Source organism: Macrobrachium rosenbergii, chromosome 4 (assembly GCF_040412425.1).
Source record: "Macrobrachium rosenbergii isolate ZJJX-2024 chromosome 4, ASM4041242v1, whole genome shotgun sequence".
Lineage (NCBI taxonomy): Eukaryota > Metazoa > Arthropoda > Malacostraca > Decapoda > Palaemonidae > Macrobrachium > Macrobrachium rosenbergii.
In genome coordinates, this window is record NC_089744.1 from 2,479,223 (window position 1) to 2,623,401 (window position 144,179).

Genomic DNA, 144,179 nt, shown 5'->3' on the forward strand with positions numbered 1-144,179 from the left:
TTTCACTCCATTATGAAGGAAAAACAAAAATTATCTTTTGTTGAGTTTTCTGTTCGTTTTGATACAGTTAAATCCAATCTCCCAAAATACTGGAATAAGGATTCTCCAGTGTTCAATCGTAACCTTTGTTGGTAACTTTCCGAAGTTCTAAATTAAAAGACGCCACACTGAGTAAATGATATTAAGTGCTTTCAAAGAAATAATCCGATGAAAGCAGAATTATATAAATCTTGAATTAAAAGCCAGTAAACTCATAAGTAAGGTTTCTTTTAACTTTACATTGACGTTCATAACATGAATCATACAGCATGGCTCAAAGATTATTGCTAGACTCGAAATTCTTTATCAAGTAGTTGGTCAAAGTACACAATGGTAATCGATGAATCTGTTTGCAACAGCATTTTGGATAGTCATTTGTTGCTACAGAAGAGTATGAGAGAAATTCGTTTAACCGTCGCAAGTTTACATCACATTCGAATAAAATAGGGTTCGTCTCTCTCTCTCTCTCTCTCTCTCTCTCTCTCTCTCTCTCTCTGTTCGTGTCTGTTTGTCTGTTTTTAGGAACGTTAAATCTTTTATCCGTCTATCTGGAAACGTAAGAGGGCTATGAGAATAAAATTCGCGAACTACCTATGTTTTGTGATATCAACCGATCAGAGAATGAAATAGAATGAAATAATTAATTCAGCTTTACAGAATATTAATACTCTGCCCTTTGTGAAAGATAGAGAAAAATGGGATCAGGGCTTCCTTCTCTTATCTATCTTTTCTTCCCACATTTCATTGCCAAATTTTTCCTTGAGTAACTGCTGCGCGTTTGTAAGACCTTGGTATGAAAAAATCCATTCTCTGCAAAACAAGGTTTCTTGATGACACTCATGAAATTATTTTCATGCTTTAATTATTGAATACTTACTGGTTTATTTTGTTGTTATTTTGGTCATTACTAGTGTGATCAAAGTTTATTTGGATTCTATTATTATAATGAGTATTATTATTATTATTTCTGTCAACCTCGTGCAAAATACTCGTTATAAGGTCAATAATTCTTCTTTAAAACAACTGTGACCGGTGAAGCATGTTAACACCCAGTGTTAAACAAAACTTGGTCTTTTGTGGAGTATTTACCACTTTTCAGTTCCTAATTTTTATATATGACAATCGTTAAACAACAAGATAAATTAAGCACGCTAATACTTTATTGGTTTTTGCAGACACGATGGAGAGGTACGCGTCTAATGTAAAAGCCATGTATTCAAATCAGACAGAAACCGGTAGTAAAGATTTTGTGGTAGTCTTCCTCACACCATTTGGTCTCAAGAAGTCCTCTCCTACTGAATTGGTATATATATATATATATATATATATATATATATATATATATATATATATATATATATATATATATATATATATATTTACAAATATAATACCCGATACAGATACTGACTCGGCGGTTTTGTTCAAAGAGAATGAAAAGTAAAAATAGAGTAAGAGTAACATGATGGTTCTTCTTTATTAATAGACATCGACGCAGCTCCTTTCTTCAAGATCTTTATAGCCGTCTGAAGGACATTTGGCTTCCCTCAGTCAGTATATAAGGAGGCCCTGAGTCGTCTCAGCACAGTCGGCTCTCAAGCACTGCACGATGATGTCCAAGGTAAGAGAGAGAGAGAGAGAGAGAGAGAGAGAGAGAGAGAGAGAGAGAGAGAGAGAGAGAGAGAGAGATTTGAAAAGGTCGATTGCATTATTATGGAAATAATTTTTTCTAAAGGACTATGAGAACAGTTATTGCATAACGATTTTTGGACCCTTTGTAAAAATATCTTTTAATATTAACAAATTTCACTGATTATTGAATATAAGGGTATATGGAACCCTGAGCATTTCTTACATTACTGACTTATAGAGTATATTTCTGGCTTTTTATTTGACTAATTTGGTATCATACTTTATATTTGGATTTCTAAGTATATTTTCCATTGAAAATAAAGTTTTTTAAAAGTAAATCCAGGACGAGATTTTTTCAGTCAATTCAGATCTTGCAGTTCTAAGTGATGGCATTAACAGTATTCTAGACAAGTGATATTTTAAAGAACACTGCCGAAATATAAAAAAAAAACCTCCATGTTTTATAATTGTTCCAAAAATCAGCTGAATACTCTTTATATGTCTTACTATACAAATCTTCTGCATACTTTTTTGTAGACAATCATTGCCACCTTAGCCGTGGTCCTTTTCGGGATAGTAGCAGCTGATCCTGTTGCTGAACCCGAAGCCAAAGCTGATCCTGGATTCCGTAGATTTGGAGGATTTGGAGGATTTGGTGGATTTGGTGGACATGGATTCGGATACCGTGGAAAGAGGAGCCCTGTAGCCGAACCCGAACGAACCAGAAGCTGATCCTGGATTCCGTAGATTTGGAGGATTTGGAGGATTTGGAGGATTTGGTGGATTTGGTGGTCATGGATTCGGATACCGTGGAAAGAGGAGCCCTGTAGCCGAACCCGAACCCGAACCCGAAGCTGATCCTGGATTCCGTAGATTTGGAGGATTTGGAGGATTTGGAGGATTTGGTGGATTTGGTGGTCATGGATTCGGATACCGTGGAAAGAGGAGCCCTGTGGAACCCAGAACCCGAAGCTAATCCTGGATTCCGTAGATTTGGAGGATTTGGAGGATTTGGTGGATTTGGTGGATTTGGGGAGGCAGATATTATGGTTAACAAAATGTTAAATTCATCCTAATTTTCATATGGAACTAAATAAAAACCATTTTGAAATTACGTATAATTGTTATTAACTATACCTATGAACTGGTTATAGATATTTCAAAAATGATTTTCTAAAAAAATCTGTAACACAGGAGGTTTCAAGAAATTTTCTCAGAAATTAAAAGTAAACCACGAATTTCAGATGAAATGCCAAAAGAGAAGTTTGCCTCTAAATGAACTACATCAAGCTACATATGTTCTTGTCATTTGAATCTATAAAGCTGTAGGATTATGCAAGTTTTATCATGAGACTATTAAAATCTATGAATGGTTTCTGAGGAAGCCTAACGAAGATTTGTGAGTGTAATAACTATCTAGGAAAGGAAACCAAGGTGCCTGAATGCAGTCTCCGAGGGCAAGACGAAAAATGTAACAGGAGGGAACATGTATGCATACTTATTTCAGATTATTAAGCTGGGATTGAACCCCTAATCATTTAGAAGATATTTCGCTATAATTTTGATAAATCCCTGATTACAAACATTTTCATTGACAAATTTTCTTGATAAAAAAAATGATTAGGGCTGTAATTTGCAGGCTGTCAAAAGAACATGATCGTGTTTAGAATTATCATCCACCGTCTAATTATATATTGCTTATCGAAATAGCAGTCTAGAAGATATACATTAAAACAGTCCCGTTCTGTATTGAACCTCTGTCACCATCGGCTTCACCATCACCATCGCTGGCATATTGACAGTCGGCTCTTTCTATTTTCCCAACAATTTTGACACAACAACAAACGACTGGTTGGAAGAACCACGCCTGATTCGACTGGGCTTAAGGTCACAAACACGGGTACTATACAAAGTTCTTGAGTGTGACCATTTTACACTCTCCAACTGAAACAGTTTTTTGTGAGTATTCTTGTTGCGCTGGAAACTATTCGAGAGGAAATGAAAAGGGCATAAGTGTTTAGCAAGGACATAAAGCAAATCGGAAAAAGTTCTCGAGGTAAAATCTCAACGAAAGAGGAGCAAGGAAAACATGAAGAAAAGCCATTTTTGGGGATTCATGAACTGACAGAAGCTGATTTGATCATTAGATGAAGCTGTCTTTGCATAGCTCTTTCATGAAGCGTCACGCTGAAAACCACCGTAACAGAAAAATATATGAAAAAGAGTTGACAAAACCTCTGCAATATATGTAACTCTCCTTGTTAAAACTTCCTTATCTCATGGCTTCTTTTTCACTCCATTATGAAGGAAAACAAAAATTATCTTTTGTTGAGTTTTCTGTTCGTTTTGATACAGTTAAATCCAATCTCCCAAAATACTGGAATAAGGATTCTCCAGTGTTCAATCGTAACCTTTGTTGGTAACTTTCCGAAGTTCTAAATTAAAAGACGCCACACTGAGTAAATGATATTAAGTGCTTTCAAAGAAATAATCCGATGAAAGCAGAATTATATAAATCTTGAATTAAAAGCCAGTAAACTCATAAGTAAGGTTTCTTTTAACTTTACATTGACGTTCATAACATGAATCATACAGCATGGCTCAAAGATTATTGCTAGACTCGAAATTCTTTATCAAGTAGTTGGTCAAAGTACACAATGGTAATCGATGAATCTGTTTGCAACAGCATTTTGGATAGTCATTTGTTGCTACAGAAGAGTATGAGAGAAATTCGTTTAACCGTCGCAAGTTTACATCACATTCGAGATAAAATAGGGTTCGTCTCTCTCTCTCTCTCTCTCTCTCTCTCTCTCTCTCTCTCTCTCTGTTCGTGTCTGTTTGTCTGTTTTTAGGAACGTTAAATCTTTTATCCGTCTATCTGGAAACGTAAGAGGGCTATGAGAATAAAATTCATGAACTACCTATGTTTTGTGATATCAACCGATCAGAGAATGAAATAGAATGAAATAATTAATTCAGCTTTACAGAATATTAATACTCTGCCCTTTGTGAAAGATAGAAAAATGGGATCAGGGCTTCCTTCTCTTATCTATCTTTTCTTCCCACATTTCATTGCCAAATTTTCCTTGAGTAACTGCTGCGCGTTTGTAAGACCTTGGTATGAAAAAATCCATTCTCTGCAAAACAAGGTTTCTTGATGACACTCATGAAATTATTTTCATGCTTTAATTATTGAATACTTACTGGTTTATTTTGTTGTTATTTTGGTCATAACTAGTGTGATCAAAGTTTATTTGGATTCTATTATTATAATGAGTATTATTATTATTATTTCTGTCAACCTCGTGCAAAATACTCGTTATAAGGTCAATAATTCTTCTTTAAAACAACTGTGACCGGTGAAGCATGTTAACACCCAGTGTTAAACAAAACTTGGTCTTTTGTGGAGTATTTACCACTTTTCAGTTCCTAATTTTTATATATGACAATCGTTAAACAACAAGATAAATTAAGCACGCTAATACTTTATTGGTTTTTGCAGACACGATGGAGAGGTACGCGTCTAATGTAAAAGCCATGTATTCAAATCAGACAGAAACCGGTAGTAAAGATTTTGTGGTAGTCTTCCTCACACCATTTGGTCTCAAGAAGTCCCTCTCCTACTGAATTGGTATATATATATATATATATATATATATATATATATATATATATATATATATATATATATATATATATATATATATATATTATATATATAATATAATATATATATATATATATATATATATATATATATATATATATATGTATATATTTACAAATATAATACCCGATACAGATACTGACTCGGCGGTTTTGTTCAAAGAGAATGAAAAGTAAAAATAGAGTAAGAGTAACATGATGGTTCTTCTTTATTAATAGACATCGACGCAGCTCCTTTCTTCAAGATCTTTATAGCCGTCTGAAGGACATTTGGCTTCCCTCAGTCAGTATATAAGGAGAGCCCTGAGTCGTCTCAGCACAGTCGGCTCTCAAGCACTGCACGATGATGTCCAAGGTAAGAGAGAGAGAGAGAGAGAGAGAGAGAGAGAGAGAGAGAGAGAGAGAGAGAGAGAGAGATTTGAAAAGGTCGATTGCATTATTATGGAAATAATTTTTTCTAAAGGACTATGAGAACAGTTATTGCATAACGATTTTTGGACCCTTTGTAAAAATATCTTTTAATATTAACAAATTTCACTGATTATTGAATATAAGGGTATATGGAACCCTGAGCATTTCTTACATTACTGACTTATAGAGTATATTTCTGGCTTTTTTATTTGACTAATTTGGTATCATACTTTATATTTGGATTTCTAAGTATATTTTCCATTGAAAATAAAGTTTTTTAAAAGTAAACCAGGACGAGATTTTTCAGTCAATTCAGATCTTGCAGTTCTAAGTGATGGCATTAACAGTATTCTAGACAAGTGATATTTTAAAGAACACTGCCGAAATATAAAAAAACCCTCCATGTTTTATAATTGTTCCAAAAATCAGCTGAATACTCTTTATATGTCTTACTATACAAATCTTCTGCATACTTTTTGTAGACAATCATTGCCACCTTAGCCGTGGTCCTTTTCGGGATAGTAGCAGCTGATCCTGTTGCTGAACCTGAAGCCAAAGCTGATCCTGGATTCCGTAGATTTGGTGGATTTGGAGGATTTGGTGGATTTGGTGGACATGGATTCGGATACCGTGGAAAGAGGAGCCCTGTAGCCGAACCCGAACCCGAACCAGAAGCTGATCCTGGATTCCGTAGATTTGGAGGATTTGGAGGATTTGGAGGATTTGGTGGATTTGGTGGTCATGGATTCGGATACCGTGGAAAGAGGAGCCCTGTAGCCGAACCCGAACCCGAACCCGAAGCTGATCCTGGATTCCGTAGATTTGGAGGATTTGGAGGATTTGGAGGATTTGGTGGATTTGGTGGTCATGGATTCGGATACCGTGGAAAGAGGAGCCCTGTAGCCGAACCCGAAGCTAATCCTGGATTCCGTAGATTTGGAGGATTTGGAGGATTTGGTGGATTTGGTGGATTTGGGGGAGGCAGATATTATGGTTAACAAAAATGTTAAATTCATCCTAATTTTCATATGGAACTAAATAAAAAGCATTTTGAAATTACGTATAATTGCTATTAACTATACCTATGAACTGGTTATAGATATTTCAAAAATGATTTTCTAAAAAAATCTGTAACACAGGAGGTTTCAAGAAATTTTCTCAGAAATTAAAAGTAAACCACGAATTTCAGATGAAATGCCAAAAAGAAGTTTGCCTCTAAATGAACTACATCAAGCTACATATGTTCTTGTCATTTGAATCTATAAAGCTGTAGGATTATGCAAGTTTTATCATGAGACTATTAAAATCTATGAATGGTTTCTGAGGAAGCCTAACGAAGATTTGTGAGTGTAATAACTATCTAGGAAAGCGAAACCAAGGTGCCTGAATGCAGTCTCCGAGGGCAAGACGAAAAATGTAACAGGAGGAACATGTATGCATACTTATTTCAGATTATTAAGCTGGGATTGAACCCCTAATCATTTAGAAGATATTTCGCTGTAATTTTGATAAATCCCTGATTACAAACATTTTCATTGACAAATTTTCTTGATAAAAAAAATGATTAGGGCTTTAATTTGCAGGCTGTCAAAAGAACATGATCGTGTTTAGAATTATCATCCACCGTCTAATTATATATTGGTTATCGAAATAGCAGAGTCTAGAAGATATACATTAAAACAGTCACCGTTCTGTATTGAACCTCTGTCACCATCGGCTTCACCATCACCATCGCTGGCATATTGACAGTCGGCTCTTTCTATTTTCCCAACAATTTTGACACAACAACAAACGACTGGTTGGAAGAACCACGCCTGATTCGACTGGGCTTAAGGTCACAACACACGGGTACTATACAAAGTTCTTGAGTGTGACCATTTTACACTCTCCAACTGAAACAGTTTTTTTGTGAGTATTCTTGTTGCGCTGGAAACTATTCGAGAGGAAATGAAAAGGGCATAAGTGTTTAGCAAGGACATAAAGCAAATCGGAAAAAGTTCTCGAGGTAAAATCTCAACGAAAGAGGAGCAAGGAAAACATGAAGAAAGCCATTTTTGGGGATTCATGAACTGACAGAAGCTGATTTGATCATTAGATGAAGCTGTCTTTGCATAGCTCTTTCATGAAGCGTCACGCTGAAAACCACCGTAACAGAAAAAATATATGAAAAAGAGTTGACAAAACCTCTGCAATATATGTAACTCTCCTTGTTAAAACTTCCTTATCTCATGGCTTCTTTTTCACTCCATTATGAAGGAAAAACAAAAAATTATCTTTTTGTTGAGTTTTCTGTTCGTTTTGATACAGTTAAATCCAATCTCCCAAAATACTGGAATAAGGATTCTCCAGTGTTCAATCGTAACCTTTGTTGGTAACTTTCCGAAGTTCTAAATTAAAAGACGCCACACTGAGTAAATGATATTAAGTGCTTTCAAAGAAATAATCCGATGAAAGCAGAATTATATAAATCTTGAATTAAAAGCCAGTAAACTCATAAGTAAGGTTTCTTTTAACTTTACATTGACGTTCATAACATGAATCATACAGCATGGCTCAAAGATTATTGCTAGACTCGAAATTCTTTATCAAGTAGTTGGTCAAAGTACACAATGGTAATCGATGAATCTGTTTGCAACAGCATTTTGGATAGTCATTTGTTGCTACAGAAGAGTATGAGAGAAATTCGTTTAACCGTCGCAAGTTTACATCACATTCGAATAAAATAGGGTTCGTCTCTCTCTCACTCTCTCTCTCTCTCTCTCTCTCTCTCTCTCTCTCTCTCTCTCTCTCTCTCTCTCTCTGTTCGTGTCTGTTTGTCTGTTTTTAGGAACGTTAAATCTTTTATCCGTCTATCTGGAAACGTAAGAGGGCTATGAGAATAAAATTCATGAACTACCTATGTTTTGTGATATCAACCGATCAGAGAATGAAATAGAATGAAATAATTAAATCAGCTTTACAGAATATTAATACTCTGCCCTTTGTGAAAGATAGAGAAAAATGGGATCAGGGCTTCCCTTCTCTTATCTATCTTTTCTTCCCACATTTCATTGCCAAATTTTTCCTTGAGTAACTGCTGCGCGTTTGTAAGACCTTGGTACGAAAAAATCCATTCTCTGCAAAACAAGGTTTCTTGATGACACTCATGAAATTATTTTCATGCTTTAATTATTGAATACTTACTGGTTTATTTTGTTGTTATTTTGGTCATTACTAGTGTGATCAAAGTTTATTTGGATTCTATTATTATAATGAGTATTATTATTATTATTTCTGTCAACCTCGTGCAAAATACTCGTTATAAGGTCAATAATTCTTCTTTAAAACAACTGTGACTGGTGAAGCATGTTAACACCCAGTGTTAAACAAAACTTGGTCTTTTGTGGAGTATTTACCACTTTTCAGTTCTAATTTTTATATATGACAATCGTTAAACAACAAGATAAATTAAGCACGCTAATACTTTATTGGTTTTTGCAGACACGATGGAGAGGTACGCGTCTAATGTAAAAAGCCATGTATTCAAATCAGACAGAAACCGGTAGTAAAGATTTTGTGGTAGTCTTCCTCACACCATTTGGTCTCAAGAAGTCCCTCTCCTACTGAATTGGTATATATATATATATATATATATATATATATATATATATATATATATATATATATATATATATATATATATATATTATATAATATATATTTACAAATATAATACCCGATACAGATACTGACTTTCGGCGGTTTTGTTCAAAGAGAATGAAAAGTAAAAATAGAGTAAGAGTAACATGATGGTTCTTCTTTATTAATAGACATCGACGCAGCTCCTTTCTTCAAGATCTTTATAGCCGTCTGAAGGACATTTGGCTTCCCTCAGTCAGTATATAAGGAGAGCCTGAGTCGTCTCAGCACAGTCGGCTCTCAAGCACTGCACGATGATGTCCAAGGAGAGAGAGAGAGAGAGAGAGAGAGAGAGAGAGAGAGAGAGAGAGAGAGAGAGAGAGAGAGATTTGAAAAGGTCGATTGCATTATTATGGAAATAATTTTTCTAAAGGACTATGAGAACAGTTATTGCATAACGATTTTGGACCCTTTGTAAAAATATCTTTTAATATTAACAAATTTCACTGATTATTGAATATAAGGGTATATGGAACCTGAGCATTTCTTACATTACTGACTTATAGAGTATATTTCTGGCTTTTTATTTGACTAATTTGGTATCATACTTTATATTTGGATTTCTAAGTATATTTTCCATTGAAAATAAAGTTTTTTAAAAGTAAATCCAGGACGAGATTTTTTCAGTCAATTCAGATCTTGCAGTTCTAAGTGATGGCATTAACAGTATTCTAGACAAGTGATATTTTAAAGAACACTGCTGAAATATAAAAAAAAAACCTCCATGTTTTATAATTGTTCCAAAATCAGCTGAATACTCTTTATATGTCTTACTATACAAATCTTCTGCATACTTTTTGTAGACAATCATTGCCACCTTAGCCGTGGTCCTTTTCGGGATAGTAGCAGCTGATCCTGTTGCTGAACCCGAAGCCAAAGCTGATCCTGGATTCCGTAGATTTGGTGGATTTGGAGGATTTGGTGGATTTGGTGGACATGGATTCGGATACCGTGGAAAGAGGGCCCTGTAGCGAACCCGAACCCGAACCCGAAGCTGATCCTGGATTCCGTAGATTTGGAGGATTTGGAGGATTTGGAGGATTTGGTGGATTTGGTGGTCATGGATTCGGATACCGTGGAAAGAGGAGCCCTGAAGCCGAACCCGAACCCGAACCCGGAAGCTGATCCTGGATTCCGTAGATTTGGAGGATTTGGAGGATTTGGAGGATTTGGTGGATTTGGTGGTCATGGATTCGGATACCGTGGAAAGAGGAGCCCTGTAGCCGAACCCGAAGCTAATCCTGGATTCCGTAGATTTGGAGGATTTGGAGGATTTGGTGGATTTGGTGGATTTGGGGGAGGCAGATATTATGGTTAACAAAAATGTTAAATTCATCCTAATTTTCATATGGAACTAAATAAAAAAGCATTTTGAAATTACGTATAATTGCTATTAACTATACCTATGAACTGGTTATAGATATTTCAAAAATGATTTTCTAAAAAAAATCTGTAACACGGGAGGTTTCCAAGAAATTTTCTCAGAAATTAAAAGTAAACCACGAATTTCAGATGAAATGCCAAAAGAGAAGTTTGCCTCTAAATGAACTACATCAAGCTACATATGTTCTTGTCATTTGAATCTATAAAGCTGTAGGATTATGCAAGTTTTATCATGAGACTATTAAAATCTATGAATGGTTTCTGAGGAAGCCTAACGAAGATTTGTGAGTGTAATAACTATCTAGGAAAGCGAAACCAAGGTGCCTGAATGCAGTCTCCGAGGGCAAGACGAAAAATGTAACAGGAGGGAACATGTATGCATACTTATTTCAGATTATTAAGCTGGGATTGAACCCCTAATCATTTAGAAGATATTTCGCTGTAATTTTGATAAATCCCTGATTACAAACATTTTCATTGACAAATTTTCTTGATAAAAAAAATGATTAGGGCTGTAATTTGCAGGCTGTCAAAAGAACATGATCGTGTTTAGAATTATCATCCACCGTCTAATTATATATTGCTTATCGAAATAGCAGAGTCTAGAAGATATACATTAAAACAGTCACCGTTCTGTATTGAACCTCTGTCACCATCGGCTTCACCATCACCATCGCTGGCATATTGACAGTCGGCTCTTTCTATTTTCCCAACAATTTTGACACAACAACAAACGACTGGTTGGAAGAACCACGCCTGATTCGACTGGGCTTAAGGTCACAACACACGGGTATTATACAAAGTTCTTGAGTGTGACCATTTTACACTCTCCAACTGAAACAGTTTTTTTGTGAGTATTCTTGTTGCGCTGGAAACTATTCGAGAGGAAATGAAAAGGGCATAAGTGTTTAGCAAGGACATAAAGCAAATCGGAAAAAGTTCTCGAGGTAAAATCTCAACGAAAGAGGAGCAAGGAAAACATGAAGAAAAGCCATTTTTGGGGATTCATGAACTGACAGAAGCTGATTTGATCATTAGATGAAGCTGTCTTTGCATAGCTCTTTCATGAAGCGTCACGCTGAAAACCACCGTAACAGAAAAAATATATGAAAAGAGTTGACAAAACCTCTGCAATATATGTAACTCTCCTTGTTAAAACTTGCTTATCTCATGGCTTCTTTTTCACTCCATTATGAAGGAAAAACAAAAATTATCTTTTTGTTGAGTTTTCTGTTCGTTTTGATACAGTTAAATCCAATCTCCCAAAATACTGGAATAAGGATTCTCCAGTGTTCAATCGTAACCTTTGTTGGTAACTTTCCGAAGTTCTAAATTAAAAGACGCCACACTGAGTAAATGATATTAAGTGCTTTCAAAGAAATAATCCGATGAAAGCAGAATTATATAAATCTTGAATTAAAAGCCAGTAAACTCATAAGTAAGGTTTCTTTTAACTTTACATTGACGTTCATAACATGAATCATACAGCATGGCTCAAAGATTATTGCTAGACTCGAAATTCTTTATCAAGTAGTTGGTCAAAGTACACAATGGTAATCGATGAATCTGTTTGCAACAGCATTTTGGATAGTCATTTGTTGCTACAGAAGAGTATGAGAGAAATTCGTTTAACCGTCGCAAGTTTACATCACTTTCGAATAAAATAGGGTTCGTCTCTCTCTCTCTCTCTCTCTCTCTCTCTCTCTCTCTCTCTCTCTCTCTCTCTCTCTCTGTTCGTGTCTGTTTGTCTGTTTTTAGGAACGTTAAATCTTTTATCCGTCTATCTGGAAACGTAAGAGGGCTATGAGAATAAAATTCGCGAACTACCTATGTTTTGTGATATCAACCGATCAGAGAATGAAATAGAATGAAATAATTAATTCAGCTTTACAGAATATTAATACTCTGCCCTTTGTGAAAGATAGAGAAAAATGGGATCAGGGCTTCCCTTCTCTTATCTATCTTTTCTTCCCACATTTCATTGCCAAATTTTTCCTTGAGTAACTGCTGCGCGTTTGTAAGACCTTGGTACGAAAAAAATCCATTCTCTGCAAAACAAGGTTTCTTGATGACACTCATGAAATTATTTTCATGCTTTAATTATTGAATACTTACTGGTTTATTTTGTTGTTATTTTGGTCATTACTAGTGTGATCAAAGTTTATTTGGATTCTATTATTATAATGAGTATTATTATTATTATTTCTGTCAACCTCGTGCAAAATACTCGTTATAAGGTCAATAATTCTTCTTTAAAACAACTGTGACCGGTGAAGCATGTTAACACCCAGTGTTAAACAAAACTTGGTCTTTTGTGGAGTATTTACCACTTTTCAGTTCCTAATTTTTATATATGACAATCGTTAAACAACAAGATAAATTAAGCACGCTAATACTTTATTGGTTTTGCAGACACGATGGAGAGGTACGCGTCTAATGTAAAAGCCATGTATTCAAATCAGACAGAAACCGGTAGTAAAAGATTTTGTGGTAGTCTTCCTCACACCATTTGGTCTCAAGAAGTCCCTCTCCTACTGAATTGGTATATATATATATATATATATATATATATATATATATATATATATATATATATATATATATATATATATATATATATGTATATATATATATATATATATATATATATATATATATATATATATATAAATATAATATATATACAGATACGGTTTTGTTCAAAGAGAATGAAAAGTAAAAATAGAGTAAGAGTAATATGATGGTTCTTCTTTATTAATAGACATCGACGCAGCTCCTTTCTTCAAGATCTTTATAGCCGTCTGAAGGACATTTGGCTTCCCTCAGTCAGTATATAAGGAGAGCCTGAGTCGTCTCAGCACAGTCGGCTCTCAAGCACTGCACGATGATGTCCAAGGTAGAGAGTCTGAAGGACAGAGAGAGAGAGAGAGAGAGAGAGAGAGAGAGAGAGAGAGAGAGAGAGAGAGAGAGATTTGAAAAGGTCGATTGCATTATTATGGAAATAATTTTTCTAAAGGACTATGAGAACAGTTATTGCATAACGATTTTTGGACCCTTTGTAAAAATATCTTTTAATATTAACAAATTTCACTGATTATTGAATATAAGGGTATATGGAACCCTGAGCATTTCTTACATTACTGACTTATAGAGTATATTTCTGGCTTTTTATTTGACTAATTTGGTATCATACTTTATATTTGGATTTCTAAGTATATTTTCCATTGAAAATAAAGTTTTTAAAAGTAAATCCAGGACGAGATTTTTTCAGTCAATTCAGATCTTGCAGTTCTAAGTGATGGCATTAACAGTATTCTAGACAAGTGATATTTTAAAGAACACTGCCGAAATATAAAAAAAACCCTCCATGTTTTATAATTGTTCCAAAAATCAGCTGAATACTCTTTATATGTCTTACTATACAAATCTTCTGCATACTTTTTTGTAGACAATCATTGCCACCTTAGCCGTGGTCCTTTTCGGGATAGTAGCAGCTGATCCTGTTGCTGAACCCGAAGCCAAAGCTGATCCTGGATTCCGTAGATTTGGTGGATTTGGAGGATTTGGTGGATTTGGTGGACATGGATTCGGATACCGTGGAAAGAGGAGCCCTGTAGCCGAACCCGAACCCGAACCCGAAGCTGATCCTGGATTCCGTAGATTTGGAGGATTTGGAGGATTTGGAGGATTTGGTGGATTTGGTGGTCATGGATTCGGATACCGTGGAAAGAGGAGCCCTGTAGAACCTGAACCCGAACCCGAAGCTGATCCTGGATTCCGTAGATTTGGAGGATTTGGAGGATTTGGAGGATTTGGTGGATTTGGTGGTCATGGATTCGGATACCGTGGAAAGAGGAGCCCTGTAGCCGAACCGAACCTGAACCCGAAGCTAATCCTGGATTCCGTAGATTTGGAGGATTTGGAGGATTTGGTGGATTTGGTGGATTTGGGGGAGGCAGATATTATGGTTAACAAAAATGTTAAATTCATCCTAATTTTCATATGGAACTAAATAAAAAAGCATTTTGAAATTACGTATAATTGTTATTAACTATACCTATGAACTGGTTATCGATATTTCTAAAATGATTTTCTAAAAAAAACCTGTAACACAGGAGGTTTCTAAGAAATTTTCTCAGAAATTAAAAGTAAGCCACGAATTTCAGATGAAATGCCAAAAGAGAAGTTTGCCTCTAAATGAACTACATCAAGCTACATATGCTCTTGTCATCTGAATCTATAAAGCTGTAGGATTATGCAAGTTTTATCATGAGACTTAAAATCTATGAATGGTTTCTGAGGAAGCCTAGCGAAGATTTGTGAGTGTAATAACTATCTAGGAAAGCGAAACCAAGGTGCCTGAATGCAGTCTCCGAGGGCAAGACGAAAAATGTAACAGGAGGGAACATGTATGCATACTTATTTCAGATTATTAAGCTGGGATTGAACCCCTAATCATTTAGAAGATATTTCGCTGTAATTTTGATAAATCCCTGATTACAAACATTTTCATTGACAAATTTTCTTGATAAAAAAATGATTAGGGCTGTAATTTGCAGGCTGTCAAAAGAACATGATCGTGTTTAGAATTATCATCCACCGTCTAATTATATATTGCTTATCGAAATAGCAGAGTCTAGAAGATATACATTAAAACAGTCCCGTTCTGTATTGAACCTCTGTCACCATCGGCTTCACCATCACCATCGCTGGCATATTGACAGTCGGCTCTTTCTATTTTCCCAACAATTTTGACACAACAACAAACGACTGGTTGGAAGAACCACGCCTGATTCGACTGGGCTTAAGGTCACAACACACGGGTACTATACAAAGTTCTTGAGCGTGACCATTTTACACTCTCCAACTGAAACAGTTTTTTTGTGAGTATTCTTGTTGCGCTGGAAACTATTCGAGAGGAAATGAAAAGGGCATAAGTGTTTAGCAAGGACATAAAGCAAATCGGAAAAAGTTCTCGAGGTAAAATCTCAACGAAAGAGGAGCAAGGAAAACATGAAGAAAAAAGCCATTTTTGGGGATTCATGAACTGACAGAAGCTGATTTGATCATTAGATGAAGCTGTCTTTGCATAGCTCTTTCATGAAGCGTCACGCTGAAAACCACCGTAACAGAAAAAATATATGAAAAAGAGTTGACAAAACCTCTGCAATATATGTAACTCTCCTTGTTAAAACTTGCTTATCTCATGGCTTCTTTTTCACTCCATTATGAAGGAAAAACAAAAATTATCTTTTGTTGAGTTTTCTGTTCGTTTTGATACAGTTAAATCCAATCTCCCAAAATACTGGAATAAGGATTCTCCAGTGTTCAATCGTAACCTTTGTTGGTAACTTTCCGAAGTTCTAAATTAAAAGACGCCACACTGAGTAAATGATATTAAGTGCTTTCAAAGAAATAATCCGATGAAAGCAGAATTATATAAATCTTGAATTAAAAGCCAGTAAACTCATAAGTAAGGTTTCTTTTAACTTTACATTGACGTTCATAACATGAATCATACAGCATGGCTCAAAGATTATTGCTAGACTCGAAATTCTTTATCAAGTAGTTGGTCAAAGTACACAATGGTAATCGATGAATCTGTTTGCAACAGCATTTTGGATAGTCATTTGTTGCTACAGAAGAGTATGAGAGAAATTCGTTTAACCGTCGCAAGTTTACATCACATTCGAATAAAATAGGGTTCGTCTCTCTCTCTCTCTCTCTCTCTCTCTCTCTCTCTCTCTCTCTCTCTCTCTCTCTCTCTGTTTGTCTGTTTGTCTGTTTTTAGGAACGTTAAATCTTTTATCCGTCTATCTGGAAACGTAAGAGGGCTATGAGAATAAAATTCATGAACTACCTATGTTTTGTGATATCAACCGATCAGAGAATGAAATAGAATGAAATAATTAATTCAGCTTTACAGAATATTAATACTCTGCCCTTTGTGAAAGATAGAGAAAAATGGGATCAGGGCTTCCCTTCTCTTATCTATCTTTTCTTCCCACATTTCATTGCCAAATTTTTCCTTGAGTAACTGCTGCGCGTTTGTAAGACCTTGGTACGAAAAAATCCATTCTCTGCAAAACAAGGTTTCTTGATGACACTCATGAAATTATTTTCATGCTTTAATTATTGAATACTTACTGGTTTATTTTGTTGTTATTTTGGTCATTACTAGTGTGATCAAAGTTTATTTGGATTCTATTATTATAATGAGTATTATTATTATTATTTCTGTCAACCTCGTGCAAAATACTCGTTATAAGGTCAATAATTCTTCTTTAAAACAACTGTGACCGGTGAAGCATGTTAACACCCAGTGTTAAACAAAACTTGGTCTTTGTGGAGTATTTACCACTTTTCAGTTCCTAATTTTTATATATGACAATCGTTAAACAACAAGATAAATTAAGCACGCTAATACTTTATTGGTTTTTGCAGACACGATGGAGAGGTACGCGTCTAATGTAAAAGCCATGTATTCAAATCAGACAGAAACCGGTAGTAAAGATTTTGTGGTAGTCTTCCTCACACCATTTGGTCTCAAGAAGTCCCTCTCCTACTGAATCATATATATACAGTATATATATATATATATATATATATATATATATATATATATATATATATATATATATATATATATATATATATACATATATATATATATATATATATATATATATATAATATATATATATATATATATGATACAGATACTGACTCAGCGGTTTTGTTCAAAGAGAATGAAAAGTAAAAATAGAGTAAGAGTAACATGATGGTTCTTCTTTATTAATAGACATCGACGCAGCTCCTTTCTTCAAGATCTTTATAGCCGTCTGAAGGACATTTGGCTTCCCTCAGTCAGTATATAAGGAGAGCCCTGAGTCGTCTCAGCACAGTCGGCTCTCAAGCACTGCACGATGATGTCCAAGGTAGAGAGAGAGAGAGAGAGAGAGAGAGAGAGAGAGAGAGAGAGAGAGAGAGAGAGAGAGAGATTTGAAAAGGTCGATTGCATTATTATGGAAATAATTTTTCTAAAGGACTATGAGAACAGTTATTGCATAACGATTTTTGGACCCTTTGTAAAAATATCTTTTAATATTAACAAATTTCACTGATTATTGAATATAAGGGTATATGGAACCCTGAGCATTTCTTACATTACTGACTTATAGAGTATATTTCTGGCTTTTTTATTTGACTAATTTGGTATCATACTTTATATTTGGATTTCTAAGTATATTTTCCATTGAAAATAAAGTTTTTTAAAAGTAAATCCAGGACGAGATTTTTTCAGTCAATTCAGATCTTGCAGTTCTAAGTGATGGCATTAACAGTATTCTAGACAAGTGATATTTTAAAGAACACTGCCGAAATATAAAAAAAACCCTCCATGTTTTATAATTGTTCCAAAAATCAGCTGAATACTCTTTATATGTCTTACTATACAAATCTTCTGCATACTTTTTGTAGACAATCATTGCCACCTTAGCCGTGGTCCTTTTCGGGATAGTAGCAGCTGATCCTGTTGCTGAACCCGAAGCCAAAGCTGATCCTGGATTCCGTAGATTTGGTGGATTTGGAGGATTTGGTGGATTTGGTGGACATGGATTCGGATACCGTGGAAAGAGGAGCCCTGTAGCCGAACCCGAACCCGAACCCGAAGCTGATCCTGGATTCCGTAGATTTGGAGGATTTGGAGGATTTGGAGGATTTGGTGGATTTGGTGGTCATGGATTCGGATACCGTGGAAAGAGGAGCCCTGTAGCCGAACCCGGAACCTGAACCCGAAGCTGATCCTGGATTCCGTAGATTTGGAGGATTTGGAGGATTTGGAGGATTTGGTGGATTTGGTGGTCATGGATTCGGATACCGTGGAAAGAGGAGCCCTGTAGCCGAACCCGAACCCGAACCCGAAGCTAATCCTGGATTCCGTAGATTTGGAGGATTTGGAGGATTTGGTGGATTTGGTGGATTTGGGGGAGGCAGATATTATGGTTAACAAAAATGTTAAATTCATCCTAATTTTCATATGGAACTAAATAAAAAAGCATTTTGAAATTACGTATAATTGTTATTAACTATACCTATGAACTGGTTATAGATATTTCAAAAATGATTTTCTAAAAAAAATCTGTAACACGGGAGGTTTCAAGAAATTTTCTCAGAAATTAAAAGTAAACCACGAATTTCAGATGAAATGCCAAAAGAGAAGTTTGCCTCTAAATGAACTACATCAAGCTACATATGTTCTTGTCATTTGAATCTATAAAGCTGTAGGATTATGCAAGTTTTATCATGAGACTATTAAAATCTATGAATGGTTTCTGAGGAAGCCTAACGAAGATTTGTGAGTGTAATAACTATCTAGGAAAGCGAAACCAAGGTGCCTGAATGCAGTCTCCGAGGGCAAGACGAAAAATGTAACAGGAGGGAACATGTATGCATACTTATTTCAGATTATTAAGCTGGGATTGAACCCCTAATCATTTAGAAGATATTTCGCTGTAATTTTGATAAATCCCTGATTACAAACATTTTCATTGACAAATTTTCTTGATAAAAAAATGATTAGGGCTGTAATTTGCAGGCTGTCAAAAGAACATGATTGTGTTTAGAATTATCATCCACCGTCTAATTATATATTGCTTATCGAAATAGCAGAGTCTAGAAGATATACATTAAAACAGTCACCGTTCTGTATTGAACCTCTGTCACCATCGGCTTCACCATCACCATCGCTGGCATTGACAGTCGGCTCTTTCTATTTTCCCAACAATTTTGACACAACAACAAACGACTGGTTGGAAGAACCACGCCTGATTCGACTGGGCTTAAGGTCACAACACACGGGTACTATACAAAGTTCTTGAGTGTGACCATTTTACACTCTCCAACTGAAACAGTTTTTTTGTGAGTATTCTTGTTGCGCTGGAAACTATTCGAGAGGAAATGAAAAGGGCATAAGTGTTTAGCAAGGACATAAAGCAAATCGGAAAAAGTTCTCGAGGTAAAATCTCAACGAAAGAGGAGCAAGGAAAACATGAAGAAAAGCCATTTTTGGGGATTCATGAACTGACAGAAGCTGATTTGATCATTAGATGAAGCTGTCTTTGCATAGCTCTTTCATGAAGCGTCACGCTGAAAACCACCGTAACAGAAAAAATATATGAAAAAGAGTTGACAAAACCTCTGCAATATATGTAACTCTCCTTGTTAAAACTTCCTTATCTCATGGCTTCTTTTTCACTCCATTATGAAGGAAAAACAAAAAATTATCTTTTTGTTGAGTTTTCTGTTCGTTTTGATACAGTTAAATCCAATCTCCCAAAATACTGGAATAAGGATTCTCCAGTGTTCAATCGTAACCTTTGTTGGTAACTTTCCGAAGTTCTAAATTAAAAGACGCCACACTGAGTCCATGATATTAAGTGCTTTCAAAGAAATAATCCGATGAAAGCAGAATTATATAAATCTTGAATTAAAAACCAGTAAACTCATAAGTAAGGTTACTTTTAACTTTACATTGAAGTTCATAACATGAATCATACAGCATGGCTCAAAGATTATTGCTAGACTCGAAATTTTTTATCCAGCAGTTGGTCAAAGTACACAATAGTAATCGATGAATCTGTTTGCAACAGCATTTTGGATAGTCATTTGTTGCTACAGAAGAGTATGAGAGAAATTCGTTTAACCGTCGCAAGTTTACATCACATTCGAATAAAATAGGGTTCGTCTCTCTCTCTCTCTCTCTCTCTCTCTCTCTCTCTCTCTCTCTCTCTCTCTCTCTCTCTCTCTGTTCGTGTCTGTTTGTCTGTTTTTAGGAACGTTAAATCTTTTATCCGTCTATCTGGAAACGTAAGAGGGCTATGAGAATAAAATTCGCGAACTACCTATGTTTTGTGATATCAACCGATCAGAGAATGAAATAGAATGAAATAATTAATTCAGCTTTACAGAATATTAATACTCTGCCCTTTGTGAAAGATAGAGAAAAATGGGATCAGGGCTTCCCTTCTCTTATCTATCTTTTCTTCCCACATTTCATTGCCAAATTTTTCCTTGAGTAACTGCTGCGCGTTTGTAAGACCTTGGTACGAAAAAAATCCAATCTCTGCAAAACAAGGTTTCTTCATGACACTCAGGAAATTATTTTCATGCATTAATGATCGAATACTTACTGGTTTATTTTGTTATTATTTTGGTCATCACTAGTATGATCAAAGTTTATGTGGATTCTATTATTATAATGAGTATTATTATTATTAGTCCTGTCGAATTTGTGCAAAATACTCGTTATAAGGTCAATAATTCTTCTTTAAAACAACTGTGACCGATGAAGCATGTTAACACCCAGTGTTAAACAAAACTTGGTCTTTTGTGGAGTATTTACTACATTTCAGTTCCTAATTTTTATATATGACAATCGTTAAACAACAAAATAAATTAAGCTCGATAATACTTCTTCGGATTTTTGAGGACACGATGGAAAGGTACAAACCTAATGTAAAAGCCATGTATTCAAATCAGACAGAAACCGGTAGTAAAGATTTTGTGGTAGTCTTCCTCACACCATTTGGTCTCAAGAAGTCCCTCTCCTACTGAATGAATTATATATATATATATATATATATATATATATATATATATATATATATATATATATATATATATATATATATATATATATATATATATATATATTATATGTATGTGTGTGTGTGTGTGTGTGTGTGTGTTTACAAATATAATATCCGATACAGATACTGACTCGTGCGGTTTTCTTCAAAGAGAATGAAAAGTAAAAATAGAATATGAGTAACATGATTGTTCTTATTTATTAATAGACATCGACGCAGCTCCTTTCTTCAAGATCTTGATAGCCGTGTGAATGACGTTCGCTTTCCTCAGTCAGTATATAAGGAGAGCCCTTAGTCGTCTCAGCACAGTCGGCTCTCAAGCACTGCACGATGATGTCCAAGGTAAGACAGAGAGAGAGAGAGAGAGAGAGAGAGAGAGAGAGAGAGAGAGAGAGAGAGAGAGAGAGAGATTTGAAAAGGTCGATTGCTTTATTATGGAAATAATTTTTTCTAAAGGACTATGAGAACAGTTATTGCATAAAGATTTTTGGACCCTTTCTAAAAATATCTTTTAATATTAACAAATTTCACTGATTATTGAATATAAGGGTATATGGAACTCTGAGCATTTCTTGCATTACTGACTTATAGAGTATATTTCTGGCTTTTTATTTGACTAATTTGGTATCATACTTTATATTTGATTTCTAAGTATATTTTCCATTGAAAATAAAGTTTTTTAAAAGTAAATCCAGGACGAGATTTTTCAATCAATTCAGATCTTGCAGTTCTAAGTGATGGCATTAACAGTATTCTAGACAAGTGATATTTTAAAGAACACTGCTGAAATATAAAAAAACCTCCATGTTTTATAATTGTTCCAAAAATCAGCTGAATACTTTTTTATGTCTTACTATACAAATCTTTTACATACTTTTTGCAGACAATCATTGCCACCTTTAGCCGTGGTCCTTTTCGGGATAGTAGCAGCTGATCCTGTTGCTGAACCCGAAGCCAAAGCTGATCCTGGATTCCGTAGATTTGGTGGATTTGGAGGATTTGGTGGAATGGATTCGGATACCGTGGAAAGAGGAGCCCTGTAGCCGAACCCGAACCTGAACCCGAAGCTGATCCTGGATTCCGTAGAGGATTTGGAGGATTTGGAGGATTTGGAGGATTTGGTGGATTTGGTGGTCATGGATTCGGGAGGTTACCGTGGAAAGAGGAGCCCTGTAGCCGAACCCGAACCCGAACCCGAAGCTGATCCTGGATTCCGTAGAGGTTTTGGAGGATTTGGAGGATTTGGAGGATTTGGTGGATTTGGTGGACATGGATTTGGATATGGAGGTTACCGTGGAAAGAGGAGCCCTGTAGCCGAACCCGAAGAACCCGAAGCTAATCCTGGATTCCGTAGAGTTTTGGAGGATTTGGAGGATTTGGTGGATTTGGTGGATTTGGGGAGGCAGATATTATGGTTAACAAAAATGTTAAATTCATCCTAATTTTCATATGGAACTAAATAAAAAGCATTTTGAAATTACATATAGCTGTTATTAATCATACCTAGGAACTGGTTATAGATATTTCAAAAATGATTTTCTAAAAAAAGTGTAACACGGGAGGTTTCCAAGAATTTCTCTCAGAAATTAAATGTAAGCCACGAATTTTAGATGAAATGCCAAAAGGGAAGTTTGCCTCTAAATGAACTACATCAAGCTACATATGTTCTTGTCATTTGAATCTATAAAGCTGTAGGATTAGGTTTTATCATGAGACTTTTAAAATGATGAATGGTTTTAAAATCTAACGAAGATTTGTGAGTGTAATAAGTATCTAGGAAAGCGAAACCAAGGTGCCTGAATGCAGTCTCAGAAGGCAAGATAAAAATTTAACAGGAAGGAACATGTATGGATACTTGTTTCAGATTATCAAGATGGGATTGAACTCCTAATCATTTAGAGGATATTTCGCTGTAATTTTGATAAATCCCCGATTACAAACATTTTCATCGACAAATTTTCTTGATAAAAAAAATTGTTAGGGCTGCAATTTACTGGCTGTCAAAAGAACATGATCGTGTTTAGAATTATTATCCACCGTCTAATTAAATATTGCTTATCAAAATAGCAGAGTCAACAAGATATACATTAAAACAGTCCCGTTCTGTTTTGGACCTGTGTCACCATCGGCTTCACCATCATCCCCGGTATAGTGACAGTTGGTTCTTTCTATTTTCCCAACAATTTTGACACAACAACAAACGACTGGTTGGAAGAACCACGCCTGGTAGGACTGGGCTTAAGGTCACAACACACGGGTACTATACAAAGTTCTTTAGCATAATCATGAAGGGCGATTTTTTTTTTTTTGTGCGATTCCTGTTTTCCATTTTACAACAGGAAATGAAAAGGTTCTGAGAACCAGAATATAAACAGTATTTTTGTGAATAAATTCTTGTTGAAAAGATTCTGAGATAAAATCTATCAAAGAGGGGAGGAAAGCTTGAAGGAAAGGCATGGCTTTAGTGTTTACTGCTGTTGACAGTAATGGACATCTTTTGATGAATGCCTTTTATAGTTTGAAGTAGAGTAAAATTCAACGAAAGAGGAGCAAGGAAAACATCAAGAAAAGCCATTTTTGGGGATTCATGAACTAAATCTTCAAGAGTTTGATTTCAATCTTTATAATTAGATGAAGCTGTCCTTTATTCCATAGCATTTTTTTTTTGAAAACATTCAGACACCTTGAAAACCAACTTAACAGCTTCCTCAGGAATGAAAAGAGTTGAGGAAGCTCCAAAACCTAAGTAACTGCAATACAGTATGAGGTAACGGCACCAGCCCTCTATTAACTCAGTCATGAGGTCAGTTTTCTTTTTGACGCCCCTCTGAAGAAGGCATTAATTGGCAGAAAAAAATTAAAAACACTTTTGTTGATATTTTATTCTGTTTTTCGTTTTGATCTCTCTCTCTCTTAAATCTCTCTCTCTCAAAATCTCTTATCTTAGAGATGTTAAAAAAAAATTTGGTCATTTTCCATTATTTGTGTTCACTTTAACTTCCTTATGGTAATCATTAACAGAATAAACCAGGCATCTCTAATAATGATTTCACATTTTCTGAACACGCTTCAGGTTCATACGTAATTGTAGAAGCCATGTGCCCATGTTAGTAATCGAAAAATATTTTTTCCTCAGTGTAACTTTCAAAAAGAGCGCAAATAAAGAAACTGGATGTGGTGTAGATGAAAATAGATGGATGAAGTGACAAAACTGGTAGGATCAAGAATAAAGAATAAAAAAACTATTTAAGTTCTAGAACTATCAAACATCCAGGAAAAACGACTTCACTGTTATGGCCATGAATCAGACAGCATGAGACATACAAAGATGCAGATATTGGTGGGAGACGAGAGGAAGACTTATCAAGTGGATGGATTTGTTAAAGATCTGGGAGACAATCAATTGGGAATGTGTTTGACAGAGCCAGGTGGAAGAAACCTTCAGCAACGGGAATGGGACGGGCATTTTGTAGCTGAGTCGATTTGTTGCTACAGTTTTTCCGGCGGAGGGTCGTTTGGACGTCAGATTAGTAACTCGTCGTTGTAGTGTGAGAAAATTTATCAAAACTAGGCAGTCCCAATCTGGGTTGTTGTCTTTACATCTCATTCGAATAAAATCTCTCTGTCTCTCTCTCTCTCTCTCTCTCTCTCTCTCTCTCTCTCTCTCTCATTTGTCGTCGTCTGATTAGCTATTCTAGCCGTAATAGTTTTCTGTTTTTATTTAGGCCCAAGCTAGAAACTGCCATAGAACTCGAAGCTCGGTTTATCCGTCAAATTTTTCTGGTCTAAACGTAAGAAATGGCTATCAAATATTTTATCAAAACGTGGAAGAAACAAAGTAATACCGATGGATTTTTTATTTTTCAACCAACGAGCAAAGGTGATCCTGAATGAAAGTTTTGGAGATGTGAAATAATTAAGTGAGATTGCATATGAAGGATGGAATAGTTATTTGCCAGTTGAATAAACACAGCCATGAGACATCTGCTGCAAAAATAGAGGTTGAAAAATAAAAACAAGTGGAGTGATGAAACTTCGAGCCACCAACTGTTGTAAATAAATGAATGTTTGGCTGGCGCATCTCACTAGTTTCATTGCCAGGCTTGCCTTTTCTTTGAAAGAATAGAAAAATTAAACAAGGCACCAGCTAAGCCCAACTGATTTGCATTTAATGACAACTGGGTGTGGAAGAAAGTTCCTATTGGGACACACTGGAGAAAGCAATAATAGGATATTAGTATTTGGAAGAATTAGCTGGCTGCAACATTTAGTCTACTCAGAAATTTGTTTTTGCTGACGAGACTTTCACTATCGCCCCTAATCTTTTTCATTGATGTTATATCGGCTAAGAAGCGTGAAAGAGTTATTATAGTTTATGCTCTGCTTTAAAAACAAATTAACTTATTTTGAGTCACTTAAAACCATCGAACCTGATTTGAGACCGACTTCAATAATTTGTGACTTTGAACGAGCTGCCATTCGTGCTATGCAAGATGCATTTCCCACCGTTCGCATCAAAGGGTTTTTTTTCCATCTCGCCCAATACATGCACGGACATCTTGTTTCATTGAGTTTGTCAAGTCGTTATAAAACAGATGCTGACTTTGCTTTATAGGCTAATAATGATCATAGCATTTCGCTTTCGTTCCATTAGAAAAGATGGATGAGTACATGGATGCATTAGTAGCAGTTTTCCTGATGAACCAAAGCCTTGTTTCATTGGTTTGAGGATACTTATATTGGACGACTGAATAGGCCTGGAAACGCTAGGATGAGCCCAATTTCGCTTCGAGATATGGAACCTTTATGAGCGAACTCTAAACAATGAAGATCTGGCCAATAAGCCGAAATGGCCAGTCGACGTTTGCAATACTTTGGAATGCACCGTCCCATAACGAAACGATGGAAAGTACAGAAAGGACGTGACGCACATCTCGAAAAGTTGACTGCTGGATATCAGGCCCCTCAGAAGCTAAATAAAAATATAGAGATGCTGATGAACGAATATAAAAATTTATATTGGAAGTTGAATCATTAGATCCCACTGAACTCCTTAGGGGTGTTGCTCATAATTACGAAATGAAAAAGTAATTTCTAAGATTAAATAGATTTACTAGGTTTTTAAGAATGTTTTGTAATACAGTTTATGCAATTTAAGTTTTAAGATACGCTATTATATCAGTTTATAAAGTGGCGTAATATCTGATTCTAAGAAGAAATGACAAGAAAAGACTTAGTCATATTAGTAGTTGGGTGTTTTCATTATTTTGACCCCTCTTCATTCTTTACTGGACCTCCGGCCTGTTTTGGATCCTCCTCCATGAAAAATATATCCAAATAAAATTTTAAAGACATTGACGTCGAAATGTCCTGACGCCTTAACGACTACGCCGAATAGTCCAATTATTTCATAGACGTCGAATCGGCCACGCCGAATCAGCTACGCCAAATGGGCTACGCCGAAACGTACCAAACCCGTCAGGGACATCGACCCCACACAGAAGTGGGAAAAGATGCAGAGAAAGAAGACTTTTAACTTAAGATCTCGAAAAAGATCCCATGTTACGATAACAATACTAATTAGGAATGTTTTCTTCAAAATATTCCAAAAAACGGATCTTGTTTATTAATAGAAGATGACGCAGTTTTTATTGGGGATCTTGATGGCGGCCTGAAGGACACTTGGCTTTCCCCAGTCAGTATATAAGGGGAGCCCTGGGTCCGTCTCAGCACAGTCGGCTCTCAAGCACTGCACGATGATGTCCAAGGTAACAGAGAGAGAGAGAGAGAGAGATTTTAAAAGGTCGATTGCTTTATTATGGAAATAATTTTTTCTAAAGGACTATGACAACAGTTATTGCATAACGATTTTTGGATCCTTTGTAAAATATCTTTGAATATTAACAAATTTTCCTGATTATTGACTATAAGGGTATATGGAACTCTGAGCAAGGCTTACATTACTGACCTGTAGAGTATTTTTCTGGCTTTTTTATTTGACTAATTTGGTATCATACTTTATATTTGGATTTCTAAGTATATTTTCCATTGAAAATAAAGTTTTTAAAAGTAAATCCAGGACGAGATTTTTTCAGTCAATTCAGATCTTGCAGTTCTAAGTGATGGCATTAACAGTATTCTAGACAAGTGATATTTTAAAGAACACTGCTGAAATATATAAAAAACCTCCATGTTTTATAATTGTTCCAAAATCAGCTGAATATTCTTTGTATGTCTTACTATACAAATCTTTTGCATACTTTTTGCAGACAATCATTGCCACCTTAGCCGTGGTCCTTTTCGGGATAGTAGCAGCTGATCCTGTTGCTGAACCCGAAGCCAAAGCTGATCCTGGATTCCGTAGAGATTTGGTGGATTTGGAGGATTTGGTGGATTTGGTGGACATGGATTCGGATATGGAGGTTACCGTGGAAAGAGGAGCCCTGTAGCCGAACCCGAACCCGAACCAGAAGCTGATCCTGGATTCCGTAGAGGTTTTGGAGGATTTGGAGGATTTGGTGGATTTGGTGGATTTGGATTGGTCATGGAGGTTACCGTGGAAAGAGGAGCCCTGAACCCGAACCTGAACCTGAAGCTGATCCTGGATTCCGTAGAGAGGTTTTGGAGGATTTGGAGGATTTGGTGGATTTGGTGGACATGGATTCGGATATGGAGGTTACCGTGGAAAGAGGAGCCCTGTAGAACCCGAACCCGAACCTGAAGCTAATCCTGGATTCCGTAGAGGTTTTGGAGGATTTGGAGGATTTGGTGGATTTGGTGGATTTGGGGAGGCAGATATTATGGTTAACAAAAATGTTAAATTCATCCTAATTTTCATATGGAACTAAATAAAAAGCATTTTGAAATTACGTATAACTATTATTAACCATACCTATGAACTGGTTATAGATATTTCAAAAATGGTTTTCTAAAAAAAAGTGTAACACGGGAGGTTTCCAAGAAATTTTCTCAGAAATTAAAAGTAAACCACGAATTTCAGATGAAATGCCAAAAGAGAAGTTTGCCTCTAAATGAACTACATCAAGCTACATATGTTCTTGTCATTTGAATTTGAATCTATAAAGCTGTAGGATTATGTAAGTTTTATCATGAGACTATTAAAATCTATGAATGGTTTCTGAGGAAGCCTAACGAAGATTTGTGAGTGTAATAACTATCTAGGAAAGCGAAACCAAGGTGCCTGAATGCAGTCTCCGAAGGCAAGACGAAACATGTAACAGGAGGGAACATGTATGCATACTTGTTTCAGATTATTAAGATGGGATTGAACCCCTAATCATTTAGAGGATATTTCGCTGTAATTTTGATAAATCCCTGATTACAAACATTTTCATTGACAAATTTTCTTGATAAAAAAAATGATTAGGGCTGTAATTTGCAGGCTATCAAAAGAACATGATCGTGTTTAGAATTATCATCCACCGTCTAATTAAATATTGCTTATCAAAATAACAGAGTCTAGAAGATATACATTAATACAGTCACCGTTCTGTTTTGAACCTGTGTCACCATCGGCTTCACCATCACCATCGCCGGCATATTGACGGTCGGCTCTTTCTATTTTCCCAACAATTTTGACACAACAACAAACGACTGGTGGGAAGAACCACGCCTGATTCGACTGGGCTTAAGGTCGCAACACACGGATACTATACAAAAGTTCTTGAGCGTGACCATTTTACACTCTCCAACTGAAACAGTTTTTTTGTGAGTATTCTTGTTGCGCTGGAAACTATTCGAGAGGAAATGAAAAGGGCATAAGAGTTTAGCAAGGACATAAAGCAAATCGGAAAAAGTTCTCGAGGTAAAATCTCAACGAAAGAGGAGCAAGGAAAACATGAAGAAAAGCCATTTTTGGGGATTCATGAACTGTCAGAAGCTGATTTCATCATTAGATGAAGCTGTCTTTGCATAGCTCTTTCATGAAGCGTCACGCTGAAAACCACCGTAACAGAAAAAATATATGAAAAAGAGTTGACAAAACCTCTGCAATATATGTAACTCTCCTTGTTACAAACTTCCTTATCTCATGGCTTCTTTTTCACTCCATTATTGAGTTTTCTGTTCGTTTTAATACAGTTAAATCCAATCTCCCAAAATACTGGAATAAGGATTCTCCAGTGTTCAATCATAACCTTTGTTGGTAACTTTCCGAAGTTCTGGATTAAAAGACGCCACACTGAGTCCATGATATTAAGTGCTTTCAAAGAAATAATCCGATGAAAGCAGAACTATATAAATCTTGAATTAAAAGCCAGTAAACTCACAAGTAAGGTAACTTTTAACTTTACCTTGAAGTTCATAACATGAATCATACAGCATGGCTCAAAGATTATTGCAAGACTCGAAATTCTTTATCCAGCAGTTGGTCAAAGTACACAATAGTAATCGATGAATCTGTTTGCAACAGCATTTTGGATAGTCATTTGTTGCTACAGAAGAGTATGAGAGAAATTCGTTTAACTGTCGCGAGTTTACATCACATTCGAATAAAATAGGGTTCGTCTCTCTCTCTCTCTCTCTCTCTCTCTCTCTCTCTCTCTCTCTTTCTGTTCGTGTCTGTTTGCATGTTTTTAGGTACGTTAAATCTTTTATCCGTCTATCTGGAAACGTAAGAGGACTTTTGAGAATAAAATTCATGAACTACCTATGTATTGTGATATAAACCGATCAGAGAATAAAATAGAATGAAATAATTAATTCAGCTTTACAGAATATTAATACTCTGCCCTTTTGTGAAAGATAGAGAAAAATGAGACCTTATTTATCTTTTCTTCCCACATTTCATTGCCAAATTTTTCCTTGAGTAACTGCTGCGCATTTGTAAGACCTTGTTACGAAAAGAATCCAATCTCTGCAAAACACGGTTTCTTGATGACACTCATGAAATTATTTTCATGATTTAATGATCGAATACTTACTGGTTTATTTTGTTATTATTTTGGTCATCACTAGTATGATCAAAGTTTATTTGGATTCTATTATTATAATGAGTATTATTATTATTACTCGTGTCAACTTCGTGCAAAATACTCGTTATAAGGTCAATAATTCTTCTTTAAAACAACTGTGACCGAAGAAGCATGTTAACACCCAGTGTTAAACAAAACTTGGTCTTTTGTGGAGTATGTACCACTTTTCAGTTCCTAATTTTTATATATGACAATCGTTAAACAAAAAAATAAATTAAGCACGCTAATACTTTATTGGTTTTTTGCGGACACGATGGAGAGGTACGCACCTAATGTAAAAGACATATATTCAAATCAAACAGAAACCGGTAGTAAAGATTTTGTGGTAGTCTTCCTCACACCATTTGGTCTCAAGAAGTCCCTCTCTACTGAAAGGGTATATATATATATATATATATATATATATATATATATATATATATATATATATATATATATATATATATATATAGCAAATGTGTATGTGTGTTTACAAATATAATATCCGATACAGATACTGACTCGTGCGGTTTTCTTCAAAGAGAATGAAAAGTAAAAATAGAATATGAGTAACATGATTGTTCTTATTTTTTTAATAGACATCGACGCAACTCTTTTCTTCAAGATCTTGATAGCCGTCTGAAGGACGTTTGGCTTTCCTCAATCAGTATATAAGGAGAGCCCTGAGTCTTCTCAGCACAGTCGGCTCTCAAGCACTGCACGATGATGTCCAAGGTAAGAGAGAGAGAGAGAGAGAGAGAGAGAGAGAGAGAGAGAGAGAGAGAGAGAGAGAGAGAGAGAGAGAGAGAGATATTTGTAAAGGTCGATTGCTTTATTATGGAAATCATTTTTTCTAAAGGACTATGACAACGGTTATTACATAAAGATTTTTTGGACCCTTTGTAAAAATATCTTTGAATATTAACAAATTTTCCTGATTATTGAATATAAGGGTATGTGGAACTCTGAGCATGGCTTGCATTCCTGACTTGTAGAGTATCTTTCTGGCTTTTTATTGGACTAATTTGGTATCATACTTTATATTTTGATTTCTAAGTATATTTTCCATTGAAAATAAAATTTTTTAAAAGTAAATCCAGGACGAGATTTTTCCAATCAATTCAGATCTTGCAGTTCTAAGTTATGGCATTAACAGTATTCTAGACAAGTTTCATAGAACACTGCTGAAATATAAAAAACCGCCGTGTTTAATAATTGTTCCAAAGATCAGCTGACTACTTTTTTCAAGTCTTGCTATGCAAATCTTTTACATACTTTTTTGCAGACGATCATTGCCACTTTAGCCGTGGTCCTTTTCGGGATAGTAGCAGCTGATCCTGTTGCTGAACCCGAAGCCAAAGCTGATCCTGGATTCCGTAGAGGATTTGGTGGATTTGGAGGATTTGGTGGATTTGGTGGACATGGATTCGGATATGGAGGTTACCGTGGAAAGAGGAGCCCTGTAGCCGAACCCGAACCCGAACCCGAAGCTGATCCTGGATTCCGTAGAGGTTTTGGAGGATTTGGAGGATTTGGTGGATTTGGTGGACATGGATTTCGGATATGGAGGTTACCGTGGAAAAGAGGAGCCCTGTAGCTGAACCCGAACCCGAAGCTGATCCTGGATTCCGTAGATTTGGAGGTTTTGGAGGATTTGGAGGATTTGGTGGATTTGGTGGACATGGATTCGGATATGGAGGTTACCGTGGAAAGAGGAGCCCTGTAGCCGAACCTGAACCCGAAGCTGATCCTGGATTCCGTAGAAGCTGAATCCTGGATTTGGTGGACATGGATTCGGTTTTGGAGGATTTGGAGGAAATTTGGATTGGATTTGGGTGGAGGATTTACTTGGATTTGGGGGAGGCAGATATTATGGTTAACACAAAAATGTTAAATTCATCCTAATTTTCATATGCAACTAAATAAAAAGCATTTTGAAATTACATATAACTGTTATTAATCATACCTAGGAACTGGTTATAGATATTTCAAAAATGATTTTTCTAAAAAAAGTCTAACCCTGGAGGTTTCCAAGAATTTTTCTCAGAAATTAAAAGTAAGCCACGAACTTTAGATGAAATGCCAAAATATAAGTTTGCCTCTAAATGAACTACATCAAGCTACATATGTTCTTGTCATCTGAATCTATAAAGCTGTAGGATTATACAAGTTTTATAATGAGACTATTAAAATCTAACGAAGATTTGTGAGTGTAATAACTATCTAGGAAAGCGAAAGCAAGGTGCCTGAATGCAGTCCCCGAAGGCAAGACGAAAATGTAACAGGAGGGAACATGTATGCATACTTGTTTCAGATTATTAAGATGGGATTGAACTCCTAAGCATTTAGAGGGTATTTCGCTGTAATTTTGATAAATCCCTAATTACAAACATTTTCTTTGACAAATTTTCTTGATAAAAAAAGATTAGGGCTGCAATTTACTGGCTGTCAAAAGAACATAATCGTTTTTAGAATTATTATCCACAGTGTAATTAAATATTGCTTATCAAAATAGCAGAGTCCAGCAATGAAGACCCCTTCTGTTTTGGACCTGTGTCACCATCGGCTTCACCATCATCCCCGGTATAGTGACGATTGGTTCTTTCTAGGTTCTTAAGAATTTTGACACAACAACAAACGACTGGCTGGAAGAACCACATCTGGTAGGACTGGGCTAATAGTCACAACACACGGGTACGATACAAGAGTTCTTGAGCATAATCATCCGAAGGGCGATTTTTTTTTTTGTGCGTTTCCTTTTTTCCATTGGAAAGTATACAACAGGAAATGAAAAGGTCACGAGAACATTTGCAAGAATCTAAAGCTGTATTTTACCGATAAATTCCCGGGGGAAAACATTCGTGAGATAAAATCTCATCAAAGAGTGGCAGGGAAAGCTTGAAGGAAAGGCATGTCGGGGCTTTAGTGAATACTGCTGTTGACTGAAGTAATGTACATCTTTTTGATTCAATGCTTTTTTTTATAGGCGCTATTGAAGTGGATAGTGAATAATTCTAAACACGATATGCTTTTTACCAACTTTCAATTCTTGCTCTAATCCTATGATAGCATCAAGAAAATTTGCTACTGAATATGTTGTAAACAGGGACTTACTCAGATTACTGCATACAGTCGACCGAGTGAGGTGCACTGACGGCACCAGCCCTCTACGGGGATTAACTCAGTATGAGGTCAGTTTTCCTTTGACGCCTCTCTGAAAAAGGCAGTAAGTTGACAGAAACTGAAACGATGGAAGGTAAAAAACACCTATGGACATCACGAACAGATATTTTTTATTTACGGCAAAGTTTTTGCCATGCGTCTCTCTCTCTCTCTCTCTCTCTCTCTCTCTCTCTCTCTCTCTCTCTCTCTCTCTCTTATCTTAGAGATGTTAAAAAAATTTGGTCATTTTATGAATTATTCTCTGTGTTATACTTTCTGCTTTCTATATGCGGTAATCATTTAATAACAGAATAAACTAGACCCCTCTAATAATGATTTCACATTTTCTGAACACGCTTCAGGTGCATACATAATTGTAGAAGCCATGTACCCAAGTTAGAAACCAAAAATATTTTTTCCTCAGTGTTACTTTTAAAGAGAGTGCAAATAAAAAAATAAACTGGATGTGGTGTAGATGAAAATGCTTAGATGGATGCGTGGAGTGACAAAACTGGACGGGATGAAGAATGAAAGAATAAAAAAACTATTAAAGTCTAGAACTATCAAAAAGGTCCAGGAAAAACGACTGCACTGGTATGGCCATGTGATGAGACGGGATGAGACATACGTAAGGAGGAGAGTGATGCAGATGGGGGTGCCCGGTGGGAGAGCGAGCGGAAGACTGAAGCAAGGTGGATGGATGTTGTTAAAGATCTGGGAGACAATCAATTAACAGAGGACGATGTGTTTGACAGAGCCAGGTGGAAGAAACCTGTCAGCAACGGGAATGGGATGTTTCGGCTACCTGTAACCCATTTGGCGTAGCTGATTCGGCGTGGCCGATTCAGCGTAGCCCTTTCGACGTACAGTTTTTCCGGCGGAGGGTTGTTTGGGCGTCAAATTAGTAACTGGTCGTTGTAGTGTGAGAAAATTTATCAAAACTAGGCAGTCCCCTTGTCTGGGTTGTTGTCTTTAACTCTGTCTGTCTGTCTGTCTGTCTGTCTCTCTCTCTCTCTCTCTCTCTCTCTCTCGTAAACGTCAAATTAGATATTCTAGTCGTAATAGATTTAATTGAAAAATAGTCCATTTAGGCCCAAGCTAGAAGCTGCCATACAACTCGAAGCTCGGTTCAGCTTCAAATTTTTCAGCCGTCTAAACCTAATCATGCGAAATGGTATAAAATATTTTATCAAAACGTGGAAGAAACAAAGTAATAAACGATGGATACCTTTTTATTTTTCACGCAACGAGCAAAGGTGATCCTGAATGAAAGTTTTGGAGATGTGAACATAAAGATCGATGTAAAGTGAGATTGCATATGAAGGATGGGAAAGTTATTTGCCAGTTGAATAAACGCAGTCATAAGGCATCTGCTGCAAAAATAGAGGTTGAAAAGATAACAAGTGTTAAAAAAAGAAGTGATGAAACTCTCGAGCCACCAACCGTTGTCAATAAATAAATGTTTGGCTGGCGCATCTCAAGCTAGTTTAGCCTTAGCTCCAGGCTTGCCTGCAATGGAAAACTTATAGCAAAGAATAGAAAACTATTAAACAAGGCACCAGCTAACCCAACTGATTTGGAGCATTTAATGTTCCCCAACTGGGTGTGAAAGAGAAGTTCCTACTGGGAGACACTGGAGAAGGCAATAATAGGATATTAGTATCTGGAAGAATTAGCTGGCTGCAACATTTAGTCTACTCAGAAATTTGGTTTGCTGACGGGACTTTCACTATCGCCCCTAATCTTTTTCATCAGGTGTATGTTATATCGGCTAAGAAGCGTGAAAGAGTTATTCCTATAGTTTATGCTCTGCTTCCTAAAAACAAAACGTCTGAGTTACTTAAAACCATCGAACCTGATCTGAGACCGACTTCAATAATTTGTGACTTTGAACGAGCTGCCATTCGTGCTATGCAAGATGCATTTCCCACCGTTCGCATCAAAGGGTTTCTTTTCCATCTCGCCCAAAACATGCACAGACATCTTGTTTCAATGAGTTTGTCAAATCGTTGTAAAGCTGTTTCTGACTTTGCTGTATAGGCTAATATGATCGAAGCACTCGCTTTCGTTCCATTAGACAAGATGGATGAGTACATGGATGCATCAGCAGCAGTTCTTCCTGATGAACCAATAGCCTTGCTTCATTGGTTTGAGGATACTTATATTGGACGACTGAATAGGCCTGGAAACGCTAAGTTGAGCCCAATTTTCGCTCCCGAGATATGGAACCTTTATGAGCGAACACTAAACAATGAAGATCGGGCCAATAATCAGGCCGATGCGGCCAATCGACGTTTGCAATATGAGCTTGGAATGCACCATCCCACAATCTCGAAATTTATTGATGCCTTATGGAAAGTACAGAAAGGATGTGACGCATATCTCGAAAACTTGACTGCTGGATATTAGGTCCCCAAAAGCTAAATAAAAATATAGAGATGCTGATGAACGAATAAAAAAATTTATATTGGAAGTTGAATCATTAGATCCTATTGAATTCCCTAGGGGTGTTCCTCATAATTACGAAATGAAAAAGTAATTTCTAAGATTAAACAGATTTACTAGGTTTTTAACAATTTTTTATAATACAGTTTTTGCAAATTAAGTTTTTAAGATACGTTGTTCTATCAGTTTTTAAATTGGTGTAATATCTGATTCTAAGAATAAATGACAAAAAAAAAGTCATATTCGCAGTTGGGTGTTTTCATTGATTTTTACCCCTTTTCATCCTCTTTTGGACCTCCGGCCTGTTCGGGATTCCCCTGCATGAAAAATATATCCTATTAAATTTTAAAGATATTGTCGTCGAAATGTCCTGACGCCTTAACGGCTACGCCGAATAGTCCAATTATTTCATTGACGTCGAATTGGCCACGCCGAATCAGCTACGCCAAATGAGCTGCGCCGAAACGTACCAAACCCATCAGGGACATCGACACCACACAGATGTAGGAAAAGTTGCAGAGAAAGAAGACTTTTAACTTAATACCTCGAGAAAGATCCTGTTACGATAACAATGCTAATTAGGAATGTTTTGTTCAAAATATTCCAAAAAACGGACCTTGTTTATTAATAGAAGATGACGCAGTTTTTATTCAGGATCTTGATGGCCGTCTGAAGGACGCTTGGCTTTCCTCAATCAGTATATAAGGGGATCCCTGAGTCCGTCTCAGCACAGTCGGCTCTCAAGCACTGCACGATGATGTCCAAGGTAACAGAGAGAGAGAGAGAGAGAGAGAGAGAGAGAGAGAGAGAGAGATTTGAAAAGGTCGATTGTTTATTATGGAAATAATTTTTTCTAAAGTACTATGACAACAATTATTGCATAACGATTTTTGGACCCTTTGTAAAAATATCTTTTAATATTAACAAATTTTACTGATTATTGACTATAAGGGTATATGTAACTCTGAGCATGGTTTACATTACTGACTTGTAGAGTATTTTTCTGGCTTTTTTATTTAACTAATTTGGTATCATACTTTATATTTGGATTTCTAAGTATATTTTCCATTGAAAATAAAGTTTTTTAAAAGTAAATACAGGACGAGATTTTTTCAATCAATTCAGATCTTGCAGTTCTAAGTGATGGCATTAACAGTATTCTAGACAAGTGATATTTCATAGAACACTGCTGAAATATATAAAAAAAAACATGTTTTATAATTGTTCCAAAGATCAGCTGACTACTTTTTGTATGTCTTACTATACAAATATTTTACATACTATTTTGCAGACAATCATTGCCACCTTAGCCGTGGTCCTTTTCGGGATAGTAGCAGCTGATCCTGTTGCTGAACCCGAAGCCAAAGCTGATCCTGGATTCCGTAGAGGATTTGGTGGATTTGGAGGATTTGGTGGATTTGGTGGACATGGATTCGGATATGGAGGTTACCGTGGAAAGAGGAGCCCTTTAGCCGAACCCGAAGCTGATCCTGGATTCCATAGAGGTTTTGGAGGATTTGGAGGATTTGGTGGATTTGGTGGACATGGATTTGGATATGGAGGTTACCGTGGAAAGAGGAGCCCTGTAGCCGAACCCGAACCCGAAGCTGATCCTGGATTCCGTAGAGGTTTTGGAGGATTTGGAGGATTTGGTGGATTTGGTGGACATGGATTTGGATATGGAGGTTACCGTGGAAAGAGGAGCCCTGTAGCCGAACCCGAACCCGAAGCTGATCCTGGATTCCGTAGAGGTTTTGGAGGATTTGGAGGATTTGGTGGATTTGGTGGATTTGGGGGAGGCAGATATTATGGTTAGCACAAAAATGTTAAATTCATCCTAATTTTCATATGGAACTAAATAAAAAAGCATTTTGAAATTACGTATAATTGTTATTAACCATACCTATGAACTGGTTATAGATATTTCAAAAATCATTTTCTAAAAAAAAGTCTAACCAGGAGGTTTTCAAGAATTTTCATCAGAAATTAAAAAGTAAGCCTGAATTTCAGATGAAATGTTAAAAGAGAAGTTTGCCTCTAAATGAACTACATCAAACTACATATGTTCTTGTCATTTGAATCTATAGAGCTGTAGGATTATGTAAGCTTTATCATGAGACTATTAAAATCTATGAATGGTCTCTGAGGAAGCCTAACGAAGATTTGTGAGTGTAATAACTATCTAGGAAAGCGAAAGCAAGGTGCCTGAATGCAGTCTCCGAAGATATGACGAAAAATATAACAGGAGGGAACATGTATGCATACTTGTTTCAGATTATTAAGATGGGATTGAACTCCTAAGCATTTAGAGGATATTTCGCTGTAATCTTGATAAATCCCTGATTACAAACATTTTCATCGACAAATGTTCTTGATAAAAAAAATGATTAGGGCTTCAATTTACTGGCTGTCAAAAGAACATGATCGTGTTTAGAATTATCATCCACCGTCTAATTAAATAATGCTTATCAAAATAGCAGAGTCTAGAAGATATACATTAATACAGTGACTGCTCTGTTTTGGGTCTCTGTCACCATCGGCTTCACCATCACCATCGCCGGCATCGTGACGGTCGGCTCTTTCTATTTTCCCAAGAATTTTGACACAACAACAAACGACTGGTTGGAAGAACCACACCTACTTGGACTGGGCTTAAGGTCACAACACACGGCTACTATACAAAAAAGCGTGACCATTTTACACGCTCCAACTGAAAGAGTTTTTTTGTGAGTATTCTTGTTGCGCTGGAAACTGTTCGAGAGGAAATGAAAAGGGCATAAGAGTTTAGCAAGGACATAAAGCAAATCGGAAAAAGTTCACGAGGTAAAATCTCAACGAAAAAGGAGAAGGAAAACATGAAGAAAAGCCATTTTTGGGGATTCATGAACTGACAGAAGCTGATTTCATCATTAGATGAAGCTGTCTTTGTATAGCTTTTTCATAAAGCGTCACGCTGAATACCACCGTAACAGAGAAAATGTATGAAAAAGAGTTGACAAAACCTCTGCAATATATGTAACTCTCCTTGTTACACACTTCCTTATCTCATGGCTTCTTATTCACTCATTATGAAGGAAAAACAAAAAAATACCTGTTCGTTTTAAAGCAGTTAAATCCAATCTCCCAAAATAATGGAATAATCGTAACCTCTGTAGGTGACCTTTCGAAGTTCTGGGAGACACCACACTGAGTCCATGATATTAAGTGCTTTCAAAGAAATAATCCGATGAAAGCAGAACTATATAAATCTTGAATTAAAAGCCAGTAAACTCACAAGTAAGGTAACTTTTAACTTTACCTTGAAGTTCATAACATGAATCATACAGCATGGCTCAAAGATTATTGCAAGACTCGAAATTCTTTATCCAGCAGTTGGTCAAAGTACACAATAGTAATCGACGAATCTGTTTGCAACAGCATTTTGGATAGTCATTTGTCGCAACAGAAGAGTATGAGAGAAATTCGTTTAACCGTCGTGAGTTTGCATCACATTCGAATGAAATAGGGTTCGTCTCTCTCTCTCTCTCTCTCTCTCTCTCTCTCTCTCTCTCTCTCTCTCTCTCTGTCGTGTCAGTTTGCCTGTTTTTAGGTACGTTAAATCTTTTATCCGTCTATCTGGAAACGTAAGAGGGCTATGAGAATAAAATTCGCGAACTGCCTATGTATTGTGATATAAACTGATCAGAAAATAAAATAGAACGGATTAATGAATTCAGCTTTAGGGCTTCCCTTCTCTTATTTATCTTTTCTTCCCGCATTGTATTGCCAAATTTTTCCTTGAGTAACTGCTGCGCGTTTGAAAGACCTTGTTAGGAAAAAAATCCATTCTCTGCAAAACAAGGTTTCTTGATGACACTCATGAAATTATTTTCATGCTTATGATCTAATACTTACTGGTTTATTTTGTTATTATTTTGGTCATCACTAGTATGATCATAGTTTATTTGGATCCTATTATTATAATGAGTATTATTATTATTACTTCTGTCAGTCTCGTGCAAAATACTCGTTATAAGTCAATCATTCTTCTTTAAAACAACTGTGACCGATGAAGCATGTTAACCCCCAGCGTTAAACAAAACTTGGTCGTTTTGTGGAGTATGTACCACTTTTCAGTTCCTAATTTTTATATATGACAATCGTTAAACAACAAATTAAATCAAGCACGCTAATACTTTATTGGTTTTTTGCGGACACGATGGAGAGGTACGCACCTAATATGAAAGCCATGTATTCAAATCAGACAGAAATCGGTAGTAAAGATTTTGTGGTAGTCTTCCTCACACCATTTGGTCTCAAGAAGTCCCTCTCCTACTGAATCGGTATATATATATATATATATATATATATATATATATATATATATATATATATATATGTATATATATATGTGTGTATGTTTATAAATATATATATATATATATATATATATGTCTGTGTGTGTGTGTTTACAGATATAATATCCGATACAGATACTGACTCGTGCGGTTTTCTTCAAAGAGAATGAAAATAAGAATAGAATATGAGTAACATGATGGTTCTTCTTTATTAATAGACATCGACGCAACTCTTTTCTTCAAGATCTTGATAGCCGTCTGAAGGACGTTTGGCTTTCCTCAGTCAGTATATAAGGGGAGCCCTGAGTCCGTCTCAGCACAGTCGGCTCTCAAGCACTGCACGATGATGTCCAAGGTAAGAGAGAGAGAGAGAGAGAGAGAGAGAGAGAGAGAGAGAGAGAGAGAGAGAGAGAGATTTGAAAAGGTCGATTGCTTTATTATGGAAATCATTTTTTCTAAAGTACTATGACAACAGTTATTGCATAACGATTTTTGGACCCTTTGTAAAAATATCTCTGAATAATAACAAATTTTCCTGATTATTGACTATAAGGGTATATGGAACTCTGAGTATGGCTTACATTACTGACTTGTAGAGTATATTTCTGGCTTTTTTATTTGACAGTTTGGTATCATACTTTATATTTAGATTTCTAAGTATATTTTCCATTGAAAATAAAGTTTTTTAAAAGTAAATACAGGACGAGATTTTTTCAATCAATTCAGATCTTTCAGTTGTAACTGATGGCATTAACAGTATTCTAGACAAGTGGTATTTCATAGAACACTGCTGAAATATATATAAAAAAAAACCATGCATTATAATTGTTCCAAAGATCAGCTGACTACTTTTTGTATGTCTTACTATACAAATGTTTTACATACTTTTTTTGCAGACGATCATTGCCACCTTAGCCGTGGTCCTTTTCGGGATAGTAGCAGCTGATCCTGTTGCTGAACCCGAAGCCAAAGCTGATCCTGGATTCCGTAGAGGATTTGGTGGATTTGGAGGATTTGGTGGATTTGGTGGACATGGATTCGGATATGGAGGTTACCGTGGAAAGAGGAGCCCTGTAGCCGAACCAGAACCCGAACCTGAAGCTGATCCTGGATTCCGTAGAGGTTTTGGAGGATTTGGAGGATTTGGTGGATTTGGTGGACATGGATTTGGATATGGAGGTTACCGTGGAAAGAGGAGCCCTGTAGCCGAACCCGAACCCGAAGCTGATCCTGGATTCCGTAGAGGTTTTGGAGGATTTGGAGGATTTGGTGGATTTGGTGGACATGGATTCGGATATGGAGGTTACCGTGGAAAGAGGAGCCCTGTAGCCGAACCTGAACCTGAAGCTGATCCTGGATTCCGTAGAGGTTTTGGAGGATTTGGAGGATTTGGTGGATTTGGTGGATTTGGGGCAGGCAGATATTATGGTTAACACAAAAACGTTAAATTCATCCTAATTTTCATATGGAACTAAATAAAAAAGCATTTTGAAATTACATATAATTGTTATTAACCATACCTATGAACTGGTTATAGATATTTCAAAAATCATTTTCTAAAAAAAAGTCTAACCCTAGAGGTTTCCAAGAATTTTTCTCAGAAATTAAAAGTAAGCCACGAATTTCAAATGAAATGCCAAAAGAGAAGTTTGCCTCTAAATGAACTACATCAAGCTACATATGTTCTTTTCATCTGAATCTATAACGCTGTAGGATTATGTAAGTTTTATCATTAGACTATTAAAATCTATGAATGGTCTCTGAGGAAGCCTAACGAAGATTTGTGAGTGTAATAATTATCTATGAATGCGAAAGCAAGGTGCCTGAATGCAGTCCCCGATGGCAAGACGAAAATGTAACAGGAAGGAACATGTATGCATACTTGTTTCAGATTATTAGGATGGGATTGAGCTCCTAATTATTTAGAGGATATTTTGCTGTAATCTTGATAAATCCCCGATTACAAACATTTTCATCGACAAATTTTCTTGACAAAAATAATGATTAGGGCTGTAATTTGCAGGCTGTCAAAAGAACATGATCGTGTTTAGAATTATTATCCACCGTGTAATTAGATACTGCTTATCAAAATAGCAGAGTCTAAAAGATATACATTAACACAGTGACTGCTCTGTTTTGGACCTGTGTCACCATCAGCTTCGCCATCACCATCGTCGGCATAGTGACGGTCGGCTCTTTCTATTTTCCCAGGAATTTTGACACAACGACAAACGACTGGTTGGAAGAACCATGCCTGGTTGGACTGGTCTTAAGGTCACAACACACGGGTAATATACAAGAGTTCTTGAGAGTGACCATTTTACACACTCCAACTGAAAGAGTTTTTTTTGTGAGTATTCTTGTTGCGCTGGAAACTATTCGAGAGGAAATGAAAAGGGCATAAGAGTTTAGCAAGGACATAAAGCAAATCGGAAAAAGTTTCGAGGTAAAATCCCAACGTAACAGAAAAATGTATGAAAAAGAGCTGACAAAACCTTTGCAAAATATGAACTCTCCTTGTTACACACTTCCTTATCTCATGGCTTCTTTTTCATTCCATTATGGAGGAAAAACAAAGAAATATTTTTTTGTTGAGTTTTCTGTTCGTTTTGATACAGTTAAATCCAATCTCCCAAAATACAGGAATAAGGATTCTTCAGTGTTCAATCGTAACCTTTCGAAGTTCTGGATTAAAAGACTCCTCACTGAGTCCATGATATTAAGTGCTTTCAAAGAAATAATCTGATGAAAGCAGAATTATACAAATCTTGAATAAAAAGCCAGTGAACTCATAAGTAGGTAACTTTTAACTTTACTTCGAAGTTCAAAACATGAATCATACAGCGTGGCTCAAAGATTATTGCTAGACTCGAAATTCTTTATCCAGCAGTTGGTCAAAGTACACAACAGTAATCGATGAATCTGTTTGCAACAGCATTTTGGATAGTCATTTGTTACCACAGAAGAGTATGAGAGAAATTCGTTTAATCGTCGTGAGTTTACATCACATTCGAATGAAATAGGGTTCGTCTCTCTCTCTCTCTCTCTCTCTCTCTCTCTCTCTCTCTCTCTGTTCGTGTCTGTTTGTCTGTCTTTAGGTACGTTAAATCTTTTATCCGTCTATCTGAAAACGTAAGAGGACTATGAGAATAAAATTCGCGAACTGCCTATGTATTGTGATATAAACTGATCAGAAAATAAAATAGAACGGATTAATGAATTCAGCTTTAGGGCTTCCCTTCTCTTATTTATCTTTTCTTCCCACATTGTATTGCCAAATTTTTCCTTGAGTAACTGCTGCGCGTTTGTAAGACCTTGTTACGAAAAAAATCCAATTTCTGCAAAACAAGGTTTCTTGATGACACTCATGAAATTATTTTAATGCTTATATGATCGAATACTTACTGGTTCATTTTGTTATTATTTTGGTCATCACTAGTATGATCAAAGTTTATTTGGATCCTATTATTATGATGAGTATTATTTGTAGGTCTTTCTTCTCTAGATCGAGAACGGGATATGCTGTATATCAGGTCCACAATAATATTCAATGGTATTCTTGTTAATTTTATAAAAAGTTACAAAAGGTTGCAAAAGCTTTCGAACCCTGGCCTGGGTTCATCTTCAGTCAATGAAATAATTGGACCATTCGGCGTAGCCGTTAAGGCGTCAGGACATTTCCACGTCACTGTCTTGAAATTTCGTTAGGATATATTTTATATGCAGGGGAATCCCGAACAGGCCGGAGGTCCAAAAAATATGAAAAGGGGTAAAAACAATGAACACGCCCAACTGCGTAAATGACTTTTTTTGTCATTTATTCTTAGAATAAGATATTACGCCACTTTATAAACTGATTTAATAACGTATCTTAAAAACTTAAATTGCAAAAACTGTTTTACAAAAAATTCTTAAAAACCTAGTAAATCTATTTAATCCTAGAAATTACTTTTTCATTTCGTAATTATGGGCAACACCCCTAAGGAATTCAATAGGATCTAATGATTCAATTTCCAATTTAATTTTTTTTTTATTCGTTCATCAGCATCTCTATATTTTATTTTTAGCTTTTGGGGGGCCTGATACCCAGCTGTCAACTTTTCGAGATATGAGTCACGTCCTTTCTGTACTTTCCATAAGGCATCAATAAATTTCCTGATTGTGGGATGGTGCATTCCAAGCTCATATTGCAAACGTCGATTGGCCGCTTCGGCGTGATTATTGGTCCGATGTTCATTGTTTAGAGTTAGCTCTAAACAGTGCCGGTAAAAAGCATATCGTGTTTAGAATTATTGGTGTCACGTACTATGAAGTTGTACGGGAGGTCGGTGTTTGTGAGAGCTCTGTCCCATTTCCCCCTTGTTTTGACAGTCAGCAGCCTGGAAGACTATTTTCATTCTCAAGATCTGTTTTGTGAATAGTGCTAGTATGTGTTGGCAACAGAGAAAAGTGAAATGATATTGTATTTGACCCGGTGAAACAAGAATAGTGAATGTTCATGCGAATTATTCCTGGGCAGTGGTCCTCACTGTCAAAGAACCGATTTTCACTTTTGACAGGGATGCATGCGTACTGAAGGTTTTTGCAGACTACTGGACTGGCGTTACGTCAATATTTAAAACCAGTGGATAATGAATCAAATGTGTGATACATCAGTAATGATGAGGTGGCCTGGGAGGCGATTACGGAGATAAAGGAATATGTCGACAATGGAATCCTTTTCTTTCTTTTATAATAAAGTGAATTTTATGTTCTCATGACGATATTTTGCTATCTGCAATGATTTTTATGGCGAGGATGATGTAGCAAAAGCAAAATTATTGATGTACACAAAATCTTCTTTAGGTTTTTTTTTAGAAAACCATTTTTGAAAAATCTATAACCAGTTCTAGGTATGGGAACAACAGTTATAAAAGGTAAACGACATTAAAAAAATGATTTCATTTTTGTATTAAAAATATCTGCCTCGGATGTCATCCACCAAATTTTGCAAATCTCCAAAATCTACGAATCCAGGATCAGCTTCTGGTTCAGGATGGAATTTTTCCAGATGCACCTTCAATCCAAAGTGTCCACAAATCCACCAAGTTCATTGCCGGATGGAGATGGAACTCATGTCTGCTAAGTATCTCTAGGCTTTCAACCAGGATGGAGGATATGGAAAAAATTCTCCAAATCCTCCAAAAGCAGGTAATACCATCAGGTTGAGGGAGGCTAGAGGGTCCTCTTTCCAGTGTAACCTCCAGTGGACGATTACAAATCCACGTTTTCCAAATCCAGGAACACTACGGAATCCAGGATTATCGATGGCAACAGTCGCTGCTACTAGAAAAAACGGCTAAAGTGGACCGACGTCAAAGATATGTAAAGGATTTGTAGATGTAAGACATACAAAAATCATTGAATTGGAACAATTATAAAACCGGTTTTTGGAATATTTCAGGAGTGTTCTATGAAACATTTGTCTAGAGTCTGTTAATGCCATCACTTAGAAGGAAGAAGAATTGATTGAAAAAATCTCGTCCTGGATTTACAAAAAAAACGCTTTTCAAAAAAAGACAAGCTCAAAAAAAGATGATAGTCAAATTATCAAATAAAAAGCCAGGGAGTGTTTTTAATGAAGACAATGCTCAAGTTCCTCCTATCAATAATCAGGAAAATTTCTTAATGGAAGATATTTTCAAAGGGCTAAAAAGCTCAGCCTTTAAGGCATGTAAAAATTTATTTGTGTCAATCGACTTTGCAAATCTCTCTCTCTCTCTCTCTCTCTCTCTCTCTCTCTCTCTCTCTCTCGACTTCAGAAATGCTTCTTGGCCATGTTTCTTACCTGAGAGCCGAGCTGTGTCACGACAGGTGGGTGTATATACTGGTTGAACAAAAATTCTCTCACTATCAAGATCTTTCAAAGTCATTATTAAAAGAAATGCCATCAAAGTATTTTTACTTTTCACTGTTTGTACAAACCAGAAAGTTGGGGTAAGGATATTTTGGTCCGTCGTTGGTATGATTAATCTTCATTTTTATTCTCTTTATAAATGGATTTAAGCTTTCATCTTATAACTACCACAAAACCTTTACTAGATCAGTCTGAAATTGCCATTTTGATGTAGCCGAATTAACTCATGTTTCTGACAAAGTCTGTTTGCAGGAGACTTGGCTCCCGGTGTCAGGAATCAGACTACCTGAATAGAATAAATTCTGAATTTGCATATTATGCAGTTTCCCAGTTGATTTATTATTGAATGAGTTGTTAACTGGTCGTCCTTATGGGGAGTTGCTTTTCTGTACCGAAGGAGCCTTGCAAAATCCTGTATACGGCAGTAAACACCTCAAATGACAGACTAATTTGTATTGACGTGTCTATAAATGAAAAATTGTATAAGGATTATCAATTGTTATCTTCCATACTCAGACGGACAAAATGATTCGGAATACATTGACTGTTTTAGCAAAAATACACTGTCTTATGTCAGATCACCCAAATGGGAGGAGAGAGACCCTATTTTTGTGGTTGGTGATTTTAACGCTCACCCTGAATCACGCTTTGGTAACAGAGCTGAAAGACTTCTGCACCCATTACGATTATTGTATTGGTGATGTTGCTGTGATGCCCTCCGACACTTACACTTGGGTGAGTGATGCAACGGGCCATACCGTTGGTTAGACCACCTTGTGTTTGCCCCCTAGTCTTCTAACACGATTACATTAGTAATATACGTGTATTTTTGTTGCATTCCTTTATTGAGTTCAGACCATCGTCCCTTTCATTTTCTTTGAAGGTCTCTCAACTACCTACGCTGGTACAGACGAATGATGGTAGTCAGACATCTAATTTTATCTCTGCGATCTACTGGCATAAATGGCTTTTTCTTCAGTTTTAAATCGTTGAAGAAGCTTTGAAAAACGTCGAGTTTTGCCTTTTTAAACTCTCTGCAATGTAACACAAGACCATGTCAAAACGAAGATCATTATAGAGCTATTGAAAGATTTCTTTTGGACATAATTAGTGCACTTCAACCAGTCGTCTGACTCTAAGGAGTTGAATCACAGAGGCTTCAACCATGTTCCTGGTTGGAACGACTTTGTAAAGGAATTCCATCATGAAGCACGGTATGACTATTTAGCATGGAAGGAATCTGGTAATCCAAGGGATGGATATTTCTATGATAAAATGAAATTTTCTAAAGCTCAGTTCAAAGGGATATTTAGATTTTGTAAGGAAAGTGTAAGAAACAATTCAAGATCCAATAAAATTGCTTCTTTGAGTCTTGACAAAAAAGAAAGTATGAACAAAGTTTTGGAGAGAAATAAATAAAAAAATAAAAATCCCAAACATTCTTGCCAGACATAATAAATAATGTGAGTGGTTATGAAAACATTGCCGAGTTATGGAAAGAACATTATTCTGAGCTGTTTAATGATCCTACTCATCCTGTTCCAGACCCAGTGGAAAATCAGAGTCAGCGAGATGTTTGGGACAAATGTCAATGAAATTTCATAAATGCTTTTTGAATTCTCTGAACACTTCCAGTAGCCCTGGACATGACGGGCTGACCCTTCAGCACATTAACTGAGCGCATCCGGTACTTAGAGTTTTACTAAGTTTATTCATTACTTCCTGTTTCTGTCATTTTTTACTATTTTACCAAGAGCTCTTATTCTGGTTATACTCTCTCCTTTGATTAAAGATAAAAAACTGGACCACAGTGACATATCTAATTATAGACCGATCTCAAACATCACTGTTATCTCAAAAGTTTTGACGAAGCGATTCTATTGGAGAGATGAATAATAAAACAAGTACCAATTGACAAGTGACAACCAGTTCTGCTTACAAATCCCATCATGGAACTGAAATGCCAGTTCATATTCTTAAACACGTAACTGAGGAGTATAATGTTCGTAAAAACACCTGTATTTGCTTGTTTCATGGATATGTCTAAAGCCTTTGATAAAGTGTCTCATAAGATGTTACTTGAAGTACTGTCAAAAGAAATATTCCTTGCGATATTATTAAACTGCTTGGTGGTGGCGAATGGTATAAAAAATCAGCAAATGATTGTCAAATGGGGCCATGTATTTTCAGGCAGTGAATTCTCCACTTCATGTGGAGTGAGACAGGAAGTTTACTTTCACCTTACCTGTTCAATGTATATATGGATGACCTCTCACAGAGACTGAGTCAAACTAAAGCGGGGTGTTATTTAAACAACATGATTTTAAACCAAAAAACCATTTGCTGTACGCAGATGATATTGTTTTATTTGCTCCCTCAGTAGGTGGGCTACAACAGCTTATAAACATTTGTCGTGATTTTATGTCCGATAGGCTTCTATTGTTAAATGTAAATCAAAACCAAATGTATTCTTTCTTGTCAGCTTTTTCTAAATCATAAGATTTGCCCAAGTAATATATCACCTATTGTTGTTAACAATGCACGTATAGCCTTTAATTTTTTGTACCTGAAATAAAGTACCTAGGATATTATCTCACTGCTTCAAATTCGGACGATGCCCATGTAGAATTTTGTTGTATCAGCATTGCGTCGGTCTATGTATCGAGGGCAATATGATTTTAATTTTCGCTGAAAATTTTTTCTAAATGTAGCGCTGATGTCAAGAAAATGCTTTTACGAGTTTTGTACAAGTTTTTATGGCATGTCTTTGGTTGTCATAGCAAAACAACGGACTATAAATAAGCTGAGGTATGCTACATATTCTTAGCCATTTGTTTTAGAAGACTCATTTGGGCATTCCGTTCAGGTATGCAAACTCATCCGCTCTTTTTGTGGGTTTGGTCAGCCATCTTTTCAGGAACTGAGACATTAAAACCATAACAAGCTATTTGCAAAGGCTGAAGAATTCTGAAAACTGTATTACAAACAGGGTTGCCCACCTCTTTACTTGCATCATTCATTTATTTTCAAACACTGGAAAGGCCTCATTTATGCATTTAGTGCATCTGGTGCGCTCTTTGTGTAAGAATACAGTATTTCTTTGTTTTGTTCTGATATGCTGCATATGTATATGTCCTTTTAGTAGGAAGTATCACCTAGAGTCATTTATCGTTTACACCTCATTCATATCATAATTTTTCACCACTCTTTTTCGTAATAATTTCTCATAATTATTTTAAATTTTTATTCTTTTAAGGTTTGCCTTGAAATGGCTTTTTATGTATGTTTATATATGTATTTTCAAATGTGTTTATCTATGGCCATTTATATGTCCATAAATAAAGATTTTGAATTGAATTGGAATTTTGGTTTCCAATTGAATTAACTATCCACTTCAATAGCGCCTATAAAAAGGCATTCATCAAAAGATGTACATTACTTCAGTCAACAGCAGTATTCACTAAAGCCCCGACATGCCTTTCCTTCAAGCTTTCCCTGTCCCTCTTTCGATGAGATTTTATCTCACAAATTTTCTCCCCGATATATACAGGAATTTATCGTAATTCTAAAATACGGCTTTATATTCTTGCAATGTTCTCATGACCTTTACATCATCAGGATTTCCTGCTCCTATATTTTCCAATGGAAAAATGGAATTTGTGGTCCTGCACAAAAAAAAATCGCCCTTCGGATGATTATGCTCAAGAACTCTTGTATCAGCAAGATTATCACCCGTGTGTTGTGACCATAAGCTCAGTCCTACGTTTTGGATTCAGATGTAGTTCTTCCAGCCAGTCGTTTGTTGTTGTGTCAAAACTCTTAGGAACCTAGAAAGAACTGATCGTCACTATACCGGGGATGATGGTGAAGCCGATGGTGACACAGGTCCAAAACAGAAGGGGTCTTCATTGTTGGACTCTGCTATTTTGATAAGCAATATTTAATTACACAGTGGATAATAATTCTAAACACGATCAAGTTCTTTTGACAGTCAGTAAATTGCAGCCCTAATAATTTTTTTTATCCAGAAAACTTGTCGATGAAAATGTTTGTAATAAGGGATTTATCAAAACTACAGCGAAATATCCTCTAAATCATTAGGAGTTCATTCCCAACTTAATAATCTAAAACAAGTGTGCAGACATGTTCCATCCTGATACATTTTCGTCTTGCTTTCGGCAGGCACTGCATTCCAGGCACCGTTGCTTCCTCAGAGACCATTCATAGATTTTTTCTATATAAAACTACATAATTACACTCACAAATCTTCTTTAGATTTTTTTTTAGAAAACCATTTCTATAATATCTATAACCAGTTCATAAGTATGATTAATAACAGTTATACGTAATTTCAAAATGATTTTTATTCAGTTGCATATGAAAATTAGGATGAATTTAACATTTTTGTATTAACCATAATATCTGCCTCCCCCAAAGTGACCAAATCCACCAAATCCTCCAAATCCTCCAAAACCTCTACGGAATCCAGGATCAGCTTCGGGTTCGGGTTCGGCTACAGGGCTCCTCTTTCCACGGTAACCTCCATATCCGAATCCATGTCCACCAAACCCACCAAATCCTCCAAATCCTCCAAAACCTCTACGGAATCCAGGATCAGCTTCAGGTTCGGGTTCGGCTACAGGGCTCCTCTTTCCACGGTAACCTCCATATCCGAATCCATGTCCACCAAATCCACCAAATCCTCCAAATCCTCCAAAACCTCTACGGAATCCAGGATCAGCTTCAGGTTCAGGTTTCAGGTTCGGGTTCGGGTTCATGGAATCCAGGATCAGCTTCGGGTTCGGGTTCGGCTACAGGGCTCCTCTTTCCACGGTAACCTCCATATCCGAATCCATGTCCACCAAATCCACCAAATCCTCCAAATCCACCAAATCCTCTACGGAATCCAGGATCAGCTTTGGCTTCGGGTTCAGCAACAGGATCAGCTGCTACTATCCCGAAAAGGACCACGGCTAAAGTGGCAATGATCGTCTGGAAAAAAGTATGTAAAAGATTTGTATAGCAAGACATACAAAGACTAGTCAGCTGATCTTTGGAACAATTATAAAACATGGCGGTTTTTTATATTTCAGCAGTGTTCTATGAAACATCAATTGTCTAGAATACTGTTAATGCCATCACTTAGAACTGCAAGATCTGAATTGATTGAAAAAATCTCGTCCTGGATTTACTTTTAAAAAAAAACACTATTTTCAATGGAAAATATACTTAGAAATCCAAATATAAAGTATGATACCAAATTAGTCAAATAAAAAAGCCAGAAATAAACTCTACAAGTCAGTAATGTAGGCAATGCTCAGAGTTCCATATAACCTTATATTCAATAATCAGGAAAATTTGTTAATATTAAAGGATATATTTTCAAAGGGTCTAAAAATCGTTATGAAATAACCGTTGTCATAGTCCTTTAGAAAAAATGATTTCCATAATAAAGCAATCGACCTTTTCAAATCTCTCTCTCTCTCTCTCTCTCTCTCTCTCTCTCTCTCTCTCTCTCTCTCTCTCTCTCTTGGACATCATCTTGCAGTGCTTGAGAGCCGACTGTGCTGAAACGACTCAGGGCTCTCCTTATATACTGACGTTTGAGGAAAGCCAAACGTCCTTCAGACGACTATCAAGATCTTGAAGAAAAGAGCTGCGTCGATGTCTATTAATAAAGAAGAACCATCATGTTATTCATACTCTATTTTTACTTTTCATTGTCTTGAACAAAACTGCACGAGTCAGTATCTGTATCGGATATTATATTTGTGTTTAATAGTATATATATATATATATATATATATATATATATATATATATATATATATATTTATATATATATATATACGTACCAATTCATATTATAAAAGAGGGACTTCTTGAGACCAAATGGTGTGAGGAAGACTAATGATTCAACTTCAACAAAACCTTTACTACCGATTTCTGTCTGATTTGAATATTTTTTTATGGCTTTTATATTAGGTGAGATACCTCTCCACCGTGTACTTTCCTAAGGCATCAAAACCAATTAAGTGTTAGCGTGCTTGATTTAATTTGTTGTTTAACGATTGTCATATATATAAAATTAGGAACTGAAAAGTGGTATATACTCCACAAAAACGACATCCAAGTTTTGTTTAACGCTGCAAAGTCAGAAACAGTGTTAACATGCTTCATCAAGGTCACAGTTGTTTTAAAGAAGAATGATTGACTTATAACAGTATTTTGCACGAGACTGACAGAAGTAATAATAATAATACTCATTATAATAATAGGATGACCAAAATAATAACAAAATAAACCAGTGAAAAGTATTCGATCATAAGCATGAAAATAATTTCAGCCAGTGTCACCAAGAAACCTTTTTGCAGAGATTGGATTTTTTCGTTAACAAGGTCTTACAAATCAGTTGGGCAGCTGGTGCCTTGTTTCAAGGAAAAATTTGGCAATACAATGTAAGGAAGAAAAGATAAATATTGACAACGGTTGGAAGCCTAAAGCTGAATTCTTTTTCTATTTTTTTTAATCCGTTCTATTTTATCTTTTCTGATCGGTTTATCTCCAAAACTTTCATTCAGGGTCACCTTTGCTCGTTGCGTGAAAAATAAAAATGTATCCAGTTCACTTTGTTTCTTCCACGTTTTTAAAATATTTTATACCATTTCTTACGTTTCCAGAATGAACCGAGACGGATAAAAGATTTAACGTGGACCTAAAAACAGACAAACAGACACGAACAGAGAGAGAGAGAGAGAGAGAGAGAGAGAGACAGACAGACCTATTTCAGACAGAAGTGATGTAAACTCAGACAGAGTTAAAGACGAATTTCTCTTTGATAAACTCTTCTTTGACGCCCAAACAAATGACTAACGTCTCCGTCAAAATGCTGTTGCAAACACGCCAAATTCATCGATTACTATTTGTTGTGACTTTGACTAACTGCTGGATCAAACAATTTCAATTGAGTCTAGATCAATAATCTTTGCAGCCATGCTGTATGATTCATGTTATGCAACTTCAAGGTAATGTTAAAAGTTACCTTGCCTTACCAGTGAGTTTTTACTGGCTTTTAATTCAAGATTTATAGTTTCTTTTATTCTGCTTTCATCAGTCCATTTTTTCTTTGAAAGCAGCATTTTAATATCATGGACTCAGTGTTTATTTTTTTATTTGTCTCCCAGAACTGAAAAAGGTCATTTTCGATTACTAACATGGGTACATGGTTACAATTATTATTCCATTATTTTAGAGGGAGATTGGATTTAACTGCATATAGAAAAACTCAGAGAATAACATAAATATTTTTTTTTTCCTTCATAATGAGTGAAGAGAAGAAGCCATGAGAGAATGGCAAAAGTGAATAACAAATATCTGTTACATATATTGCAGAGGTTTTGTCAACTCTTTTTCATACCTCATTTTCTCTGTTAGAGGGTGGTATTCAGTGCACCTCACTCAGTCGACTGTATGCAGTAATCTGAAAAAGCTATACAAAGACATTTTCTTCATCATAGGATTAATGATGAAATCAGCTTCTATTCAGTTCCACTTCAATGAATAAAAAAAGCATTGAATCAAAAAATGGCTTTTCTTCATGTTTCCTTTTCCTTTTTCGCTTTTGCCATTTTAGATTTTATCTCACGAATGTTTTTCCGATTTGCTTTATGTAAAATACCTTAGATTCTAAATGTTCTTATGCCCTTTTCATTTCCTCTCATATAGTTTCCAATGGCAACAAGAAAAAACAAAAAATCTCTTTCAGTTGGAGCGTGTCAAAATCTCATCGTACTCGTTTTTGACCTTATAGTAGCCGTGTGTTGTGACTATTAGCCCAGTCCTACCAGGTGTGGTTCTTCCAACCAGTCGTTTGTTGTTGTGTCAAAATTCTTGGGAAAATAGAAAGAACCGACCGTCGCGATACGATGGATGATGGTGAAGTCGATGGTGACAGAGGTCCAAAACAGAATGGCGACTGTATTAATGTATATCTTTTAGACTCTGCTATTTTGATAAGCATTATTTAATTAGACGGTGGATGATAATTCTAAACACGATCATGTTCTTTTGACAGCCTGCAAATTACAGCCCTAATTTTTTTTTATCAAGAAAATTTGTCAATGAAAATGTTTGTAATTAGGGATTTATCAAAATTACAGCGAAATATCCTCTAAATGATTAGGAGTTCAATCCCATCTTAATAATCTGAAACAAGTATGCATACATGTTCCCTCCTGTTACATTTTTTCGTCTTGCCTTCGGGGACTGCATTCAGGCACCTTGGTTTCGCTTTCCTAGATAGTTATTACACTCACAAATCTTCGTTAGGCTTCCTCAGAAACCATTTAGATTTTGATAGTCTCATTATAAAACTTACATAATCCTACAGCTTTATAGATTCAGATCACAAGAACATATGTAGCGTGATGTAGTTCATTTAGGAGCAAACTTCTCTTTTGACATTTCATCTAAAATTTGTGACTTACTTTTAATTTCTGATGAAACTTCTTGGAGCCTCCCAGGTTAGATTTTTTTTTTGAAAATGATTTTTGAAATGTCTATAACCAGTTCATTGGTATGATTAATAACAATTATATGTAATTTCAAAATCCTTTTTATTTAGTTGCATTTGAAAATTAGGATGAATTTAACATTTTGTGTTAACCATAATATCTGCCTCCCCCAAATGACCAAATCCACCAAATCCTCCAAATCCTCCAAAACCTCTACGGAATCCAGGATCAGCTTCAGGTTCAGGTTCGGCTACAGGGCTCCTCTTTCCACGGTAACCGCCATATCCGAATCCATGTCCACCAAATCCACCAAATCCTCCAAATCCTCCAAAACCTCTACGGAATCCAGGATCAGCTTCGGGTTCGGGTTCGGGTTCGGCTACAGGGCTCCTCTTTCCACGGTAACCTCCATATCCAAATCCATGTCCACCAAATCCACCAAATCCTCCAAATCCTCCAAAACCTCTACGGAATCCAGGATCAGCTTCGGGTTCGGGTTCGGCTACAGGGCTCCTCTTTCCACGGTAACCTCCATATCCGAATCCATGTCCACCAAATCCACCAAATCCTCCAAATCCACCAAATCCTCTACGGAATCCAGGATCAGCTTTGGCCTCGGGTTCAGCAACAGGATCAGCTGCTACTATCCCGAAAAGGACCACGGCTAAGGTGGCAATGATCGTCTGCAAAAAAGTATGTAAAATATTTATATAGTAAGACATACAAAAAGTAGTCAGCTGATCATTGGAACAATTATAAAACATTGTGAGGTTTTTTATATATTTCTGCAGTGTTCTATGAAATATCACTTGTCTAGAATACTGTTAATGCCATCACTTAGAACTGAAAGATCTGAACTGATTGAAAAGATCTCGTCCTGGATTTACTTTTAAAAAACTTTATTTTCAATGTAAAATATACTTAGAAATCTAAATATAAAGTATGATACCAAATTAGTCAAATAAAAACGCCAGAAAAATACTCTACAAGTCAGTAATGCAAGCCATGATCAGAGTTCCACATACCCTTATATTCAATAATCAGGAAAATTTGGTAATATTCAAAGATATTTTTAGAAAGGGTCCAAAAATCTTTATGTAATAACCGTTGTCATAGTCCATTAGAAAAAATTATTTCCATAATAAAGCAATCGACCTTTTCAAATATCTCTCTCTCTCTCTCTCTCTCTCTCTCTCTCTCTCTCTCTCTCTCTCTCTCTCTCTCTTCTTTTACCTTGGACATCATCGTGCAGTGCTTGAGAGCCGACTGTGCTGAGACGGACTCAGGGCTCCCTTTATATACTGACTGAGAAAGCCAAACGTCCTTCAGACGGCTATCAAGATCTTGAAGAAAAGAGTTGCGTCGATGTCTATTAATAAAGAAGAACCATCATGTTACTCATATTCTATTTTTTATTTTCATTCTCTTTGAAGAAAACCTTTTGAGTCAGTATCTGTATCGGATATTATATCTGTAAACACACACACACAGACATATATATATATATATATATATATATATATATATATATATATATATATATATATATATATATATATATATATTCAGTATAGAGGGACTTCTTGAGACCAAATGGTGTAGGAAGACTACCACAAAATCTTTACTACCGGTTTTCTGTTTGATTTGAATATATCTTTTATACATTAGGTGCGTACCTCTATCGTGTCCGCAAGAAACCAATGAATATTATATAATTTATTTTGTTGTTTAACGATTCATATATAAAAATTAGAACTGAAAAGGGACATTCACAAAAGACCAAGTTTTGTTTAAATGGTGTTAAGATGCTTCTCGGTCACAGTTGTTTTAAAGAAAATCTATTGACCGGTTATAACGAGTATTTTTCTGTTTTACAGGAGTAATAATAATGATACTTTATAATAATAGAATCCAAAATTACCTCTCCATCAAAATAATAACAAAATAAACCAAGTATTAGATCATTAAAGCTTTTTGAAAATAATTAATTTGTTTTTTTTTAGAGATTGGATTTTTTGTCAAGGTCTTACAAAATTAGGTTACTCAAGGAAAAAATTTGGCAATAAAATGGGAAGAAAAGATCCAAGTTTTGTTCATTTTTAATCTTTGCAAAGGGCAGAGTATTAATATTCTGTAAAGCTGAATTAATGATTTCATTCTATTTTATTCTCTGAGTCGGTTTATATCACAATACATAGGTAGTTGAATTTTATTCTGAGTATCCTCTTACGTTTCCAGATAGACAGATAAAAGATAATACCTAAATACATACAAACAGACACGAACATTATAATAATAGACCTTACAAGGTCCCTCAGTTGAGGCGCCTTTGATGTCTACCAGAGTTGCTAACGCATCTTCCGGTATATTTTGCATCTTCCAGTCTTGGATGGTCTGGGATGCATCTTAAATTTGTCGAGCAAAATAATCTACGCTCACTCCTGTTATGTTCCTCAGATCAGCGCGTTGAAAACGCTAATTTTCCTGTGTGCTTTCCTTAATTTTCCTGGTATAGTTTTTGTCACTATTAATCTAGAAACTCTTTTTGATAATTTTGCAGATATTTTTGGATTCCTTCTATTTTTCATGCTTGAATTAGGTCGTTCTCTTCTCCTTTCAAGACTATATAAATTTAAGAATTGTAAGTCTTTCCCAGTAGTCAAGGTCCTTAACTTCTTCTATTCTAGCTGTAAATGACCAAGGACTCTCTATTTGTGCAATATCCTTTTTAGGCATAATAAAATATTGTGGGAAAGTTTTATAAAGCATAATCATGTGTTCAGCTTTTTTTCTTGTTTTGAAGCCCTGAACATTTTTCCATTTTGCTTTGCATTTTGCCAATAGAATTGCTATTTGTTCATTGCATAACATATTCTATTCAACATCACATTAATGATCTTTTCTTCCTTGTTTTGATTCTCATTATTAGGTTTATATCACATTCCTACTTTATCACCATAGTTCATTGATTCAATTTTATTCTGAGTTAAATACCTCTATTTATCTTTCCATTTATATACGGATAAAAGAGTTTATCTTCACCTAAATTTCTCTACTTATTCTTGTGTCATCAGAAACTTACTACTGAACAGTCTGCAATCATAATCACAAACAGCAAACAGAGAGAGAGAGAGAGAGAGAGAGAGAATCCTATTTCATTCGAAAGTGATGTAAACTCACGACGATTAAACGAATTTCTCTCATACTCTTCTGTAGCAACAAATGACTATCCAAAATGCTGTTGCAAACAGATCCATCGATTACTGTTGTGTACTTTGACCAACTACTGGATAAAGAATTTCGAGTCTAGCAATAATCTTTGAGCCATGCTGTATGATTCATGTTATGAACTTCAAGGTAAAGTTAAAAGTTACCTACTTATGAGTTTACTGGCTTTTTATTCAAGATTTGTATAAATCTGCTTTCATCGGATTATTTCTTTGAAAGCGCTTAATATCATGGACTCAGTGAGGAGTCTTTTAATCCAGAACTTCGAAAGGTTACGATTGAACACTGAAGAATCCTTATTCCTGTATTTTGGGAGATTGGATTTAACTGTACGAAAACGAACAGAAAACTCAACAAAAAAATATTTCTTTGTTTTTCCTCCATAATGGAGTGAAAAAGAAGCCATGAGATAAGGAAGTGTGTAACAAGGAGAGTACATATTTTGCAAAGGTTTTGTCAACTCTTTTTCATACATTTTTCTGTTACGTTGGGATTTTACCTCGAAACTTTTTCCGATTTGCTTTATGTCCTTGCTAAACTCTTAAGCCCTTTTCATTTCCTCTCGAACAGTTTCCAGCGCAACAAGAATACTCACAAAAAAACTCTTTCAGTTGGAGCGTGTAAAATGGTCACGCTTTTTTGTATAGTAGCCGTGTGTTGTGACCTTAAGACCAGTCCAACTAGGTGTGGTTCTTCCAACCAGTCGTTTGTTGTTGTGTCAAAATTGTTGGGAAAATAGAAAGAGCCGACCGTCACGATGCCGGCGATGGTGATGGTGAGGCCTACTGTATGGTGACACAGGTCCGAAAGACTGTATTAATGTATATCTTTTAGACTCTGCTATTTTGATAAGCAATATTTAATTAGACTGTGGATGATAATTCTAAACACGATCGTGTTCTTTTGACAGCCTGCAAATTACAGCCCTAATTATTTCTTTTTATCAAGAAAATTTGTCGATGAAAATGTTTGTAATCGGGGATTTATCAAAATAACAGCGAAATATCCTCTAAATGATTAGGGGTTCAATCCCATCTTAATAATCTGAAACAAGTATGCATACATGTTCCCTCCTGTTACATTTTTCTTCTTGCCTTTGGGGACTGCATTCAGGCACCTTGGTTTCGCTTTCCTAGATAGTTATTACACTCACAAATCTTCGTTAGGCTTCCTCAGAGACCATTCATAGATTTTAATAGTCTCATGATAAAGCTTACATAATCCTACAGCTCTATAGATTCAAATGACAAGAACATATGTAGTTTGATGTAGTTCATTTAGAGGCAAACTTCTCTTTTAACATTCCATCTGAAATTCGTGGCTTACTTTTAATTTCTGAGAAAAATTCTTGGAAACCTCCTGGGTTAGATTTTTTTTAGAAAATGATTTTTGAAATATCTATAACCAGTTCATAGGTATGGTTAATAACAATTATACGTAATTTCAGAATGCTTTTTTATTTAGTTCCATATGAAAATTAGGATGAATTTAACATTTTTGTGCTAACCATAATATCTGCCTCCCCCAAAGTGACCAAATCCACCAAATCCTCCAAATCCCCCAAAACCTCTACGGAATCCAGGATCAGCTTCGGGTTCGGGTTCGGCTACAGGGCTCCTCTTTCCACGGTAACCTCCATATCCAAATCCATGTCCACCAAATCCACCAAATCCTCCAAATCCTCCAAAACCTCTACGGAATCCAGGATCAGCTTCGGGTTCAGGTTCGGCTACAGGGCTCCTCTTTCCACGGTAACCTCCATATCCAAATCCATGTCCACCAAATCCACCAAATCCTCCAAATCCTCCAAAACCTCTACGGAATCCAGGATCAGCTTCGGGTTCGGGTTCGGCTACAGGGCTCCTCTTTCCCCGGTAACCTCCATATCCAAATCCATGTCCACCAAATCCACCAAATCCTCCAAATCCACCAAATCCTCTACGGAATCCAGGATCAGCTTCAGGTTCGGGTTCTGGCTCAGGGCTCCTCTTTCCAGTAACCTCCATATCCAAATCCATGGGAATCCAGGATCAGCTTTGGCTTCGGGTTCAGCAACAGGATCAGCTGAAAAGGACCACGGCTAAGGTGGCAATGATCGTCTGCAAAAAAAGTATGTAAAATATTTATATAGTAAGACATACAAAAAGTAGTCAGCTGATCATTGGAACAATTATAAAACATTGTGAGGTTTTTTATATATTTCTGCAGTGTTCTATGAAATATCACTTGTCTAGAATACTGTTAATGCCATCACTTAGAACTGAAAGATCTGAACTGATTGAAAAGATCTCGTCCTGGATTTACTTTTAAAAAACTTTATTTTCAATGTAAAATATACTTAGAAATCTAAATATAAAGTATGATACCAAATTAGTCAAATAAAAAAGCCAGAAAAATACTCTACAAGTCAGTAATGCAAGCCATGATCAGAGTTCCACATACCAATTTTTATATTCAATAATCAGGAAAATTTGTTAATATTCAAAGATATTTTTAGAAAGGGTCCAAAAATCTTTATGTAATAACCGTTGTCATAGTCCTTTAGAAAAAATTATTTCCATAATAAAGCAATCGACCTTTTCAAATATCTCTCTCTCTCTCTCTCTCTCTCTCTCTCTCTCTCTCTCTCTCTCTCTCTCTCTCTCTCTCTTTTACCTTGGACATCATCGTGCAGTGCTTGAGAGCCGACTGTGCTGAGACGGACTCAGGGCTCCCCTTATATACTGACTGAGGAAAGCCAAACGTCCTTCAGACGGCTATCAAGATCTTGAAGAAAAGAGTCATGTCGATGTCTATTAATAAAGAAGAACCATCATGTTACTCATATTCTATTTATATTTTCATTCTCTTTGAAGAAAACCCACGAGTCAGTATCTGTATCGGATATTATATCTGTAAACACACACACACAGATATATATATATATATATATATATACATATTTTCATATATATATATATATATATATATATATATATATATATATATATATATATATATATATATATATATATATATATATATATATCGATTCCTCAGGAGAGGGACTTCTTGAGACCAAATGGTGTGAGGAAGACTACCACAAAATCTTTACTACCGGTTTCTGTTTGATTTGAATATATGTCTTTTACATTAGGTGCGTACCTCTCCATCGTGTCCGCAAAAACCAATAAAGTATTAGCGTGCTTAATTTATTTTGTTGTTTAACGATTGTCATATATAAAAATTACGAACTGAAAAGTGGTACATACTCCACAAAAGACCAAGTTTTGTTTAACACTGGGTGTTAACATGCTTCTTCGGTCACAGTTGTTTTAAAGAAGAATTATTGACCTTATAACGAGTATTTTGCACGAAGTTGACAGGAGTAATAATAATAATACTCATTATAATAATAGAATACAAATTAACTTTGATCATACTAGTGATGACCAAAATAATAACAAAATAAACCAGTAAGTATTCGATCATTAAAGCATGAAAATAATTTCATGAGTGTCACCAAGAAACCTTGTTTTGCAGAGATTGGATTTTTTTCGTAACAAGGTCTTACAAACGCGCAGCAGTTACTCAAGGAAAAATTTGGCAATAAAATGTGGGAAGAAAAGATAAATAAGAGAGGGGAAGCCCTGATCTCATTTTTCTCTATCTTTCGCAAAGGGCAGAGTATTAATATTCTGTAAAGCTGAATTAATGATTTCATTCTATTTTATTCTCTGATCGGTTTATATCACAATACATAGGTAGTTCGCGAATTTTATTCTGAAAGTCCTCTTACGTTTCCAGATAGACGGATAAAAGATTTAACGTACCTAAATACATACAAACAGACACGAACAGAGAGAAGAGAGAGAGAGAGAGAGAGAGAGAGAGAGAATCAAGTTTTCATTCGAAAGTGATGTAAACTCACGACGGTTAAACGAATTTCTCTCATACTCTTCTGTAGCAACAAATGACTATCCAAAATGCTGTTCCAAACATATTCATCGGTTACTATTGTGTACTTTGACCAACTACTGGATAAAGAATTTCGAGTCTTTCACTAATCTTTGAGACATGCTGTATGATTCGTGTTATGAACTTCAAGGTAAAGTTAAAAGTTACCTACTTATGAGTTTACTGGCTTTTTATTCAAGATTTGTATAATTCTGCTTTCATCGGATTATTTCTTTGAAAGCGCTTACTATCATGGACTCAGTGGGGAGTCTTTTAATCCAGAACTTCGAAAGGTTACGATTGAACACTGAAGAATCCTTATTCCTCTATTTTGGGAGATTGGATTTAACTGTATCAAAACGAACAGAAAACTCAACAAAAAAATATTTCTTTGTTTTTCCTCCATAATGGAGTGAAAAAGAAGCCATGAGATAAGGAAGTGTGTAACAAGGAGAGTACATATTTTGCAAAGGTTTTGTCAACTCTTTTTCATACATTTTTCTGTTACGTTGGGATTTTACCTCGAAACTTTTTCCGATTTGCTTTATGTCCTTGCTAAACTCTTAAGCCCTTTTCATTTCCTCTCGAACAGTTTCCAGCGCAACAAGAATATCCACAAAAAAACTCTTTCAGTTGGAGCGTGTAAAATGGTCACGCTTTTTTGTATAGTAGCCGTGTGTTGTGACCTTAAGACCAGTCCAACTAGGTGTGGTTCTTCCAACCAGTCGTTTGTTGTTGTGTCAAAATTCTTGGGAAAATAGAAAGAGCCGACCGTCACGATGCCGGCGATGGTGATGGTGAGGCCTACTGTATGGTGACACAGGTCCGGAAGACTCTGCTATTTTGATAATCAATATTTAATTAGACTGTGGATGATAATTCTAAACACGATCGTGTTCTTTTGACAGCCTGCAAATTACAGCCCTAATTATTTTTTTTTATCAAGAAAATTTGTCGATGAAAATGTTTGTAATCGGGGATTTATCAAAATAACAGCGAAATATCCTCTAAATGATTAGGGGTTCAATCCCATCTTAATAATTTGAAACAAGTATGCATACATGTTCCCTCCTGTTACATTTTCGTCTTGTCTTCGGAGACTGGATTCAGGCACCTTGGTTTCGCTTTCCTAGATAGTTATTACGCTCACAAATCTTCGTTAGGCTTCCTCAGAAACCATTCATAGATTTTAATAGTCTCATGATAAAGCTTACATAATCCTACAGCTCTATAGATTCAAATGACAAGAACATATGTAGTTTGATGTAGTTCATTTAGAGGCAAACTTCTCTTTTAACATTTCATCTGAAATTTGGCTTACTTTTTAATTTCTGAGAAAAATTCTTGAAACCTCCTGGCTTAGACTTTTTTTAGAAAATGATTTTTGAAATATCTATAACCAGTTCATAGGTATGGTTAATAACAATTATACGTAATTTCAGAATGCTTTTTTATTTAGTTCCATATGAAAATTAGGATGAATTTAACATTTTTGTGCTAACCATAATAATTGCCTCCCCAAAGTGACCAAATCCACCAAATCCTCCAAATCCTCCAAAACCTCTACGGAATCCAGGATCAGCTTTGTTCGGGTTCGGGTTTTTAACAGGGCTTCTCTCTCCACGGTAACCTCCATATCCGAATCTATGTCCACCAAATCCACCAAATCCTCCAAATCCTCCAAAACCTCTACAGAATCCAGGATCAAATTCAGGTTCAGGTTTGGCTACAGGGCTCCTCTTTCCACGGTAACCTCCATATCCAAATCCATGTCCACCAAATCCACCAAATCCTCCAAATCCTAAGAAACCTCTACGGAATCCAGATCAGCTTCAGGTTCGGGTTCGGCTAAAGGGCTCCTCTTTCCATGGTCACCTCCATATCCGAATCCATGTCCACTAAATCCACCAAATCCTCCAAATCCTCCAAAACCTCTACGGAATCCAGGATCAGCTTCAGGTTCGGGTTCTGGTTCGGCTACAGGGCTCCTCTTTCCACGGTAACCTCCATATCCGAATCCATGTCCACCAAATCCACCAAATCCTCTCTACGGAATCCAGGATCAGCTTTGGCTTCGGGTTCAGCAACAGGATCAACTGCTACTGTATATATATATATATATATATATATATATATATATATATATATATATATATATATATATATATATATATATATATATAAGGGTGTTTCTTTGAAATTAAAGCCCTCCTCTCTACAGCATAAACTAAAATTGATATGGACAAAAACAAAAGTAATTCAGAACAGGTATTTATTTAAGTGTCTCTCTGAGTATTTAATATTTTTGTGGCATCCATCTGTCTGTACCACAGCCTGCATTCTTGAGGGTATGATTTCAGCAAATCGCAAAAATCCGAGAATCAAACTTCATTTCCCTGAGCACTTGGTCACCTCTCTTCGCAGGTCGTCGAGGCTGGTATACCATCACAGTTCACTGAATGCGCACTCCAGCACGATCCTTTAAGATACTACCAGGTTTTTTTTCACACACATTAAGGTCAGGGAGCTACCTGGAAATTCACTTGACGAGAACAAATCGATACTATTGTTTCGAAGCAGCTCCTGTGTCTGAAGAGTCTTGAAACATGGTGCCTTATCATGTAAAAACGTGACTTCTTCAACAGATAACACATTTTCAGGATCTTTTAGGAAAGGAAATACTCCATCAGTAAGCACAGTTTCCCTGAAGTATTCACCATTCCATGACTGTCCTTTTTCTTTGATGATCCACATTAACCATTTGGCTGTGAAACAGAAGAATTCCCAAACATTCAGGAAATTTCACAACTTGGCGATAGCGCACATCATCGCTGATATCATCCAAATTTGCAGCCCAAATGATGTCATTTTTATGATTTGGCTTCCTGACTGTGTAAATGAAGAATTCATCTGATGCAGCAACATGGAGAAAGTCAGCTTCATCCCAGTCTTTAAGAAATGAACCACAAAACCACGCACAGTCTTCTCTCTGTTGCTGAGTGATGTTGGGCTTGCTGATAACATGAAATGGCTTAATACCAGATTTTTTCGACTCACGATATACAGCACTACAAGTTCTCTTCTTTCCCCTTTTTGTTTCTAGTTCAAGCGCCAATTTATGTAAAGACTTTCTTGGTCTACCCACTGCCTCAGCTATGATGTCTTTTGACTCCTGAGAAAGGACTTCAAACCCAAGATTCGCACTCTTTTCATGATGACAGTCATATGGATTTTTGTTCGAGTTTCTTTTAACAAAGGATTCATCTCCTTTAATGTATTTAGCTATCCAGGAACATGAAATGAAGGATGCACCAGCATCCCTGACCTCTCTGAAGGTTATAGCCCGGATTCGGTCAATCCATCTGATTTCCTCCAAGTCGTTAGCCATGGCTGTATCTAACTCCGTCACTCAGTCTGAAAATACAAGAAATGTAAAATGAAAAATAGCTTAATAGAAACTTAAAATAATGTACTTGGAGATAGGCTATAGCAGAAAACTTCATAACTTTCCATTTGTTCTGTTTAGGGGGCTCTAATTTCAGAAACACCCAGTAATATGTATATATATATATATATATATATATATATATATATATATATATATATTATATATATATATATATATATATATATAATATCCGATACAGATACTGACTTGTGCGGTTTTGTTCAAAAAGAATGAAAAGTCAAAATATAGAGTATGAGTAACATGATGGTCCTGGTTTATTAAAAGACATCGACGCAGTTCCTTTCTTCAAGATCTTGATACCGTCTGAAGGACATTTGGCTTCCCTCAGTCAGTATATAAGGAGAGCCCTGAGTCGTCTCAGCACAGTCGGTTCTCAAGTACTGCACGATGATGTCCAAGGTAAGAGAGAGAGAAAGAGAGATTTTTTTCATAACCGGAACTTTAAACACAAAATACGTAACTCTGCAGGAGAGTATCTTTACGGTTCATTCGCTTCACTAATTTTGCATCATTCTTTATATTTATTCATAAATACATTCACAAATATACTTCCCATAAGAAAAAAAAATTTAAGAAAAACAAAGAAGAGATTTGTTTGAATCTTTTCAAATCCTTTAATTCTGAAAATGGAGTCAATTGTATTCCAGATAAGTGATAATATACTGCTAAGTGATAAAAATAATCAATCAAGTTTCTGAAACTTTGCTAAAAGATCATTAAGACTACTTACTTAAGTCTAACCAAAGAGGTCTTTTTGCATTATTTTTTTTTTTTTTTTTGCAGACGATCATTGCCACCTTAGCCGTAGTCCTTTTCGGGATAGTAGCAGCTGATCCTGTTGCTGAACCCGAACCCAAAGCTGATCCTGGATTCCGTAGAGGCTTTGGAGGGTTTGGAGGATTTGGTGGATTTGGTGGACATGGATTCGGATATGGAGGTTATCGTGGAAAGAGGAGCCCTGTTGCCGAACCAGAACCCGAAGCCGAGCCTGGATTCCGAGGGGGATTCCATAGAGGATTTGGAGGATTTGGAGGATTTGGTGGATTCGGATATGGAGGCTACCGTGGAAAGAGGAGCCCAGTAGCTGAACCCGAACCCGAAGCTGATCCTGGATTCCGTAGAGGTTTTGGAGGATTTGGAAGTGGATTTGGTCACTTCGGAGGAGGCAGATATTATGGTTAGGGCAAAAATGTAAAAATCCTTCAAATTTTCCTATGAATCTAAAAAAAGCAGGATAAAATGCACGCAACTTTTATTATTTTACCTAATAGTGTTTAAAGGTAATGGACAAAAGATAACGCCTGAAAACCCTGAGAGGTTGCAAATAATTATTTTCAAACATTCGGCTTAGTATGGACACTTGAGCTTAATCCAGATATTTGTAGGATTATGCAAGCTTGCTCATGAGACTAATAAAATCTTTGGAAGTTTGCAGCGAAGGCTGAGAGGGAAGGGAGGAGGATTTGTGAGTGATGGAAATCATCCTTCTGGGAAAGCACAAGTAAGGAGTGTGGATGCAGTCCTCAATACAAAGATAAAAGTGTAAAGAGAAAGGATAGTCTAAACATATTTGCTTTCAGACAATTAGAATGAGATTCGTCTTGAGCTGTTTCAGAAGATAAGCTGGTGTAATTAGGGTAAATCCGTGTTTTTTTTTAACATTTGGGCAACAAGTTTTCCAGTTGATATAATACGACTGAGGGTTCATTTTAAGGACTGTGATCATTTTTATAATTCTCATTCATTATCTGAATTAATATATCTCTTTTCAAATGAACAGCACATCTAAAGGACATAAATAACTTCAGGGAATGACGGCAGTGTTCGCACGGTAATTCCTGCATTAAATCATCGTCGAAAACACAGTGAACAGATAAGAGAATATTTTACCTTCCCGAGGCCTGTCAGCGGCTGTTAAGTGCACAATGGAAAATTCCTTCAGGAAAGAAGAGACTGGTCCTTTCTAGAGTCAAAACCACTTCTAAATAGATCCAAAAGAGACACAGCTTACTATAGTAAACGCTGTGGTCTATGGAGACTTCTGTCGTGGGCCTCTTTCCCGAGAACATTGAGACACCGATAAACGACCGGCTGGAAGAAACACGTTTGGCTGGATTGTACTGAAGGTCAGGACCCACATGTACGATAACCGAAGTGCTTGAGCGTAACCGCTCTACGACTGCGAACGTTTTTATTTATTATTTTTTCTTCTTCCTTTTTTTCTCCTAAGAACTTCTCAATAGCAAATGAAAAGGTCATGAGAACACTGCAAGAACAGAAAGTGGTGCTGCTGCGATAAATTCCTGTACGAATCGGAAAACGTTCGTGAGATAAAAACTTAACAAAAGCCAGGTAGCTCCTTCAGAAAGTGTCACGTTAAAAACCGCAGTAACAGAAACTTATATGAAAAAGAAACGATAAAATTCTTCTATAAATGTGACTCCCTTGTTTATTCACGTCCTGACCTCATGTCTTCTTTTCCACTCCATTATGAAGGAAAATGCACAAAACAACTTTGTGTCACACTTTTTTTCCCTTTTAAGACAATTAAATACATTCTCCCAAATCATTGAAACAAGGATCCTTGTGAGCAAAGAATCGACGGCTTTATTGGTGACATCGGACGCCATATATAACCGCTTTCGAAAATCTAGAATAAAAGGTACCAAACTAAATTAGTGGTATTAAGAGCTTTGAGATAAATGATTCATTGTCAACTGAATTATTGCAAATTTTAAATTGAAACCCAAAACTCAAAATTAAGTGAACTTGTGACTTTATCCCGAAGTACATAACATGAACCAAGTACACAGCATAAATCACACAGCACAGTTCATGGTAACTTGCTTCACTTGAGATACTTTACCCTTTGATTAGTCAAAAAAAAAAAAAAAGCAATAATCCAGAGAAGCCTTTCATGTTGGTGCTGAAGAGCATCTAAGCCATTTGTTTAACTGTTGTGAGATTTACTCTCTCTCTCTCTCTCTCTCTCTCTCTCTCTCTCTCTCTCTCTCTCTCTCTCTCTCTCTCTCCTTGCCTGTGTTAGTGCATTAATTCTTTTATCAATATACCCGGAAAAGTACAAGGGGTCCTTAGTTAGTCAAATTTCTGAGCCGATGATGAATTAAGATAGTCTATAAATTGATCATAAAAGAAAATAGAATAAAAAAATACTTTTTACTTTGCCTCAGCAGATTGATTCTCCGCACTTTAGGAAAGGTAGGAGGAAGATAATTCGATCTTATTTCTTTGTTTGCTCTTCCTCTCGGGCTTTACTAGCCTTGTCTTTTCTTCAGCAACTGCTCAGCTCTGTAAAAAGTTGCTTACGAGAAAATTCGTTCTTTCGCAAGACTTGGTTACCTGATGACCATCAGGGATACAGTTTTCTACTGAAAAACTTTATTTCAAGAATATGTGATCCATGACAGATTGGATCCAGCAGACTAAGGTTTACGGTTTCATTACTTCTATTACGATCAGCTTTTTCAGTGGTTAGTATGATGAACTCAGCCAGTTTTATTATTATTATTATTATTGCTTTCACGCCTCTTTGAACAAGGCAATAAATTGACGCTAATAGAAACGAACGAAGTTAAAGCTCATCTGCGGAGTACAAAAATATATCTTTATCTTTGTTCACAGGAAAGATTTTATTATGCTTCCTTCTCTTACTTATCTCAGTGATTCTATAATAATAAAATCCGAGTGGATCTTGTTTGTCCGCCCCGAGTGGGGGCGGGGTAGGTCGGGGATCGGGAGGGTAGGGGAGACAGACACATCCACCCTCTTGCCCCACGCAGTTACCGCGCGACATCAAGCTTATGTTAAAATAAGCTTGGTTGTTGTATGAATTATTCTTCAAGTTTCACTTTTTACTTTCAATATGCGATACTCATTTACTAAACAAAATATAAAAAAAAATTAAAAAGTTTTAAGCAGGTTATCAAAATGCACAAGAAGTAAAAAATAAATTCTTGTCGCATTTCCTTCCATGTTTGGCACCGACGCTTTTATTTTCGTAGACATGATTATTAACTGTAAGAAATTCCTGGTGGGTGTCTCAAAAAATTATTTCTTACTTTTTGGTATATTTTAATGAAAGCGTGTTTAAAATTTTTTAAATTTTTATTTCATATTTTCTACTTATGACAAAAATTCTAACCAATTTATGACTTTAACTAAAAAAAATTGGATTTGATATCCTGTTAAGCCAAAGAAGGTATGAAAAATCCGTAGTGTTATTAAATTATTCTACCGAGTCAAAGAAGGTATGAAAAATCCGAAAAGTTTCATACAAATCCTGAGACACTGGGAGAGGTCCCTGTAGGGGCACTAGAGGTCACTGCTGATCTACTGATCATGTAAGGTTGTACTGTCACAGGGACTGAGTAACCACTCAAATTTTCAAGTCCATCGGACGAAGGGAACAGGTTGAAAATTGAGTTACGAGATTTGACCCAAACAGACAGACAGACAGACAGACAGACAGACGCAGCATAAGTCAAGTTAAATAAAAGCATGTAGACAACTCTAATCATTAATTTTTTCTGGACACGATGGAGATGTGCACAGCCACTGCAAAAGCCATGCACTTATATCGGTACTCGAAAAAAGATTTTTTTGCAGCATTAATTTCCACTTTTGATCTCGAGAAGGATCCAATATTGGGATAACAATGCTTACTTGGAATTTCTTTACAACATTCCAAAAAAAGTAATATGAATACCATTATAGGACTTGTTTGTTAACAGACGATGACACAGATCTCAGCACAGTTGGCTCTCAAGCACTGCACGATGATGTCCAAGGAGAGAGAGAGAGAGAGAGAGAGAGAGAGAGAGAGAGAGAGAGAGAGAGAGAGAGAGAGATTTGAATTAGTCGAATCCTTCTCTGTGGAAAACATTTTTCTAAAAACTGTGACTATAATTATTGCTTAACGATTTATGAACCCTTTGTAAATATATCTTTGAATATTAACACCTTTATTTTATAACTAACTATATGGGCATCTTTTCAAGTGAATATCTGGATATCTGATCATAGATCACATGCCTCTGTTAAAGAGTATCTTTTAGGTTCGTTCATTTCTCTAATTTTGTACCGTGCTTTGTATTTGTATTCCTAAATAATATGTTTTCCATTGAAAGCAACAATTTTTGAAAGAAAAACCTGGACGAGATTTATTTGAATATATTCTGATCATTCATTTCTATGTAAGAACGTCAACAGTATTCTACAAAAGTGATATTTTATAAAGCATTGCTAAAAGATTAAAGTATTAGGTCTAGCAAATTTTCTTAAAGATCGAAAGACTATAATTTTAGTCTTACTAAAGAAACCTTTTGCATGCTTTTTTGCAGACGATTATTGTCACTTTAGCCGTGGTCCTTTTCGGGATAGTAGCAGCTGATCCTGTTGCTGAACCCGAGGCCAAAGCTGATCCTAGATTCCGTAGACATTTTGGTGGAGGATTTGGAGGATTTGGTGGATTTGGTGGACATGGATTCGGACATGGAGGTTACCGTGGAAAGAGGAGCCCTGTAGCCGAACCTGAACCCGAAGCCGAAGCTGATCCTATATTCCGAGGGGGATTCCATAGAGGATTTGGAGGCTTTGGTGGATTCGGACATGGAGGCCACCGTGGAAAGAGGAGTCCAGTACCTGAAGCCGAACCCGAAGCTCAGCCTGGATTCCACAGAGGCTTTGGAGGATTTGGTGGATTTGGTCACTTCGGAGGAGGCAGATATTATGGTTAGGACATAAATGTAAAAATCCTTAAAATTTTCCTATGAATCTAAATAAAAAAGCAGGATGAAGTATATAAGTTTTATTATCCATACCTAATAGTGTTTATAGGTAATGGATCAAAGATAACGTCTGAAAAACATAAGATTGCAAATAATTATTTTCAAACATTTGCCTTGGTACGAACTTCATCACGCCACCTGTCCACACTTGAGCTTAATCTAGATATTTGTAGGAATATGCAGTTTTGCTCATGAGACTAGTGAAAGCTTTGGAATATTGCAGCCGAAGGTTGAGAGGGAAGGGAGGAGGATTTGTGAGTGAGGGAAATCATCCTTCTGGGAGAGCACAAGTAAGGAGTGTGAATGCAATCCTCAACAGAAAGATAAAAATGGGAGAGAAAGCATAGTCTAAACATATTTGCTTTCAGACGATTAAAATGATATTCATCTTGAGCTGTTACAGAAGATAAGCTGGTGTAATTAGGGTAGATACGTGTTTTTACAACATTTGGACAACAAGTTTTCCAGTTGATATAATACGACTGAGGGTTCATTTTAAGGACTGTGATCATTTTTAGAATTCCCATTCATTATCTGAGTTAATATATCTCTTTTCAATTGAACAGCACATCTAAAGGGCATAAATAAATTCAGGGAATGACGGCAGTGTTCGTACGGTAATTCCTACATTAAATCATCGTCGAAAACACAGCGAACAGAACGGAGAATATTACACTATATGCTCCAGAGTTCTGTCAACGACTGTTAAGTACACAATGGAAAATTCCTTCAGGAAAGAAGAGACTGGTCTTTTCTAGAGTCAAAACCACTTTTAAATAGATCCAAAAGAAACACACAGACCTCTGTCGTGGACATCTTTCCCGAGAACGTTCACACACCGATAAACGACCGGCTGGAAGAAACTCATGGCTGGATTGTACTGGAGGTCAGGACCCACGTGTACGATACCAGAAGTACTTGAGCGTAACCGCTCTACGACTGCGAACGTTTTTATGGATTATTTTTTTCTTCTTCCTTTTTTTCTCCTAAGAACTTCTCAATAGCAAATGAAAAGGTCATGAGAACACTGCAAGAACAGAAAGTGGTGCTGCTGCGATAAATTCCTGTACATATCGGAAAAGGTTCACGAGATAAAAACTTAACAAAATCCAGGTAGCTCCTTCAGAAAGTGTCACGTTAAAAACCGCAATTACAGAAACTTACATGAAAAAGAAACGATAAAATTCTTCTATAAATGTGACTCCCTTGTTCATTCACGTCCTGACCTCATGTCTTCTTTTCCACCCCATTATGAAGGAAAATGCACAAAACAACTTTGTGTCACACTTTTTTCCCTTTTAAGACAATTAAAGACACTCTCCCAAATCATTGAAACAAGGATCCTTGTGAGCAAAGAATCGATGGCTTTATTGGTGACATCTGACGCCATATAAAACCGATTTCGAAATCTAGATTAAAAGATACCAAACTAAATTAGTGATATTAAGAGCTTTGAGATAAATGATTCATTGACAACTGAACTATTGCAAATTTTAAATTGAAATCCAAAACTCAAAATTAAGCGAACTTTTGACTTTATCCCGAAGTACATAACATGAACCAGAACCCGAAGCTGATCCTGGATTCCGAGGGGGATTCCATAGAGGATTTGGAGGATTTGGAGGCTTTGGTGGATTCGGATATGGAGGCTACCGTGGAAAGAAGAGTCCAATAGCTGAACCCGAATCCGAAGCTCAGCCTGGATTCCACAGAGGCTTTGGAGGATTTGGTGGATTTGGTCACTTCGGAGGAGGCAGATATTATGGTTAGGGCAAAAATGTAAAAATCCTTCAAATTTCCCTATGAATATAAAAGTAAAAAAGGAGGATAAAGTGCACATAACTTTTATTATCCATAACTAATAGTGTTTATAGGCAATGGATAAAAGATAACGTAAGAAAAGATATGAGAGATTGGAAATAATTATTTTCAAACATTTGCCTTAGTATGGACGCTTGAGCTTAATCCAGATATTTGTAGGATTATGCAATCTTGCTCATGAGACTAGTAAAATCTTTGGAAGTTTGCAGGAAGGCTGAGAGGGAAGGGAGGAGGATTTGTGAGTGAGGGAAATCATCCTTCTGGGAAAGCACAAGTAAGGAGTGTGGATGCAGTCCTCAATACAAAGATAAAAGTGTGAAAGAAAGGATAGTCTAAACATATTTGCTTTCAGACAATTAGAATGAGATTCATCTTGAGCTGTTACAGAAGTAAGTAATTAGGGTAAATCCGTGTTTTTTTTAACATTTGGGCAACAAGTTTTCCAGGTGATATAATACGACTGAGGGTTCATTTAAGGACTGTGATCATTTTTAGAATTCTCATTCATTATCTGAATTAATATATCTCTTTTCAAATGAACAGCACATCTAAAGGACATAAATAACTTCAGGGAATGACGGCAGTGTTCGCACGGTAATTCCTGCATTAAATCAACGTCGAAAACACAGTGAACAGATAAGAGAATATTTTACCCTCCCGAGGCCTGTCAGCGGCTGTTAAGTGCACAATGGAAAATTCCTTCAGGAAAGAAGAGACTGGTCCTTTCTAGAGTCAAAACCACTTCTAAATAGATCCAAAAGAGACACACAGCTTACAATAGTATACGCTGTGGTCTGTGAGGATTTCTGTCGTGGGCCTCTTTCCCGAGAACATTGAGACACCGATAAACGACCGGCTGGAAGAAACACGTTTGGCTGGATTGTACTGAAGGTCAGAACCCACGTGTACGATACCAGAAGTACTTGAGCGTAACCGCTCTACGACTGCGAGCGTTTTTATGGATTAATATTATTATCATTTTTCATGCTTTTTCCTCCTAAGAACTTTTCAATAACAAATGCAAAGGTCATGAGAACACTGCAAGAACAGAAAGTGGTGCCGCAGCGATAAGTTCCCGTACAAATCGGAAAAAGTTCGTGAGATAAAAATTTAACAAAAGCGGGAAGCTCCTTCAGAAAGCGCTCCTCAGTTTCCGAAGAACTTTGGCGCAACAACAAAATGACCGGCTTGAAGAAGCACACGTGGCTGGACTGGGCTTAAGGTCACAACCCACGAGGAGTTCTGGAGCGTAACCATCTTACGAGCTCCATCTGGGAGCTCTTTTTTCCCTTATTTTCTGGGCGTTTCCTTTTTTCCGCTGGAAAGTATTAAGCAGGAAATGAAAAGGTCATGAAAATACAGCAAGAATATAAAGCAGTATTTTAGCGATAAATTCACATACAAACCTGAAAAAAATCAGTGAGACAAAGTCTCAACAAAAGAGGGACTCGGAAAGCACGAAGAGCCATTTTTGAGGATTCCTCGAACTGACATAAGCTGACGACATCAGAAAAAACTGTCGCTGCGTAGCTCCTTCTTAAAGGGGCAAGCTAAAAACCACCGTAAGAGAAAAATATATGAAAAAGAGATGACAAAGCCTCTGCAATGCTCACATCCTTATCTCAAGGCTCCTTTTTCCCTCCGTTATGGAGGCAAAAGCAAAAAATAGCTCAAAATAGCTTTGTGTTGAGCTTTTTTCCCCCCTGTTCTTTCAAAGGCAAGTAAATCCAATCTCCCAGAATACTGGAATAAGGATTGTTGTGAGTGGACAATAGTAAGCTTAATTGGCAACATCAGAATTTGCGATCTTTCCCGAAGATCTAGATTAAAAGACACCAAACTACAATAATGATTATTAGGAACTTTGTCAGTAAACGATTCAGTGAAAACAGAATTGCTAGAAAACTCGAATATGAATCCGGTAAGCTCACAATTCAGTGGACGTTTGACTTATCTCGAAGTGCATAACATAAATCACACAGCATGGGTCATAGGTAACTATTCCTTGACTCAAAATTCTGTATCTTCTGGTTGCCAAAGTACCAGTTCCATTCCATTTCCATGTTTTTTCCCTTCCTGCGTTTATAAGAAACTGCTTACGAAAAAATTTAAATCTTTGCAAGACTTGGTTACCTGATTACCATCCTGGAAAAAGCGTCATGCTTATGGTCTAAAATTTATCTGATCCAGAAAACTTTGTTTTCTTTTGCCTGTTATCAATAGTATATCAGAGAATGCCATGAGGATATTTTAACTATATCATTATCATTTGTAATGGTTAATTTTACAATAAAACGAACAAGGACACTAGCGGATCACAGAAAAATTTCATATATATATATATATATATATATATATATATATATATATATATATATATATATATATATATATATATATATTCTATATATATATATCTATATCTATATATCCTATATATCTATATATCTATATATCTATTCTATATATCTATATATCTATATATCTATATATCATCTATATACTATCTATATATATATACTATATATCTATATATCTATATACTATACATCTATATATATATATATATATATATATATATATATATATATATATATATATATATATATATATATATATATATATATTTCTATAGTAGATTTTATTTTTTCCATTTTTATATTTATATACAGTATATTATATTTCTATAGTAGATTTCCTTTTTTCCATTTTTATATTTCTTATTTGTTATTATTATCTAAATCTTCAATATTATTATTTTGTCATTATTTTTTATGTGGGTGGGGGCACGCGCCCAGGTGGCCCCCCGCCCTGGATCCGCTAGTGTTAAGAGCGATTAACTCGTTGTATTTTAATCTTGGAACTTTTCCTTATTTAACCTGGAGAATGTTGGAGAAAACTTGTTCACTCTCTCTGTAAATTATCTTCCATGTTTGAAATCCTAGTTTATATACGGTACTTATTAAAACAATAAAATAAACTAAGCAACATTAATAACTAATTTTATTTTCTGTACATGATGGAATGCACACAGCTACTGCAAAAACCACGTATTTATATCGGCAATCGAAAAATATTTTTTGTAGCGATATTTTCATCTTCTGAAATCAAGAAAGATCCTATGTTAGGGTAACAATGCTTACCCGGAATCTTATGTTCAAAACACTCTAAAAATAGGTGTATGAATAACACTGTGGCTCTTGTTTATTAATAGACAATGACGCAGTTCAAAATTTAGATGGCCGTCTGAAGGACATTTGGCTTCCCTCAACCTGTATATAACGAGAGCCCTGAGACATCTCTGGACAGTAGGCCCTCACGTACTGCACGATGATGTCCAAGGCAAGAGAGAGAGAGAGAGAGAGAGAGAGAGAGAGAGAGAGAGAGAGAGAGAATTTCAAAAAGTCGATTGCTTTATTGTGGAAATCATTTTTCAGGGACTGTTAATACGGTCATTACTTAACGATTTGTGAACCTTTCATAAAAATATCTTTGAATATTAACACATTTTTGAGATTATTGACTTAATGGGTATCTTTTTAAATGTGTATTTGGATCTCTGAACACAGAATGCATAACTCAGGTGCAGACTATTTTTCTGGTAAATTTCTCTCTCTTTATATCTGTATTCTTAAACATATTTTGAATTTAAAACAGATTTTTATAGAATAACTGGCGCGATCCTTCAGTATTCGAATTAAGAGATAATTTTTTTTTTTTCATGAATATTACTAAAAAGATGAAGACATCACGTTATTAGAATTTTCGAAAATATCATAAGACTGAAACACATTTTACATATTTTTTTGCAGACGATCATTGCCACCTTAGCCGTGGTCCTTTTTGGAATAGTAGCAGCTGGTCCTGTTGCTGAACCCGAACCCGAAGCTGATCCTGGATTCCGTAGAGGTTTTGGAGGATTTGGTGGATTTGGTGGACATGGATTCGGACATGGAGGTTATCGTGGAAAGAGGACATGAAGGCTGAGCCTATCGTGGTGGATTCCACAGAAATTTGGAGGATTTGGTGGATTCGGACATGGAGGTTATCGTGAAAGAGCCCTTTACCCGAACCTGAAGCTGAGCCTGGATTCCGTGGTGGATTCCACAGAGGATTTGGAGGATTTGGTGGATTGGGACATCGAGGTTATCGTGGAAAGAGGAGCCCATGCTGAGCCTGGATTCCGTGGTGGATTCAGAGGATTTGGAAATTGGGACATGGAGTTATCGTGGAAAGAGAGGCCCTAGCAAAGCCGAAAAGACCGAAAGCTGAGCCTGGATTCCGTGGTGGACCACAGAGGATTTGGAGGATTTGGTGGATTCGGACATGGAGGTTATCGTGGAAAGAGGAGCCCTGTAGCCGAACCCGAACCCGAAGCTGAGCCTGGATTCCGTGGTGGATTCCACAGAGGATTTGGAGGATTTGGTGGATTCGGACATGGAGGTTATCGTGGAAAGAGGAGCCCTGTAGCCGAACCCGAACCCGAAGCTGAGCCTGGATTCCGTGGTGGATTCCACAGAGGATTTGGAGGATTTGGTGGATTCGGACATGGAGGCTATCGTGGAAAGAGGAGCCCAATAGCTGAACCCGAACCCAAAGCTGAGCCTGGATTCCACAGAGGTTTTGGAGGATTTGGAAGAGGATTTGGTGGATTTGGTCACTTCGGAGGAGGCAGGTATTACGGTTAGGAGAAAAATGTGGAAATCCTTCAAATTTTCATTGGAATCTAAATAAATAAAAAAGCATTTAAAAGTACATATAACAATTATTAACCATACTTAAGTGATTATAGATATTTAATTAAGGATTGTGTAAAAAAAAAGCTAACATTACAGGTTGCCAAGAATTTTCTTAAAAATTCAAAGTAAGTCAGGAAGTACTAGATGAAATGACAAAAGAGAAGTTTACCTCTGAGTGAATTAAATCAGGCAACATAACTTCTCATTTTAACCTATAAAGCCGTAGAATTACGCAATGCTTATCACGGTAGTATTAAAATCTATGAAAGGTCCTGGGAAAAGCAGAAATAAGGCGTTTGAATGCTGTCCTCAAAGGCAAAATGCAAAAGTGAACAGGAAGGAACTGCTACTCTAATTTCCATTTCAGGTTATTAAGATGATATCGATCTTCTCCTGGCTTAGGAGATAATTTGGTGCAATTTTGATAAATCCATGATTATAAACATATTCAGCAACAAATTTCCTTAATAGTATAGATGAGGGCTTCAATTAGTACAGTGAATATGCTCGTGATTAGAATTACTTTTCACTGTGCAACTCAATGTGTCTCTTATCAAAGGAACAGCACATCTAAAGGGTGTACATTAATTCTGTCAACACTGCAGTATTCGTTTGGTCATTCGCACAATGAATCAAGATCTAAAAGACAGGTATCTTTTTATGATCAATATACCTGTCAGTGACTTTTAGGAACATAGGCACAGCCTTTCAGGAGAGGGGAGACTGGCCTTTTCTAGTGTCAAAATGGAAACACAAGAGATCCAGAGGGGATGGCATACTCCCAATCATAAGTCGTCATTCACATCGCCGTCAACATTATTGTTTTCTACGTTGTGATGATTGAGGACCAGTTTGTTTTGCACCTCTGAATCACCATCAGGCTCTTCACGGCCACCACCGGTATATTTACAGTTGGCGCTTTCCAGTTTCTCAAGAACTTTGGCACAACGACAAATGACCGGATGGAAGAAGCACATCTGGAGGAAATGAGCTCAAGGTCACAGGCCATTTGTTCAAGGTCACAGGCCATTTGTTCGATACAAGCGTTTAAGAACATCAGTTTTACTAGCTCTGAAACTGAGAGTTTTTTTTTTTTGCGTTTTATTTATTTATTTATTTATTTATTTAGATTTTTTTGTTAGGAAGTACTACAACAGTAAATGAAAAAGTCATGAGCATGTTGTAAGAACGCAAAAGCATCGACTGTAGTTTGGGCCAGAAAAACTGAACAATGGAATGATACCGAAAGAGAAAAAAGGCCAGTTTAAAACATTATTGGATTTTCTTCGGGTTCACGGTCCGACAAAAGCTGACGTCATCAGAAAACACGTTTTCGTACTCATTCATAAAAGCAAAAACCATAGTGAAGAAAAAATGAATGAAATAGGTATGAAAATGTAAGGAAAATGATAACTGGCACCTCTCTCAATACATGACGGGGCAAAGAGCATATAAAATAATATAATATCAAACTTTTTAGGTCATTTTGAGACAATTAAATTCTTTCGTCAAGGATTTAGATGAAGTAGTATTAAACTAGATTAACGATGTTAAGGGAAATTAGCAAAATTATTGAATAAAAAAGCATTGTTAGAAATTTTAAATCAAATAAAAAAAAAAAACTTATAATGCAGTGAACGTTTGACTTTATCTCGAACTACCTAACAATATTTATACATCATGGCAGAACAGACTCTCTGGTGAAGAAATCAGAATACATACATACATACATACATACATACATACATACATACATACATACATACATACATACATACATACATACATACATATATATAGTATTTTTATATGTAGGCATATATTTATATATATATATATGTATATGTGTGTATATATACTGTATGTAGACATATATTTATATATATGTATATATATATATACATAATTATATATATGTATATATATAAACATACATATGTATATGCTATTTGGACATTTTCTCTCCTAAGCAATATCTATTAAATTCAATGGCATTATTTACAGATACTAACTTTTAATTTTGACTTTGAATCTGTCTATATTCTATTTTTCTCTTCTGGTAAGTTTCTTAGGAATAATGGAAGATGATTCATATTTGCTTCCATTTGCTTCTTACAGTCGACGGACTGTTTCCTCCCCTATCAGCGGCGTCTTCAGAACTAAATTACACGTTGGCACACGGTTTTCATTACAGGGGTGTGTCTTAATATGTAATTTAGTCCTGAAATGGAAGCATGTGTGAATAATCTTTCTTTATTCCTGAGAAGCTTAATGAGGAGAAAAAGAAGTATAGATGGATTCAAAGTCGAAATGAAATTATATTCTCCGCCAATAATGCCGTTGACTTTATGACTTTAACAGAAATTGCATATTATATATATATATATATATATATATATATATATATATATATATATATATATATATATATATATATATATATATATATATATATATATATATATATATAAGCATTAAGCTACAAACGTCCTTTAATATCCAATTCGCTCTACCTCGGAAATAATATATTTTCATATATGTTACCGAAGGGGAATTTTTTACTTGATAATAAGTTCGTCGTCCCGTGGGCTCGAACCAGCGAAGGACAAGAACTCAGGACTACAGTGACGCCTTAGCCCACAAAGCCAACAAGTGAGGTATAAGTTATTACCGACCCTCACCTACAAATCACCGTCGAACTCGGGTATTTGTATTTAGAATCAGTATCATCCCACCTCTGCCATGCTAACCTTGTAGTGCGTTTGTCGCTGAGTTTCTAGCTTATTATCGAGGTACATAATTATAAATTAAGCTTCACGGTTCACGGGAAATCTGTTTGAAATATACTATCCTAGTTCAGGCAAAGTAAACAAAACAAAAACAAAAATCTAGCATTTTCTGTTAAAAATGAGATATTCTTCGACTACATTTTATATTTAGAGATCGAGGAAATGGGTTTGAAATGATGCTAACAGTAATCGACATCTCTCTCTCTCTCTCTCTCTCTCTCTCTCTCTCTCTCTCTCTCTCTCTCTCTCGTATTTCTTTTCTTCATGGACTAATAATAAATTACGAAGCAAACAGATCGTTAGATAAAAGAGAATAAAAAGAGTAAGATGCCTTTTCTTCAGCATCTTGATATTTTCCGCTGAGTAAAAAATAAACGATTCAGTCTTTGAAAGACTTGGTTGCCTGGTGGCCATGGCATCATGAGTTTCGTACCGCAAAACCAGTCAATCTTCAATTTGTTTATTATTATTATTATTATTATTATTATTATTATTATTATTATTTATTATTATTATTATTATTATTATTATCCAAGCCCACTACAGAAAACCAAAACCAAGTTCTCCCTTCAGGTGTCATTTCAACCTCCCAGACCTTTATATATTTAATACAGACGATTTATAGCAGAGATTGCAAGGATCTGGGAACTCCGTTCCCGATGGACTGTGTGATTTAATTTTTGTATAGCCATTGCGTTTAAACGCTAAGCTAATTGCATAGCAATTAGGCTCCTGGTAGCTTTGTGTGGAAATGCTCTATTCGTAAAGGATAGATTTTTAAATTTAATGATAAAGGTAGAATACCTTAGGAACATATCCTTTTGATTTGCTGCTGATCTGCTAAGAGATATATTAAATTATATGTAGTTTTCTAGTACTTTTAAAATGAAGCCTTAGTGGAAAGGAAAATTTGTTGCTAAATATGTATATAATTTGATTTATCAAGATTACAGCAAACAATCTCCTTAATCATCTGAAAAGGAATATTTGTAGATTGTCCTTCCTATTGGGAACTTCATTCAGACACTATATTTCATAGTCTCATAAAAAGAGGCTTTCATAGTCTTCTAAAAAGAGGAATACCCTCCAAACTCACTTTCCTTTCCTTTTCAGGTTCCCTCAAGAACTTAACAAAGATTCTATTACTCCCTTGATAAAGGTTACACAATCTTCCAAATTTATAGATTGACCTGACAAGAGGACATGCAGCCCGATGCAGATCATTCTGAGGAAATTTCTCTTTTGTCGTTTTACCTAATGGCCCCTGATTTAGTTTTAATATTCGAGAAATAATTGTCTGTATTGCCTCATAATACCAGTTTTTTTTTTTTTTTTTTTACATAATCTATTATCAGATATCTATAATCATTCTATTTGGTTTGATTAATGAAAGTTATATGTATTTTCTAATTGTTTTTTTTATCTGGATTAACATCATAATTTGATGGACTTTCATATTCTTGTTTTAACCATAATATCTCTCATCTCCGACATGACCAAATCCAGCAAATTCTCTAAATCCTCCATCAAATCCTCTATGGAATCCGGGCTCAGCTTCGTATTCGGGTTCAGTTACTAGGCTCCTCTCTCCACGACAGCCTCCATATCCAAATCCATGGCCGCCAAATCCTCCAGATCCTCCACCGAAGCCTCTATGGAATCCAGGCTCAGCTTCGGGTTCAGGTTCGGCTACTGGGCTTCTCTATCCATTGCATCCTCCATATCCGAATCCATGGCCACCAAATCCTTCAAATCCTCCACCGAAACCTCTATGGACTCCGGACCCAGCTTCTGGTTTGGGTTCAGTTACTGGGCTCCTCTTTCCACAGTAGCCTTCATATCCAAATCCATGGCCATCAAATCCTCCACCGAAACCTCTGTGGAATACAGGCTCAGCCTTTGGTTCGGGTTCAGCTACTGGGCTTCTCTTTCCTCGGTAGCCTCCATATCCAAATCCACCAGACCCTCCAAATCCTCCTCCAAAACCCCTATAGAATCCAGGATCAGCTTCGGGTTCGGGTTCAACAACAGGACCAGCTGCTACTATCCTGAAAAGGACCACTGCTAAGTTGGCAATGTTCATCTGTAAGGAACATTGAAAATCCCTGAATGATTACATCTTCAGCAAGAAATATATTCACTTGGAATGCTGTTCACATCCATGGTTAAACTGAAAGCACTGAATTGTTTTAAATATATTTCAAACTTATTTTTCTCTCGTGAAACCTTCCTTTTAGCAAAGATGTCCATAACCAGTTTAGAATATAATCCAAAATAATATAAATAAAGCATAAAGATATCCTGTGATTACATTTTATGTTCAAAGAAGACGTGTATTTCTTCTTCTTCTTCTTCTTCTTCTTCTTCTTCTTCTTCTTCTTCTTCTTCTTCTTCTTCTTCTTCTTCTTCTTCTTCTTCTATTATATGTGTTGATATGCGCAATGCATCCTTTGATTATTCAATGGCAAACCCATTTTGTCTCCCCGTACGACATCGCAGTTGTCATATCATACTGGTGATTAAAAATCACAAATCGAGGCTCATACTCTGTTTTTCAGTTATCTTATCATGGTAAGAAAACTTGACAGTGGTACATTGTACCTTTTAAACTGATCTCCCTTATAAAAAGACAAGTAATGATACAGTAAATATAATGTTATCATAATATAATTATATGATAGATTATTATCAGCAACAGGGCAATGGAATATACTCTATGATTACTATAAAAAAAGCCAAGTATATTTCTGGATTTACTAAGCGTAAGTAAAAAAATTACTGAATTTGTATTTAATGAAATGAATCTATTGTTTGTAATTATTGCTATATAGTGTAAATTTTAAAAACAAAGCAGAAAATAAAAAAAACACACAGTAAATTATGACTATGAATGCAATTTCCCCTGTATCAGAAATTTCTAATTGGTCACCAAGCTATATACAAAAAATGGGCAGACTCTTTGTAAAGGATAGGCTCCCTAAAAGGCTATATCCCTAGGAAAATAAACAATTCACTATACAATTCTAGGAACTTAATCAGTGTTAAAAATAAACAAACAAAACAAACACTGCTAAACAAACAAGATAATATCTGTTCAATGAAAATCTTCCTTCATTCCTAGATACACTATTGTTAGTTTACACGCTTTGCATAATTGTCCTATTTATAAGTTAGGCATATATACAGATAAAGCTCGGCTGTCTGTGAGGCTATTTGTCGCAGTCTAAATCTTCCATATCTTATTTAAAGAGGGGGATGGGTGTTTGGGGTTGGGTGGGTGGGTGGGTGGCGGTGGTTGTGGGGTATGCTAAATTATAATTTCAGTTATCTTTTCTGTGCTTATTTGCTCACTGTTTCCACATTCAGTGCACGAACTCCTTCTTTTAGGCCTCTCTAAACAAAGCATAAATCATTTCAAAGATTTAAAATATAGTTTCCTTTCATTCACCTCTGGCAATGTTTTGCTGTGTCTGACAAAACAGTTAATGTAAAGGCCACATATTAGTATCAATAGCAAAACTAAGAATTTTTGATAGGTTTAGTTTCACACTCTGATTATAAGAAGGACCCTCCGTAAAGAAAATAGATTTGTTCAAGGGAAACGAAAGTTAGAAAAAGCTGAAAAAGTGCCGTTACTGCTCTTGTTTACTAATAGAAGATGACAGTTCTTTTCTTCAAGATCTTAATGGCCAATAGAAGGACACTTGGCTTTCCTCAGTCAGTATATAAGGGGATCCCTGATTTCGTCTCAGCACAGTCGCCTCTCAAGCACTGCACGATGATGTCCAAGGTAAGAGAGAGAGACAGAGAGCTAGAGAATTGAGTCAGTATATTGCCTGTGATATGTTATTTAAATTACGCTTCCGTGAGGAAAGCACTTTTTTCATTGACTGTATCATTACTATCTTGTGTATCTGATATTCCCACCTTTGCAACAATGTCCTTATTTACTGATATGATGCCTGATTGCTGATTGTATGGCCATCATTTTCGATTCATATACATAACACTTCGTAAAAATCATTTTTGTTTACTTTTGTAATCCTGTGTTATTTTTTAATCTCAAAAACTTTTGAGAGAAAAACCAAGCTGAAAAATATTTAACACAATCAAAAACATTCAAAATTACAGACTTCTTATTTCAATTCTAATCACAAGAAAGTTTCAATATTTTTTTCTTTATTGGCAGACGGTCATTGCCACCTTAGCCGTGGTCCTTTTTGGGATAGTAGCAGGTGATCCTGTTGCTGAACCCGAAGCCAAAGCTGATCCTGGATTCCATAGAGGATTTGGTGGAGGATTTGGTGGAGGAGGATTTGGTGGATTCGGATATGGAGGTTACCGTGGAAAGAGAAGCCCAGTAGCTGAACCCGAGGCTGAACCTGGATTCATTCAACGCGGATTTGGTGGAGGATTTGGAGGATTTGGAGGCCAAGGATTCGGATATGGAGGCTACCGTGGAAAGAGGAGCCCAGTAGCTGGACCCGAAGCCGAACCTGGATTTATTCAACGTGGATTCGGTGGAGGATTTGGAGGATTTGGAGGCCATGGATTCGGATATGGAGGCTACCGTGGAAAGAGGAGCCCAGTAGCTGAGCCTGGATTCCATAGAGGTTTTGGTGGAGGATTTGGTGGATTTGGTCATATCGGAGGCGGCAGATATTATGGCTAAGAAAAATATGTGGAGGTTCTTCCATCCTTCTTATGAATCCAAATACATAAAAGCATTATTAAAATATATATTGCTGTTATTAACCACAACTAACAAAGTGGATGATGAACATTTGATTAATAATTATTTAACACATAAAGAAATGAATCATGAAGTATTAGAAAATTTCTTCATCCAAAATCGAAAGAAAGCAGTAAACAATATCATCTTGTTAAAATAAAGAAATCATTGGAATAAATGCATTGGTCTAGAAACATTTAAAATGAAATTCAAAGTCATTGTCCATATCTAACATACTTCAAGTAGCAGTGTCTCAAAAAAAAAAAAAATGGTGAGACTAAACAGTGGCAGCCCTTGAATGGCTACAAAATACATTTGATTCAATTTGGACACATCCAGACCTTTCCTGACCTCTTCGATGCCATGCAGGAATGCAGTATAGTGCCCAAGGTCCCTTAGGAACTCTCGGCGCTCCGTCATTGTCTTTACTTTTAGGAAATTGGAAAATATAGGCTGAAGTGGTCTGGTTTTTTCATTTGTACTTCATTTTTTGCTAACCAGCGCTTATATCTTTATTCTTCACTTATGCATTACATCAAGTCACTTCTGTACAAAGGAAGTGGCTCTGTGGTCCTTTGTAGATTAAGCTTGAGACCTTTTTGATCGGATTCATTCATATCTCTAAGTTATCTGAAATCCATTTTCTATTTTCTACATGCGTAGTCTTGGAATAGAAAAATTTCCCCTTTTTCCTTGTTATTTTTTTTTTTTAGTACTTCTTCGCCCCTACCCAATCCCCGACCCTTCACCAGCCAATATCCTTTCCCTACTTTAATCTTTCCCCTTTCCTTTCTCCTTCGTTTCCTTTGCTCAGCTCGTAAAAATTTTCTCCTTTCCCCCACATTCTTTCCTACTTTGTGTCTCCTGGAGCAAGAAACTAAATCAGATTATTTCCCTTAAAATACCATGATTACCTATGCAAAAACTAAGTCTCTCCTTCTGTTATTAACTGTGATGATCTGTGCAATACGCTTTTTGGTCATTCAGTGGCACAACCACTTCGGTTCCGCAAATCCAACCCTGTAGTATCTTATACTAATCGTGAAGAGTCACAAACCCAGATTAAGATGTTAAGCATGTTCAGTCATTATATTAGCATGAAGATGTTTGACACTGAGACAGTTTCCCATTCATACTAGCGCCCCTAAAAACGACGACTAATGAATCATTATTGTACGGAAAAGAAAGCCGGAAACTTTTTTTTTATTCATAACGAAAGAGTTTAGTACATCGCTAGGTGTACACAGGCAAAACTGACCATTATTGAATTCTTATTTAGTGCAATGGAAAATTTGGTGCCTTTTGTAACTTTTTCAATATTGTTTGGTTTCTATTACAAATAAAGAAAGATGAAATGCAAAGAGTGTGTAGAGTAATTTACTATGGCTATGTATACAATTTCCTCAGTACGAGAAATTAATGAGAGATATACCCAGTTTATAAGTGCATGTCTATAATTTTACATCTCAAAGAGTATAGATAATTCATTCTACAAGCCTTTGAACATTTTTGAGCATGAAAAATAGGTTGCTTGTGTAAAAAAAAAAAAAAGTTAAACTAATTAAGATAAGTTTAATGCCTAACTTGGCTTATTTGCTGTAGACTTCCCTGATCATATACCCAACTCATCCCAATCTTACTTTTCTGCATTGTTACGGAGAATACTCATAAAACAAATGACTTTCCTCATACTTAGCCTATCCGGTTTTAATATATGCTAAGTTTTTTTAAGGCTTTGGTTAAACGTCCTTTTTATAAATCAGACATAGAGACAGCTGAAGCTCGGTTATTTGCGTTGTTCTGTGCCCTACTCTACTGTTCTCCATTTTTCTTCAAGTGGAGAGGCATATGCAGGCTGAGAGGCTGGCTCAATGCTTTTGCAACGCCACAGAATGAACTCGTTATGGTCAGTTTTCCTTCTTCCAGGCTCCTTTTAACAAGGCAGTAAGTTAACATCCAGGGAAAGTTTGGATCCTGAAACAAATCTAAGGACATCTCAAATAGACATATATTACCCACAGCTCAGTTTTCATTTCTCTTAGCGAAAGCTCCCAGAGTCAGTCAAGGCTTGACTATATTGGGCACTGCGTTTCAATGCTTCAAGTGCTTTTTTTTAATGCATACTCAATAATAAAAAAAGAAACTTGGGAATGCTAAATAGTTTATTTCCCCTTATACCATGGGTAAATATACTACCGTAAAATCCACAGCCTATTCTTGATGAGAGAGAGAAGTAAAAACAGTTAATCTTCTTTTTAAGGTCTGATCTCAAGGGAGTTCCTCTGTGAGAAAAACAAAATGTACATTTTATGTGCTAATAACAAATAAATACTCACATACACACACACACACACCCATATACCTAAACATAACCCAGAATTAACGGTTTTGTCCAAAGAAACGACGGTTATGAGATTGTCTTTATGGTTCTTGCTTACTAATAGATGATGACGCAGTTCTTTTCTTCAAGATCTTGACGATCGTCTGAAGGGCATTTGGCCTCCCTCGGGCAGTATATAAGGGGATTACTGAGTCCCTTCCAGCACAGTCGCCTCTCAAGCACTACACGATGATGTCCAAGGTAAGAGAGAGAGAGAGAGAGAGAGAGAGAGAGAGAGAGAGAGTTGTAACAGTCTACTGGATTTGATATGCAGTTCAGATAACTCCAGCATGAATTATTTTACTAATAAGTGTGGTTATTATCTTCATGTCTAAACAATCTTCCGACCTTCTTAAATATATCTTTAATTACTTTTTCTAATTTTTGACGGTTTGGCATCATTGTAGTTGCATATCAAGAATTTATTCCTAAAATATATTTCTAGTTCATTTATACGAATTTGTATTATCTTTCAATCTGGATATGTAACTTCAGTCTAAGGGGAAAACTTTTAAGAAAAATACCTGGTTGAAATACATTTCACATAACGGATTCTTTAACCTAAGCTACGGCATTATGAATATTCCAATTACTCTTAGTGCCATTTATAAAAAAAAAAATTTAAATTGCTGAAAAGATGAATGAATAATTTGATAAACTTCCAAAAGATTGTAAGGCTTTTGGTTTTAGGACTAATTATGCAGGGGTATTTTATTTTTTTTTTTTTTTTTTTGCAGCCGATTATCGCCACCTTAGCAATGGTCCTTTTCGGGATCGCAGCAGCTGATCCTGTTGCTGAACCCGAAGCCAAAGCTGATCCTGGATTCATTAGAGGATTTAGTGGAGGATTTGGAGGATTTGGAGGCCAAGGATTCGGATATGGAGGCTACCGTGGAAAGAGGAGCCCAGTAGCTGAACCCGAAGCTGAACCTGGATTTATTCAACGTGGATTTAGTGGAGGATTTGGAGGATTTGGAGGCCAAGGATTCGGACATGGAGGCTACCGAGGAAAGAGGAGCCCAGTAGCTGAACCCGAAGCTGAACCTGGATTTATTCAACGTGGATTTGGAGGAGGATTTGGAGGATTTGGAGGCCAAGGATTCGGATATGGAGGCTACCGTGGAAAGAGGAGCCCAGTAGCTGAACCCGAAGCTGAGCCTGGATTTGTTCAACGTGGATTCGGTGGAGGATTAGGAGGATTTGGAGGCCAAGGATTCGGATATGGAGGCTACCGTGGAAAGAGGAGCCCAGTAGCTGAACCCGAAGCTGAGCCTGGATTTGTTCAACGTGGATTCGGTGGAGGATTAGGAGGATTTGGTCATTTCGGAGGAAGTAGATATTATGGTTAAGATAAAAATGTGAAGATTCCTCCATTTTCCTTGTGAATTTTAGCGAAATAAACCATTATCAAAATATTTATTGCTGTCATTATCATTACCTAAAAAAAGTTAAGAATGGATGTTTAATTAGTAAATATTTCGCACTTATAAAATAATGAGCAATGGACTATCAAAAAATTATTCATTTAAACCTAAATTGGAAAGTAAAATGCACCATTTTAAATTAGAAACACCAGAAAAATTTTTCACGATATTTCAAATAAAATTCAAACTGGTTGTTCCTTTATTTATATTCGGTAAGTAATAATGTATCTATCAATCATGTGACCTTAAAAATTATATATCCAAATCCCTCCTAACATCCTGGGTGCCATGCAGGAATGGCGACATCTTGCCCAAAGAGAGACAGACAGAGAAAAACAATCTTTTCTTGTTAAATTTGATTGTTGGTTCAGTGAAGCGCATTACTATTATCAAGAATATTATGTCTTCATTCCCTACGCTCTCGAGTACAGGGGTCGAATGGGAAAGGTCACTGACCCTTCCGTGTCGCTCTCTACTTCCTAGCACTGCGCCTGCGTCTTTGCTATAAGATCGGATGCGGCTTCCTTGCTTTAAATTTCGATATTTTTCTCTTCTTCTTTTGCAACGAATGTTTGTTTTACCTAATATCCCTCACAACTTAAATTTGGAGCTGTTATTTTCCCTGCAACTTGAAAATTTTTATTTTGGTGGGGATAGGGGTGGGAGTTAGGAAGCTTTTCACAATATCTGCTCATGTACGAGCTGACGATAGTAGCCTCTTTAATTCAAGAACCGGTTGCAGTTGTATTCCATTGTCTCACAGAGCGTGGGATAGTTAGCTGAAAAAAGTTAGGAAGTGTAGTCTAAAGATGCCTAAGTAAGCAACATCGCTCTGATCAGGATGTTGTTTGATAACACCAAATTACTTGTCATTATATTAACAACAAGAAACTGACTCAGACACGACAAGGTGCCTGTTCAGTTCTAAGGGAATGTCCCAGTAACAGGTCAAAAAGCCATGAAATGAGATATTCACTCTTTGATATAGAAGAGAGATCAGTCTAAGTTATACACAAGATATACAGTTCACCTATTAAAAACTGTAAAGATATTCGGCTGGAGTAATTCCAAGATCATACTGTTAGAAGGTATTGATCCTAACATAAAGAAATATTCTGCAAGATGATATAAAGGAATCTAATGAAAAAAGGTCTGAAGATTTATCTGCAAACTATCTCAATTTCACGTTATTGTTAGATCCATGAAAAAACGGTGTGTAGAGGGTGCTGAATAAAGGTACAGAGTGCTTCTTATCAATGAACTAAAGATAAGAAAGTGACTATATCAGGGGATATAAAATTTAAATACATGGGAATTAAAAACCAACTAAAATTTTCCTGTCCATATTAATCAAGTACTTTCGAGTTTCCTAACCAGAAGACAATTGCGGAGCACCAAGATCTTAAGGGTCCTCTGGGAGGGTGTCACTGTTCCTGCATGGCATCCAGGAGTTAGGAAGGATTTGGATATACCCATTTTTATGGTCACAAGATTTCTAGATAAATTACCACTTGATGAATTTAAGATTGAATTTCAGCTGAAATGTTTGTGAATAATATGACTAACACAATGTTGCTTTTGTTTGTAAGTGGTGCGCTCATTTTTTCAATTAACTTTTTTTTAATAATCTATTGCTGATCGCTTGAAAATTTTAGAATATTTGCTTATCAAATGTCTATTATTCAATTTGTTAGGTAATGGTAATAAAAGTTATATATATTTTGATGATTACTTTCTTTATTCAGAATCATAAGAAAAAAATGGATGAAACTTCACATTTTTTTCTTAGCCATAATATCTGCCTCCTCCAAAATGACCAAATCCTCCACCAAATCCACCAAATCCACTTTGGATAAATCCAGGGTCAGCTTCAGGTTCTGCTACTGGGCTCCTCTTTCCGCGGTAGCCTCCATATCCGAATCCTTGGCCTCCAAATCCACCAAATCCTCCTCCAAATCCACCATGAATAAATCCAGGCTCAGCTTCGGGGTCAGCTACTGGCTCCTCTTTCCACGGTAGCCTCCATGTCCGAATCCTTGGCCTCCAAATCCACCTAATCCTCCTCCAAATCCACGTTGAATAAATCCAGGTTCAGCTTCGGGTTCAGCTACTGGGCTCCTCTTTCCACGGTAGCCTCCATGTCCGAATCCATGGCCTCCAAATCCACCAAATCCTCCACCAAAACCACCATGAATAAATCCAGGCTCAGCTTCGGGTTCAGCAACAGGACCAGCTGCTACTATCCCGAAAAGGACCACGGCTAAGGTGGCAATAAACGTCTGCAAAAATAGTATTTAACACTCCTGGATCATTAGGCCTAAAGCCAAAAGCCTGACAGTCTTTTGGAAAAGCTCATAAAATATACTTTTTTATCAGTTGTATAAATATTATTTATTTGGAATAATATTCACGGCTTTTGGTTATGATAAATGTATTCCTGTCAGGTATTTCTTTCAAAAATTCCCCATTTAGATTGAAAGTGCATTTCTAGATCAAAACACACACACACACACACACACACACACACACACACACACACACACAAACAAATTCATATGAATGGACCAGAAATATATTTTAGAGTTGGTTTCTACATTTCCACCTAAAGTTATGCTTGTACATTCACCATGCGAGAAAATATTGACAATTAAGGATATGCTTACAAAGGTCTGAAAAGACAGTAATCAAAATCAATTAGTAAAATTGTTTCAACAAGGAAGCGTAATTTAGTGAACATATCAGAACCAATATATTGATTCAACTCTTTCATTCCTACCTTAGACATCATCGTGCAGTGCTGAAGAGGCGACTGTGCTGAGAGGGACTAAGGGATCCCCTTATATACCGCCTGAAGGAGGTTAAGTGTCCTTCCTCAGGCCAAAATGATCTTAAAGAAAAGAATTGCATAATCGTGACTTAGCAAGTAAGAGTTATAAAGGTAGTTATTCTCTCTTTTTCTATTTTTCGTTTCTTGTGAGCTTAACCGATAAGCTGTGCCTTATGTTTAGGTAATGTGTGTATGTCAAAATAAATATGTATATAAAAATTTTAAAAATCTATATATAATATATATGTATACATATATATAGAAATATATCTATATATATACATATGTCTGTGTTTATATCTGCATATGAATATATACAAGTATATATTTACTTATATTTATTCTTAAGTGTATATATATTATAAAGACTATACTGTATATATAAATATTTGCTTTTTTCTTGATACATAAAATATATTTACTGTTTTTCTCGGGGGAACTTCCTTGGGATCAGAAGTTGAAAGAAAGACTATTAGAATTTTTATGTTATTAGTGGTCGTATTTCGCTTTTGCTTCATATCGTTTTTGAGAGTGTCAAAAAAAAATAGGAAGTAAAACATGGGTAAGATTAAAGAAAAAAAACTAGTTTCTTCTGACCCTGTGAAAAGTTCGGTAAAAAGAAATGGCAAAGGAAAGTGAGACGCAAAAGTTTAGTGCCAAGAGGGCTCACGTGTTATCCAGGCAAATGGATCTTATTTGTACCCCAGTGATCTAGCTTGAACTTCTGTCTGAGATTTTTCTTACGCTGCAGGGAAACTGCAGTAACGGAATGCAAGCTCTTTCCCCTTTACTCTAGGGAAGTTTCAAGTAAACTACACACAACAAAAAAAATAATTACAAAGAACACTCGGTCTCACAGACAACAACAAAGATTAGAGGAGGGCACACAACCTCTTCAACGGATACAAAGGTCACATCTTTACATTTGGGGTAGGTCTTTGGGTCAGAAACAGCTTTCTAGGATTACTTCAGGTAAATGAATAAACCAAGGTGGGGCAAGAGTTTTTAAGGTGAATTAGTGATTTTCTTGAGTTTCTGTTTTAAATCTCATTTGCCCCTCTTTGGTTCATCCATTACCTAGTTCATCCTAAACATCTGTTAATGACTTGTAGGATTACCCCCAAAATTAAGGACCTTTTCATGTGTCAATCTTAGTGCTATTTGCAAAACTAAGTTTCTTGATAAGTTCTCGTTTCAATGTATGTAGTTTAGTTGAAAATGCCATATAGTAAGGTAAAAGATCTTACACTTCATCATTTCAATCTCCACATGGCCATATCTCTCTCTCTCTCTCTCTCTCTCTCTCTCTCTCTCTCTCTCTCTCTATATATATATATATATATATATATATATATATATATATATATATATATATCTATTTATATATATGTGTGTGTGTGTACATATATATATTACATATATATATATATATATATATATATATATATATATTCATATATATATATACAATATACACACACACACACACACACACACACACATATATATATATATATATATATATATATATATATATATATATATATATATATATATATACACATATACAGTATTAGCAAATTCCACAGGGAAAATGCTCGGCTGAAGTACAAGCACGTATCCTCAAGATACAAATAAGGCCCATTTGCACACAGACAATGTTTGGAGAAACGTGAACCTGCTTGGTACTGAACTTCTGCCTGTTGTTTTCCGTAGTACAAAAGTTGAACGGTTTTGTTCAAAGGCAATGAAAAGTAGAAAAGGAAAAGTGATTGCCGTTATGCCATTTTCTTTATTAAAGACACTGACGCAGTTCTTTTCTCCAAGATCTTAATGGCCAAGAGAAGGACATTTGGCTTCCTTCATTCAGTATATAAGGGAATCCCTGAGTCCCTTTCAGCACAGTCGCCTCTCAAGCACTGCAAGATGACGTCCAAGGTAAGAGACAGAAAGACAGGCAGGGACAGAGGTCTATTACTGCTAGAGCATCATTTCAAATGCATATCTCGATCTTTGAATATAAATGTACTAGTGGCATAGCTTTCTGATTCATTTACAATTCTTGGCATTAAACTTTAAACTAGGATTGTACACGCCTCACAAAGCAAAATTTCATTTATATCAATCGGTTTGAAATATTTCTTGCAAAATTCAGACCGCTGCATGATGATGTAAGACCAAGGAAAGAGAAGAGAGAGAGAGAGAGAGAGAGAGAGAGAGAGAGAGAGAGAGAGAGAGAGTTGTAACAGTCTACTGAATTTAATATGTAGTTTAAATTACTCCAGCGGGAACCATTTTACTAATAAGTTTGGTTATTATCTTGATGTCTAAACAATCTTCTGACCTTTTTAACTATATCTTTAATTGGCATTCTTCTAATTTTTGACGGTATGACATTGTTGTAGTTGCATATCAAGAATTTATTCCTAAAATATATTTCTAGTTCATTCATACGAATTTGTATTATCTTTCAATCTGGATTTGTAACTTCAATCTAAGGGGAAAACTTTTTTAAGAGAAATACATTGGACATAACTAGGATTCTTTAGCCTAAGCTACGGCATTGTGGATATTCCAATTACTCTTAGTGTCATTTACAAAAAAAAAAAAATAATATAATTAAATTGTTGAAAAGAAGAATGAGTATTTTTATAAACTTCCAAACGATAGTAAGACTTTTGGTTTTAGGTCTAATTATGCAGGGCTTTTTTATTTTTTTTTTTTTTTTTTTTGCAGCCAATTATCGCCACCTTAGCAATGGTCCTTTTCGGGATCGCAGCAGCTGATCCTGTTGCTGAACCCGAGGCCAAAGCTGATCCTGGATTCATTAGAGGATTTAGTGGAGGATTTGGTGGATTTGGAGGCCAAGGATTCGGATATGGAGGCTACCGAGGAAAGAGGAGCCCAGTAGCTGAACGAAGCTGAACCTGGATTTATTCAACGTGGATTTGGAGGAGGATTTGGAGGAGCATTTGGAGGATTTGGAGGCCAAGGATTTCGGATATGGAGGCTACCGTGGAAAGAGGAGCCCAGTACCTGAACCCGAAGCTGAACCTGGATTTATTCAACGTGGATTTAGTGGAGGATTTGGAGGATTTGGAGGCCAAGGACTCGGACATGGAGGCTACCGTGGAAAGAGAAGCCCAGTAGCTGAACCCGAAGCTGAGCCTGGATTTATTCAACGTGGATTTAGTGGAGGATTTGGAGGATTTGGAGGCCAAGGATTCGGACATGGAGGCTACCGTGGAAAGAGGAGCCCAGTAGCTGAACCCGAAGCTGAACCTGGATTTATTCAACGTGGATTTAGTGGAGGATTTGGAGGATTTGGAGGCCAGGATTCGGACATGGAGGCTACCGTGGAAAGAGGAGCCCAGTAGCTGAACCCGAAGCTGAACCTGGATTTATTCAACGTGGATTTAGTGGAGGATTTGGAGGATTTGGAGGCCAAGGATTCGGACATGGAGGCTACCGTGGAAAGAGGAGCCCAGTAGCTGAACCAGAAGCTGAGCCTGGATTTATCCAAAGTGGATTTGGAGGAGGATTTGGAGGATTTGGAGGCCATGGATTCGGATATGGAGGCTACCGTGGAAAGAGGAGCCCAGTAGCTGAGCCTGGATTTATTCAAAGTGGATTCGGTGGAGGATTTGGAGGATTTAGTAATTTCGGAGGAGGCAGTTATTATGGTTAAGATAAAAATGTGAAGATTCCTCCATTTTCCTTATGAATTTTAATGAAATAAACCATTATCAAAATATTTATTGCTCTCATTATCTTTACCTAAAAAAGTTAAAAATGGATATATTTTTAGAAAATATTTCACTCTTATAAAATAATGAACAATGGACTATCAAAAATTATTCATTTAAACCTAAATTGGAAAGTAGAAATGCCATTTTAAATTAGAAACATCAGAATAATTTTTTCATAATATTTCAAATAAAATTCAAACTAGTTGTTCTTTTGCTATATTCAGTAAGTAACAATGTATTTATCAATCACGTGACCTTAAAAATTATATATCCAAATCCCTCCTAACCTCCTGGATGCCATGTAGGAATGGCGACAGCCTGCCCAAAGAGAGAGCAGCAGTAAACGGACAGACAGACAGAAAAACAATCTTTTCTTGTTAAATTTGATTGTTGTTACACTGAAGCGCATTACTATTATTAAGAATATTATGTCTTCATTCCCTACGCTCTCGAGTACAGGGGTCGGTTGGGAAAGGTCACTGACCCTTCCGTGTCGCTCTCTACTTCCTAGCACTGCGCCTGCGTCTTTGCTATAAGATCGGATGCGGCTTCCTTGCTTTAAATTTCGATATTTTTCTCTTCTGCTTTTGCAACGAATGTTTGTTTTACCTAATATCCCTCACACCTTAAATTTGGAGTTGTTATTTTCCCTGCAACTTGAAAATTTTTATTTGGTGGGGATAGGAGTGGGAGTTAGGAAGCTTTTCACAATATCTGCTCATGTACGAGCTGACGAGAGTAGCCTCTTTAATTCAAGAACCGGTTGCAGATGTATTCCATTGTCTAACAGAGCGTGGGATAGTTAGCTGAATCGGGTTAGGAAGTGTAGTCTAAAGATGCCTAAGTAAGCAACATCGCTCTGATCAGGATGTTGTTTGATAATACCAAATTACTTGTCATGATATTAACAACAAGAAACTGACTCAGGCATGACAAGGTGCCTGTTCAGTTCTAAGGGAATGTCCCAGTAACAGGTCAAAAAGCCAGTGAAATGAGATATTCACTCTTTGATATAAAAGAAAGATCAGTCAAAGTTAACAACAAGATATACAGTTCACCTATTAAAAACTGTAAAGATATTCGGATGGATTAATTCCAAGAACATACTGTTAGAAGGTATTGATCCTAACATAAAGAAATATTCTGCAAGATGATATAAAGGAATCTAATGAAAAAACGTCTGAAGATTTATCTGCAAACTATCTCAATTTCACGTTATTGTTAGATCAATGAAAAAATGGTGTGTAGAGGGTGCTGAATAAAGGTACAGAGTGCTTCTTATCAATGAACTAAAGATAAGAAAGTGACTATATCAGGGGATATAAAATTTAAATACATGGGAATTAAAAACCAACTAAAATTTTCCTGTCCATATTAATCAAGTACTTTCGAGTTTCCTAACCAGAAGACAATTGCAGAGCACCAAGATCTTAAGGGTCCTCTGGGTGAGGGTGTCACTGTTCCTGCATGGCATCCAGGAGTTAGGAAGGATTTGGATATACCCATTTTTATGGTCACAAGATTTCTAGATAAATTACCACTTGATGAATTTAAGATTGAATTTCAGCTGAAATGTTTGTGAATAATATGACTAATACAATGTTGCTTTTGTTTGTAAGTGGTGCACTCATTTTTTCAATTAACTTTTTTAATAATCTATTGCTCATCGCTTGAAAATTTTACAATATTTGCTTATCAAATGTCTATTATTCAATTTGTTAGGTAATGGTAATAAAAGTTATATATATTTTGATGATTACTTTCTTTATTCAGAATCATAAGAAAAAATGGAAGAAACTTCACATTTTTTCTTAGCCATAATATCTGCCTCCTCCAAAATGACCAAATCCTCCACCAAATCCACCAAATCCACTTTGGATAAATCCAGGCTCAGCTTCAGGTTCTGCTACTGGGCTCCTCTTTCCACGGTAGCCTCCATATCCGAATCCTTGGCCTCCAAATCCACCAAATCCTCCTCCAAATCCACCATGAATAAATCCAGGCTCAGCTTCGGGGTCAGCTACTGGGCTCCTCTTTCCACGGTAGCCTCCATGTCCGAATCCTTGGCCTCCAAATCCACCTAATCCTCCTCCAAATCCACGTTGAATAAATCCAGGCTCAGCTTCGGGTTCAGCTACTGGACTCCTCTTTCCACGGTAGCCTCCATGTCCGAATCCATGGCCTCCAAATCCACCAAATCCTCCACCAAACCACCATGAATAAATCCAGGCTCAGCTTCGGGTTCAGCAACAGGACCAGCTGCTACCATCCCGAAAAGGACCACGGCTAAGGTGGCAATAAACGTCTGCAAAAATAGTATTTAACACTCCTGGATCATTAGGCCTAAAGCCAAAAGCCTGACAGTCTTTTGGAAAAGCTCATAAAAATATACTTTTTTTATCAGTTGTATAAATGTTATTTATTTGGAATAATATTCACGGCTTTTGGTTATGATAAATGTATTCCTGTCAGGTATTTCTTTCAAAAATTCCCCATTTAGATTGAAAGTGCATTTCTAGATCAAAACACACACACACACACACACACACACACACACACACACAAACAAATTCATATGAATGGACCAGAAATATATTTTAGAGTTGGTTTCTACATTTCCACCTAAAGTTATGCTTGTACATTCACCAAACGGGAAAATATTAACAATTAAGGACATGCTTACAAAGGTCTGAAAAGACAGTAATCAAAATCAATTAGTAAAATTGTTTCAACAAGGAAGCGTAATTTAGTGAACATATCAGAACCAATATATTGATTCAACTCTTTCATTCCTACCTTAGACATCATCGTGCAGTGCTGAAGAGGCGACTGTGCTGAGAGGGACTAAGGGATCCCCTTATATACCGCCTGAAGGAGGTTAAGTGTCCTTCCTCAGGCCAAAACGATCTTAAAGAAAAGAATTGCTAAATCGTGACTTAGCAAGTAAGAGTTATAAAGGTAGTTATTCTCTCTTTTTCTATTTTTCGTTTCTTGTGAGCTTAACCGATAAGCTGTGCCTTATGTTTAGGTACTGTGTGTATGTCAAAATAAATATGCATATAAAAGTTTTTAAAATCTATATATAATATATATGTATACATATATATAGAAATATATCTATATATATACATATGTCTGTGTTTATATCTGCATATGAATATATACAAGTATATATTTACTTATATTTATTCTTAAGTGTATATATATTATAAAGACTATACTGTATATATAAATATTTGCTTTTTTCTTGGTACATAAAAATTATTTACTGTTTTTCTCAAAGGAACTTCCTTGGGATCAGAAGTTGAAAGAAAGACTATTAGAATTTTTATGTAATTAGTGGTCGTATTTCGCTTTTGCTTCGTATCTTTTTTGAGTGTCACAAAAAAAAATAGGAAGTAAAACATGGGTAAGATTAAAGAAAAAAAACTAGTTTCTTCTAACCCTGTGAAAATTTCGGCAAAAGAAATGGCAAAGGAAAGTGAGACGCAAAAGTTTAGTGCCAAGAGGGCTCACGTGTTATCCAGGCAAATGGATCTTATTTGTACCCCAGTGATGCTAGCTTGAACTTCTGTCTGAGATTTTTCTTACGCTGCAGGAAACTGCGGTAACGGAATGCAAGCTCTTTCCCCTTTACTCTAGGGAAGTTTCAAGTAAACTACACACAATAAAACAAATAATTACAAAGAACACTCGGTCTCACAGACAACAACAAAGATTAGAGGAGGGCACACAACCTCTTCAACGGATACAAAGGTCACATCTTTACATTTGGGGTAGGTCTTTGGGTCAGAAACAGCTTTTAGGATTACTTCAGGTAAATGAATAAACCAAGGTGGGGCAAAAGTTTTTAAGGTGAATTACTGATTTTCTTGAGTTTCTGTCTCATTTGCCCCTCTTTGGTTCATCCATTACCTAGTTCATCCTAAACATCTGTTAATGACTTGTAGGATTACCCCCAAAATTAAGGACCTTTTCATGTGTCAATCTTAGTGCTATTTGCAAAACTAAGTTTCTTGATAAGTTCTCGTTTCAATGTATGTAGTTTAGTTGAAAATGCCATATAGTAAAGGTAAAAGATCTTGCACTCCATCATTTCAATCTCCACATGGCCATATCTTCTCTCTCTCTCTCTCTCTCTCTCTCTCTCTCTCTCTCTCTCTCTCTCTCTCTCTATATATATATATATATATATATATATATATATATATATATATATATATATATATATATATATATTTTTATATATGTGTGTGTATACATATATATATATATATATATATATATATATATATATATATATATATATATATATATATATATATATATATATATTCATATATATGTATACAATACACACACACACACACACACACATACATATATATATATATATATATATATATATATATATATATATATATATATATACATATACAGTATTAGCAAATTCCACAGGGAAAATGCTCGGCTGAAGTACAAGCACGTATCCTCAAGATACAAATGAGGCCCATTTGCACACAGACAATGTTTGGAGAAACGTGAACCTGCTTGGTACTGAACTTCTGCCTGTTGTTTTCCGTAGTACAAAAGTTGAACGGTTTTGTTCAAAGGCAATGAAAAGTAGAAAAGGAAAAGTGATTGCCGTTATGCCTTTTCTTTATTAAGAGACACTGACGCAGTTCTTTTCTCCAAGATCTTAATGGCCAAGAGAAGGACATTTGGCTTCCTTCATTCAGTATATAAGGGAATCCCCGAGTCCCTTTCAGCACAGTCGCCTCTCAAGCACTGCAAGATGACGTCCAAGGTAAGAGACAGAAAGACAGGCAGGGACAGAGGTCTGTTGCTGTTAGAGCATCATTTCAATTGCATATCTCGATCTTTGAATATAAATGTACTAGTAGCATAGCTTTCTGATTCATTTACAATTCTTGGCATTAAACTTTAAACTAGGATTGTACACGCCTCACAAAGCAAAATTTCATTTATATCAATCGGTTTGAAATATTTCTTGCAAAATTCAGACCGCTGCATGATGATATCAGAGAGAGAGAGAGAGAGAGAGAGAGAGAGAGAGAGAGAGAGAGAGAGAGAGAGAGTTGTAACAGTCTACTGAATTTAATATGTAGTTTAAATTACTCCAGCGGGAACCATTTTACTAATAAGTTTGGTTATTATCTTGATGTCTAAACAATCTTCTGACCGTTTTAACTATATCTTTAATGGCATTCTTCTAATTTTTGACGGTATGACATTGTTGTAGTTCCATATCGAGAATTTATTCCTAAAATATATTTCTAGTTCATTCATACGAACTTGTATTATCTTTCAATCTGGATTTGTAACTTCAATCTAAGGGGAAAACTTTTAAGAGAAATACATTGGACATAACTAGGATTCTTTAGCCTAAGCTACGGCATTGTGGATATTCCAATTACTCTTAGTGTCATTTACAAAAAAAAAAAATAAAATAATTAAATTGTTGAAAAGAAGAATGAGTATTTTTATAAACTTCCAAACGATAGTAAGACTTTTGGTTTTAGGTCTAATTATGCAGGGCTTTTTATTGTTTTTTTTGTTTTTTTTTTTTTTTGCAGCCAATTATCGCCACCTTAGCAATGGTCCTTTTCGGGATCGCAGCAGCTGATCCTGTTGCTGAACCCGAGGCCAAAGCTGATCCTGGATTCATTAGAGGATTTAGTGGAGGATTTGGTGGATTTGGAGGCCAAGGATTCGGATATGGAGGCTACCGAGGAAAGAGGAGCCCAGTAGCTGAACCCGAAGCTGAACCTGGATTTATTCAACGTGGATTTGGAGGAGGATTTGGAGGAGCATTTGGAGGATTTGGAGGCCAAGGATTCGGACATGGAGGCTACCGTGGAAAGAGGAGCCCAGTAGCTGAACCCAAAGCTGAGCCTGGATTTATTCAACGTGGATTTAGGTGGAGGGCATTTGGAGGATTTGGAGGCCAAGGATTCGGACATGGAGGCTACCGTGGAAAGAGGAGCCCAGTAGCTGAACCCGAAGCTGAGCCTGGATTTATTCAACGTGGATTTAGTGGAGGATTTGGAGGATTTGGAGGCCAAGGATTCGGACATGGAGGCTACCGTGGAAAGAGGAGCCCAGTAGCTGAACCCGAAGCTGAACCTGGATTTATTCAACGTGGATTTAGTGGAGGATTTGGAGGATTTGGAGGCCAAGGATTCGGACATGGAGGCTACCGTGGAAAGAGGAGCCCAGTAGCTGAACCCGAAGCTGAGCCTGGATTTATTCATGGTGGATTTAGTGGAGGATTTGGAGGATTTGGAGGCCAAGGATTCGGACATGGAGGCTACCGTGGAAAGAGGAGTCAGTAGCTGAACCTGAAGCTGAACCTGGATTTATTCAACGTGGATTTAGTGGAGGATTTGGAGGATTTGGAGGCCAAGGATTCGGACATGGAGGCTACCGTGGAAAGAGGAGCCCAGTAGCTGAACCAGAAGCTGAGCCTGGATTTATCCAAAGTGGATTTGGAGGAGGATTTGGAGGATTTGGAGGCCATGGATTCGGATATGGAGGCTACCGTGGAAAGAGGAGCCCAGTAGCTGAGCCTGGATTTATTCAAAGTGGATTCGGTGGAGGATTTGGAGGATTTAGTCATTTCGGAGGAGGCAGTTATTATGGTTAAGAAAAAATGTGAAGATTCCTCCATTTTCCTTATGAATTTTAATGAAATAAACCATTATCAAAATATTTATTGCTCTCATTATCTTTACCTGAAAAAAGTAAAAAATTTATATATGTTAAGAAAATATTTCACTCTTATAAAATAATGAACAATGGACTATCAAAAAATTATTCATTTGAACCTAAATTGGAAAGTAGAATGTGCCATTTTAAATTAGAAGCATCAGAATAATTTTTTCATAATATTTCAAATAAAATTCAAACTAGTTGTTCTTTTGCTTGCATTCAGTAAGTAACAATGTATTTAGGAATCACGTGACCTTAAAAATTATGTATCCAAATCCCTCCTAACCTCCTGGATGCCATGTAGGAATGGCGACAGCCTGCCTAGAGAGAGAGAGAGAGAGAGAGAGAGAGAGAGCAGCAGCAAACGGACGGACAGACAGAGAAAAACAATCTTTTCTTGTTAAATTTGAGTGTTGCTACACTGAAGCGCATTACTATTATTAAGAATATTATGTCTTCATTCCCTACGCTCTCGAGTACAGGGGTCGGTTGGGAAAGGTCACTGACCCTTCCGTGTCGCTCTCTACTTCCTAGCACTGCGCCTGCGCCTTTGCTATAAGATCGGATGCGGCTTCCTTGCTTTAAATTTTCGGTATTTTTCTCTTCTGCTTTTGCAACGAATGTTTGTTTTACCTAATATCCCTCACAACTTAAATTTGGAATTGTTATTTTCCCTGCAACTTGAACATTTTTATTTGGTGGGGATAGGGGTGGGAATTAAGAAGCTTTTCACAATATCTGCCCATGTACGAGCTGCCGAGAGTAGCCTCTTTAATTCAAGAACCGGTTGCAGATGTATTCCATTGTCTCACAGAGCGTGGGATAGTTAGCTGAATCGGGTTAGGAAGTGTAGTCTAAAGATGCCTAAGTAAGCAACATCGCTCTGATCAGGATGTTGTTTGATAATACCAAATTACTTGTCATGATATTAACAACAAGAAACTGACTCAGGCATGACAAGGTGCCTGTTCAGTTCTAAGGGAATGTCCCAGTAACAGGTCAAAAAGCCAGTGAAATGAGATATTCACTCTTTGATATAAAAGAGAGATCAGTCAAAGTTAACAACAAGATATACAGTTCACCTATTAAAAACTGTAAAGATATTCGGATGGATTAATTCCAAGACCATACTGTTGGAAGGTATTGATCCTAACATAAAGAAATATTCTGCAAGATGATATAAAGGAATCTAATGAAAAAACGTCTGACGATTTATCTGCAAACTATCTCAATTTCACGTTATTGTTAGATCAATGAAAAAATGGTGTGTAGAGGGTGCTGAATAAAGGTACAGAGTGCTTCTTATCAATGAACTAAAGATAAGAAAGTGACTATATCAGGGGATATAAAATTTAAATACATGGGAATTAAAAACCAACTAAAATTTTCCTGTCCATATTAATCAAGTACTTTCGAGTTTCCTAACCAGAAGACAATTGCGGAGCACCAAGATCTTAAGGGTCCTCTGGGGAGGGTGTCACTGTTCCTGCATGGCATCCAGGAGTTAGGAAGGATTTGGATATACCCATTTTTATGGTCACAAGATTTCTAGATAAATTACCACTTGATGAATTTAAGATTGAATTTCAGCTGAAATGTTTGTGAATAATATGACTAATACAATGTTGCTTTTGTTTGTAAGTGGTGCACTCATTTTTTCAATTAACTTTTTTTTAATAATCTATTGCTCATCGCTTGAAAATTTTAGAATATTTGCTTATCAAATGTCTACTATTCAATTTGTTAGGTAATGGTAATAAAAGTTATATATATTTTGATGATTACTTTCTTTATTCAGAATCATAAGAAAAAAATTGAAGAAACTTCACATTTTTTTCTTAGCCATAATATCTGCCTCCTCCAAAATGACCAAATCCTCCACCAAATCCACCAAATCCACTTTGGATAAATCCAGGCTCAGCTTCAGGTTCTGCTACTGGGCTCCTCTTTCCACGGTAGCCTCCATATCCGAATCCTTGGCCTCCAAATCCACCAAATCCTCCTCCAAATCCACCATGAATAAATCCAGGCTCAGCTTCGGGTTCAGCTACTGGGCTCCTCTTTCCACGGTAGCCTCCATGTCCGAATCCTTGGCCTCCAAATCCACCTAATCCTCCTCCAAATCCACGTTGAATAAATCCAGGTTCAGCTTCGGGTTCAGCTACTGGACTCCTTTTTCCACGGTAGCCTCCATGTCCGAATCCTTGGCCTCCAAATCCACCAAATCCTCCACCAAATCCACCATGAATAAATCCAGGCTCAGCTTCGGGTTCAGCAACAGGACCAGCTGCTACTATCCCGAAAAGGACCACGGCTAAGGTGGCGATAAACGTCTGCAAAAATAGTATTTAACACTCCTGGATCATTAGACCTAAAGCCAAAAGCCTGACAGTCTTTTGGAAAAGCTCATAAAAATATACTTTTTTATCAGTTGTATAAATATTATTTATTTGGAATAATATTCACGGCTTTTGGTTATGATAAATGTATTCCTGTCAGGTATTTCTTTCAAAAATTCCCCATTTAGATTGAAAGTGCATTTCTAGTTAAAAAAAAAAAAACACACACACACACACACACAAACAAATTCATATGAATGGACCAGAAATATATTTTAGAGTTGGTTTCTACATTTCCACCTAAAGTTATGCTTGTACATTCACCAAGCGGGAAAATATTGACAATTAAGGATATGCTTTCAAAGGTCTGAAAAGACAGTAATCAAAATCAATTAGTAAAATTGTTTCAACAAGGAAGCGTAATTTAGTGAACATATCAGAACCAATATATTGATTCAACTCTTTCATTCCTACCTTAGACATCATCGTGCAGTGCTTAAGAGCTGACTGTGCTGAGAGGGACTAAGGGATCCCCTTATATACCGCCTGAAGGAGGTTAAGTGTCCTTCCTCAGGCCAAAATGATCTTAAAGAAAAGAATTGCATAATCGTGACTTAGCAAGTAAGAGTTATAAAGGCAGTTATTCTCTCTTTTTCTATTTTTCGTCTCTTGCGAGCTTAACCGATAAGCTGTGCCTTATGTTTAGGTAATGTGTGTATGTCAAAATAAATATGTATATAAAAATTTTAAAAAATCTATATATAATATATATGTATACATATATATAGAAATATATCTATATATATATATATACATATGTCTGTGTTTATATATGCATATGAATATATACAAGTATATATTTACTTATATTTATTCTTAAGTGTATATATATTATAAAGACTACACTGTATATATAAATATTTACTTTTTTCTTGGTACATAAAATATATTTACTGTTTTTCTCAAAGGAACTTCCTTGGGATCAGAAGTTGAAAGAAAGACTATTAGAATTTTTATGTTATTAGTGGTCGTATTTCGCTTTTGATTCGTATCTTTTTTGAGAGTGTCACAAAAAAAAATAGGAAGTAAAACATGGGTAAGATTAAAGAAAAAAAACTAGTTTCTTCTAACCCTGTGAAAAGTTCGGTAAAAAGAAATGGCAAAGGAAAGTGAGACGCAAAAGTTTAGTGCCAAGAGGGCTCACGTGTTATCCAGGCAAATGGATCTTATTTGTACCCCAGTGATGCTAGCTTGAACTTCTGTCTGAGATTTTTCTTACGCTGCAGGGAAACTGCGGTAACGGAATGCAAGCTCTTTCCCCTTTACTCTAGGGAAGTTTCAAGTAAACTACACACAATAAAACAAATAATTACAAAGAAGACTCGGTCTTACAGACAACAACAAAGATTAGAGGAGGGCACACAACCTCTTCAACGGATACAAAGGTCACATCTTTACATTTGGGGTAGGTCTTTGGGTCAGAAACAGCTTTCTAGGATTACTTCAGGTAAATGAATAAACCAAGGAGGGGCAAAAGTTTTTAAGGTGAATTACTGATTTTCTTGAGTTTCTGTCTCATTTGCCCCTCTTTGGTTCATCCATTACCTAGTTCATCCTAAACATCTGTTAATGACTTGTAGGATTACCCCCAAAATTAAGGACCTTTTCATGTGTCAATCTTAGTGCTATTTGCAAAACTAAGTTTCTTGATAAGTTCTCGTTTCAATGTATGTAGTTTAGTTGAAAATGCCATATAGTAAGGTAAAAGATCTTGCACTCCATCATTTCAATCTCCACATGGCCATATCCTCTCTCTCTCTCTCTCTCTCTCTCTCTCTCTCTCTCTCTCTCTCTCTCTCTTCTTCTTCTTCTTCTCTCTCTCTCTCTCTCTCTCTCTCTCTCTCTCTCTCTCTATATATATATATATATATATATATATATATATATATATATATATATATATATATATATATATATATATATATACATATATATATACATATATATATATATATATATATATATATATATATATATATATATATATATATATATATATATATATATATATATTCATATATATGTATACAATACATACACACACACACACACACACACACACATATATATATATATATATATATATATATATATATATATATATATATATATATATATATATATATATATATACATATACAGTATTAGCAAATACAGGGAAAATGCTCGGCTGAAGTACAAGCACGTATCCTCAAGATACAAATGAGGCCCATTTGCACACAGACAATGTTTGGAGAAACGTGAACCTGCTTGGTACTGAACTTCTGCCTGTTGTTTTCCCGTAGTACAAAAGTTGAACGGTTTTGTTCAAAGGCAATGAAAAGTAGAAAAGGAAAAGTGATTACCGTTATGCCTTTTCTTTATTAAGAGACACTGACGCAGTTCTTTTCTCCAAGATCTTAATGGCCAAGAGAAGGACATTTGGCTTCCTTCATTCAGTATATAAGGGAATCCCCGAGTCCCTTTCAGCACAGTCGCCTCTCAAGCACTGCAAGATGACGTCCAAGGTAAGAGACAGAAAGACAGGCAGGGACAGAGGTCTGTTGCTGTTAGAGCATCATTTCAAATGCATATCTCGATCTTTGAATATAAATGTACTAGTAGCATAGCTTTCTGATTCATTTACATTACTTGGCATTAAACTTTAAACTAGGATTGTACACGCCTCACAAAGCAAAATTTCATTTATATCAATCGGTTTGAAATATTTCTTGCAAAATTCAGACCGCTGCATGATGATGTCCAAGGTAAGAGAGAGAGAGAGAGAGAGAGAGAGAGAGAGAGAGAGAGAGAGAGAGAGAGAGAGAGAGAGAGAGTTGTAACAGTCTACTGAATTTATGATATGTAGTTTAAATTACTCCAGCGGGAACCATTTTACTAATAAGTTTGGTTATTATCTTGATGTCTAAACAATCTTCTGACCTTTTTAACTATATCTTTAATGGCATTCTTCTAATTTTTGACGGTATGACATTGTTGTAGTTGCATATCGAGAATTTATTCCTAAAACATATTTCAAGTTCATTCATACGAACTTGCATTATCTTTCAATCTGGATTTGTAACTTCAATCTAAGGGGAAAACTTTTAAGAGAAATACATTGGACATAACTAGGATTCTTTAGCCTAAGCTACGGCATTGTGGATATTCCAATTACTCTTAGTGTCATTTACAAAAAAATAAAAATAAAATAATTAAATTGTTGAAAAGAAGAATGAGTATTTTTATAAACTTCCAAACGATAGTAAGACTTTTGGTTTTAGGTCTAATTATGCAGGGCTTTTTTATTGTTTTTTATTGTTTTTTTTTTTTTTTGCAGCCAATTATCGCCACCTTAGCAATGGTCCTTTTCGGGATCGCAGCAGCTGATCCTGTTGCTGAACCCGAGGCCAAAGCTGATCCTGGATTCATTAGAGGATTTAGTGGAGGATTTGGTGGATTTGGAGGCCAAGGATTCGGATATGGAGGCTACCGAGGAAAGAGGAGCCCAGTAGCTGAACGAAGCTGAGCCTGGATTTATTCAACGTGGATTTGGAGGAGGTGGAGGATTTGGAGGATTTGGAGGCCAAGGATTCGGACATGGAGGCTACCGTGGAAAGAGGAGCCCAGTAGCTGAACCCGAAGCTGAACCTGGATTTATTCAACGTGGATTTAGTGGAGGATTTGGAGGATTTGGAGGCCAAGGATTCGGACATGGAGGCTACCGTGGAAAGAGGAGCCCAGTAGCTGAACCTGAAGCTGAACCTGGATTTATTCAACGTGGATTTAGTGGAGGATTTGGAGGATTCGGAGGCCATGGATTCGGACATGGAGGCTACCGTGGAAAGAGGAGCCCAGTAGCTGAACCCGAAGCTGAACCTGGATTTATTCAACGTGGATTTAGTGGAGGATTTGGAGGATTTGGAGGCCAAGGATTCGGACATGGAGGCTACCGTGGAAAGAGGAGCCCAGTAGCTGAACCCGAAGCTGAACCTGGATTTATTCAACGTGGATTTAGTGGAGGATTTGGAGGATTTGGAGGCCATGGATTCCGGACATGGAGGCTACCGTGGAAAGAGGAGCCCAGTAGAACCTGAGCCTGGATTTATCCAGCTGAGCCTGGATTTATTCAAAGTGGATTCAAAGTGGATTCGGTGGAGGATTTGGAGGATTTAGTCATTTCGGAGGAGGCAGTTATTATGGTTAAGAAAAAAATGTGAAGATTCCTCCATTTTCCTTATGAATTTTAATGAAATAAACCATTATCAAAATATTTATTGCTCTCATTATCTTTACCTGAAAAAAGTAAAAAAATTGATATATGTTAAGAAAATATTTCACTCTTATAAAATAATGAACAATGGACTATCAAAAAATTATTCATTTGAACCTAAACTGGAAAGTAGAATGTGCCATTTTAAATTAGAAGCATCAGAATAATTTTTTCATAATATTTCAAATAAAATTCAAACTAGTTGTTCTTTTATTTGCATTCAGTAAGTAACAATGTACTTAGGAATCACGTGACCTTAAAAATTATGTATCCAAATCCCTCCTAACCTCCTGGATGCCATGTAGGAATGGCGACAGCCTGCCTAGAGAGAGAGAGAGAGAGCGAGAGAGAGAGAGAGAGAGAGAGAGAGAGAGAGAGAGAGAGAGAGAGAGAGAGAGAGAGAGAGACCAGCAGCAGCAAACGGACGGACAGACAGAGAAAAACAATCTTTTCTTGTTAAATTTGAGTGTTGCTACACTGAAGCGCATTACTATTATTAAGAATATTATGTCTTCATTCCCTACGCTCTCGAGTACAGGGGTCGGTTGGGAAAGGTCACTGACCCTTCCGTGTCGCTCTCTACTTCCTAGCACTGCGCCTGCGCCTTTGCTATAAGATCGGATGCGGCTTCCTTGCTTTAAATTTCGGTATTTTTCTCTTCTTCTTTTGCAACGAATGTTTGTTTTACCTAATATCCCTCACAAATTAAATTTGGAATTGTTATTTTCCCTGCAACTTGAACATTTTTATTTGGTGGGGATGGGGGTGGGAATTAAGAAGCTTTCCACAATATCTGCTCATGTACGAGCTGCCGAGAGTAGCCTCTTTAATTCAAGAACCGGTTGCAGATGTATTCCATTGTCTCACAGAGCGTGGGATAGTTAGCTGAATAAAGTTAGGAAGTGTAGTCTAAAGATGCCTAAGTAAGCAACATCGCTCTGATCAGGATGTTGTTTGATAACACCAAATTACTTGTCACCAAGAATTCATGATATTAACAACAAGAAACTGACTCAGACATGATAAGGTGCCTGTTCAGTTCTTAGGGAATGTCCCAGTAACAGGTCAAAAAGCCAGTGAAATAAGATATTCATTCTTTGATACAGAAGAGAGATCAGTCTAAGTTATACACAAGATATACAGTTCACCTATTAAAAACTGTAAAGATGTTCGGCTGGAGTAATTCCTCCAAGACCGCACAGCTAGAATGTATTGATCCCAACATGAAGAATTATTCTGCAAGATGATATAAAGGAATCTAATAAAAAAAGGTCTGAAGATTTATCTGCAAACTATCTCAATTTCACTTTATTGATAGAACAATAACAAAATGGTGTGTAGAGGGTGCTGAATAAAGGTAAAGAGTGCTTGTTATCAATGAACTAAATATAAGAAAGTGACCATATCAGGGGATATAAAACCTAGATATATAGGAATTAAAAAGCAAACTAAAATTTTCCTGTCCACATTAATCGAGTATTTTCGAGTTTCCTAAACCAGAAGACAATTGCAGAGAACCAAGAGCTTGAGGGTCCTCTGGGGAGGGTGTCACTATTCCTGCATGGCATCCAGGAGTTAGGAAGGATTTGGATATACCGATTTTTATGGCCACAAGATTTCTAGATAAATTGCCACTTGAAGAATCTAAGATTGAATTTCGGCTGAAATATTTGTGGATAATAATATGATTAATACAATGTTGCTTGTGTTTTTAAGAGGTGCACTAATTTTTTTTTTTCATTTAACTTTCGATAAAGATTTTTTTAATACTCTATTGCTCATTCCTTTAAAAGTTTGGAATATTTGCTTATCAATTTTTCAAATTGTTAGATAATGGTAATAAAAGTGTTATATATTTTGATAATTGTTTTCTTTATTCAGAATCATAAGAAAAAATTGTAGAAACTTCACATTTTTTTCTTAGCCATAATATCTGCCTCCTCCAAAATGACCAAATCCTCCACCAAATCCACGATGAATAAATCCAGGCTCAGCTTCGGGTTCAGCTACTGGACTCCTCTTTCCACGGTAGCCTCCATGTCCGAATCCATGGCCTCCAAATCCACCAAATCCTCCTCCAAATCCACGATGAATAAATCCAGGCTCAGCTTCGGGTTCAGCTACTGGACTCCTCTTTCCACGGTAGCCTCCATGTCCGAATCCATGGCCTCCAAATCCACCAAATCCTCCTCCAAATCCACGATGAATAAATCCAGGCTCAGCTTCGGGTTCAGCTACTGGACTCCTCTTTCCACGGTAGCCTCCATGTCCGAATCCATGGCCTCCAAATCCACCAAATCCTCCTCCAAATCCACGATGAATAAATCCAGGCTCAGCTTCGGGTTCAGCTACTGGACTCCTCTTTCCACGATAGCCTCCATGTCCGAATCCATGGCCTCCAAATCCTCCACCAAACCCTCCACCAAAGCCACGATGAATGAATCCAGGCTCAGCTTCGGGTTCAGCAACAGGATCAGCTGCTACTATCCCGAAAAGAACCACGGCTAAAGGTGGCAATAATCGTCTGCAAAAAATAATATTAAACACTCCCGGATCATTAGACCTTGAAAGAAGCCTGACAATATTAAAAAAAACTCACAAAAATACAGTTTTATTATTTCAACAGTTTTATAAATGGACCAGAAATCCTATTTTAGAGTTGGTTTCTACATTTGCACCTAAAATGATGCATATACAGTCATCAAGCAGGAAAATTTTAACAATTAAGGATATGCTTACAAATGTCTTTAAAATAGTGATCCAAGTCAACTATTGAACTTGTTTCCATAGGGAAGTGTAGTTTAAACAACATATCAGATAAGCCAGACTGGTTCAACTCCTCCACTCTTACCTTAGACACCATCGTGCAGTGGTTGAGAGGCGACTGTGCTGAAAGGGACTCACGGATCCCCTTATATACAGCCTGAGGGAGGATAAGTGACCTTCCCCAGGCTAACTCGATCTTGAAGAAACGAATTGCGTCATCGTCCTTTAACAGGCAAGGGTCATAAGGGCAATCATTCTCTCTTTTTCTGGTCTTCGTTTCTTTTGAGAATAACCGTTAAGGCGTGAGTTATGTTTAGGTAATGTGTGTATGTCAAAATAAATATGTATATAAAAATTTTAAAAATCTATATATAATATATATATACATATATATAGAAATATATATATATATATATATATATATATATATATGTATATATATATATATATATATTTATATATTTATATAGTGTATATATATTATAAAGACTACACATATATATAAATATTTATAATTATATTTATAAAAAATAAAGTGCATATTCTGTTTTCATCACGCTTTTGAGGAACTTTTTGAGAGTGTCACAAAAAAAAAGTAGGAAGTAAAAAAGATTAAAGAAAAATAAGTTTTATTCTCTGCTATTAGTAAAAAAAGAAATGGCAAAGGAAAGTGAGACGCAAAAGTTTTGCAGTAGTCTTTCAAATTTTAATACACCCTTGATCTGATAGGAAAAAGATCTAGCTTGAACTTCTGTCTGAATTACGTGAAAGGTCACCTACTTCATTTAAATTTTTAATCTGTAAAACATATAAAAAAGAGAAATGAAACATAGAGGAGGGGAAATCAACGGATAAAATAGTTTCTCCTGTCCTTGTCAGAAAATTTAGTAAGTAAAATAAAGGAGGGGGGGTTTTTAAGGGTTCATTTTCTTTGTCTCATTTGCCCTCTTTGAACAATGATCCTAAAGATCTGTTAATTGTGTTCATTGTCCCATGAGGGTCAATCCAATTTGCAAAACTAACCTTGTTCAGTAGTGGCCTAAAGTAAGGTAACTGACCTTATAATCAGTTCATCAATGATGCCTTCTTAGGCCCTTTTCCCAGGCTGTCTCTCTTATGAGGGCCTCTCCCAGAATGTATATATATATATATATATATATATATATATATATATATATTTATATATGTGTGTGTATACATATATATATATATATATATATATATATATATATATATATATATATATATATATATATATATATATATATACATCATATATATGACTTAATTGTTAATGGATACATGACGCAATTTCCACTTGGGGAAAATTTTCTCCCAAGATCGTCTTGGCCTGGAGAAAAGGACTGAACTGCCTGTTGGTCTCCTCAAAAGTTGAACGGTTTTGTATATAGAAAAAGGGGATGCCGTTATGTTTCTTTCATTACAGTCGCCTCTCAGTTCCACTTCAAGATGATGTCTAAGGCAAGGACAGTGGAAGTAGTTGAATCAGTCTAGTTGAACAAGATGACGATGTTATTTAAATTAGGGACTTTCTTGTTGAAACAATTTTTTGCTAATTGATTTTGAATACTGTCTTAAGTGTATTTCATTTCCAGCATTAAACCTTTGTAAGAATATCCATAGTTATTAATATTTTTCAAAATTCAGACCGTTGATTGACTGTATAAGCATTATAGAGTGTATATCAAGAAATCAGTCCTGAAATATACTTGTTTCATACAAATGAAATTTTGCATTAGTTTTTTAAATGTGGACCTTTTATATATTTTGAACCTAAATGACATTGTTGTAGTTCCATATCGAGAATTTATTCTAAAAATACAAGTTCATTCAGAACTTGATATCTTTCAATCCATAACTCAATCTAAGGGGAAAATTTAATAGAAATGTTGGACATAAAACAAATAATATTTTATAACTCTCATTTACAAAAAAAAAAAAAGCATAATTAAATTGTTAAGTATTTTTATCCAAAAGATTGTCAGACTTTTGTTTTAGGTCTAATTAATTATCCATTGTTTTTTTTTTTTGCTTTTTGCAGCCAATTATCGCCACCTTAGCCAATGTGGTCCTTTTCGGGATCGCAGCAGCTGATCCTGTTGCTGAACCCGAGGCCAAAGCTGATCCTGGATTCATTAGAGGATTTGGTGGAGGTTTTGGTGGATTTGGAGGCCATGGATTCGGACATGGAGGCTATCGTGGAAAGAGGAGCCCAGTAGCTGAACCCGAAGCTGAGCCTGGATTTATTCATGGTAGATTTGGTGGAGGATTTGGTGGATTTGGAGGCCATGGATTCGGACATGGAGGCTACCGTGGAAAGAGGAGTCCAGTAGCTGAACCGGAAGCTGAGCCTGGATTTATTCATCGTGGATTTAGTGGAGGATTTGGTGGATTTGGAGGTCATGGATTCGGACATGGAGGCTACCGTGGAAAGAGGAGCCAGTAGCTGAACCCGAAGCTGAACCTGGATTCATTCAAGTGGATTTGGTGGAGGATTTGGAGGATTTGGTCACTTTGGAGGTGGAAAGATAGTAGCTGGTTAGATTTAAAATGTGGATGTTGGAGGATTTGGAGGCTATTATTTCACATGAGGCTAAATAAAGAAAGTCATTATCAAAATAAGCTGAACCTGGATTTATTACCATTATCTAACAGGCCAAAGTGACATGGAGGCTAAAAAGAATGTTTGAACCAGTAAATATTTCACAGTGGATTTTGAGTAATGGAACAATTTCGGAGGACTACTAAAGATTCTTCATCTATGGTTAAATAAATTAAAAATATTTATTGCTCTCATTATCTTTTGAAAAAACAAAAATTAATAATGTTAAGAAAATATTTCTTCTAAAATAATGAATTATTTTTCAAAAATATTCATTTCTAAACTGGAAAGTAGAACTGCCATTTTAAATTGCTTAATTTTTACATTCTTTAAGCATTCAGTGATTTATTTAGGAATCGTGTGACCCTAAAAATTGGGTATCTACAAATCCTTTAACCTCCTGAATGCCATGCAGGAATGGCGACAGCCTGCCTGCCCAGAGGACCATCAGACAGAGAAAAACAATCTTTTTTGTTAAATTTGAGTGTTGTCTGAAGCGCATTACTATTTTAAGAAAATGTCTTCATTGGAAATATTTGATGAATGATGGGAAAGGTCAGAAAGCATTTGCTATAAGATCGGATTTGGCTTTTTTCATTTTTCATTTATTTAAATTTTGTTTTCCTCTTCTCACAACTTAAATTTGACTTTGATATCCTTCCTTGAACATTTTTATTTGTGATAGAAGGCATTAAGAAGCTTTCCACAATATCTTTATTGAGCTGACACCTTCTTCTTTAATTCAAGAATGATATCCATCACTGTTCCAACATTGAAGTAGTCTAAAGATGCCTGTAAGCAACATAATTTGATCAGATGTTGTTTATAACACCAAATTATTATCAAGAATTTTTTAACAACAAGAAACTTCAGACATGATGCCTGTTCAGTTTTAGGGAATGTCCCAGTAACAGGTCAAAAAGCCAGTGAAATAAGTCTTGATACAGAAGAGAGATTTCTGTTATACACAAGATAACAGTTCACCTATTAAAAACTGTAAAGATGTTCGGCTGGAGTTTCTCCAAGATGCACAGCTAGAATGTTTGATCCCAACATGAAGAATTATTCTGCAAGATGATATAAAGGAATCTAATAAAAAAAGGTCTGAAGATTTATCTGCAAACTATCTTTTCTTATTTAGAACAATAACAAAATGGTGTGTCTGAATAAAGGTAAAGAGTGCTTGTTATCAATGAACTAAATATAAGAAAGTGACCATCCCAGGGGATATAAAACCAGATATATAGGAATTAAAAAGCAAACTTCCTGTCCACATTTGTATTTTTAGTTTCCTAAACCAGAAGACAATTGCAGAGAACCAAGAGCTTGGGGTTCTGGGAGGGTGTCACTATACCCATGGCATCCAGGAGTTAGGAAGGATTTGGATATACCTTTTTTATGGAACAAGATTTCTAGATAAATTGCCATGAAGAATCTAAGATTGAATTTCGGCTGAAATATTTGTGGATAATAATATGATTAATACAATGTTGCTTGTGTTTTTAAGAGGTGCACTAATTTTTTTTTCATTTAACTTTCGATAAAGATTTTTTAATACTCTATTGCTCATTCCTTTAAACCAGAATATTTGCTTATCAATTTTTCAAATTGTTGATAATGGTAATAAAAGTGTTATATATTTTGATAATTGTTTTCTTTATTCAGAATCATAAGAAAAATTGTAGAAATAAGCCAAAATCTGCCTCCTCCAAAATGACCAAATTCCACCAATTCCACGATGAAATCCAGGCTCAGCTTCAGTTCAGCCTGGACTCTCTTTCACTGTAGCCCCATGTCCGAATCCATGGCCTCCATCCACAAATCCTCCTCCAAATCCACGATGAATTTCCAGGCTCAGCTTCAGGTTCAGCTACTGACTCCTCTTTCTTGTAGCCTTCCATGTTCCAATGTTCCACCAAATCCTCCTCCAAACCACGATGAATAAATCCAGGCTCAGCAGAGACAGCTGACTCCTCTTTCCACGGTAGCCTCCATGTCCGAATCCATGGCTGTTTTTCCAAATCGATGAATTCCAGGCTCTTCAGCTACTGGACTTCTTTTTTCCATGTCCGAATCCATGGCCTCCAAATCCTCCACCAAACCCTCCACCAAAGCCACGATGAATGAATCCAGGCTTTGGTTCAGCAACAGGATCAGCTGCAATGAAAAGAAGTCTTTAAAGTGGCAATAATCGTCTGCAAAAAAAATATTAAACACTCCCGGATCATTAGACCTAAAGCGAGAAGCCTGACAATATTTTGGAAAAGCTCATAAAAATACAGTTTTATTATTTCAACAGTTTTATAAATATTTGGAATCCTAAAGTTGGTTTGTCATTTTCTTTAAAATGATGCATTTCAGTCATTAGGAAAATTTTGGTTAAGGAGTGGTTACAAATGTCTTTAAGAGAGTTTTTCAACTATTGAACTTGTTTCATAGGGAAGTTTCAGTTTAAACAACATATCAGATAAGCCAGACTGGTTCAACTCCTCCACCTTACCCTAGACATCAGTGGTTGAGAGGCGACTATTGCTAAAAAGGGACTCACGGATCCCCTTATAACAGCCTGAGGGAGGATAAGTGACTTCCCCGATAACTCGATCTTGAAAAAAATCATTTTATAAGGGTCTTAAGGGCAATTTTCTCTTTCTGGTCTTCGTTTCTTTTGAGAATAACCGTTAAGGCGTGAGTTATGAAAATTCCATAATATATATATATATATATATATATATATATATATATATATATATATATATATATATATATATATATATATATATATACATACAGTACATATATCGTATATATATATAATTATATTTATAAACAAATAAAGTGCATATTCTGTTTTCATCACGTAGGAACTTCCTTGAGACCAAAAGTTGAAAGGAAGACTAATAAGTTTTATTCTCTGCTATTAGTAGTCGTATTTCGCTTTTGCAGTAGTCTTTCTTTTAATACACCCTTGATGATAGGAAAAAGGAATTAGTGAGGTCACCTACTTCATTTAAATTTTTAATCTGTACCCCATATAAAAAATGAGAAATGAAACATGGGAAATGAAAATAGTTGCTCCTGTCCTTGTGAAAATTTCGGTAAGAGAAATAAAGGAGGGGCACAGGGTTCAAATCTTTGACTTGAACAATGAAGATCTATATTTGTGTTCATTGTCCCTGAGGGTGCCAACTTACTACCTTGTTCAGAGTGGCCTAAAAGGAGGTAACTGACCTTATAATGAGTTCATCAATGATGCCAAAGTAGGCCCTTTCCCAGGCTGTGTTTATGAGGGCCTCTCCCAGAATGTCATTATATATATATATATATATATATATATATATATATATATATATATATATATATATATTTTCCTCCTTAACTTAATTGTTAATGGACGATGACGCAATTCTTTTCTCCAAGATCGTCTTGGCCTGGAGAAGGACACTTGGGTCTCCTCACGAAGTATATAAGGGGATCCGTGAGTCCCTTTCAGCACAGTCGCCTCTCAACCACTTCACGATGATGTCTAAGGCAAGAGTGGAAGAGTTGAATCAGTCTAGTTGAACCGATGTTATTTAAATTAGGCTTTCTTGTGGAAACAATTTTGCTAATTGATTTTGAATACTGTCTTAAGTGTATTTCATTTCCAGACCTTTTTAAGAATATCCATAGTTATTAATATTTTCCACATTGTTGACTGTATAAACATTTTAGGTGAATATCAAGAAATCAGTCCTAAAATATATTTGTTTCATACAAATGAATTTGCATTATTTTTTAAATGTTTATATGTATTTTGAACGTAAATGGAAAATTTTTCTGTAAAATACTTGTTGAGATATATTTACCATAAATCAATGCTATTTATAGTGTTAAAAATAAATAATATTTTATAACTCTAATGGAAAATTAAAAGCATCTTTATATAAACTTTTCCAAAAAGATTGTCAGACTTTTTGTTTTAGGTCTAATTATCCATGAGTTTTTATTGTTTTTTTTTTAGCCGGTTATTGCCACCTTAGCCGTGGTCCTTTTCGGGATGGTAGTAGCTGATCCTGTTGCTGAACCCGAGGCCAAAGCTGATCCTGGATTCATTAGAGGATTTGGTGGAGGTTTTGGTGGATTTGGAGGCCATGGATTCGGACATGGAGGCTATCGTGGAAAGAGGAGTCCAGAAGCTGAACCCGAAGCTGAGCCTGGATTTATTCGTGGTGGATTTGGTGGAGGATTTGGTGGATTTGGAGGCCATGGATTCGGACATGGAGGCTATCGTGGAAAGAGGAGTCCAGTAGCTGAACCGGAGGCTGAGCCTGGATTTATTCATCGTGGATTTAGTGGAGGATTTGGTGGATTTGGAGGTCATGGATTCGGACATGGAGGCTACCGTGGAAAGAGGAGTCCAGTAGCTGAACCCGAAGCTGAACCTGGATTCATTCATAGTGGATTTGGTGGAGGATTTGGAGGATTTGGTCACTTTGGAGGTGGCAGATATTATGGTTAAGAAAAATGTGGATGTTCCTCCATTATTTCCTATGACTAAATAAAGAAAGTCATTATCAAAATATGTAACACTTTTATTACCATTATCTAACAAAGTGAAAATGAATGTTTTGTAAGTAAATATTTCACACTTTTTGAGTAATGAACAATAGACTGCTAAAAATCTTCATCTATAGTTAAATGAAAAAAAAAATATTGCACTACTTAAAAACAAAAGTAACATCGTCTTCTATCATATTATTTTTCACAAATATTTCAACTGAAAGTCGAACTGGTCATTGCTTATTTACATTCTTTAAGTAGTGATTTATCTAGAAATCGTGTGACCCTAAAAGTGGGTATCTACAAATCCTTTGTGACCTCCTGAATGCCATGCAGGAATGACGACTTCTTGCCCAGAGGACCATCGAGATTTTGGTGCTTTGGGATTGTCTTCACTTTTAGAAAACTTGGAAATATTTGATGAATGTGGGCAGAAAGAATTTCGATTTGGTTTTTCATTTCATTTATTTAAATTTTATATCCTCTTCTACAATCACTTTGATATCCTTCCCTCTTGTGATAGAAGGCATTTTGCATTTGCATCTTTATTGAACACCTTCTTCGTATTATGATATATCACTGTTCCAACAATGAAGAGGAGTTGTGGTAATTTGTAGATTAATTATCAGAATTCTGTCATTAGGTCCTTTTATTTCATTCTGCACAATAGTTCTTTAAATCTACATGAATAATCTGATGTCTTTGTCTTTGAACTAAAGAGGTTTCCGGGCGAAAATCTGTGTAGTATTTATCTCAAATGCAGCAGATCTTTTGCAGCAAATAGGGATTCACTTACAACACTGACCTTTTGCCTTATTAAAATGACATGCCCTTAATTACTCAATAGACACCTTATCACGTTGTTTGGGTCAGCCTCAAGACCAGTCTCTTACTGTGGGTATTTTTACCATGAAGTCCTATTGACAGTGTTCAGTGTGTTCAGACAACATCCTGATCAGATGGTTCCTCGCTCTTCTTTAGAATAAATTTCCTTACATGAATCAGGTACCTACATCATGCTGTATAAGCACACGTAACAAATATGGGATCTTTCTTAGATGGTAACCCCCCCAAGGGTTTTAACCTGGTATGTATCCACCTTTGCAGTGTGTTTAGTACAAGCCCGTTGGAATGACCGTAAAAGCACAAACGAAAGACTATAACTATCATAAAGCTAATAGCCCCCATGAAATATTAGTCCTAGATAACGACCACGAACTTTGTTGGGGTCACTATCTGGGGAAGATCCCAAATATGTTACCTGCTCCTGAATTAAAGAGGCTATTGTATACACCACGTAAGTCATTACAGACTGTGAAAAGCTTAGTAACCCCCATCCCCCAAAAAATACTATTTTAAAATTGTGCAGAAAATAATTATTCCATTTCCAAACTCATAAGCGAAACTGGGTAAAACAAACATTTGTTACAACAGCAGGAGATGACACTATCAAACTTTGAACCGAGGAAGTCTCCTCCAATCGTAGGACGAAGGACGGTCTAGAACATTTTAGTGTAGATTTTTTGGCAGAGAACATTTTGGCTTATGTTTTTTGGCAGAGGACGTTTTGGTGTATTTTTTTTTTTTTTTTTTTTTGGCAGAGGGCATTTTTGGCGTATGTTTTTTTTTTTTTGCATTGGGGTATAAACATTATGGGAGGATAATAAATACATTAAAAAATCTGTTTTTACTCTAAAAAGCATTAAAACTGAGTAAAGATAGTACAAAATAAATTCAATGGAAGTAACAAACTGTAAATCATCATTTTTAATTTTATTCGAAGTTATGAGCTAAGCCTCGCTGGGATTCTAATGGTTCTCTTGCTCCATAATTGGACACTATCCTCCTTATTCTTTCAACTGCGTTTAAATATTTTTTCACCTCGTGTGAGGAATGACCAGCAATTAATTGCTCGTAGTATGCATCCCTTCCTTTCTGCATTCGTTTAATTCCATCAATAAATCGCCAAATTGCAGGATGATGCATTCCTAGTTCTGCATAAATTCGCCTGCGGGCTGCCCCGGCCTGGTTGCTTGTTTTACCTTCTTGGTTTAAAGTCCTCTGGTGAAGATTCCAAGCATCCATTTGAAAGGAGGGAGGGCGTCTTTGGCCTGCCACGCCAGTGTAAGTGTCCTCGAACCAGTTTAATAACTTCTGAAGTTCATCTGGCAAAAACTCTGAAAGAGCATCAACGTAAATGTCAGGAAGCCAGTATCATTTTAGTTTTCAGAGCAAACTCTGCATCATTATTGTAAGAATGACTTATTCCCATACTCCTGAGATGCATATGCAGGTTATGACTTAGGTGATAAAAGCATCCCTTTATTTCCGTGTTTGGGAACACCTCTTTCAGTGCTGAGATTGCACCAAGTTCAAAATCACACAGTCAACTTCTAAAGGTAACTCCTGGAAAGGCTAGTTTCATGAGGTCAAATAGTTTAATATACGTTACTTTTTGTTTCTATCCAAAAACTAAGCTGCCTGAGATGTATTTACTAAGCAGTGGTTGAGAACAGTCGAAGTAATCTTAAAGGTTTGCGTTGCTCCGCGTTTTACAGTGGTTTTAACTCGAGCAACTTCAACTGATACTGCTGAGGGACCGTGACAGTGCTGATTAATAACGTTGATTCTTCCTTTGCAAACGTTTTTAGTTTCACATCGCCAAAACATGATGGAATTATCACGTGCGCTACTTGTGTCAAATACGTAAATATATCCATTATATGCAAACTTCTTTTTCCTCTTTTGCTTAAAATTTCTTGAGACTGGCTACATAATTTAGAACTAAAACGGATCAAACAAGAACAGATACAAAACTGGGACTGGAAAAAAAAAATACCCAAGGAATCGAACTAGTTTAAACTTTGTTTTTGTGTGTAATAGCAGCCATCTAGTGGTCGTTTAGTTTAATAGATAAATAACCTAAAATTTGCTATCACTAGAAAGGCTGTTGTTAGATTTTGTTTTTGAATGTAATGACAGTCATCTAACTGTTGTTTTGTTTAAAAGCTGTTAGATAGAAACACCTTTCAACAGCAAGTTACTGACTGCGACAAATAACATAACGCGCCAAAATGTCCTTCGCCGAAAAACGTAAGCCGAAACGTCGACGCCAAAAAGACAACGTCAGAAAGTCACATTCCGGAAGAAGACGCAGACGCAGTAAAAGAAACAGTGAGCGACGCGGAAGGGTCAGTGACCTTTCCCGACCGACCCCTGTATAGTAGTACCTGAGAGAGTAGGGAACGAGGACGTGACGTCGCTGAACCCAAATTGACGGTCGCGAAATGTGCAAGATCACAAATTACGTCACAGATGCAGTGTTACGTGTAAATGGCGTCTCCGGCTTTTTCTTGATACATGTGTGCACGTTAATAATGAGTAATATTAGATACATATTAATAGTAATGTGTTACTCTGTTATGAAACGAAAATTTAAGTAGAAAAGATGAGTCCTCTCTCTCTCTCTCTCTCTCTCTCTCTCTCTCTCTCTCTCTCTCTTTCTCTGTCAGATAGAGGTTAACAACAACAGCAACTATAAATAAGGAAACTGCTTGAAAGAAAAGAAAAAGTCAGGACTTATTCAAGGTCTATTGAGGTATTTGTGAGTTGTGTGTGTGTGTGTGTGTGTGCGCGTGTGTGTATTTGTGTGTGTGCGCGCGCGTGTGTGCATTTGTGTGTGTATGTGTGTGTGGGTAGGTGTTTGAGTGGGCGTGTCTTTAAAACAGCAATTTCACTTTATAGCCAAGATTGGGTGAAAAACAATAAACTCAGCATTGTATTGGGCCTTTCTGATTAAGCTGTGCATTATGTACTTGGCAATTAGACGTGTATAATTGTAGCAACCTGGCAGCTTAGGAAAAATTCTCCATCCAGCTATGCTGAACTTGGGCAAAGTGAAGCAGAGATGAGGTAAGAATTATATCTCCATATACTTATGTAGCTTAAAACACAGAAGTAGTCAGAGTTCCAGATCTTAGGAAAGGAAAAGGTAGGGACTTCTTAAAGCTAAGTCAAGACCTCCTTGTAGCAACTGCGAAAATTCGAAATGTTTTTAAGGTCTTTTTCGATACCGACGGGAAGAAACAGCAGGAAGTTCGAAAAACATTATTGAGACTTTTCTGGATACAGATTTATTAACAAAAGTCAAACCGAGATAATGGAATGTCACCCTCATCCTTGACGACTTTGTAAAAGATAAATTAACACCCGGGTCGTTTTCATTGTTTGAAGGAAGGATTTCCTTGGAAAAAACAATAAAACAAGGAAATCTTGGAACGACATTTCCTTATTTCTAAAGTTTACTTCGCCCGTGATCTTGCATTAGTTAGACAAACAGAGAAAAATGATTTCTTTGAGTTTCTCGGAAGGTCACGGTCTGCTCTTTTCACCGACAGAACTTTTTTCTGGATTAAACAAGCAGAAGGAATTCATTCACACTTCCTTTTACGGCGGCTTTGTTACGAAGAATCCTTTGTTGGGCTTGTAGGCAGAGTGGGTGCCTTGCGTTGCACGGGCACGGTCCAAATTTTTTTTTGGGGGGAGCCGTCCAAAAGACATAGATTTTTCATTAGCTCCCCTGTAAACTAATTGTCAGCCGAGCTCATCTCATACCAGTCCGTGCATCGTTTGTCATTTGTTCGATCTTGTGTACAGACTTTTAGGCCAGTGGGTTTAAATCCTCAGAACTATGTTTTAATTCTGGTTGTAAGTTGATATTACGGATTAATGATTTTACGTTTCATCGCCATTTGATCGGAGGCGGATTCCTTGCCGTCGGATTTTATATTGTTATCTTCAACCATGACAGGAAATGTTAGTTTTACACATAGGGTTTAGAATTGCTATTTTCTCTGCAATTTGAAAATTTCGAATTTATTTATTGTTTTTTTTACGAGGTACAGCACTGTGCCCAATTAGAAAATACATTCTAAAAAGATGCGAAGAATCTCTAAAATATTCACAAAGAGGACATAGCCCAGAAAACAACCACCTGTGAGAGGACACCTTGAAGCAAATTTCTTTTGAAAGGGGAAGTGTCTTACCGTCAGAGTCTTCCTGATAAATGAATAAGAATGCTAAGGACTCATTTTCGGAGGTAACGGAGGTAAAAGGCCAAAGAGCCCATTGACTGATCAACACAATCATAACAGAAGAAGGACTTTTCTGCATTTTAATTCGATATTCTACAGCAACGCAATGAAATTGACTTCCTGACTGAAGGAGACGAAAAGGCAGGAAGGAATAAAAGAAGAGACGGAAGACTGCAACGAAACAGGATAAACAAAATAGAGGATAAAGGAAGAAGTAAATATGAAAGGAGAACAAGGCCGGGGGTAGGGGGTGAGGTGAAAAAGGCCTAAGGAGGAAGTGGGGAAGAGATAAAAAAATGTATTTGAAAGAATCTAATCAAGACAGTCTGAAACCTAATCTGCAAACTAATAGAGCGCCATTTCATTGTAACAGCAGTGACGTAACATTAAGCATGTGTTGAATAAAAATACAAAGAGCTTGTATAACACCAAGGAGATGATGATGACAATGAAAATGTATTGGAGATATGAGACAAATATACACGTTGAAAAACCAGACTAATATCAATCCCTTAAGCATTACTTAATTATTTTCTAATTTCCTAAAAGTAAATTAGGGAGGACCAACAATCTCTAAAGGCCCACTGGGCAGGGCGTAGTCATTCCGCATGATATTAAGAAGGTCAGAAACAGCCAGTGGCATTTTGCAGTGATTCAAAATCCTCATTTTTACGGTATTGCGATTTATTAATACAAATGCAACTTTTAAAAATGTTAAAATTTGTCAGGGAGTATAAATTGCAATTGGAAAACTTCTAGAAAAGAATAACTACTCTGATGTTTTCTCAGTTTTGAAGATGGCGCCAATATTCTTTTTTTTTTTTTTGCATTTAGCTTTTAAGTAAAGAATGTGTCTTATATTTCATTGTTCTTATTTTAAACTATGTAACAATTACCTACGTATCATCTTCGATTCATTTTATTTGTTTTGCTTAATAAAATTATATATATTTTGACAAAATTTCATTTCATATTGATTCGTGTGATAACTTGTCGAATCTTCACATTTTTATCTTAGCCACAAAATCCGCCTACTCCAAAATGATCAAATCACCAAATTCTCTTCCAAAACCTCCAAATCCTCCACGGATTCCTTCATAAGCGAATCCAGGCTCAGCTTCGGGTTTAGCTACTGGGCTCCTCTTTCCACAGTAACCACCATATCCAAATCCATGTCCACCAGATACACAAATCCTCCAAATCCTATGTGAAATCCAGGATCAGCTTCGGCTTCGGGTTCAGCAATAAGACCAGCTGCTACAATCCCGAAGAGAACCTCAGTAATCATCTGCAAAAATTATTGGAATTCCTGCATAATTAAGCCTCAAACAACAGGTCTAATAATCTTTTATAGAAGTTTACTTAAGAGATAAGTGTTTATTTTAATGAGTAGATTTCTATAAAATAATATTCGTCTAGAATACTGTTTATGTCGTTGTTCAGAACTGAAAGATCTAAATTGATTCAATTATATCTCAGATCGATTTTTCTCTTAAAAATGTTGCTCTTAAATGCGAAGTACATTTAGAATAAACCCACAAATTAATATGAATGAACTAAAAAATATTTTACGTCTGAAATTTAGATATGCATTACAAATAATCACACAGTCATTTAGCAAAATGATACCCACAAATAAGAGTAAAGTACGTATACCTTAGTTTAACCAGACCACTGAGCTGATTAACAGCTCTCCTAGGGCTGGGCCGAAGGACTGGACTTATTTTACGTGGCTAAGAACCAATTGGTTACCTGGCAACGGGACCTACAGCTTATGGTGGAATCCGAACCAATTTATACCGAGAAATGAATTTCTATCACCAGAAATAAATTCCTCTCATTCTTCATTGGCCGGCCGGAGAATCGAACGCGGGCCTAGGAGAGTGCCAGCCGAGCACGATATCGACCCATCCAATGAGGAACTACAAATAAGAGTAAGTAAGCTACTTTCCTTATATCAAAAGTATATCAGTAGAGATTTCAAATTACTATGGTAACTTTGTCGTTTATAATCATTTTGAAATATGAGAAAAATATGCTCAGCCAATTTATGATTCATCGGCATAAATTTGAAATCAAACTCTCTCTCTCTCTCTCTCTCTCTCTCTCTCTCTCTCTCTCTCTCTCTCTCTCTCTCTCTCTCTTACCATGGACATCATCGTGCAGTGCTTGGGAGGAGACAGTGCTGAGACAGACATGTGTCCTTCTTACAGTCGTCAACATTTTGAGGAAAAGATACTACATCATCGTCTATTACTAAATGACCAATCTTTCTTTTTTCCACTTTTCCTTTCTGTTCCAGTTTTGAAATATTTCAGGTATTGTTCATTTTTAAAATGGTTACGTGTATATGTATGTATATATATATATATATATATATATATATATATATATATATATATATATATATATATATTTATATATATATATACACTGTATATATATATATAAATATATGTATATACAGTATATACATATATATACAGTATATATATATGTGTGTGTGTGTGTAATCATTTTGAAAAATGAACAATACCTGAAATATTTATGATATATATTCATATATCATAAATACATATAAAGACGTATATAAAATAAATAATATATATTAAAAGTAGAGTAACCAAAAAAAATCTTTTCCAGTTATCAGTTTAAAAAATGGCTTTAGATTCAGTTGTGCACACCTGTATGATGTCAGGAGAAATGAATGATCTGTTAGGTTAGTTTATTTTGGTGATGATGCGTTATCGTATATAAAATTAGGAACTGGGGCATGGAAAGTCATTTAAAATCACCACGCTTTTTCTGACACTGAAACATTTACAAGGAGAAATGAAGGAGAGAGAGAGAGAGAGAGAGAGAGAGAGAAGAAGAAAGAGAAAGAGATTAACAGACGTAAAGAGAGAGAGTCCTTGATAAAGAGAGTATGTATGTATGTATATATATATATATAAGATTATATGTGTATATATATACATTTATGGTACAGTCCTTGCCATAAATAGTTATATATATATATATATATATATATATATATATATATATATATATATATATATATACATATATATATATATATATATATATATATATATATATTATATATATATATATATATATATATATATATATATATATATATATATATATATATATATATATATACATACGAACTATTTATGGCAAGGACTGCACCATAAACTTTACATCTGCTAATCTTATTTTCTTTTAATATATATATATATATATATATATATATATATATATATATATATATATGTATATAGCACTGCGGTTTGGTCGACATTTTAAAATTTCTGTTCAAGAATATCTTGGAGGTTGAAACGGCACCTCAATAATAAACTGGAATATTTTTTTCTGTCGTGGTTTTGCCAGTTCATATATTATGACAAAAACAAATGAAAAAAATCTTCATTAGATAGTTAAAAACAAAACACAACACTAAAGCACTGCTACCAAACTATACCTCATCCTATAGGTCTCAGATCCTAAACAGATGAATGAGTCATTTTTTCAAGATGAAACTATTTCCATAATGCCATCAGGCAGTCAAGTCTCTTAAAGAATTACTATTATTTTTATTTTTGTAAGCAGTCTTACATGCGCAGATTCTTAGCTCACGAGCATCCACATTCAAAAGTGAATTCGAGGGGAGGAAAAAGAAAATTAAGTTTAGCACCATATTGGTTTATTATCTTTACTTCTTAATGGATTGAAAAGGAGACAAGAGATAAGAAAATACGTAACAATGTGCACTAACGGTTACTTTTTTTCCCCTTACATTGATTTTGAGTGAGGTTTTATGAAATGGATAACAAAAGGATGTGTTTAATACTGGCGTCGGCTTTATCAGGACCATGACTCAGGAAAAATCCACCAAGCTTTTTTAAAAGCTTTTTGTGCCCTTTCTTAGTCAAATTTCCATTTCTCTCTAGAAGATGATTCTTCACCTGCTGTTGAATACTCTGGTATGTTTCTTCCAGGCAGTCGTTCAATTGCGTCAACGTTCTTGGGAAACTGGAAAGAGTCGACAGTCATTATACAGGCGATGATGATGGTGAATCCGATGGTGAATATAGAGCGGCCCTCATTGATCGCTGCGTAGACCATATTAATGTTGATGAGAATGTGAATTATGACTGGGGAGTAGAGAAAAGGCCACCCCCTGGATCTCTTGTACAGCGGTTTTGGTTCTATACCAGACCAATCTCTTCTCTCTTGAAGGAAGGTGCCATTATGCGCCTAACAGCCACTGACAAATGGCTGAAGTATAGAATAACCTCCCTTCTATTTGGTGTCTTTTCGATTTCATCCACTGTACGAATGACCAAACGATTCCTGCCGTCGTTAACTGAATAATTTACATTCCCTTCGTTGACTTTTGCATTACTTATAGAAAAGACAGTTCGGATTTTTACTACTTTAATAACAGACAACTGATTTAGATAACGATAATGAGGGGACTAAAAGCGACTGTAGTCTTCGAAGAACCTTCAAATTAAACCCCAATTCATATTTTACCATGATTCAAATTTATTGCTAAGTATGGTAATAAAGACGGATTTACTAAAATTACTACAAGTTATCTTCTAAACAGCAGAAGATCGATGCAATTTTAATGATCTAAAAAGAAATATATGTAGACTGTCCAATATGTCCCAGTTTTCTCCTTTCCAATATCTACTGCATTTAGACAGTGTATTTCTCTTACAAATCCTCATCCATTTCTTCCCAGGCTTCGGCTGGGACCTTTCATAGTTTGTAACAGTCCTTTGACAAAAGATCACATATATCATTCTTTAAAACCAATTTTCAGATTAACTAGCGGTAATACAAGTGGCATAATGTAGTTCATGATGAGGCAAAAACTTTTGTCATTTCATCTGATACTCCTTGACTTATATTTTTGAGAATATTTACTTACAACCTCTTATATTACCTGTGTTTTGGACATTCATGGGTCCCTATAACAGGTAAGGATAATAAATGTTATATATACTTCGATAATGGTCTCTTTATTCAGACTTGTATTAAAATTCGCAATAGTTTCGCATTCTGGTCTTAACCATAAAATCTGCCCCCTCCGAAATGACTGAATCCGCCAAATCCTCTTCCAAAACCTCCATGGAATCCGCCATAGCCGAATCCAGGCTCAGCTTCAGCTACTGGGCTCCTCTTTCCACGGTAGCCTCCGTATCCGAATCCGTGGCCTCCAAATCCACCAAATCCTCCAAAGCCTCCAAATCCTCTATGGAATCCTCCATGAACAAATCCAGGCTCAGCTTCAGGCTCAGCTACTGGGCTCCTCTTTCCACGGTAACCTCCATATCCGAATCCGTGGCCTCCAAATCCACCAAATCCTCCAAACCCTCTATGGAATCCTCCATGAACGAATCCAGGCTCAGCTTCGGGTTCTGGTTCAGCTACTGGGCTCCTCTTTCCACGGTAGCCTCCATATCCAAATCCGTGGCCTCCAAATCCACCAAGTCCTCCAAATCCTCCAAATCCACGGTGGAATCCTCCAAAGTGACCTGGATCGGCTTCAGGTTCTGGGTCAGCCACAGCCACAGCCTTGGCTTCAGGCTCAGCTACTGGGCTCCTCTTTCCACGGTAGCCTCCATATCCGAATCCATGTCCACCGAAATGGCCACCAAATCCACCAAATCCTCCGAAGCCTCTGTGGAATCCCCCGTGGAATCCAGGATCAGCTTTGGCTTCCGGTTCAGCAACAGGATCAGCTGTTACTATCTCCAAAAGGACAAAGGCTAAGGTGGCGATAATCGTCTGCAAAAAAAGATTTCATATGCTTCTATGATTATAATTACAGTATTAAATCTTACTATTTAAGAAATATTTATTGACCCAATGTTCTTACTTTTAAACAGTTTTTATAAAATATTATTCACTTGTAGTACTGTTTACAGCCTTTTTCAGAAAAACAAAAACTGAATTGTTTTGAATACATCCTAATCCCTTTTAAAGAAGTTCCCCTTCAATGCAAGAAACAGTCTCAGATGAAAATCTTGATACAAAATATTGCAACTAAGTCAGAAAAATTATTCAAGACATTACTATGGTATATGTTCAGAGATCTAAGTATTAATTTCAAATGACGATCAATCAACAATCAGGGAAGGATTTTAATGATAATTACAGATGAGGTTACAAAAGGTCGATAAATCTTTAAATTAGGGTCAAACTAACTTAGTTAATTAAAAAAAGAAAATTCTACTATGAAGTGTAACTTTAACAACTTAGAAATAAATTTTGGCATCCCTTTTCCTCTATTGTTTTCCTTTCATTCAACATTAATCAAAAGAATACGAAAATTCATATGATAATTATATATGAGGTTTTTCTCTGTCATTTTTATAAATAAAAGTGAGCTGTTCTCTCCATTTGTAACTAGAGTTTGGAAAATGCAACAATTAAGCCAATCGGCTATTTCTCTCTCTCTCTCTCTCTCTCTCTCTCTCTCTCTCTCTCTCTCTCTCTCTCTCTCTCTCACCTTGGACATCATCGTGCAGTGCTTGAGAGGCGACTGTGCTGAGACGGACTCAGGGATCCCCTTATATACTGACTGAGGAAAACCCAAGTGTCCTTCGGACGATCGTCAAGATCGTGTAGAAAAGGCACTACGTCATCTTCCATTGATAATTTAAAAACGGCCATAAAGGCAATCTTTCCCTCTTTTCCTGCTATCATTGTCCATTGAAAACAAACTCTTGAATTTTAATATTTGATTTGGTTATTGCATGTCCCTGAAAATTCTGCATATATATATATATATATATATATATATATATATATATATATATATATATATATATATATATATATATATATATATATATATATATATATATATATACAAATATACAATATATATACATATATATATATACAAATATACAATATATATACATATATATATATTTCAGTATATATAAATATATATATATATTTAATTAAGATCATATTTATGTTGTATGTATATATATATATATATAATATATATATATATAATTTATATAAAAGAATTCCTTTTTGCTAAATGACCTCCTTTAATGTAATGACACAAAATTTCTTGAAAGAATATCGAAGATTCTGCCCACACCAGCATTATCATTCAAGAATTCTGTAGCAGTGAATTCAACAATCACTCTCGAAAAAAGTTAACACAATGTTAGCTTGTTATCTTTGTCTCATAGTGCAGTGGAAAAAAAGACAAGAAATAAATAAGTGAGCAACAGACGCATTCACATCTATTGTTTTTCCTCACAAAAGGGCTAAGAAAATGAAATTTTCCTAATGGCTTCAGCTTCATTAGGACCATGATTCACACAAAAAATTCTATTGTCAAGCCGTTTGTATCCTTTCTTAGTCAAAGTTCTTTAGTTTTTCGATCTTTCGTCGATATGCATAAAAGGGAATTTATCACTAAAGCTCCGCTTTATGTCCTTGTAATATTCTTACGACTTCTTCTCCTTTTAAATACTCAGCAACGAAAATAAGTAAACGTGAAGAAAAAAACACACTCTGGGAGAGTGCGTACAGCAACTTCATTCATAAATGGTTCGTGTCGTACACACGGTTTATGACCTTGAGCCCAGTCCAACCAAGCGTGTTTCTTCCAGCCGGTCTTTCAACGTTCTGTCAAAGTTTTGGGAAGCTGGAGAGCACCGACCATCACTATACCGGCGATGATAGTAATGAAGCTGATGGTGACTCAAAGGTCCACATTAGGCCAGTCCTCATATCGCAGAGCAGATGGTGATAATGCTGATGCTGATATGAATGATGAATTAAGAGTTGAGAGTATGCCACCTCTTCTTGATCTGCTGTGTATTGGTTTTGATTCTAGAAAGGGCTAGTCTCTTCTTTCCTGAAGGACTGTTCCATGATGCACTAACAGTTGCCAACAGATCTCTGGAGCATAAAATATTCTCTCCTCTGTTTGGTGGCTCTTTGACCTTAATCTATTGTATGAATGACCAAACTAAAACTGCCTTCTTTTACTAAATAATGTATATCCTTTTCGTTGACCTTGGTTTTACCTAAAGACAAGATAGCTCTAATTTTTTTATACCATTAACCACTTTCCTTGGGGATCTGAACCATCAACCACTAAAGTAGCAGGTCGATGCTTAGACCACAACTGCAGGGAGCATAAAAGGATGACTTCCCTAGTGGCATTAGGTAAAAGATGCATCTTTGCTCTGACTGACTACTTTGTCGTCACTTCGATGCAGTGTTCTCCCAACAAAGTCCTTCCTGGATTGCTGGTTAAGATGTCTTAGTATTCCTCCAGCAACTGCAATGCCTGCTTCTTCTACTGATTGCTGAAATCGCCACTAACATTGATGTCTGGGTACTCTCTCCTTCCTTCCATGATTGAAGTTCCAACCAGCCCTCATCTGTGATTACTTGGTTCTCGTCAGCTTATTCCTCAGTGACAGTCTCACCTAGGCATCTCTCTTCTTTGACAGCAACTGGTTCTTTTTCATTCACTTCTCTTTCATTGCAGTTGGTCAGGGTGTTTGCATGAACAGTCTTCAGTTCTGTTCTGACATCAACTTGTAATCCATTTGATTAACCACCTTCTCGACCTTGTAATTCCCTCTTCACTGCAACATCTGCTAGTTTGCCTCAGTTGCTAGTAATACTAAAATTTTTTGTCCCTCATTGAACTCATGGTCTCTGGCCCTCTTATTGTGTCGCAGTGATGGTTAAGCCAAAGGGTACAGTGGTGCCTGCAAAGATATGCATATGTAGTGACATATCTGGTTCCATTCCTTTTATGATCTTTGCAGCTGTGTGGTCTAAGTGTTGACCTTCTGTTTCTGTGGTAGGCAGTCTGAATTCCCAGGTAAAGGAAAGGTTATAACTGGTATCTCTTTTCAGGTGACACTCTTGCTTACAATGTAGAGCCTTTGAATTGAAAACTTAAGTGAGCACCAACGCCTTAAGGGGAGTGTTTAACGAAAAACTCGAAGAATCCAAATTTTAACTGATATTTCACATACGGACTCTTACACCTCTTGACTATATTCTCAGAAAATTTTATTAAAAAATTCACAATAGTTTTGGAGTTATAAGTCAAAACCATAACCCTGCTATCACTGAGAAAATTAAATTTTTCGTATAATGTAATGATAACTTCAGTATATCAGTAGTAATTTCAATTTAGCTATCAAAGAAGAATATCTGAATGCGGTATATGGCAACTATATCCTACACAAGTGCATAGAGGCTCTGTTGGGTGAAGAAGTGTACCCAATTGGGCAATCAGTGGCAGCTCAGCTCTCGACAAAGCAAGACGTCGCGCTGCCCAACCTCGCCTGTGTTTTGACACACTTTTCATTCAGCGCACTTATATTACTTTGCAAGTCAATTTTTTGTATTTCTCTAGGCTTTGCAATACTTCTTTGTTCAGAAGAAACCATGCAGAGACCAAGAAAATTTAAACAACATTTACGTTCCATAAGAGAAAGGAAGAAACGACGTCATGAAGAGGGAAGCATCCAAGAGAGAAGAAAGAGGGGGACCAGGAGCCTAAATATATAAAATATAATTCAATATACATAAAATAATAATCACAGATAACACCAATATGATATAACATATCAAATTTGTCATAAAAACATCAAAGTGTGAGACAACAAGCAAATAAATGGACAGACAAGCAAAAAATGTCATCATAAAACTTTGGAGGCCGATATCTCAAAACTAAAGTTATCAACCTTCAAATAGAAACTCAGGAGTAATGAATTCACCTATCACAATGAAACAAAAAGCAAATGAAAGCTAAATAAATTTTCTAGAAAACTATGGAGTTTTTTTTAATTTGTTCCAAAAATATTTTTGGGATTTATTTTTCCACGAAATCGATCCAAGATTTTTCAAAAATCTAAAAATATTTGTAAAAAAAAATGAAAAAAATGCTCTATTACTTTATTCTAATCTATAATACCTGTCTACCACATAAATTTCAGCCCTTAGGTTGCAATAGTTATGGCTGAGTTTTTTTTTTTTTAAGAATTTTGGGGGGGCGGGGGTACCAGTGAATGGGGGGGTGCTGAGAAGCAAAACATGAATACTGACCTTTTCGCTATACATAACCTAACCAAATTTTCAAACTGATTCATGCAAAAAAACCAAAGTTATTAATAAAAAACGATTTTTTCAAACGCTCCCCTTGAGGTCCCATTATAAAGTAAATTACTATTTCTACCTTATGATTGAAGGGATTTGCTTCAAATTTTTACTACTTATTCTACAACTAATAATGAAAATTCGCTCGTGGGGAAATTTAGAAATTCGACCTCTAAGTTCATTTGTTTTGCAGTTGAAAGAAATAATGATGTTACTTTTCAAAATTAATATGCAAAATTAAAAGTTGCACAGGAAAGTCATTTTCCCAAGAACAAAATAAAGATATATAATTATACTACACTCTGCAAAAGTTTCATTGAATTTGGTTCAGTCTTCTTAGAGATATAAGCATTTAGCTTTGAAAACGGTAAGTTTTGAGTAAAAAGCAAAACAAAAGAATTTTTGAACTTTCAAAAATCCTGAGAGAATCTCTTCATCTTGAGCAAGTTATCCCTGTCATTATAACCTGTTTTCTCTGACATGTCCTGGTGAGAGGATGGGATATTTTAGTGGGTAACAATTATTTTTGAATAAATTTTGTTCACACTTGTTTTACATGCTATTTTTAACAATTTGTCGTTCACAGTGCCGTAGAAGCGAACTAATCTAAAGATTTTTTTTTAGCAATAATGTTTCAAGATATGTTTATTTACACATAAAACAGTCCAAAACAGTGTATAACTCAAGCCTGATCCTATCCAGGATCATTCATAGACTTTTTTTATTTTTTTACAATATGTCATTCACAATGCCATACAAGCGATGAGCAAAATTGACCACGAACCAATCTAAACATTTTTTTTAGCAACAACATTTCTCGTTATTTATTTACACATAAAACAATCCAAAACAGTGTGTAACTTACTTATCCTATCCTGAATTATTTATACAGACTTTTTTTACAATTTTTTTACAATTTGTGGTTCACAGTAAACACCCCATATTCGCGGGGGATGTGTACCACACACCCCCATGAATAGCTAAAATCCGCAAATACTTAAAACCCCTCTAAAAACATTTAGAACTGCCTATTTTGATAGTTTAAACACAAAAAAAAACTCTAAAAATGCTTATACCTGAGTATTTTAATAGTTTTATCACAAAAAGTGCATTTAGTCATGGAAATTATATGAGAATACAGTATAGTGAATATTTCTCAATGAAAAATATTGCGAATGGGCGAATTTTCTGCGAATAATGGGTATATACATTTCACAGAGAAATCAATGGATATGTGAGTCAGCAAATAGTGAGACCACAAATATGGGAGGTTTACTGTACAAGCAATGAACAAAACTGCTGTTAAACCAATCTAAAAATCTTTTTTTAGCATTATCGCTTCAGGGTATGCTTATTTAGACATAAAGCTGTTGAAAACTGTTAATAACTAAAATTCGATAATTCCTCGAAATTTGATGGTAGGCGCTCCCCTTAATCATATCATTCATCAGGGAAATCTTTTGCTCAACATACTTCTAAGCAAGGGCTAACTAAACTTACAATATGTTATCTTTTTAACCAGCAGAGGATCGATTTCATTTTAATCAGCTTTGATGGAATGTGCATAGAATATTTTCTCCTTTCCATTGGGCAAGTATTTATGATGCCTTATGTCCACTTTTCTAAATTGAATTTTTCCCTCACAAATAATCATCGTTTTCTTCTTAGGATTCTACTAGAACCTTTTGTAGCATGTACTACTCCCTTGACAATGATCACAAAATGTATCAACACAAATTTGTATATTTACATTGCAAGAAGAAAAGTACCTTAGTGTAGTTCACCCAGTGGCAGAAATTCCCTTTTGTCGTTTCATTTTTTGTTCCCTGACATACTTTCAATGTCTTGGAATAATTATTTGCAACCTCTCATACAATCCTTTATCAGATATCTGTATCCCCTATGTTAGGTATGGTTAATTAAAGTTATTCACAGTTTGTTAATAGCTTTATTTATCTAGATTCGTATTAAAATTCGAAGTACTTTTACATTTAGGTCTCAACCATAATATCTGCCTCCTCCAAAATGACCGAATCCACCAAATCCTCTTCCAAAACCTCCATGGAATCCGCCATAACCGAATCCAGGCTCAGCTTCAGGTTCAGCTACCGGGCTCCTCTTTCCACGGTAGCCTCCATATCCGAATCCGTGGCCTCCAAATCCACCAAATCCTCCAAATCCTCTATGGAATCCGCCGTGGATGAATCCAGGCTCAGCTTCGGGTTCGGGTTCAGCTACTGGGCTCCTCTTTCCACGGTAGCCACCATATCCAAATCCATGGCCTCCAAATCCACCAAATCCTCCAAAACCTCCGAGGCCTCTGTGGAATCCCCCGTGGAATCCAGGATCAGCTTTGGCTTCCGGTTCAGCAACAGGATCAGCTGCTACTATCCCCAAAAGGACAACGGCTAAGGTGGCGATAATCGTCTGCAAAAATCATTATTCACTTGGAATACTGTTCATACTTTTATCCAGAATTGAATGACTGGTTTTTTATCTGAATATATCTTGACCCCTTGTTCTAAGAAATTTCCGCGCTAAGAGTAAATTACATTTCCATATAAAATTTACAAAATAAAATATTGTAAATTATGAAAATAATTCACGTCTTCAATGTTGTGATTTATGTTCATAGATCTAGCTGTTAATTTCAAATGATGCTAATCAACAATCAGAAAAATATGTTAATAATAACTCAAGTTGTGCTTAAAAGTTTTGATAAATCTCCACAACTAGACAAAAATAACAGAGATTATTGAAAAAATTATTTTTACTATGAAGCGTCATTTTGACAAGACATTAACACATTTTGATATTCCTTTTCCAGTCCTATTTTCCCTCCTTGCTTTTGAAATCATTATGATAATTACTATCTTATATTATCAGCCTAATGCAAAAAATGAAATTATGCTCTCTCCATTTACGAATTCTCTCTCTCTCTCTCTCTCTCTCTCTCTCTCTCTCTCTCTCTCTCTCTCTCTCACCTTGGACATCATCGTGCACTGCTTGAGAGGCGACTGTGCTGAGACGGACTCAGGGATCCCTTTATACACTGACTGAGGAAAGCCAAGTGTCCTTCGAGCGATCGTCAAGATTTTGAGGAAAAGATACTACGTCATCCTCTATTATTAAACAAGAGCTATAACCTTCGACTCCTTTTCCAACTTTCGTTTCCTTTGGAAAAAGGAAAAACTGCTGACGTTTCATTTCACATTTAGATGCTGTATGTTCGTCAGAGTCAAGATATATATATATATATATATATATATATATATATATATAGAAATCATCAACACACAATATATATATATATATAGATAGATATAGATATATATATATATATATATAGTATATATATATATATATATATATATATATATATATATATGATATAGATATAGATATATATATACATATATATACATATGCATATATCTTATATATAAAAGTGAATGTTTGTGCGCGTTATAGAAATCAGAACCGCTTGACTAATCTAGAGAAAATTTGGCACATGGCCATCATTTGACCCAACTTAGATAATAGGGTAGGTTTCAACCCTGTACCCTCTTCCCCTTCCCCTTCCCCCTTCCCTTTGTAATTTATGTGGTAAATAAACTCTACAGGTTTATCATATACCTAACTTTATGTGTAAATAAACTTCTCGGGTTTACCGTACCTCATTTCATGTACTCGATACCAGAGAAATATATTACTGAATATGCTTTTCTTTCCTGTGATTGATAATTCTGTATCAAGGTTTAGACAGTCACCACAGTAATACCTGGCTAAAAGGGACAGCCATCACAATGATACTACCTGGATAAAAGGGACAGTCAGCACAGTAATACCTGGATAAATGGGACAGCCACCACAGTAATACCTGTATAAATGGGTCATTCACCACAGTAATACTACATGGATAAAATGGACAGTCAGCGCAGTAATACCTGGATAAAAGAGACAGCCACCACAGTAATACCTGGATAAATGAGAAAGTCACCACAGTATAATGTGTGGATAAAATGGACAGTCACCACAGTGAAACCTGGATAAAAGGGACAGTCACCACAGTAATACCTGGATAAAAGGAACAGACAGTATAGTAATATCTGGATAAGTGGGACAGTCACCACAGTAATACCTGGATAAAAGGAACAGACAGTATAGTAATATCTGGATAAGTGGGACAGTCACCACAGTAATACCTGGATAAAAGGAACAGACAGTATAGTAATATCTGGATAAGTGGGACAGTCACCACAGTAATACCTGGATAAAAGGGACAGTCAACTCAGTACTGTCTGGATAAAAAGGGACAGTCAACTCAGTACTGTCTGGATAAAATGGACAATCAGCATAGTAACACCTTGGTAAGAGGGACAGTCAGTTTAGTAATATCTGGATGAATGGGAAAGTCAGTGCAGTAATACATGGATAATTGGGAGAGTCACCACATTAATACCTGGATAAAAGGGACAGTCAGTAAAGTAATACTTGGATAATTGGGAAAGTCAGTAGAATAAATGCCGGGACAGCCACCTCTGGATAAATGGGACAGCCACCACAGATTAAAAGGATAGTCACTACAGTAATACCTGGATAAAATGGACAGTTGCCACAGTAATCTCTGGATAAATGGGACAGTCACCACAGATAAAAAGGACAGTCACTACAGTAATACCTGGATAAAAGGGGACAGTAATGCACATCAGTCGGTTGAGCTTCAGACTGTCACTCGATGGCCCAGACAGATGGGAGAGGCATTTATTTCTGGTGGCATTTCAGTGTAATGTCTAGGGTTGTAAATTCATGGATAAAATGGGACAGTAAAACTAAGGTAACAGTAATGCACAGGTGCAGGCATCAGTGTAATGTCTTTTCATGGATAAAATGGGAGTCCATGGAGGTCAGGAAAATTTTTCTGAGTCCTTCAGAGCAGCACCAGGTTGGTCAGCTAGTTTATGTGTACATATATATATATATATATATATATATATATATATATATATATATATATATACATATATATATATATATATATATATATATATATATATACACATATTTAAATATATATATATATGTAAATAAATGTATGTATGTATATAAAAGTATATATATTAAAAAGAAACATATACATTTTCTTTTTATGCCAGATGATCTTCTTTGAGATTAGAAGTACAACTGGCAGAAATTCTTGAAAGAGTGCGAATTAATCGGCTGTCATCATTGAAGCCTCCGATTTTTCACTCAGAAATTTCCTCATTCAACAAATTCTGTGACAGGGATTTAACTGTTTCTCAAAAAAAAAAAAAAAAAAAAAAGAATCACAACAATATTTTAGTTTACTATCTATGCCTACAATGCAGTAAAGATACAGCCAAAAGATAAGGAAGTGAGCAACAAAGATAAATTTCTTCCTAAAGACCTCAGCTTTTTCAGGGCCATGACTCACGAAAAATCAGCCAAATTTTTCAACGGTTTGATTTTTAAAGGTTTTGGTGGCCATTCCCAGAAATAATATCAAACCTCGTTGTGATCTCTTCGCAGTACTGAATATATGTGAGAGAGAGAGAGGGGAGAGAGAGAGAGAGAGAGAGAGAGAGAGAGAGAGAGAGAGAGAGAGAGAGAGAGAAAAAATCCAGAGGCATCCATGCGACAGGAAAAAAAAAAAAATAACTAAAATATCAAACATAGAGAGAGAGAGAGAGAGAGAGAGAGAGAGAGGGATTCCAGAGGTATCCACGCGACAGGAAAAAATAATAACAAATGTCCAAGACAGAGAAAAATAATAACAAATGTCAAAGAGAGAGAGAGAGAGTCTTCAACCATCTTTCGATCTTTTGTAAGTCAAGTTGATTTTTGTTTCTCGAACTTTCCCTGTATGTAGGCATTGGAATTTATCGCCGGTTTACTTTCTTACAGGGTTCTCATGAGTTCTTTCCGTGTTAAACATTCTGCAATTGAAACGGAAAAAAAGGAAGACTAGGCGCGGGTGAAACTATTTCGTTCCTAAACGCGCCATAACTACACGCGGGTTGTGACCTCCAACCCAATGTTTCTTCCGGCCGGTCATTATTCGTTGAGCCAAAGTTCTTGGGGAAACTGGAAAACACCGACCGTCACTATACCGAAGATGATGATGGTGAAACCGATGGTGACTCAGAGGCCCACGACAAACTGGTCCTCACTGATCGCAACATACGCAATGAATATGTTGATGGCGATGTGAATGATGACTGAGGAGTTGGGAATATGCCTCCCCTTGTGAATCTCCTGTCAAGTCTCGCCTTTCCTGGAAGACTGTGCTATTATGCACACAGCAGTCACTGATAAGTACATGGGCCACCTAATGTACCTTCTAATCTTGATTCGCTACATAAATGACCGAGTAAATACTACTGATGTTGAGTGAATTAATGTACATCCTTTTGATTTGCTGCTACTCTGAGAAGGTATTTGTCGAGTTAGATAGTTAATAATAATTCTAAACAAGATAAAATACTTTGTTCAGGCTTTAAATTGAAGCCCAAAGCGAAACATATCAGGAAATTTGCTGCTGCATATGTTTATTAAGATCAAGGATCTATCAAAATTGCAGCAACAAATCTCCTAAATTTATGGGAGTTCGATCTCAACTTCTAAACGGAAATATGTATAGATGTTCCTACCTATTCAATTTTATGTCTTGCCTTCGGGGACTGCATTCAGACACCTTATTCTAGAATTTGGCTAAAAACCTTTCATAGCTTGTAATATTCCCTTGTCAATGATCACATAATGCTCCAACGCAAATCAGTAGATTAACATGTCAAGAGGACAGTACCTTGGTGTAGTTCACTCTGAGGCAAAACTTTGACTTACTTTTAATGTAAGGGAACAGTTACTTGCAACCTCTCATATTACCCGTTTTTTGGACAATCCTTTGTCAAACATCTATAATCCCTTTGATCGGTATGGTCAATAAAAATTGAATATATTTTTATAATAGATTTCTTTATTTAGAGTCGTATTAAAATTCGAAGTAGTTTTGCACTCTGGTCTTAACCATAGTAACTACCTCCCCCGAAATGACCGAATCCACCAAATCCTCGATGGAATCCACCGTGAACGAATCCAGGCTCAGCTACTGGGCTCCTCTTTCCACGGTAGCCTCCATATCCGAATCCATGTCCACCAAATCCACCAAATCCTCCAAATCCTCCAAAGCCTCTATGGAATCCTCCGTGAACGAATCCAGGCTCAGCTACTGGGCTCCTCTTTCCACGATAGCCACCATATCCGAATCCATGGCCTCCAAATCCACCAAATCCTCCAAATCCATCCTCCAAAGGTGGAATCCTCCATGACCTGAATCAGCTTCAGGTTCTGGGTCTTTCCACAGCCACAGCCGTGACCTTGGCTCCTCCAGGCTCCAGCCACTGGGCTCCTCTTTCCACGGTAGCCTCCATATCCGAATCCATGTCCACGGTAGAAATGGCCACCAAATCCACCAAATCCTCCAAATCCTCCAAAGCCTCTGTGGAATCCTCCATGGAATCCAGGATCAGCTTTGGCTTCCGGTTCAGCAACAGGATCAGCTGCTACTATCCCCAAAAGGACCACGGCTAAAGTGGCGATAATCATCTGCAAAGAATTATTCGAAACGCTTATATAATTGTAATCACATAAAAAAATCTAGTAATATCTTAGAAACGTTTGTAAAACCGGCGTTGATATTCCAGCAGTTTTTGTAAAATATTATTCACTTAGAATACTGTTCACGCAGTTTTTCAGAATTGGAAGACTGGTAGTTTTGAATATATCTAGACCCCTTTTTCTAAGAAATTTTCGCGTTCAATGTAAAATACATTTCCGGATAAAAATCATAATACAAAATATTACAAATAAGCCAGAAAAATAATTCACGCTTTAGTATTATAGTTTATGTTCAGAGCTAGATGATAATTTCAAATGACGCTCAGTGGACATCAGAAAAATATGTTTATGATAATAAAAGCTGTGGTTAAAAGTGTCGATAAATCTTGACACAAAGATAAAAAAAAATTAACAGATTATTAAAAAAAATTATGTCTACTATAAGGCGTTACTTTACCAAGGTATAAATGCAATTTGATATTTTCTTTTACAGTATTATTTCCTTACATTTAACGGTTATCAGTAAAAAAAAAATAATACGGTAAATATTATCTTTTATTTTCATTTTTCTGGAAGAAAGGAAACTATACTTTCCCTATTCACGGTTAATGTACGAAAACTGTAAAAAAATATTAAGCCAAATGACTGTTGAAATTCTCTCTCTCTCTCTCTCTCTCTCTCTCTCTCTCTCTCTGTCTTCGCCACCAATGACATTGCAGTTATGACGCCAGATAAATTTTAATCAATCAGTCTCTCTCTATCTCTCTCTCTACCCTACCTTAGACATCATCGTGCAGTGCTTGAGAGGCGACTGTGCTGAGACCGACTCAGGGATCTCCTTATATACTGACTGAGGATACCCAAGTGTCCTTCGGACTATCGTCAAGATTTTGAGGAAAGATACTACGTCAACGCCTATTAATAAACAAGGGCCATAGTGGCAACCTTCAACTCTTTTTTTTCTACTTTCGTTTTCTGTGAAAAGACTGATGAAGTTTTGTGATATATTTAGATGTTGTACATTTCTTCAAATGAGAAATATATATATATATATATATATATATATATATATATATATATATATATATGTACATATATCTATACTTGTGAAATATCCAATTCGCTTTGATCCCCGAGGGGCTAGGACTAAACACGGCGAAACAGTGATTCATCTACACTGTTTCGCTGTGTTTAGTATTAGCCCATTGGCGATCAACTGTTGATGAGTTAATTGGCGATTTCACGAATTCAGTGAAAATTTCAGGGATTTCGTTAAATCCCTGGTTTCACAGTCTTACTGTAACATATGTCCATACAAATATATATATTTATATATGATACATATATGTGTGTGTTTTTGTGTGTACATATATATATATATATATATATATATATATATATATATATATATATATATATATATATATATATATATATATATATTGTGTATACTTATATTTAGTTTGACTCGTCATTTATGTATCTAACATCAACAAAGGAAAATGAAAAGGTGTTGTAAATCCTGACTGGTTTCGGGTTCATTGCTAGGCCATTTTCGGAGGACTTTTAAAAGTGGTAGAAATTAATCATTCATATTATATATCGCACCGTTAGCGTATGTATTGTAAATTTCTACCACCACGTGTCAGTCCTCCGAAAATGGCTTAGCAAAAAAGCCGAAACCGGTCATTATCCACAACTCTTTTCCTTTTTCATTGCTGTTGTGATATACATATATATGTATGTTGAAATATCACAAAAATATGCACGTGATTTGTTTGTCATCCGAAGCCATAGGAAAAGCTTGGAAAGAAACGACGGAGTGCCAAGTACTTCCGGGCTCCAAGTCACCCTGTGTCCCGAAGATGTATTAAGTAGCCTACACTTGAAAGTACTTGGCACTCAGTCTTTTTTATATTTTCCAAAGCTATTATTGTATTCATATTATATATATATATATATATATATATATATATATATATATATATATATATATATATATTATATTATATTCTTCTGCTAGATGATCTTGTGATCAGAAGTTGGACATCAGATGTCATCACAAGGCCTCTAATTATTTATTCAAAATTTTCCGCTATCAAGAATTCTTTCTTTGAAGTCAATTGAACTCTCTCTCTCTCTCTCTCTCTTAAAAAAATTAAAGCTAACAGCATTTTAGTTCATTACATTCGTCTCATAATCTCTCGAAAAGGAAGCAAGAGATGTGGAATTGAATAACAAGGGCATTCACACTTCATTTTTCCTTGACAGTTATTT

At 36.1% G+C, this 144,179-nt stretch overlaps 16 protein-coding genes across 16 annotated transcripts; 11 read left to right on the forward strand and 5 right to left on the reverse strand.

Annotated features, from left to right (window-relative positions):
• The first annotated feature begins 5,646 nt into the window (after window positions 1-5,646).
• On the forward strand, window positions 5,647-6,787 carry LOC136838234 (heterogeneous nuclear ribonucleoprotein A3 homolog 2-like). Its single transcript, XM_067103098.1, has 2 exons — window positions 5,647-5,692; window positions 6,231-6,787. The coding sequence occupies exons 1-2, from the start codon at window positions 5,681-5,683 to the stop codon at window positions 6,744-6,746; spliced, it is 528 nt and encodes a 175-aa protein (XP_066959199.1). The 5' UTR covers window positions 5,647-5,680; the 3' UTR covers window positions 6,747-6,787.
• A 2,446-nt stretch (window positions 6,788-9,233) lies between these two features.
• On the forward strand, window positions 9,234-10,744 carry LOC136836429 (uncharacterized). Its single transcript, XM_067100661.1, has 3 exons — window positions 9,234-9,254; window positions 10,230-10,356; window positions 10,440-10,744. The coding sequence occupies exons 1-3, from the start codon at window positions 9,234-9,236 to the stop codon at window positions 10,742-10,744; spliced, it is 453 nt and encodes a 150-aa protein (XP_066956762.1).
• Window positions 10,745-13,673: 2,929 nt separating this feature from the next.
• On the forward strand, window positions 13,674-14,843 carry LOC136838240 (uncharacterized). Its single transcript, XM_067103107.1, has 2 exons — window positions 13,674-13,705; window positions 14,258-14,843. Exons 1-2 carry the CDS (start codon window positions 13,694-13,696, stop codon window positions 14,819-14,821), a joined length of 576 nt encoding a protein of 191 aa, XP_066959208.1. The 5' UTR covers window positions 13,674-13,693; the 3' UTR covers window positions 14,822-14,843.
• A 2,872-nt stretch (window positions 14,844-17,715) lies between these two features.
• LOC136838246 (uncharacterized) lies at window positions 17,716-18,879 on the forward strand. Its single transcript, XM_067103113.1, has 2 exons — window positions 17,716-17,747; window positions 18,289-18,879. Exons 1-2 carry the CDS (start codon window positions 17,736-17,738, stop codon window positions 18,598-18,600), a joined length of 324 nt encoding a protein of 107 aa, XP_066959214.1. The 5' UTR covers window positions 17,716-17,735; the 3' UTR covers window positions 18,601-18,879.
• A 12,259-nt stretch (window positions 18,880-31,138) lies between these two features.
• Window positions 31,139-32,200, forward strand: LOC136836434 (rRNA 2'-O-methyltransferase fibrillarin-like). Its single transcript, XM_067100676.1, has 3 exons — window positions 31,139-31,165; window positions 31,716-31,999; window positions 32,065-32,200. The coding sequence occupies exons 1-3, from the start codon at window positions 31,154-31,156 to the stop codon at window positions 32,198-32,200; spliced, it is 432 nt and encodes a 143-aa protein (XP_066956777.1). The 5' UTR covers window positions 31,139-31,153.
• A 4,576-nt stretch (window positions 32,201-36,776) lies between these two features.
• LOC136829786 (keratin, type II cytoskeletal 2 epidermal-like) lies at window positions 36,777-37,917 on the forward strand. Its single transcript, XM_067088706.1, has 2 exons — window positions 36,777-36,803; window positions 37,329-37,917. The coding sequence occupies exons 1-2, from the start codon at window positions 36,792-36,794 to the stop codon at window positions 37,851-37,853; spliced, it is 537 nt and encodes a 178-aa protein (XP_066944807.1). The 5' UTR covers window positions 36,777-36,791; the 3' UTR covers window positions 37,854-37,917.
• A 2,785-nt stretch (window positions 37,918-40,702) lies between these two features.
• Window positions 40,703-41,905, forward strand: LOC136829783 (keratin, type II cytoskeletal 2 epidermal-like). The gene is made up of 2 exons (XM_067088690.1): window positions 40,703-40,729; window positions 41,271-41,905. Exons 1-2 carry the CDS (start codon window positions 40,718-40,720, stop codon window positions 41,805-41,807), a joined length of 549 nt encoding a protein of 182 aa, XP_066944791.1. The 5' UTR covers window positions 40,703-40,717; the 3' UTR covers window positions 41,808-41,905.
• Window positions 41,906-42,445: 540 nt separating this feature from the next.
• LOC136836439 (uncharacterized PE-PGRS family protein PE_PGRS54-like) lies at window positions 42,446-60,017 on the reverse strand. The gene is made up of 7 exons (XM_067100692.1): window positions 59,519-60,017; window positions 58,607-58,793; window positions 56,017-56,152; window positions 54,948-55,466; window positions 51,109-51,262; window positions 50,697-51,011; window positions 42,446-42,642 (listed from the first exon to the last, which is right to left on the reverse strand). The coding sequence occupies exons 1-7, from the start codon at window positions 60,015-60,017 to the stop codon at window positions 42,446-42,448; spliced, it is 2,007 nt and encodes a 668-aa protein (XP_066956793.1).
• Window positions 60,018-65,788: 5,771 nt separating this feature from the next.
• LOC136836442 (spidroin-1-like) lies at window positions 65,789-85,305 on the forward strand. Its single transcript, XM_067100706.1, has 7 exons — window positions 65,789-65,815; window positions 66,200-66,557; window positions 70,895-70,933; window positions 77,377-77,730; window positions 82,171-82,508; window positions 84,252-84,362; window positions 84,762-85,305. Exons 1-7 carry the CDS (start codon window positions 65,804-65,806, stop codon window positions 85,242-85,244), a joined length of 1,695 nt encoding a protein of 564 aa, XP_066956807.1. The 5' UTR covers window positions 65,789-65,803; the 3' UTR covers window positions 85,245-85,305.
• Window positions 85,306-87,858: 2,553 nt separating this feature from the next.
• LOC136829774 (ctenidin-1-like) lies at window positions 87,859-89,099 on the forward strand. Its single transcript, XM_067088680.1, has 2 exons — window positions 87,859-87,885; window positions 88,422-89,099. Exons 1-2 carry the CDS (start codon window positions 87,874-87,876, stop codon window positions 89,031-89,033), a joined length of 624 nt encoding a protein of 207 aa, XP_066944781.1. The 5' UTR covers window positions 87,859-87,873; the 3' UTR covers window positions 89,034-89,099.
• Window positions 89,100-100,386: 11,287 nt separating this feature from the next.
• On the forward strand, window positions 100,387-102,040 carry LOC136836449 (spidroin-1-like). Its single transcript, XM_067100718.1, has 2 exons — window positions 100,387-100,491; window positions 101,282-102,040. The coding sequence occupies exons 1-2, from the start codon at window positions 100,387-100,389 to the stop codon at window positions 102,038-102,040; spliced, it is 864 nt and encodes a 287-aa protein (XP_066956819.1).
• A 2,189-nt stretch (window positions 102,041-104,229) lies between these two features.
• On the reverse strand, window positions 104,230-105,252 carry LOC136838253 (ctenidin-3-like). The gene is made up of 2 exons (XM_067103121.1): window positions 105,230-105,252; window positions 104,230-104,749 (listed from the first exon to the last, which is right to left on the reverse strand). The coding sequence occupies exons 1-2, from the start codon at window positions 105,239-105,241 to the stop codon at window positions 104,255-104,257; spliced, it is 507 nt and encodes a 168-aa protein (XP_066959222.1). The 5' UTR covers window positions 105,242-105,252; the 3' UTR covers window positions 104,230-104,254.
• A 5,666-nt stretch (window positions 105,253-110,918) lies between these two features.
• On the reverse strand, window positions 110,919-116,965 carry LOC136836456 (PE-PGRS family protein PE_PGRS4-like). The gene is made up of 4 exons (XM_067100727.1): window positions 116,957-116,965; window positions 116,428-116,613; window positions 111,919-111,956; window positions 110,919-111,591 (listed from the first exon to the last, which is right to left on the reverse strand). Exons 1-4 carry the CDS (start codon window positions 116,963-116,965, stop codon window positions 110,988-110,990), a joined length of 837 nt encoding a protein of 278 aa, XP_066956828.1. The 3' UTR covers window positions 110,919-110,987.
• A 994-nt stretch (window positions 116,966-117,959) lies between these two features.
• Window positions 117,960-119,296, forward strand: LOC136838263 (ctenidin-1-like). Its single transcript, XM_067103129.1, has 2 exons — window positions 117,960-117,984; window positions 118,457-119,296. The coding sequence occupies exons 1-2, from the start codon at window positions 117,973-117,975 to the stop codon at window positions 118,952-118,954; spliced, it is 510 nt and encodes a 169-aa protein (XP_066959230.1). The 5' UTR covers window positions 117,960-117,972; the 3' UTR covers window positions 118,955-119,296.
• A 9,832-nt stretch (window positions 119,297-129,128) lies between these two features.
• Window positions 129,129-130,709, reverse strand: LOC136838273 (TATA-binding protein-associated factor 2N-like). Its single transcript, XM_067103136.1, has 2 exons — window positions 130,618-130,709; window positions 129,129-129,893 (listed from the first exon to the last, which is right to left on the reverse strand). Exons 1-2 carry the CDS (start codon window positions 130,627-130,629, stop codon window positions 129,171-129,173), a joined length of 735 nt encoding a protein of 244 aa, XP_066959237.1. The 5' UTR covers window positions 130,630-130,709; the 3' UTR covers window positions 129,129-129,170.
• A 5,553-nt stretch (window positions 130,710-136,262) lies between these two features.
• LOC136836468 (keratin, type II cytoskeletal 2 epidermal-like) lies at window positions 136,263-142,692 on the reverse strand. Its single transcript, XM_067100737.1, has 3 exons — window positions 142,681-142,692; window positions 141,615-141,890; window positions 136,263-136,691 (listed from the first exon to the last, which is right to left on the reverse strand). The coding sequence occupies exons 1-3, from the start codon at window positions 142,690-142,692 to the stop codon at window positions 136,263-136,265; spliced, it is 717 nt and encodes a 238-aa protein (XP_066956838.1).
• Between the last annotated feature and the right edge of the window lie 1,487 nt (window positions 142,693-144,179).

Coding starts and splice junctions, on each gene's coding strand:
- LOC136836434 (XM_067100676.1), top strand. Junction 32,000..32,064: donor CATGGATTTCGGATATGGAG/GTTACCGTGGAA, acceptor TGGATTCCGTAG/ATTTGGAGGTTTTGGAGGAT.
- LOC136836468 (XM_067100737.1), bottom strand. Junction 136,692..141,614: donor AGAACCTGAAGCTGATTCAG/GTCATGGAGGAT, acceptor TGATTTTTGCAG/ACGATTATCGCCACCTTAGC.
- LOC136836442 (XM_067100706.1), top strand. Junction 66,558..70,894: donor AGGTTTTGGAGGATTTGGAA/GTGGATTTGGTC, acceptor GAGGATTTGGAG/GATTTGGTGGATTTGGTGGA. Junction 77,731..82,170: donor AGGAGGCAGGTATTACGGTT/AGGAGAAAAATG, acceptor TCTCCACGACAG/CCTCCATATCCAAATCCATG.
- LOC136836439 (XM_067100692.1), bottom strand. CDS start 60,017: ATGGAGGTTACTGGAAAGAGGAGCCCTGAGCCAGAACCCGAACCTGAA. Junction 58,794..59,518: donor TGGGGGAGGCAGATATTATG/GTTAGCACAAAA, acceptor ACCATACAGTAG/GCCTCACCATCACCATCGCC. Junction 55,467..56,016: donor ACTGCACGATGATGTCCAAG/GTAAAAGAAGAG, acceptor ACTTTTTTGCAG/ACGATCATTGCCACCTTAGC.
- LOC136836449 (XM_067100718.1), top strand. CDS start 100,387: ATGGCCAAGAGAAGGACATTTGGCTTCCTTCATTCAGTATATAAGGGA. Junction 100,492..101,281: donor ACTGCAAGATGACGTCCAAG/GTAAGAGACAGA, acceptor TTTTTTTTGCAG/CCAATTATCGCCACCTTAGC.
- LOC136836429 (XM_067100661.1), top strand. CDS start 9,234: ATGGAGAGGTACGCGTCTAAT. Junction 9,255..10,229: donor TGGAGAGGTACGCGTCTAAT/GTAAAAAGCCAT, acceptor TACTTTTTGTAG/ACAATCATTGCCACCTTAGC. Junction 10,357..10,439: donor TGGAGGATTTGGTGGATTTG/GTGGACATGGAT, acceptor TGGATTCCGTAG/ATTTGGAGGATTTGGAGGAT.
- LOC136836456 (XM_067100727.1), bottom strand. Junction 111,957..116,427: donor AGGCTACCGTGGAAAGAGGA/GTCAGCTGTCTC, acceptor AGTCCCTTTCAG/CACAGTCGCCTCTCAACCAC. Junction 111,592..111,918: donor ACTGCACGATGGTGTCTAAG/GTAAGAGTGGAG, acceptor TATTTTTTGCAG/ACGATTATTGCCACCTTTAG.